The following is a 144,179-nucleotide window of genomic DNA, read 5'->3' as shown; positions in this document are numbered from 1 at the left end:
CATGATCTTCACTTATATTTGTTTGAGCTTATGAAAAGCAATACATGGAAATTAGTCCCAAAGTGATAGATATCCAAGAAGGATAAAGAAAGAAAAAAATGTCATGAAGATCATTGGACAAAATAAACTTGATTCTTAGTAATAGTTTTGAGATATGATGATGTGATATGTGAGTCATCTTGATGAGTAATTATGCCTTAGTAAGAATATTGGTGTTAAGGTTTGTGATTCCATATGCATGCACGAAAGTCAATAATCATGCAATGAAAATTATACCCTACTTGTGGTGCATTATTAAGTGTTAATTATGCTTAATGCTCGCTTGTGAGATTATTCATTTCTTGGTTGGTCGCTTCTCAATCTTTTTGCTAGCCTTCATTTTGCACTAAGTATGACCTCTACTTGTGCATCCAAAATCCTTTAAACCAGTTTTGCCACATGAGTACACTATATCTACCTATATGCGGTATTCTTTTGCCGTTCTAAGCAAATTTGCATGTGCCATCTCTAATTTTCAAAATAAACTTCTCTTTTGTGTGTTTGTTTCGCTCATGGAGCGGTGAGGGGTGGCTAATATTTTCCATGCTAGATGTGTTATTCTCAAGATGAGTGTTTATTCACTTGTCATTGCACGAGAGTAAGGCAAAGGTATTAGGGATGCCCAGTCCCGAAATGAAAAAAATGAATTTACTTTATGTTGTCAAATAATAAATTCCTTGGAAAGTGTTGGTATGGAGGGAAACCGTGGATACGGCTAGCCATGGAAAGTGAAAGTTATGGTGGAAAAAGGAATAAACTTTATTTTTTGTTTGGTAACCGCCTATGATATATCTATGCATGGAAAGTATTGGGAACTCTAAGTCGTTTTTGTTGGTGGGATGGGTACACCTCCCAAAATGTTTTTATCTCATTTTTTTCGCTTTGAGCTCTAGCACCTCCCTACTTCCCTCTGCGAAGGTCCTATATTTTACTTTATGCAATTTTTATTTTGAATTCAAGTCTCCCTCTTCTCTTATAAAAGCCCCAACTAGGAGGCAATATGATCGTGCTTAAGTATTGGGTGTAGTTAATATTCGAGTGTGTTTCATGAATGGATCAATGTTTGAGCATGATGGGCTAGGGATAACTTATTTTAGCATTGATATTTTGAAAGACATGGTTGCTTGTTGATATGCTTGAGTATCTAAATTATTATGTCAAAACTAGACTATTTCTTTGAATCACATAAAAGTACAAATGTCCATGCTATAAAGAAAAGAATATGATATGACATGATGAACAACACTCCACATCAAAAATTCTGTTTTATCACTTACCTACTCGAGGACGAGTAGGAGTTAAGCTTGGGGATGTTGATACGTCTCCAACGTATCTATAATTTTTGATTGTTCCATGCTGTTTTATTATCAATCTTGGATGTTTTATAATCATTTTATAGTCATTTTATATCATTTTTTGGTACTAACCTATTGACATAGTGCGAAGTGCCAGTTGCTGTTTTTTCCATGTTTTTTACATCGCAGAAAATCAATACCAAACGGAGTCCAAATGCCAGGAAACTTTATGGACATTTTTTATGGACCAGAAGGAAGATGTTGGGCCCTGGTTGCACCTGGGGGGAGTCCCGAGGAGGGGACAACCCACCAGGGCACGCCAAGAGACCCACGCGTGCCCTGGTGGGTTGTGCCCACCTCGGGTGCCCCCCGGACCGCCGCTTTTCTCTATAAATAGCCCAAAAATCCTAGAACCCTAGGGGAGTCAACGAAATATTCATATAGCCGCTGCAGAGTCCAAAACCACCAGATCCAATCTAGACACCATCATGGATGGGTTCACCACTTCCATTGGTGCCTCTCCGATGATGCATGAGTAGTTCTTTGTAGACCTTCGGGTCCGTAGTTAGTAGCTAGATGGCTTCATCCGTCTCTCTCTGTTGATTCTCAATACAATGGTATCTTGGAGATCCATATGATGTAACTCTTTTGCGGTGTGTTTGTTGGGATCGATGAACTTTGAGTTTATGATCAAATCTATCTTTTTATATCCATGAAAGTATTTGAGTTTCTTTGATCTCTTTTATGCATGATCTCTTATAGCCTCATATTTCTTCTACGATATTTGGGTTTTGTTTGGCCAACTTGATATATTTATCTTGCAATGGGAAGAGGTGCGCGGTGGTGGGTTCGATCTTACAATGCTTGATACCAATGATAGAAAGGGAACCGACACATATGTATCGTTGCTACTAAGGATAAAAAGATGGGATTTATATCTACCGCCATAGATAAACAGATCTCGTCCACATCATGTCATCGTTCTTATTGCATTACTCTATTTTCCATGAACTTAATACACTAGATGCATGCTGGATAGTGGTCGATGTGTGGAGTAATAGCAGTAGATGCAGGCAGGAGTCGGTATACTAATCTTGGACGTGATGCCTATGTAATGATCATTGCCTGGTTATCGTCATAATTATTTGAGGTTCTATCAATTGCCCAACAGTAATTTGTTTAGCCACCGTTTGCTATTTTTCTGGAGAGAAGCCACTACTGAAACGTACAACCCCCGGGTCTTCTTTCTCATATATTTGCCTTTGCAATCTATTTTTCTTTTGCTTTTATTTTCAGATATATTTAACCAAAAATACAAAAATACTTTGCTGCAGTTTATTTTATTTGCGATCTATTTATTCAATCTATCACAATTTATCTCACGTCCGTTTGCCTATCTTGAGGCGTCGTACCCCGAAAGGGATTGACAACCCCTTTAACACGTCGAGTTTGCGAGGATTTGTTATTTGTGTGCAGGGGTTGTTTACGTTGTGTTTCTTGGTTCTCCTACTGGTTCGATAACCTTGGTTTCATATCTGAGGGAAATACCTACCGCCGCTATGCTGCATCATCCCTTCCTCTTTGGGGAAATACCAACGTAGCTTCAATCGACATCAACCACTTCCAGATACATACTTGGGCCACATGCACAGAGTGGGTTTGTCTTCATACAGTACTCCTGAAGGAAATATGCCCTAGAGGCAATAATAAAGTTATTATTTATTTCCTTATATCATGATAAATGTTTATTATTCATGCTAGAATTGTATTAACCGGAAACATAATACATGTGTGAATACATAGACAAACAAAGTGTCACTAGTATGCCTCTACTTGACTAGCTCGTTAATCAAAGATGGTTATGTTTCCTAACCATGAACAATGAGTTGTTATTTGATTAACGGGATCACATCATTAAGTGAATGATCTGATTGACATGACCCATTCCATTAGCTTAGCACCCGATCGTTTAGTATGTTGTTATTGCTTTCTTCATGACTTATACATGTTCCTATGACTATGAGATTATGCAACTCCCGTTTGCCGGAGGAACACTTTGTGTGCTACCAAACGTCACAACGTAACTGGGTGATTATAAAGGAGCTCTACAGGTGTCTCCAAAGGTACATGTTGGGTTGGCGTATTTCGAGATTAGGATTTGTCACTCCGATTGTCGGAGAGGTATGTCTGGGCCCTCTCGGTAATGCACATCACTTAAGCCTTGTAAGCATTGCAACTAATGAGTTAGTTGTGGGATGATGTATTACAGAACGAGTAAAGAGACTTGCCGGTAACGAGATTGAACTAGGTATTGGAATACCGACGATCGAATCTTGGGCAAGTAACATACCGATGACAAAGGGAACAACGTATGTTGTTATGCGGTCTGACCGATAAAGATCTTCGTAGAATATGTAGGAGCCAATATGAGCATCCAGGTTCTGCTATTGGTTATTGACCGGAGACGTGTCTCGGTCATGTCTACATTGTTCTCGAACCCGTAGGGTCCGCACGCTTAAGGTTACGATGACAGTTATATTATGAGTTTATGCATTTTGATGTACCGAAGTTTGTTCGGAGTCCCGGATGTGATCACGGACATGACGAGGAGTCTCGAAATGGTCGAGACATAAAGATTGATATATTGGAAGCCTATGTTTAGATATCGGAAGTGTTCCGGGTAAAAATCGGGATTTTACCGGAGTACCGGGAGGTTACCGGAACCCCCCGGGAGCTATATGGGCCATAGTGGGCCTTAGTGGAAAAGAGAAGGGGCTGCCCAAAGTGGGCCGCGCGCCCCTCCCCTCCCTTGGTCCGAATAGGACAAGGAGAGGGGGCCGGCCACCCTCTCTCTTTTCCCCCCTCCGCGAATCCTATTCCAACTAGGATTGGGGGGGGGGGGAATCCTACTCCCAGAGGGAGTAGGACTCTCTTGGCGTGCCTCTCCTAGGCCGGCCGCACCCCCCTTGGTCCTTTATATACTGAGGCAGGGGAACCCCAGAGACACACAAGTTGATCCACGTGATCTTATTCTTAGCCGTGTGCGGCGCCCCCAGCCACCATAGTCCTCGATAATATTGTAGCGGTGCTTAGGCGAAGCCCTGCAATAGTAGTACATCAAGATCGTCACCACGCCGTCGTGCTGACGGAACTCTTCCCCGACACTTTGCTGGATCGGAGTCTGGGGATCGTCATCGAGCTGAACGTGTGCTAAAACTCGGAGGTGCCGTAGTTTCGGTGCTTGATCGGTCGGACCGTGAAGACGTACGACTACATCAACCAAACGCTTCCGTTGTCGATCTACAAGGGTACGTAGATCACACTCTCCCCTCGTTGCTATGCATCACCATGATCTTGCGTGTGCGTAGGAAATTTTTTGAAATTACTATGTTCCCCAACAACTCCCTCATGAGGTTATCGGCGACAAGCTAGCCCATTTTGTGGGGCCGTGTCGACGTCCATCACTTTGACCAACAACGAGCGGGAGAGGTTGTACGACCAGGTTGGATTCTGCTTGGTCCGTGTTACAGTACGTCTTGGTGAGATGCCCTCCCCCGATGTGTGTATGTGTGGGGGGGTACTTTCCACTACCTGCAACCTCCGTGGGGTCGGGGAAGTCCGGTTAATTTGCGAGGCACTCATGCCACATCAAAGTTGTGAATGGTAGTTAAATATCACACCACACACTTTTCATACATATAGTAGGGCCACCTGCAGGTGGTTCGTATGTGGTCTCACCCATCTCGCGCCACAAGCACACATTTGTGGGTCGGCACACGGTCCACCTTTGTTGGGAAGTGAAAGGGGAAGATTGACCATATATATGATGGACTCCTATAGGTTTTGTGTTACGGTAGGGTGAGATTTCAGACCTAGCTATTTGGGGGCATGCATTCGTAGCTAGGATTCCCTTACCGCGGACATGAAGTGGGGCTTGTAGGGGGTGGCTCACTAGCAATACTATGCTTTTGTGCGACAGGTGCCACATCAAAGTTGTGCATTATTGGGTAATCGAACATCAAACCACCCTTTTCATACATATATTTGGTCCACATGCAAGTGTGCTCGTCTTTTGACCCTCTCGCGTGTTATTTTTTTGCCAAATTTATAAACCAACACACGAGTTGGATGTAGAAACCATATGCGATTGGTACGCAATAGACACGGTTCAGTCAGACTACCCGTGCGCCATGCTCGTGCCCCTGTAGTCACTCACATCAGCACAGTAGATTGGGCACCACGAGGCTTGCCTCCCGCTCTCGAAAAATATCTACTGCCTCGTAATCTCAAAAATATCTACCGCCTTGAAGGTTTTAATGTTTGATAGCACACAATTAGTATGTGTGGACCGTGTGTGATGTCTGTTACTCCTGTCGGATCTGGGGTTCCAGAAGACCCTTGAGGTTCGAACACAGGGGTGCACGCGAAGGTTTTCTCCCTATCGATCCATGCCCTAGCTCTCTAAGATCTCACAGACGAACACGATGAACTCTCAACACGGAAAGACACAATATTTATACTGGTTCGGGCCACCGTTGTGGTGTAATACCCTACTCCAGTGTGGTGGTGGTGGATTGCCTCTTGGGATAATGATGAACAGTACAAGAGGAAGAACAGCCTCCTGAGGTCGAGGTGTTCTTGTGTTTAGTGAGTTTGTGTGTGTGAGGATCGAAATTAGCTGCCAACTTGTGATGGTGTCGATCCGATGCCCTCATGGTGGTGGCTAGTTCTACTTTATATAGGCCCTGGTCCTCTCCCCAAATAATGAGCGGGAAGGGATGCCAACAACGGCCAATTCGAAAGGGGACAGCTAGTACAAGCTATCCTGACAAAAGGTGGTCTTCGCCTGCAAAAGGCTCTGGTGATGACACTGTCTTGGGCTCCATGGTGACCTCCGTCTTGTCGTCCTTCTGGTCCTGGTCTCGTTGCACCAATATGGAAAAGTTTGCTTGATGCCTCGGTACTCCGCGCCTATGCTTGCCCCCTTAGCACCAAAGAGGAAACAAGGACGTTGCGCGCGCTGGCGCTCACCTGGCCTCGATCGTCATGGCTCACGTCACGAGGGGCCTCGCGAGGTTTGCCTTGCCTTGATCTATCCGCCCCTCGTGAGCCTGCCTGGCGAGGCCACTCTTGAGGAGGTCTTGCGTCGTCCCCCCCGCGAGGCCTGGCCCCTCGCGAGGGTCTTGAATGTCTTGTCGATGAAGATGGGCCGTACAAACCTGCCAGCCCAGCCATGCCGTGGGCCGCATGCAGGCAAGTCTGGGGACCCCCGTTCCTAGAACGCCGACAGTAGCCCCCTGGCCCAAGGCGTGCTCGGGCTTGGCTTCGAGGCGAAGCCAAAGGGTCAAGAGCGTAGCGCTGCGGGCCCCCAAAGCCCGTGGCCTCAGTTGACGCGTGGCGGTTGATTGGACGTGGGCGTCTCCAATTCCCCACGCTGCCTTCGAACCCGCCTGGCTATGCGGCCCTCGCAACCTACACAGTTATTCTCCCATTGCGCACGCCTTGCCCCCTCGGTCCTTCTGCTTCCTCAAGACTCTTCCTCTCCTCTCCAATCTGACCTGCACTCTACCTGCTTTGCTGCCATGGCGCCGAAACAAGCGGACAAGGGGAAGAAGCCTCTGTCCCCGCCTGGTTCACCTCCATCCGCCGAGCCTGCAACCAGCCGGTCCTTGGTGCTCAACGACGAGGCCATGGACAAGGTGCGCCCCATGCTTGCCACCAGTTTTAACGAGTGGGGGGAGACGGTGGCTTGGCCTGCGTCTCATGCTCGTATTGCTCGGGTGGTCACCGAGGTCCCAATCTTCATTGATGTCCTCTGGGCAGGCCCGATCCCCCCTTCTCTGCCTTCTTCAACGCGGTGCTCGAGCATTACTAGATCCATGTGTTGCATCTCGACCCCCAATCCATGACTCTCCTCGATGTCTTCGCCTTCGTGTGTGAAGCCATGGTGGGCATTGCTCCCTCCGTGGCCCTTCTCCGCCACTTCTTCTTGCTGCATCTGACTGATCCCCGACAAAGCTCGGGGTGCGTGAGCTTTCAGGCTGTGGCCGCGACGGCTGGCGCGGGGGTCGACTTCGAGCTTCCTCCATCCACGTGCGAGTTTCAGACACGATGGGTATTCGTCGACGCCGGTGTGCTCAGCCCTCTGCTCCAGGCCCAGTTAGCGCCCGCCATTCCCCACTCTGGCTGGGGCCACGAGAGGCTCGCGAGCCCTCGTCTTGCCCATGTCTGGTTCAAGCTAAGGATGTTGAAGGACCGCGGCATGACCGCGCCGAGGGTGGTGAAGGAGTTCATCAAGCGCCGGGTTGCTCCGCTTCGATGCCATTCTCGCCCGATGTGGACCTTGCTCAATAGTCAGGACCACATGAGGCTTCAGGATTCCGGGCTCCCCCTTGGGGCACGGCAAATGGTGCTCAAGGTCCTAACAGGTGTCCCTTTGCCGGACGATCTGCCTGGGAAGATCTGTCTGCTGTACCGATGCAGGAACAAAGCCGAATTCGCTACTGGCATGCCTTCCTGGGGCTGTTGCCGAGCTCGTCCCGAATGTGGGCGCGGGGGGACGAGCGCCACCAAAGGCTGGCGGCTCGAGTGCTGATGTGCAGACGCCGCCTGGGGCTCCTGAGGTGTCGTCCTCAGGATCCCGTGATCCTGGGTCGCCGGTAGCAGAGGCGATGCAGCACACGGCTCCTGAGGCCGAAACTTCGGAGGCCTCGGGAGGTTGTGGTGAGACGGTGCCCGGCTATTCTGCGCAGCCAGGCACCCCTGAAGCTGTCCTCTTGAGCATTTCCCCGACTACTCCCCGCACTGGCCGCCACGTTCAGCGCTTCGGCCGGCTTTGCGTGGACTTCGAGGAGCTCCGCAAGAGGAAAGGATCTCTAAGCGGTAGCGGTACCTTTGGGCCGTTGAAGCAACGAAAGTACATTGTCGTTGACGAGTAAGTATCTTATCTTGGTGATCTTCCGTGTGCGCCTTTCTCCCCTGACGATTGTCTCCTCAGGGCCCCTTCTGCCGAGGCCGTGAAGCCTCCCGAGAAGCAACTCCCTCTCGTCCTGTCGCACCCGCCAAGCTCTAGTGCCGCATGTTCGGGCGCCGCACATGGCGTGGGGTCAGTCGTGGGAGTAGGTCCATCATCAAGGCGCCCCGAGCTCAGGTCTTCGTCGTCCTTTCTTCGCGGCCTTGCTCGGAGCACAGTAGGCGTGCCAAGGGCTCCTCCCCTGGTCGTGGTCGGCAGTTGGCTGTCCCCGTTCCCAGGGTCTTCTTCAAGCAGCAGGACCTGCTCGGCTTGGGCCCCTTGCGAGGGCCAGTCGGCGCCAGGGGCTGCGCCAGCCCCCAGCCCCCTGCCGAGAGGAGGCGCTCCGCATCGGGCATCGCCCACAGCCCCTGTAGGAGAGGGCGAGATGGCCGTGCACTTGAGTTCAAGCGCGGGCGGAGCATTGTTCGCCACGAGCTCTTCCAGGAGGTGATGGACCGACTTGGCGAAGAACTTGAGGGTGTTGACGTGCACCTTGAGGCCGATGGTCTTTGGTTGGCGGAGGAGCGGCACAAGCTGAAGGTGGCCATCAACCTCGGGCGCCACCAGTGTGAGCTGGACAACACGGAGGCTGAGGCCTCCCTTGCGGCCTCCCGTGAAGCCTGCTCCCGAGCTCTGGAGGAGGCTCATGAAGCTGACTGCCGTCGTGAGGCTGCGGAGAAGCGCGCGTGGGAGCTCCACGCCTGGAGTGTGTCCCTGGAGCAGCAAGTGGAGGCACGCAAGGCCGCCCTTGCGACACTAAGGGGGATGCCTGCCGAGGAAGATGAGGTCCGGAAGCGCGAAGAGGCGCTGGCTCTGGAAGCTATGGAGCACAGCCTCGAGTTTGAGCAACTGGAGACGAGGGAGCGTCAAGTTGCCCAAGCGGAGGATGCCGTCGGGGCTCGCGAGGCCCGAGTCCAGGAGGAAGTCGACCGCCGGGTGGCCGAGGTTCGTGCAGATCTTGAAGGTCAGCACGCCTTGAAGCCGACGCTTGCAGGAACTACGGCAGCGGGTAGGACCGCCGCTCTCCGGCCCAGGTTAGACGAGGCGGAGAGGCGCGAGGAGGCCGCCGCCGCCGCCCTAGTCATGGCGTAGGCGGACTTGGCCTCCGCCCGCGCCGAGCTTCTTTCTCTTCAGAGGCAGGTTGATGATGCCGAGGCCATCGCGTAGCAAAACAGGGAGGAAGTGCTTCAACGGCAGATGCTGGAGCGCGAGCACGCCCCCATGCTTCAGGGTCTCCGGAGCAGGGCTAATGCCGCCCTAGGCTTCATCTGTGACGAGAATGCACCGCCTCCCCACTCGAATGACTACGCCAGTCACCTGATCTTCTTCACCAACATGGTGACACGCCTGGAAGCCTGGCCTAACAAGGCTCGCCAGCTCGTGGAGGAGAGAAGTCGCAGTCTTCTTGGGGGCGCGTTCTCCCGCGTCTTCAGCCACCTTCGGAACATTGACCTCGACTTCGATTTTGACGCAGCTATCGCTCCCGTGCCGGAAGCCATCCGGGGTGACTTGGCGTGGTGGGTTGAAGACCACGTGGATGCGGTGGTTGTGGCCTTCGCTTCTGACGATGACGGGGTTGTGGTTGCGGCGGATGCAGGTGACGTGGTTCATGACGGCGTTGTCGACGCTGGCGAAGGCGGATGCAACACCAGCGATGGTGACAGCAATGCCATCAGCGCATCTGAAGATGACATGGGGGATGCGGCGAGCGGCATATCCGGCTGATTCCTTGTTTCCTTGTCATTTATCCTGTAAAACCTTGGGCATGGCCCTAGAAGTCTCTAAGAGCATTTTGAGAGGGGCAGCCCCTCATGTAAACAATAGCAGCTTTTATCCTTTCGCGCTAAATTGAGTTCGCATTTTCGTGAGCTTTAGCTCACCGGGACAAGGGTGTCGTTATGGTTTTACCTTAGCTTTGGCAAGCCCAAACTGGCCCGAGGGATTGCAGGTTCTTGAGGAGCCCCTGATGCATCTGTCGCCGCGCCCGAGAGGGCCGTGTGACAAGTGAGCGGCCGCCACGGCTCGACATGCATGTGGTTCGTGTGCTTCATGCTCAGCCCGGCTCACGAGGGGCCCGCGAGGGGTCAGCGACTGGCGCGAACTCCAAAATAAGGCAAGAACGAGACTGCAAGAAATAACTTGAACGAGAAAAGACATCCCCCCGCGCGCATCAAATGAAAACTTGACTTCAACTTAAATCCAAATCCAGAAGGCAAGGTTACAGAAAAGAGATCCAAAGCAAATGGCCGCGTCTGACGCCTAGTCTAGTCTTCGATGTCTTCTCACCAGCGCGGAGCTAAGTGCTGCCACTAGGCATGGGAGGGAGCCCCCGAGGCCCGAGGGCGGCTCTCCGGAGACTCCGGGGCATGTACAGCCCCACTCATTATTACGTGAGAGTGTCACGGGCGGAGATCTTCACATGCACTGGGCCTTGCTTCATTGAAACCGGCCTTGCTTCATATCGCCAGGTGAGGGTCCCGCCTTGTGCCACCCTCTACCATCGTTGGGACGACCGGAAGCCTGGACGGCCCAGCGAGGGCAGAGGGGACGCCAGCGGCGCCCTTGGCGACCACGGGTCCTCTGCCGGGGAAAGGTCGTGGTCGCCACCCCGGCAGAGGGCCTACCTCCAGGTGTTGCCTTGCTCCCCGCGACTCGGGGAGGGGCCTTGCTCCTGCCCCCTTCCGCGCAGCCCCCAGCGGGTTTCTCCTGTCGGGGCAGGCATCGCCGTGCCAGAGGCACCATTTGGCGCCATAGCCTGGTTCATCCATGACTCATGATTAGCATAAGCTTGCTCCTGAGGGATTAGTGGTACCATGTATCTCTCATCGATGACACGGTTGGCGGGGCTCTCCAGCAGCTCATGGAAGGCTTCAGCTCCCAATGCCTCCTCCTCCCATGAGCCGGGGTCGCCCTCCGGCGTGTACTCCTGGTCCATCATGCGGGGCACATAGGCTTCCGGGGCTGTCACCCCAAACACCTCGCCGTAGTGCCCCACGCTCCACGTCGCCCGACCCAGCGCGGCGTGCTGAGGGTGATAGCGTGATGCCTCGCTGGGGCCGTGGGGGGCAACGCTCGTGCCCATGCTCATCGGAGGCGGCGCGGGGGCAACGGGGCCCCCGGCGCTGCCGGCCGCCCTAGTGATGGCGAAGCCCCCGGGCGCTCCCGAGAGCGTGCGGCCACGGCCTGGCCCATCGTGAGGTCCAATAGCGGCTCAGGACGGGACCAGGTAGCAGAAAGGTGGTGCTCCTGATGCGGTTGCATCAGCAGCTCAGCGACATGTTCCAGCAGTGCGTCGCGCCCGCTCTCCATCAGCCGGCACCGCAGCAACTCCCGTGCCACCATGAGCGCGGCCCGCATGTTCGCCTGCTCCCGCCGGGTGTGTGGCGTCGTTGCTGCGGTGTGGCTTGTGGCCCTTGCAGTGGCTCACACTAGTCGTGGAGTGGGGGTGGATGACACCTGGCCGCACCGCCCGCGCCACGCAGCGTTAGGTGGCGCTCGCGCCGCCTGGAGCATGGGGTTGAGATCTTCATGGGCAGGTGGCGCCGCCCGGGCTGGCCAGGCTGCCCATTGGTCGGAGTCGGCCCTTGGGTCGCCAGACATCAGGGCCACAGAGCGTCGACGGGTCGATTGGTGGGGAAGAGACTCCGGCGCGCCCCTACCTGGCCCGCCAAATGTCGTATCTGGGGTTTCGGCAGACCCTTGAGGTTCGAACAATGGGGTGCGTGCGAAGGTTTTCTCCCAATTGATCCACGCCCTAGCTCTCTAAGATCTAAAAGCAAACACGACAAACTCTCAACACGAAAAGACACAAGATTTATACTGGTTCGGGCCACCGTTGTGGTGTAATACTCTACTCCAGTGTGGCGGTGGTGGATTGCCTCTTGGGCTAATGATGAATAGTACAAGAGGAAGAGCAGCCTCCTGAGGTCGAGGTGTTCTTGTGTTTGGTGATTTTGTGTGTGTGAGGATCGAAATCAGCTGCCGACTTGTGATGGTGTCGATCGGATGCCCTCATGGTGGTGGCTAGTTCTACTTATATATGCCCTGGTCCTCTCCCCAAATATTGAGCGGGAAGGGATGCCAACAACGGCCAATTCGAAAGGGGATAGCTAGTACAAGCTATCCTGACAAAAGGTGGTCTTCGCCTGCAAAAGGCTCTGGTGATGACGCCGTCTTGGGCTCCATGGTGACCTCTATCTTGCCGTCCTTTTGGTCCTGGTCTCGTTGCACCAATATGGAAACCTTTGCTTGATGCCTCGGTACTCCGCGTCTGTGCTTGCCCCCTTAATACCAAAGAGGAAACAAGGACACTGCGCGTGCTGGCGCCCGCCTAGCCTCGACCTGCCTGGAAAGGTCGCTCTTGAGAAGGTCTTACGTCATTCTCCCCCCCGTGAGGCTTGGCCCCTCGCGAGGGTCTTGAATGTCTTGTCGATGAAGATGGGTCGTACGAACCTGCCAGCCCAGCCACGTCGTGGGCCGCAGGCAGGCAAGTCTGGGGGACCCTCGTTCCCAGAATGCCGACAACTCCCGCTCTGCTTCAATCTGTAACACCCCAAAAATTTGACCTTGATTTATTAATTAAAATTTTGCCAGGAAATTAAATTTTTATTTTCTGGTTTTATCTTTTAATTTCAGATCACTCTGTCGATCTAAATCTTTGAGTTTTTTCCTTCTAGGTGGAAACCTTTCAACAATATTGTTGGACTTGTATATCTTCCCAACACCATTTCTTTTTATCAGTGGAATTATTTCTACAATTATTATTTTCCCGAGCTTTATTTCTTAAAAAACTGATTTTTCATAAGTTCTAGAGTTCCATTTGCACTACAACCTATTTGAATATTTCTTTAATAATTCCACCAAAATTGGGGGATGTTAGTAGTAGTGTATAATTCAACTTTATGCAAAAACTCAGTGGTGTTCTTTGAAAAATTTGAGCAAATCATCCTCATCTTCATTCTGGTCCAGTTTAGTGTTTTGCACTACAACCATATTTTATCTTGCTCTATTGCCCATGATATTGTGCCTGCTTATTGACCACTCTACCAAACCCTTAAGTCCACGAGATTGGACCCACTAGAAGATTTTAAGCACATGCACTAATGCCCTTTATTTTCTGTCCAGATTTGGTTTTCTCACAAACTTGCACTAGGGAGTTTTTGTTTTTGTCAAACTAACCTTGCCACCCTATTTATCATCTAAAGAGACTCTGATCTGGAGTTTTTGGCCACCCAAAGAGATGCCTAGATGCCCATGGCATTCTGTCAAGCAGCTTGTGTTCATGGACAGTCTTGGCATAGTTTCACATTTGCACTGTGATCTTTCCCCTCTGGACAAACCAGCATGTCCACTAATCTCCTAGCCACCTCTGAACTTGTTCTGTTAATTTGCATTGCCGCCCAAGACCTCTAGGCCACCCTGGCATTCCGTCGAGCACATGGCGCGTGTGCTCTGGGCGCGCCCAGAGCGCACGTTTTGCACGCGCGTGCAACCGAGCCGCCGCGTTCGCTTACCCCGCGCCCTGGCCTTTGCTCGCCTGCAGAGCCACGCCCGTCCTCACCCGCTCACCAGAACCATCCAAGCCGCCCTTGGCGCCCTACAGCGCCGCCGTCAGAGCCCCCTTGGTGGCACGCTGGCGTCCACAGCACGCTCCTGCCATGGCCGGCACCGCCCCGACCACCCTCGCCCGCCAGCTGCCCCTGGAACAACTCGAGTTCATACTCTCGCCCTGATAGACCCCGCCAGCCGTCGCCACGCGCCCCCTGGCTACAGAACGGCGGTTCGCCGTTCCTATCCACTGTCGCCGTCGAACCGACCTCGACCGCCTATAAAAGGAGCCCCGAGCTCGTACGGACCATCAGGCAACCTCAGGCCATCTCCCTAGCGCTCCCATAGCCAGCAATCGACGGAGGGAGGCCGTCTTCCTCGTCTCCGGCCAGTTCGGCCGCCGCCACGCTCCGGTGCCGAACATCGTGAGCAGGGCCTTCCCTGTCCTTCCAGCGCCACCGTCCGACTCCCCTCGACCGTGCGGAGCCACCCAACACCTCAGCCCCGATCGGGAGCCACCATAGCTCGAGACCCCGATCCACCCGAAACCACCGTCCACCATGGAGGTCATATGTGGATGTGGGAAGGTAGTTGAGGATTTTGGAGCATATCACTAAGCATTTTGAGCAAGCAAGCCATTAAGCAACACATCATCCCTCCTTGATAGTATTGGCTTTTCCTATAGACTCGATGTGATCTTGGATCACTAAAATATAAAATATAGAGTCTTGAGCTTCAAGCTTGAGCCAAACTTTTTGTCCTTAGAATTTTGAGGGATCCACTTTCCTCATCCATGCCATGCCATTCATTGAGATTTTCCTGAAATATTAATCTTGGAATAATGTTAGCTCAATGAGGTATATGTTGTTAGGAATTACAAAAACCACCCAGGGATAGTTGCACTTTCAGCAATAATAAAGTTATTATGTATTTCCTTATATCATGATAAATGTTTATTATTCATGCTAGAATTGTATTAATTCGAAACTTAGTACATGTGTGAATACATAGACAAACTAAGTGTCACTAGTATGCCTCTACTTGACTAGCTCATTGAATCAAAGATGATTAAGTTTCCTAGCCATAGACATGAGTTGCCATTTGATTAACGGGATCACAACATTAGAGAATGATGTGATTGACTTGACCCATCCGTTAGCTTAGCACGATGATCATTTAGTTTGTTGCTATTGCTTTCTCCATAACTTATACATGTTCCCATGACTATGAGATCATGCAACTCCCGGATACCAAAGGAACACTTTGTGTGCTACCAAACATCACAACGTAACTGGGTGATTATAAAGGTACTCTATAGGTGTCTCCAATGGTGTTTGTTGAGTTGGCATATATCGAGATTAGGATTTGTCACTCCGAGTATCGGAGATGTATCTCTGGGCCCTCTCGGTAATGCACATCACTATAAGCTTGCAAGCATTGTGACTAATGAGTTAGTTGCGGGATGATGAATTACGGCATGAGTAAACAGACTTGCCGGTAACGAGATTGAACTAGGTATTGAGATACCGACGATCGAATCTCAGGCAAGTAACATACCAATGACAAAGGGAACAACGTATGTTGTTGTGCTGTTTGACCGACAAAGATCTTCGTAGAATATGTAGGAACCAATATGAGCATCTAGGTTCCGCTATTGGTTATTGACCGGAAGTGAGTCTCGGTCATGTCTACATAGTTCTCGAACCCGTAGGGTCCGCACGCTTAATGTTCGGTGACGATCGGTATTATGAGTTTACGTGTTTAGATGAACGGAAGGTTTTTCGAAGTCCCGGATATGATCACGGGCATGACAAGGAGGCTCGAAATGGTCGAGACATAAAGATTGATATATTGGAAGCCTATATTTAGACATCAGAATGGTTCCAAGTGGTTCGGGCATTTTTCTGGAGTGCCAGGAGGTTACGAGAACCCCCCGGGAGAAGTTATGGGCCTTATGGGCCATAAGAAGGAAGCACACCAGTCCACAAGGGGCTGGTGCGCCCCCCTTGGGCAGGAGGCCGAATTGGATTAGGTTTTGGGGGGGGGGGGGTGTCGGTGTCAAAACCGGCGGATCTCAGGTAGGGGGTCCTGAACTGTGCGCCTAAGGCGGATGGTAGCAGGAGGCCGGGAACACGACGTTTTACCCAGGTTCGGGCCCTCTTGATGGAGGTAAAACCCTATGTCCTGCTTGATTAATATTGATGATATGGGTAGTACAAGAGTAGATCTACCACGAGATCAGAGAGGCTAAACCCTAGAAGCTAGCCTATGGTATGATTGTATGTTGTCCTACGGACTAAAACCCTCCGGTTTATATAGACACCAGCGGGGGCTAGGGTTACACAAGGTCGGTTACAAAGGAGGAGATATACATATCCGTATTTCCTAAGCTTGCCTTCCACGCCAAGTAGAGTCCCATCCGGACACGAGACGAAGTCTTCAATCTTGTATCTTCATAGTCCAACAGTTTGGCCAAAGGATATAATCCGGCTGTCCGAAGACCCCCTAATCCAGGACTCCCTCAGTAGCCCCCAAACCAGGCTTCAATGATGATGAGTCCGGCACGTAGTGTTGTCTTCGGCATTGCAAGGCGGGTTCTTCTGCATTTTTCATGTGTTCGTAAGCAGTGTCCGGTTCCATAAATGTTGAACCTCTTGGCTTCTGTGCCCAATAAGGGCTTTCTCCCACGCGTCGAATGAATACAAGGCGCCAGGGCGTTTTTACATTCGCCCCCTAGCCAGATAAATAAATTGTCTATTAAAGGGATGGGGATTCTTAGATCCGATCCATACCATCGTCCCCCAGCGAGAATCCATCAGAGCGCGTTTTGGAAGGATCCATTCCAGCATGGCCGACCTCCGCAGCTCCTCCTCCCGCCCCCGTAGCCCTAAGCCCGGTGAATGGGAGAGGCGTTCAGTAACGCACAGTCGATTAGTCGAACTGCAGACTAAGGGATTTCTCCCTCCGGCGTATATGGTGCCCGTTCGAGCCGGGCTTGCCTCCTATAATGGCGGGGAGCAAGCGGAGAGCTTTCCCTGTCCCTCCATGGGGGAACGAGTCTGCCTTGTTCCTTATTTACTAAGGGGACTCGGATTTCCAATTCATCCGTTCCTCCGCGGGCTCCTGGAGTTCTACGGCCTCCAATTACACAATCTCACCCCTGCCTCCATTCTACATATCGCTGGCTATGTTGCTCTCTGCGAGTTGTTCCTGGGCTGCGAGGCTCACTTCGAGCTGTGGAAAAGGCTATTTTGCCTCGTCCCTCGCATACAGAGGAGATCACTTTATCAAGTGGGCGGAGCCAAAATATGGCACATCACCGATACCGGATACCTATCCGGTACCCCGAAGAAGTCGTCCGAAGACTGGCCTTCAGAATGGTTTTATATGGAGGACGTTCCCCTTCCGGACCCTGTTCGACGGGGTCTTCCTGAGTTCAACAATGCTCCTCTGAAGAAGCGCCGAAGTTGGCGCCCACGGAGCCCCCAGGCGGAAGACAACAGAGAAGTCCTCTATCTGATGAACCGGATCAAAGCACTGGCTCAATCAGGATTAACAATAATCGAAGTTATGTCGATTTGCATAATGTGGGGAGTGCAACCACTTCAATACCGTGGGCACCCCTTGTGGTGTTATAACGGGGCGGATGACGCCACCCGCTGCGGGCATAAGGGTCTGGACAATGCTGCCGCTTTAGCGAAAATTCTGTCTGAATTGTTCAAGGGTGAGGAAGAGGAGTTCACCCGCATCAAGCCACGGGATGGATTCTCCATGTACAATCCTCCAACCTGAGTAAGTTATATCTCCCTGCTCCCATTTTTCCCGCATTCTTTGTCGTAAGTATTCACCTTGCCACTTCGTGGAAGGAACTGCGAAAAGCCATAAAGGAGGTCAGCAGCCCTTCTCCACAACCAGAGGACCCTGACCGGGCCCTCGACTCCGGACTTGAAGAAGATTCGGTTATATTCATGGAGCTGATAGACCGGCATGTTATGCGACAGCTAGAGGCTGGCAAACACGTGCTGACTGAGGTTAGGCGGGAGAAAAACAATCTACAAGATGCCAATATTAAGCTGAGCATGGAATTAAAAGACATTCGTGGCCAGCTTGCAGACTCCGAGAAGGAGAATAAACGGCTTCGGTTCGGCATTTTCAGTAAGTGCTTGAACGAATCCTTTTAAAGGAGTTCGACGAAGAAGCCGACTAACAGTGTTATGTCTATAGGTATGCTGACGGGTCGTCCCGCGGAGGAAATGCCTGGGTCTGCGGGTGATCTTCTGTCCGAGCTGTCACATCTGCACGAACAAGTTCGGCAGGTGATGTAGGGTGTTGCCCAGGCCTTGTGGCCGTCCGTCTCCCTGCCAGAGGGCGTTGCCGAGCTTGCGGAGAAGCTCAAGGGAGCACGGCGGCGCTTCCGATTATGGAAGATATCAGCCTGCCGACAGGGTGCCAGAGAAGCCTGGGCCATGGTGAAGACGCGGTATACCAAGGCAGACCCAAATCACATGGCCAAGGTCGGACCTGTGGGGCCCGACGGAAAATAGATCCCCGTTAGCTTAGTTTATGGGCAAGTAGAATTAGCCGCAAAGTATTCTCAACAGGATTGTAAGCTAGACCGCCTGTTGGATGGTATAGAATAGGAATTTAGTCAGTCTGCATGACTATGTAATTAAAGTGACATGTATAGTGCCTTCTAGCCAGATTGTAGATCGTTTGTCGTTGCGGACCTTTTCACTTCAACCTCCGGGCCCAATAGTCCGGAGTGTATCCGAATACCCGCTCAGTTATATAAGAACCGGGGTATGTGTGGAGACCAGGCGTAGGGGTCATTAGTGCTTTATCAGACAAGTGCCCAACTAGTTATGTTATATTACATGGGTAGTAAGAAACGTCTTCCAGGGAGAATAGTTCCGTTAAGGGTTCCTTTCCCTGGGTAAGCATGCCCTAAAGTGCATGTCCGAACTACGATAGGAAACGCAGGAAAAACATCTGGGGGCAGATATGGACAATAAATAAAAATCATCTTTTGTTCACCGACCGAATATTCCCTTAAGAACGCTAGCTTTAGGCTTCACCTAGTCTGAGGTACACATCCGGCTGACCCGGTAGTAACATTCGTGCAGCATTGGACCAAGTCCTGTGCCTCTGCCTGGGCCGTTGGCCAATAGAATCCTGTACGGAAGGCCTTGCTTACAAGAGCCCGGGCTGCGGCGTGATTACCGCCGAGTCTGGCGTGAATTTCTGCCAAAAGATTCCGCCCTTCCTCTTCGGAGATGCACCTTTGAAGGACTCCAGTAGTGCTTTTTTGTACAATTCTCCCTCATGGACTCTGTAGGCCTTGGATCGCCGCACTATGCAGCGTGCCTCATTTTGGTCCTTTGGAAGTTCCTGTCTAGTTAGGTAGGCCAGGAATGATTCTGTCCACGGGGCAATAATGGCCATTATTTCGTGGGCTGAAGGTGTTATTTCAGTGGCAGAGCCTCCGATTGTGTCAGAGAGTTCGGTATCGGGTATTTTGGCCGGGTCCGGACTGTTGTTACCGGTGTCCCCTTCCCATACTATGGATGGCTTGAACAGCCTTTCCAAAAATATGTTGGGGGGGACCGCATCACGTTTTGCGCCGATGCGGGCGAGGATATCCACCGCCTGATTGTTTTCCCGAGCCACATGGTGAAATTCGAGCCCCTCGAACCGAGCTGACATTTTTAGCACGGTGTTTCAGTAGGCCGCCATTTTTGGATCCTTGGCATCAAAGTCTCCATTTATTTGGGATATTGCGAGGTTTGAATCCCCACGCACCTCCAGGCGTTGAATGCCCATGGAGACTACCATCCGAAGACCATGCAACAGAGCTTCGTATTAGGCTGCATTGTTGGAGTCTGTATACAATATTTGCAATACCTACTGAACGGTATCTTCGGTTGGGGATGTCAGGACGACGCCAGCCCCTAGACCAGTCAGCATTTTAGAACCGTCGAAGTGCATGATCCAATTGGAGTATGCGCCGTACTCTTTAGGGAGTTCGGCCTCCGTCCATTCGGCGATGAAGTCGGCCAATACTTGCAACTTAATGGCTCGTCGAGGTTTGTATGTTATGTCGAACGGGGGGAGCTCGACGGCCCATTTGGCAATCCGGCCCATAACGTCGTGGTTGTTTATAATATCATTAAGTGGAACTTCCGAGGCTATTGTAATCGAACACTCTTGAAAGTAGTGTCGCAGCTTCCGCGATGCCATGAATACCGCATATGCTATCTTTTGGTAATACGGGTACCGTGATTTGCATGGAGTGAGGACAGTGGATACATAGTATACCGGCTTTTGAAGAGGGAATTTATGTCCGTCCGCTTCCCGTTCGACAACGAGCACCACGCTTACAACTTGATGAGTTGCCGCAATGTACAACAACATTGGTTCGCCGATGTTTGGCGTGGCCAGGATTGGGTTGGTTGCCAAGATGGCCTTTATTTATTCCAATCTGGCTGTGGCCGCGTCCATCCACTCGAAGTGTTCGGTGCGCCAAAGGAGGCGATAAAGGGGTAAAGCCTTTTCTCCTAAGTGGGAGATAAAGCGGCTTAGAGCCGCCACGCATCCAGTTAACTTCTGGATTTGTTTGAGGTCTGTTGGGGTAGCCAACTGTGACAAAGCTCGGATTTTGGCCGGATTAGCTTCAATACCTCTACTGGACACAATGAAACCCAGGAGCTTTTCGGCTGGTATGCCGAAAACGCATTTTTCTGGATTGAGCTTGATGTCGTATGTTTGGAGGTTGTCGAATGTGAGCCTCAAGTCGTCTATCAAAGAGTCGACGTGTTTGGTTTTGATGACCACATCGTCTATGTATGTCTCTACTGTTTTGCTGATTTGTTCCTCCAGACATGTCTAAATCATGCGCTGATATGTTGCGCCGGTGTTTTTGAGCCCAAAAGGCATTGTGTTAAAACAGAAGGGACCGTATGGTGTGATGAATGTTGTTGCGGCTTGGTCGGACTCCGACATCTTGATTTGGTGGTAACCGGAGTATGCGTCGAGGAAACACAATGACTCGTGTCCTGCGGTAGCATCAATGATTTGATCGATGCGTGGGAGGGGGAAGGGATCCTTTGGGCAAGCTTTATTGAGGTCTTTGAAATCGACACAAAGGCGCCAGGATTTGTCCTTCTTTGGTACCATCACCATGTTTGCTAGCCAGTCCAGTTGTTTTATTTCTCTGATGAATCCGGCCTCCAATAACTTGGCTAGTTCCTCTCCCATGCCCTATCTCTTAGGTTCGGAGAAACGCCGAAGAGCTTGCTTGACCGGCTTGAATCCCTTTAGGATATTGAGGCTATGCTCGGCCAGCCTGCGTGGCATTCCTGGCATGTCTGAGGGATGCCAGGAGAATATGTCCCAGTTCTCGCACAGGAACTCTCGTAGTGCGGCGTCCATAGCGGGGTTTAACTGTGCCCCAATGGAGGCTGTTTTTGTAGGGTCCGTTGGGTGGACTTGGAATTTGACTATTTCATCCGTTGGTATAAAAGAGGTGGACTTGGATCTCTTGTCTAGTATCACGTCGTCCCTGTCCACTGTGGAGCGTAGCATGGTTAATTCCTCGGCCGAGAGGGCTTCGGATAATGCCTCGAGGGCCAGTGCGGCTATTTTGTTTTCGGCGCGGAGTGTCGTGTCCCGATCGCTGGCGAGAGTGATGATTCCGTTGGGCTCGGGCATTTTGAGCTTCATGTACCCGTAATGGGGTACGGCTTGGAAGATTGTGAACGCCTCCCGTCCTAAAAGGGCGTGATAACCACTGCTAAATGGGGCCACTTGGAATGTAATTTCTTCGGACCTGTAATTATCCGGCGTGCCGAATACCACATCTAGTGTGATTTTCCCAGCACAACGTGCTTCCCGACTGGGGATGATTCCTCTAAAGGTTGTGCTACTTTGCTCAATGCGGTTCCAGTCTATTTCCATCTTTTGAAGAGTTTCCTCATAGATGAGGTTTAATCCGCTGCCGCCGTCCATGAGTACTTTGGTGAGTCGAAAGCCGTCCATGATTGGGCTTACGACCAGTGCGGCTGGTGCTCGGGCTGTTCGGAATTTAGGTTCATCACTAGCGTTGAAGGTAATAGCTGTGTCACTCCATGGATTTATTGCTGCTATGTGGCAGATTTCGCCCATGCTGCGGAGTGTTCGCTTGCACCTATTATTTGACGCGAAGGTCTCAAAGACTGTTAACACCATATTATTATCCACGGGATGGTGCTCTGTGGTATTTGGGATAAGAAGATCCTCACCACTTTTGGCCACCTGCCGGAGTATCCAACATGCTCTAAGGCTATGGGTCGGTATTGTATCCGCTGTACTATGAATTTTGCAGGGTTCGTTGAGCCATCCCGCCAGTACGGTTCAATGCCCTATAGAGGGTTTTTGCTTTTTGGTAGTTGACCCGGGTGTATAGTGATAATGCACCCTTTTATTTCGGACTGGGTTTGTATTCAGGGCTGGATTATCCCAAAAGTTTGTTCGGTTTTCCAGGCACTTTCCATTGCACAGTACTTTCGTACTATGGACACCAAGTCAGCGAAGCGTGTTATCTCACGGCGATTTATGGCGTTAAGGATTCCCTTGTCCGTGCAATTATTGCAGAAAAATAGGATTGCGTCTTCCTCGCGACAGTCCTTAACCTTGCTCATCGCAAGGAGGAATCTGGCCCAATAGTGATGTACTGTCTCCTGGGGCTCTTGCCTGATGTGGGAAAGATCGCTCATGTTTGGGTGGGTGGGTGGAATTGAATCCGAACCCTTACCTGATCTGGGATCCAGGGGCCGAGGAATTTCCAATTTTGGAAGTTACGGTTCCGGGGTGTTACCCGATAATCCTGGCCCGCTGCCTGACTCTAAGTTCAGGGATTGGATGTTGACCTCCCGCGAACAGGCGTCCGGCTCCGAGAGCTCGGGAATCCAGACATAGTTGGTCCTCAAGATAGAAGAATGGTCGCCACATTGTTCCTCCACCACTGCAATATGATGGGTGACCGGTGGAGAGTTAATCTCCCTTTGATCGGGTTTAAGCCCAATCCGATCATAGTCCGTAGCGACTCCCAAGGCGGCGATGCGATCCAAGAGGTCGTTTAAGGAGGCGAGCTCCATTGAATCCATCTGTTCGGCGAATGCCGATTTGACGTGGAGGCTATTTTCGATGACCCGAGAAGTCATCGTAGGCGCGGCGGCCGAACAGGCGGTCATGATGAAACCGCCTAGCCGGAGGGTTTGGCCGACAGCCAAAGCTCCCCCAACAGTAGTACCATCTTTAAAGACGAGACGAGACATCCTTCCTTCTGGCGACGGCACAGAGGAACTCTCAATGAAAGCACCAATGTCGGTGTCAAAACCGGTGGATCTTGGGTAGGGGGTCCCGAACTGTGCATCTAAGGCGGATGGTAACAGGAGGTCGGGAACACGATGTTTTACCCAGGTTCGGGCCCTCTTGATGGAGGTAAAACCCTACGTCCTGCTTGATTAATATTGATGATATGGGTAGTACAAGAGTAGATCTACCACGAGATCAGAGAGGCTAAACCCTAGAAGCTAGCCTATGGTATGATTGTATGTTGTCCTACGGACTAAAACCCTCCGGTTTATATAGACACCGGAGGGGGCTAGGGTTACACAAGGTCGGTTACAAAGGAGGAGATATACATATCCATATTGCCTAAGCTTGCCTTCCACGCCAAGTAGAGTCCCATCCGGACACGAGACAAAGTCTTCAATCTTGTATCTTCATAGTCCAACAGTCTGGCCAAAGGATATAATCCGGCTGTCCGGAGACCCCCTAATCCAGGACTCCCTCAGGGGGCCTTTCCTTCTCTCCTACTCCTCCTTCCCTTCCTCTCCTATTCCAACTAGGGAAGGGGGGAATCCTACTCCCGATGGGAGTAGGACTCCCCTAGGGCGCTCCATAGAGACGGCCGGTCCCTCCCCTCCTCCACTCCTTTATATACAGGGGAGGGGGGCACCCCATGGATACACAAGTTGATCATTGATCTCTTAGCCGTGTACGGTGCCCCCCTCCACCATAATTCACCTCGGTCATATCGTAGCGCTGCTTAGGCGAAGCCTATTCCGGTAGCATCATCATCACCATCATCACGCTGTCGTGATGACGAATCTCTCCCTCGACACTCTACTGGATCGTGAGTTCGTGGGACGTCACCGAGCCGAACGTGTGCAGATCGCGGAGGTGTCGTACTTTCGGTACTAGGATCGATCGATCGTGAAGACGTATGACTGCATCAACTGCATTGTCATAACGCTTCCGCTTATGGTCTACGAGGGTACATGGACAACACTCTTCCCCCCCTCGTTGCTATGCATCACCATGATCTTGCATGTGCGTAGGAAATTTTTGAAATTACTGTGTTTCCCAATAGTGGCATCCGAGCTAGGTCTATGCGTAGATGTTATATGCATGAGTAGAACACAAAGGAGTTGTGGGCGTGGGTATATACATATTGCTTGTCGTCTCTAGTTGATTCTTGATTCGGCGGTATAGTTGGATGAAGCGGCTCCGACCAACATTACGCGTACGCTTACGCGAGACTGGTTCTACCGACGTGTTTCGCACACAGGTGGCTGGTGGGTGTCAGTTTCTCCAACTTTAGTTGAATCGGATTCGATGAACAGGGTTCTTTCTGAAGATCAAAAAGCAATCACTATACCACGTTGTGGTTTTTAATGCGTAGATAAGAACGGTTCTTGCTCATCCCGTAGTAGCCACGTAAAACTTGCAACAACAAAGTAGAGGACGTCTAACTTGTTTTTGCAGGGCATGTTGTGATGTGATGTGGTCAAGACGTGATGAGATATAAATTGTTGTATGAGATGATCATGTTTTGTTGAAGTTATCGGCAACTGGCAGAAGCCTTATGGTTGTCTCTTTATTGCATAGCATGCAAGCACCAAATATTTGCTTTACTTTATCGCTATGCGATAGCAGTAGTTGCAAAAGCAATAGTTGGCAAGACGACCATGTGACAACACATTGATAGAGATCAAGATGATGGAGATCATGGTGTCATGCCGGTGACGATAGAGATCATGACAGTACTTTGGAGATGGAGATCAAAGGCGCAAGATGATCATGGCCATATCATGTCACATGTTTTGCTTGCATGTGATGTTTATCCTTTATGTATCTTATTTTGCTTAGTTTGGCGGTAGAATTATAAGATGATCTCTCACTAAATTTCAATTTATAAGTGTTCTCCCTGAGTATGCACCGTTGCGACAGTCTGTCATGCCGAGACACCACATGATGATCGGGTGTGATAAGCTCTACGTTCACATACAACAGGTGCAAGCCAGTTTTGCACACGTGAATACTTGGGTTAAACTTGACGAGCCTAGCATATGTAGATATGGCCTCAGAACACTGGAGACAGAAAGGTCGAGTGTGAACCATATGGTAGATATGATCAACATAGTGATGTTCACCATTGAAAACTACTCCATCTCACGTGATGATCGGACATGGTTTAGTTGATTTGGATCACATGATCATTTAGATGACTATAGGGATGTCTATCTAAGTGGGAGTTCTTAAGTAATATGATTAATTGAACTTTAATTTATCATGAACTTAGGCCTGATAGTATTTGCATATCTATGTTGTAGATCAATAGCTTGCGATGTAGCTCCCCGTTTATTTTTTGATATGTTCCTAGAGAAAAATAAGTTGAAAGATGATAGTACCAATGATGTGGACTGGGTCTGTGATCTAAGTATTATCCTCATTGCTGCACATAAGAATTATGTCCTTGATGCACCGCTAGGTGACAGACCTATTGCAGGAGCAGATACACACGTTATGAACGTTTGGCAAAGCTAGGTATGATGGCTACTTAATAGTTTAGTGCACCATGCTTTACGGCTTAGAATCGGGATTTCAAATACGTTTTGAACGCCATGGAACATATAAGATGTTCTAAGAGTTGAAATTGGTATTTCATAATCATGCCCATGTCGAGAGGTATGAGACCTCTTATAGTACTTTGCCTACAAGGTGGAGGAGAATAGCTCAACCAGTGAGCATGTGCTCAGATTGTCTGGGTACTCAATTGCTTGAATCAAGTGGGAGTTAATCTTCCAGATAAGATAGTAATTGATAAAGTTCTCTAGTCACTATCACCAAGTTACTAGAACTTAGTGATGAACTATAATATGCAAGGGATGATGAAAGTAATTCCCAAGCTCTTCGCAATGTTGAAATCAGTGAAGGTAGAAATCAAGAAATAGCAAGTGTTTATGGTTAACAAGACCACTAGTTTCAAGAAAAGGGCAAAGGGAAAGAAAGAGGAACTTCAAAGAAGAAAGGCAAGCAAGTTGCCACTCCCATGAAGAAGCTCAAAGCTAGACCCAAGCCTGGAACTGAGTGCTTCAATTGCAAAGGAAATGGTCACTAGAAGTGGAACTGCCCTAGATACTTAGCGGATAAGAAGGATGGCAAAGTGAACAAAAGTATATACTTGATATACATGTTATTGATGTGTACTTTACTAGTGTTTATAACAACACCTCAGTATTTGATACTGGTTCAGTTACTAAGAGTAGTAACTCGAAAGGGGAGTTGCAAAATAAACAGAGACTAGTTAAGGGCGAGGTGACGATGTGAGTTGGAAGTGATTCCAAGGTTGATAAGATCACCATCGCACACTCCCTTTACCTTCAGGATTAGTGTTGAACCTAAAATAAATGTTATTTGGTGTTTGCGTAAAGCATAATATGATTGGATCATGTTTATTGCAATACGGTTATTCATTTAAGTCAAGGATAATTGTTATTCTGTTTACATGAATAAAACCTTCTGAGGTCATACACCCAAGGTGAATGGTTTATTGAATCTCGATCGTAGTAATACACATATTCATAATATTGAAGCACAAAGATGCAAAGTTAATAATGATAGTGCAACTTATATGTGGCACTGGCGTTTAGGTCATATTGGTGTAAAGCGCATGAAGAAACTCCATGCTGATGGGCTTTTCGAATCACTTGATTATGAATCATTTGATGCTTGCGAACCATGCCTCGTGGGCAAGATGACTAAAACTCTGTTCTCCGGAACAATGGAGCAAGCAACTGACTTATTGGAAATAATACATACTGATGTATGCAATCCGATCAGTGTTGAGGCTCGTGGCGGGTATCGTTATTTTTTGATCTTCACAGATGATTTGAGCAGATATGGGTATATCTACTTGATGAAACATAAGTCTGAAACATTTGAAAAGTCCAAAGAATTTCAGAGTGAAGTGGAAAATCATCGTAACAAGAAAATAAAGTTTCTGCGATCTGATCATGGAGGAGAATATTTGAGTTACAAGTTTGGTCTTCATTTGAAACAATGCAGAATAGTTTCGCAACTCACGCCACCTGGAACACCACAGCTTAATGGTGTGTCCGAACGTCATAACCGTACTTTATTAGATATGGTGCAATCTATGATGTCTCTTACCGATTTATCACTATTGTTTTGGGGTTATGCATTAGAGATATATAGCTGCATTCACATTAAATAGGGCACCATCTAAATCCGTTGAGACGACACCATATGAACTGTGGTTTAGCAAGAAACACAAGCTGTCGTTTATTACAGTTTGGGGCTATGATGCTTATGTGAAAAAGTTTTCAACCTAATAAGCTCGAACCCAGATCAGAGAAATGCGTCTTCATAGGATACCCAAAGGAAACTGTTGGGTACACCTTCTATCACAGATCCGAAGGCAAGATATTAGTTGCTAAGAATGGATCTTTATAGAGAAGGAGTTTCTCTCTAAATAAGTGAGTGGGAGGAAAGTAGAACTTGACGAGGTAATTGTATCTTCTACCTTATTGGAAAGTAGTTCATCACTGAAATCAGTTCCAGTGATTCCTACACCAGTAAGTGAGGAAGCTAATGATGATGATCATGAAACTTCTGATCAAGTTACTACCGAACCTCGTAGGTCAACCAGAGTAAGATCTGCACCAGAGTGGTACGGTAATCCTGTTACTTGACCATGACGAACCTACGGACTATGAGGAAGCGAAGATGAGCCCAGATTTCGCGAAATGGCTTGAGGCCATGAAATCTGAGATGGGATCCATGTATGAAAACAAAGTGTGGACTTCGGTTGACTTGCCCAATGATCGGTAGGCCATAGAGAATAAATGGATCTTCAAGAAGAATACTAACATTAACGGTAATATTACTGTCTACAAAGCTCGAATTGTTGGAAAAAGGTTTTCGACAAGTTCAAGGAGTTGACTACGATTAGACCTTATCACCTGTAGCGATGGTTAAGTCCATCCGAATCATGTTAGCAATTGCCGCATTTTATGATTATGAAATTCGGCAAATGGATGTCAAAACTGCATTCCCTAAGGGATATCTTAAAAAAGAGTTGTATATGATGCAACTATAAGGTTTTGTCAATCCAAAAGGTGCTAACAAAGTGTGCAAGCTCCACTGATCCATTTATGGACTGGTTTGCAAGCCTCTCAGAGTTGCGATATACGCTTTGATAGTGTGACCAAAGCATATAGTTTTATACAGACTTGCAGTGAAGCCTGTATTTACAAGAAAGTGAGTGGGAGCACTACAACATTTCTGATAAGTATATATATGAGAATGACATATTGTTGATCGGAAATAATGTAGAATTTTCTGGAAAGCATAGAGGAGTGTTTGAAAGGAATTTTTCAAAAGAAAGACCTCGGTGAAGCTGCTTACATATTGAGCATCAAGATCTATAGAGATAGATCAAGACGCTTGATATATTTTTCAATGAGTACATACCTTGACAAGATTTTGAAGTAGTTCAAAATGGAACATTCCAAGAAGGAGTTCTTGCCTGTGTTGCAAGGTGTAAAGTTGAGTAAAGACTCAAAACCCGACCACGGCAGAAAATAGAAAGAGCATGAAAAGTCATTCCCTATGCCTCAGTCATAGATTCTATAAAGTATGCTATGTTGTGTACCAGACCTATTGTATACCTTAGCCTGATTTTCGAAAGGGAGTACAATAGTGATCTAGGAGTAGATCACTGGACAGCGGTCGAAATTATCCTTAGAGGACTAAGGAAATATTTCTCGGTTATGGAGGTGATAAAAGAGTTTGTCGTAAAGAGTTACATCGATGCAAGCTTTTGACACCGACCTAGATGACTCTATGTCTCGATGTAGATACATATTGAAAGTGGGAGCAATTAGCTAGAGTAGCTCTGTGCAAAGCATTGTACACATAGAAAATTTGCAAAATACATACGGCTCTGAATGTGGCAGACCCGTTGACTAAATTTCTCTCACAAGCAAAACATGATCACTCTTTGGGTGTTAATCACATAGTGATGTGAACTAGATTATTGACTCTAGTAAACCCTTTGGGTGTGAGTCAGATGGAGATGTGAACTAATCACATAAAGATGTGAACTATTATGTTAAATCACATGACGATGTGAACTAGATTATTGACTCTAGTGCAAGTGGGAGACTGAAGGAAATATGCCCTAGAGGCAATAATAAAGTTATTATTTATTTCCTTAGATTATGATAAATGCTTATTATTCATGCTAGCATTGTATTAACCAGAAACTTAGTACATGTGTGAATACATAGACAAACTAAGTGTCACTAGTATGCCTCTACTTGACTAGGTCGTTGAATCAAAGATGGTTAAGTTTCCTAGCCATAGACATGAGTTGTCATTTGATTAACGGGATCACATCATTAGAGAATGATGTGATGGACTGGCCCATCCGTTAGCTTAGCACGATGATCATTTACTTTGTTGCTATTGCTTTCTCCATAACTTATACATGTTCCTGTGACTATGAGATCATGCAACTCCCGAATACCGGAGGAACACTTTGTGTGCTACCAAATGTCACAATGTAACTGGGTGATTATAAAGGTACTCTACAGGTGTCTACAATGGTGTTTGTTGAGTTGGCATATATCGAGATTAGGATTTGTCACTCCGAGTATCGGAGAGGTATCTCTGGGCCCTCTTGGTAATGCACATCACTATAAGCTTTGCAAGCATTGTGACTAATGAGTTAGTTGCGGGATGATGCATTACGACATGAGTAAAGAGACTTGCCAGTAACGAGATTGAACTAGGTATTGAGATACCGACGATCGAATCTCAGGCAAGGAACATACCAATGACAAAGGGAACAACGTATGTTGTTATGCGGTTTGACCGATAAAGATCTTAGTAGAATATGTAGGAACCAATATGAGCATCCAGGTTACGCTATTGGTTATTGACTAGAAGTTAGTCTCGGTCATGTGTACATAGTTCTTGAACTCGTAGCGTCCGCACGCTTAACGTTCGGTGACGATCGGTATTATGACTTTATGTGTTTTGATGAACCGAAGGTTGTTCAGAGTCCCGGATGTGATCACTGGCATGAAGAGGAGTCTCGAAATGGTCGAGACATAAAGATTGATATATTGGAATCCTATATTTGGACATCAGAATGGTTCCGAGTGGTTCGAGCATTTTTCCGGAGTACCGGGAGGTTACCAGAACCCCCGGGAGAAGTTATGGGCCTTATGGGCCATAAGAAGGAAGCACACAAGCCCACAAGGGGCTGGTGCGCCCCCTTGGGCAAGAGGCCGAATTGGAATAGGTTTGGGGGGGGGGGGGCTTTCCTTCTCTCCTACTCCTCCTTCCCTTCCTCTCCTACTCCAACTAGGGAAGGGGGGAATCCTACTCCCAATGGAACACCCGTATGCAAACTGACAGCTTCCCCAGGAAGCCAAGGGAAAATGTGCCGAGTAGGATTTCTGCATCCCTTCAACGCAAACGGTTCTTTTGCATGACCCGTGTGCAACCACGTATAAACAATTGGGTAAGATTTGCATATCTTTCATTTTGGGTATGTTGCCATTTCTCAAACTGGAAAGATTGACATTTGTTTATCTAGTAACATTGCCATTTGTCAACCTTGTAACAGTGCGATTTGTCAAAATATGCAGCTACAAATCACTAGAACTATCTAATTTTTGCAACTAAAATCACTAGCACTGTTCATATGGACACCACTAGCAGGTGTGAGTTCATGGACGCATATGCAAATGTACCATTGATTACATACAACAAGTCATCAACCCACAACGACAACATGGATACATGTTGGATTATAGATCATTTCCAACAAAACATTCTCTCACACAAAAAATAACAAAGCGATGAAATGAACTTCAGGTCAACCACTTGTCGGCGTTGGAAACACTTGCTTTGAACTAGAAGTGATTCTCTGGGAAGGGCCAGTTACTGTCAATCTCGAGACCGACGCAGGATTGATCATCCAGGCTGAAGCGGCCTATTTCAATACCCATATTGGAATGGTAGGGAAGCATAGTAATGTCCGAGGTATAGATACAATTGCTTCTCATAAATAGTAGTAACATTGTGTCAACAGTAGCTGGATCGCCTTCCACCATCATTGGATAGTTTTGTCCAAGGAAGAGCGAGTTTCCCCCAAGACTTTCAATATTGAACCAGGGAGAAGGTGTTGGCGCTAGTACACTAGTATCCATCCCGAATACCCTGCAACGGATGTTGGAATAGGTCCAGAGAGTGCGACCATATGAGACAACACATGCTTCCTTGGTAACATTAGCAGTGCCCTGTATACGGACAAGAAGAGGTGATCCATCGGAATAAGTTGCCAGGTGCCACTAAGTATATGGGTCCTGCTCATCCTCATGCTCATGAATAAAATTTTCAAGTATAGGTGGTGGAATGTTCACAAGACCTTGGAAACACAAGAAGGTTAATTAGTAAAGGGAAACTAGCTAACCCGCATGCATGTGGATGAAACAATTATAATTACGGTGGAAGAAAAACGTACCAAAATCATGAGGATTCCATGCAAAAACAGTGCCACGAGTGGTGGCAGCAAACACAAGACCCTCGTATTGAGTTGCATCACAGTACTCATCCATGTATAGAAACTGATTTTTGAGCAATATCCATCGAGTCGAACCATGAAGGCGACAACAAGCTTGTCGAAGATAGCGACAACATAAGCATTCCTATAACCCAAAGAGCGGTTGGGAACTCGACAAATTACTATGTTTCATAGACGATAGTCAACATGACCGTATTTGAACTCATGTAGAATACTGGTGTACTCAACCTCTGGGCAGTCGTCTGAGATTTTTCGAAGTGGAACCCGGTGACGAGTGTACACATTCACAAGTTCCCACTCGCAGTTGTACCCAATATAAAAAACCCAATCTCCATTTGCGCCTGCCCAATCCTTGCCCTCAAGCGATGGCATCTTAACATCATACGTATCATTATCAAGCGGCATCAACTTGAACAAGGCAACGCTTCCCTCGTCCCCGCGCCAGTCAGCGGGATCACGACAAAGAAGATAATGGAGATCAAACCGCTCCTGAACCCTTGGGTTCCTTGTAATGATGTTATTAGTTGAGTCGAGAATGGTCTTGAATGAACCTGCCATGCTAGCCGAGGTGATGACGTCGCACCGATCAATGAGTTCCTCCATCGCGTCATCATTCAGATCGGGGCAAGAATAACGGGGTTGTTTCCGGCTTGTTCCCTCCATGGAGAAGACGATCAAATAATGGCAGAAGGAAGGGTGGAGGCAAATGGAGGAGGGAGGAAGAGCTAGCGTGCGACAGCAGTTCCAAATCGAGAGGGAAATGCGAAGAGTCGGTGGATGGTTGCCATGATACACGAAGAGGCACCTGGGGAGCGAATGGTTGCCACAGAGGTCACACACTAACGACAACAGCCGAGTGAACCGCATGCAATCCCATCGCACAACACAAACATCTTGTTAAGTTGAACCGTTTCTGTTCTCTTGTGTCAACGCAAACAGTTCATCCAAGTGAACCGCATGCCGTATATCGCACACACCTCGATCTGGCTGACCGTTTCTTTTGTGTTGCCTAATCACAAACAGTTCATCCGAGTGAACCATATGTTGTATATCGCACACACCTTCATCTGGCTGTCCGTTTATTTTGTGTTGCCTAATCACAAACACTTCATCCGAGTGAACCGTATGTTGTGTATCGCACACGCCTTCATCTGGCTACCCGTTTCTTTTGTTCCTCCTCATTGCAAATAGTTAATTGAACTGAACCGTATGCCCTTCATCGCACACGCAACTAAATCTGAACCGTGTTTGATGCATCCTCCATCGCAAACGTTTTCACCTTTTTTGACGATTTTTATACACCACTGTTTGTGATTATTGCATCGCACACAGTTTCTCGGAGGGTCTCTGATTGAAGTGTCGCATTAGCAGCATCCTGTAGTAGTGATGAAACCTTTCTGCTATCATCAAAAGGAAGAGAGAAGGGATGATAGCACATGGTCCTTCACAATGTGTCAGTTATCTTAGGACTATTGTAATCATGATTGGATCATATTTAAGCAAACATGAAATTATGCATGCAAGTTTTTATGAAAGCGCTTCGTTTTATTCAACTATGCACAGGGTCTGCACCTGGCTTTGTACAAAGGGTTACAAGTCCCAGGGACTAGGCTTGTACAAAATTGGTTGTCGGGGCAGGGCCCGGCAACAACGCCTTATGGGTAGAACTTACGAAGATGCTCAATATTCCATGAGTTTTGCATTGGGATGCCATCTTCGGTCTCTAGGCGGACTGCGCCAAGTCTGGTGACACATACTACCCGGTAAGGGCCTTCCCAGTTTGGTGTCAACTTGTTTGCACCCTTGGCAGACTGAACACGCCTAAGGACAAGGTCACCTTCCTCAAGGATCTAGGCGTGAACTCTGCGGCTGTGATAGCGACGTAGGGCTTGCTGGTATTGTGCAACATGTACAGCTGCCCGGAGATGATCTTCCTCAAGTAGCGCGGCATCATCATGCCGCAACTGCTCTTGCGCTACTTCATCGTAGGCAAGTACTCGAGGTGACCCGTATATGAGTTCCGTGAGGAGCACTGCTTCTGCACCATATACCAGGGAGAAGGGAGTCTCGCCAGTAGCTTGATTTAGTGTCGTTCTGATTGACCAAAGAACCACCGGCAACTCATCAACCCAGCGCTTGCCGCATTTTCGCAGTTTATTGAAAGTTCTTGTCTTGAACCGTCGCAGCACTTCAGTGTTCATCCTTTTGGCTTGTCCGTTGCTCTTGGGATGGGCAACAAAAGCGAAAGACACCTTGCTTCCAAGGCTCTAGATGTATTGCATGAAGGCGCAACTTGTGAATTGGGTGCCGTTGTCGGTGGTCACTCTGTTGGGCACCCGAAAACGGCAAACCAATCATTTAAAGAACTTGATAGCTGATTGTGCAGTCACCTTCCTCACTAGCTCCACCTCAGGCCACTTTGTAAACTTGTCGATTGCCACATACAAGAATTCAAAGCATTTGTTAGCATGGGGAAAGGGGCCCAATATGTCGAGCCCCTAGACCATGAAAGGCCAAGATAAATGGATTGTTGGAAGGGCATGGGCAGGTTGATGAATATTCTTGGAATGAAACTGCATGCTTCACACTTACTCTGATGAGCATAGTTGTCTCTTGGAGGGTGGTGGGCCAATAGAATCCTTGCCGGAAAGCTTTCCTAACAAGTGTTCTTGATCGCAAATGCGAGCGACACGCTCCTCCATGTATCTCTGCCAACAACATTAGTCCATCTTCTTGACTGATGCACTTCAACTTCACACCATTTGGCCTCTTTCTGTATAGAGTGTCATCTAGAAACATGTGCATACTTGATTGGTGAGCCACTTTTTTAGATTCCTCTGGGCATCGAGAAGTTCTCTAGTTTGCAAGAATTGGACTATATGTTGCGCCCATGCCACAGCTTGAGGCTCGACGACGAGGACTAAAGGCATATCTTTTGCCGTGGGATCCCTAGCCTCAACAGCGAGAGCTCGAGGCTCTGTTGGAGAATGCAGCTCATCAACTACCATAGGGCCTCCCCCGGCAACCTTCTCACTAGTGGCTCTAGGGAGCTCTGCCGTGAAATGTTTGTCAGTGTTGAGTTTTCTTCTTTTTCTGGTCAACGCCGATGAGGAAACTGACGGTTGAGTCAGATGGAGTACAAAAGTACCTAGTTCCATAGGAACCTTCTGAGCAGCGCACTTTGACAGGTGGTCAGTAATGTTGTTCTCTGCACAGGGTGCATGTTCTTCTTGCAGCCCATCAACGTGCTCCTCCAACCTTCTTAATTCTTCCACATATGCCTCTATCAGTGGGCTCTGATAATCTTTATTTACTTGCTTCACAACAAGCTGAGAATCACCACAGATGATTAGCTTCTTTATCTCCAGCTCTATTGCAATCATGAAGCCGGCAAGCAGCCCTTCATACTTTGTTGTGTTGTTGGTAGCATCTTCCCTGGGAAAGTGCATCTGGAGGTGCTCTCTGGTGGGTGCAAAAAGTAGCACTCCAGCTCCAGCCTTGCAGTGAGAAAGCTCCATCAAAGTACATTACCCACTCCTTAAGGGTCTCCCTACCGGCAAGAGTTGTTTCCTGAACTTCTTCATCATGTGTTGGTGTCCATTCTTCAATAAATTCTGCCAGTGCCCTGCTTTGGATAGTCACCGTGCTTTCAAACTTCAAAGCAAAGCATGAAAATTCTAGTGCCCACTCTACTATCATGTTGGTAGCTTCAGGGTTCCTCCGAATAAGATGTAACAGAAGGCAAGTCAGAACTGTGATCTTGTGAGCTTGGAAATACTTGTGTAGCTTCCTCGAGCTCGAGGCCATAAGAAGGCTGAAGATCAATTTTTGCACCCCAGAGTACTTTGACCTAGCCCCCTATAGGAGGGAGCTGACAAAGTAAACTGGTCATTGCACCATCTTCTTCCTTGCTAACGCCCTTTGATTGCCAGCATCTGCTTGCGGCCCCTCCCTACCATCCACATCTGGGCTTGCCAAGGACAGGTTTGATTCATCACTTGGTGGCCTGGCTATATTGGTTTCCTCTCTATCCACTTCCCTCTGCCCACCAAGGCAACACTAACCACTTAATTCATTGATATCAAATATAGCAACAATGACTCTTGTGGCTTAGGCGCGACCAAGGTTGGTGCAGAGGGAAGGTAGGTTTTCAAATCTCGCAGTGCATAAATGGACCTACTTAGTGCGGCAACATAGCCAGCCAGACGTCTCACACATTGGGGAACATAGCATGCAATTTCAAAAAAATTACTACGCTCACGCAAGATCTATCTAGTAGATGCATAGCAATGAGAAGGGGAGAGTGTGTCCACGTACCCTCGTAGACCAAAAGCGGAAGCGTTTGACAACGCGGTTGTTGTAGTCGAACTTCTTCTCGTTCCGACTGATCAAGCACCGAACGTACGTCACCTCCGAGTTCTGCACACATTCAGCTCGATGATGTCCCTCGAACTCTTGATCCAGCAAAGTGTCGAGGGAGAGTTTCGTCAACACGATGGTGTGGTGACGGAGATGGTGAAATGATCCGCGCAGGGCTTCGCCTAAGCACTACAACAATATGACCGGAGGAGTAAACTGTGGAGGGGGGCGCCGCACACGGCTAAAAGTTCTTTCTATGTGTTCTAAGCACCCCCTCCCCACATATATATAGGTGGGAGGGGGAGGGGGGCATCCATGGGGCGCCCCAAGTAGGAGGAATCCTACTTCTGGGGCTCCTCGAATTCGGCCTCCCCCTTTCCTTTTCTCCGGAGGGGGGAAGGAAAGAGGGGAGAGGGGAAAGGAAGGGGGAATTCTATTCCCTCTATTTCCTTTCCTCCTCCCCTTTTACTTTCTCCACTTAGGCCGGCTCATATGGGGGCACACCAGCCCACTAGGGGCTGGTCTTTCCTTCCCTTGGCCCAATAAGGCCCATATCTTTGTCAAGGGGGGGTGCCCGGAACCCTTTCCGGTGACCCGATACATACCTGGTACCCCGGGAACACTTTTGGTGTCCAAATACTATCGTCCTATATATGACTCTTTACCTCTCGACCATTTCGAGACTCCTCGTCATGTCTGTGATCTAATCCGGGACTTTGAACAACATTCAGTCACCAAATCACATAACTCATATAGTATAAATCATCATCAAACGTTAAGCATGTGGACCCTACGGGTTCAAGAACTATGTAGACATGATCGAGACACCTCTCTGGTCAATAACCAATAGAGGAACCTCGATGCTCATATTGGTTCCCACATATTCTATGAAGATCTTTATCGGTCAAACCATTATGAGAACATGCGTTATTCCCTTTGTCACCGGTATGTTACTTGACTGAGATTCGATCGTCGGTATCTCAATACCTAGTTCAATATCATTACCGACAAGTCTCTAAACTCGTTCTGTAATGCATCATCCTGCAACTAACTCATTAGTCACATTGCTTGTTAGGCTTATTATGATGTGCATTACCGAGAGGGCCCAGAGATACCTCTCCCATACTCGGAGTGAGAAATCCTAATCTTGATCTATGCCAACCCAACAAACACCTTCGGAGATACCTATAGAGCATATTTATAATCACCTAGTTACATTGTGACGTTTGATAGCACACAAGGTATTCCTCCGGTATCCAGGAATATGTATATGACATGAAGAAAGCAATAGCAATAAAACTTAACGATCATTATGCTAAGCTAACAGATGGGTCTTGTCCATCACACCATTCTCCTAATGATGTGATCCCGTTCGTCGAATGACAACACATGTCCATGGTTAGGAAACTTAACCATATTTGATTAACAAGCTAGTCTAGTAGAGGCTTACTAGGGACACGATGTTTTGTCTATGTATCCACACATGTATCAAGTTTCCATTTAATACAATTCTAGAATGAATAATAAACATTTATCATGATATAAGGAAATATAAAATAACAACTTTATTATTGCCTCTAGGGCATTTTTCCTTCAGTCTCCCACTTGCACTAGAGTCAATAATCGAGTTCACATCGCCATGTGATTTAACACCAATAGTTCACATCGTCATGTGATTAACACCCATAGTTCACATCGTGATGTGACCAACACCCAAAGGGTTTACTAGAGTCAATAATCTAGTTTACATCGCCATGTGATTAACAACCAAAGAGTACTAAGGTGTGATCATGTTTTTCCTATGAGAGAAGTTTAGTCAACGGGTCTGTCATATTCAGATCCGTATGCATTTTGCAATTTTTTATGTCTACAATGCTCTGCATGGAGCTACTGTAGCTAATTGCTCCCACTTTCAATATGTATCCAGATCGATACTCAGAGTCATCCAGATCGGTGTCAAAGCTTGCATCGATGTAACTCTTTACGACAAACTCTTTATCACCTCCATAACTGAGAAACATTTCCTTAGTCCTCTTTAGGTACCTAAGGTAATTTTGACCGTTGTCTAGTGATCTATTCCTAGATCACTATTGTACTCCCTTGCCAAACTCATGGCAAGGTATACAATAGGTCTGGTACATAGCATAGCATACTTTATATAACCTATGACTGAGGCATTGGGAATGACTTTCATTCTCTCCATATATTCTGTCGTGGTCGGGTTTTGAGGCTTACTTAACTTTACACCTTCTAACACAGGTAAGAACCCTTTCTTTAACTGATGCATTTTGAACCTTCAAAATTATGTCAAGGTATGTGCTTTGTGAAAGTCCTATCTAGCGTCTTGATCTATCTCTATAGATCTTGATGCTCAATATATAAGCATCTTCACCGAGGTCTTTTATTGAAAAAATTTTATTCAATTATCCTTTTATGCTATCCAGAAATTCTATATCATTTCCAATCAACAATATGTCATCCACATATAATATTAGAAATGCTATAGAGCTCCCACTTACTTTCTTGTAAAACAAACTTCAATTCAAGTCTGTATAAAACCATATGCTTTGATCACCTTATCAAAGCGTATATTCCAAGTCTGAGATGCTTGCACCAGTCCATAAATGGATCACTTGAGTTTGCACACTTTGTTAGCACCTTTAGGATCGACAAAACCTTCTGGTTGCATCATATACAACTCTTCTTTAAGATATCCATTAAGGAATGCAATTTTGACATCCATTTGCCAGATTTCATAAAATGCGGCAATTGCTAACATGATTCAGACAGACTTAAGCATCACTACGAGTGAGAAAATCTCATCGCAGTCAACACTTTGAACTTGTCAAAAACATTTTGCGACAAGTCGAGCTTTGTAGATAGTAACACTATCATCAGCGTCCATCTTCCTCTTGAAGATCCATTTATTCTTAATGGCTTGCCGATCATGGAAAAGTCCACCAAAGTCCACACTTTGTTTTGAAAAATGGATCCTATCTCAGATTTCATGGCCTCAAGCCATTTATCAGAATCTGGGCTCATCATCTCTTCCTCATAGTTCATAGGTTCGTCATGGTCTAGTAACATGACTTCCAGAACAGGATTACCGTACCACTTAGGTGCGGAACGTGCTCTGGTTGACCTACGAGGTTCGGTAGTAACTCGAGCTGAAGTTTCATGAGCACTATCATTAGCTTCCTCTCTAGTTGGTGTAAGCATCACTGGAACTGATTTCTGTGATGAGCTACTTTTCAATTCGATAGAAGGTACAATTATATCATCAAGTTCTACTTTTCTCCCACTCACTTCTTTCGAGAGAAACTCCTTCTCTAGAAAGGATCCATCCTTAGCAACAAAGATCTTGCCTTCAGATCTATGATAGAAGGTGTAACCAACAGTTTCTTTTGGGTATCCTATGAAGATGCACATCTCCGATTTGATTTCAAGCTTATCAGGTTGAAGCTTTTTCACATAAGCATCGCAACCCCAAACTTTAAGAAACGACAACTTAGGTTTCTTGCCAAACCACAGTTCATACGGTGTCGTCTCAATGGATTTAGACGGTGCCCTATTTAACGGGAATGCAGTTGTCTCTAATGCATAACCCCAAAATGATAGTGGTAAATCGCTAAGAGACATCATAGATCGCACCATATCTAATAAAGTACGGTTATGACATTCGGACACACCATTACGTTGTGGTGTTCCAGTTGGCGTGAGTTGTGAAACTATTCCACATTGTTTTAAATGAAGGCCAAACTCATAACTCAAATATTCGCCTCTGCGATCAGCTCGTAGAAACTTTATTTTCTTGTTACGATGATTCTCCACTTCACTCTGAAATTCTTTGAATTTTTCAAATGTTTCAGACTTGTGTTTCATTAAGTAGATATACCCATATCTACTCAAATCATCTGTGAAGGTTAGAAAGTAATGATACCCGCCGCGAGCCTTAGCACTCATCGGACCACATACATCAGTATGTATTATTTCCAATAAGTCAGTGGCTCGCTCCATTATTCCGGAGAACGGAGTTTTAGTCATCTTGCCCATGAGGCATGGTTCGCAATCATCAAATGATTCATAATCAAGTGATTACGAAAGTCCATCCGCATGGAGTTTCTTTATGCGCTTTACACCAATATGACCTAAACGGCAGTGCCACAAATATGTTGCACTATCATTATCAACTATGTATATTTTGGCATCAATATTATGAGTATGTGTATCACCATGATCGAGATTCAATAAACCATTTATATTGAGTGTATGACCATAGAAGGTTTTATTCATGTAAATAGAACAACAATTTGTCGAATCATGGGTTCCGGCAAACCCTCAAGGTTCGAACACTAGGGTGCACGCGAAGTTCTCCCCCCTACTGATCCATGTCGTAACTCAGCTAAGATCTTACGAACTAACTCGACGAACTCGCAACACAAAGGACACAAGATTTATACTAGTTAGGGCCACTGATGTGGTGTAATACCCTACTCCAGTGTGGTGTGGTGGATTGCCTCTTGGGCTGAGGGTGAATAGTACAAGAGGAAGACCAGCCTCCTAAGGAGAGGTGTTCTTGTGCTTGGTGAACTTGTGGTTGTCCTGGTCTCTCTTGGCTAGACCGATTGATGGATCCCCTAGCTATGGTGGTGGCTAGTCCTATTTATAGGGGCCCTGGTCCTCTCCCCAAATATTGAGCAGGAAGGGAGCCAACAGCGGCCAATTTGAAAGGGCACATCTAGTACAGCTTATCCCGACAAAAGCAGTCTTCTCTTGCCAAAGGCTCTGGTGGTGACGCTGTCTTGGGCTCCATGGTGACCTCCGTCTTGCCATCCTTCTGGTCTTGGTCTTGTTGCACTCATATAGAAACCTTTGCTTGACGCCTCGGTACTCTGCGCCTGCGCCTGGTTCCTTAGCACCGAAGAGGAAACAAGGACACTGTGCGCGCTGGCGCCCGCCTGGCCTTGGTCGTCATGGCTCACGTCACTAGAACCTCGCTAGGTTCGCATTGCCTTGAACTCTCCGCCCCTCGCGAACCAGCCTGGTGAGACTGCTCCTGAGGAGGTCTTGTGTTGCTCGCCTCGCGAGGCTTGGCCCCTCGCGAGGGTCGTACAGGCCCGCTCGCAGAGCCACGCCACGCGCTGCAGGTAGGCAAGTCTGGGGACCCCTGTTCCCAGAATGCTGATAGTAGCCCCCGGGCCCAAGGCGCGCTCGGGCTTGGCTTCGAGGCAAAGCCAAAGGCCAAGTGCGGAGCGCCACGGGCCCCAATAGCCTGCGGCCTTGGTCGACGCATGGCGATTGATTGGACGTGGGCGTCTCCGCTTCCCCATGCTGCCTCGGCAACTGCCCGACTTGATGAGTCCCTACTACATGCAAGGGAAATCCATCATTATTACCTTAGATCATGGAGGCCGGCGGTTGGCCTCCCGTTGGCTATAAATGGGAGGTGGGGGCGGAGCTCCATCACCAGTCTCTCCTCTGCCTCTCCCGCTTCTTCTCCTTCCTTGGTCCACTCCTCTCTGGTGCAGTGATGGCACCGATTCGGAGGTTCTCGGCCACACAGAAGGGCAAGGCTCCTCTCACGGGGCACGAGCTGCTCCCGCCGAAGAAGAGGAGGTCCCATCTCCGCGAGATGGTAGTGAGGCCGGTGGTGTCGCTGCCTTGGTACGAAAGGCCGCCGCCTAGGTACCCGCTGCCCTTGTATGCTTGTGCCGATGGTTCCGGAGGGAGGAATGACGAGCGTTGCCGCCTGTGCCAGGGCCGTGGCCGCCGTGCCGCGGAGGCGCACGCTGTCGCCCCAGGGGTCCATGCGACGAACTCCTCGTGCAAGTTCGTGATATGGGCGGCGATGCCCCCGAGCACCTGGATTTGCCTCCCGCAGTTCTTCGCCACCGAGATGCCGCCGATGGGCTCCTCGCGAGCTTTGGCTGCAACACACCGACTACGACGCCCCAGCGACTGGAGTGGAGATTGGAGCCGTTGCCTCCGGGAAGATCTTCATGACCCGAGGCTAGGGCGAGATTGCTCGAGTCTGCCGCGTGTAGGGCGCCCTCCCGATCCACTTCGAGTACGACGGCACCTCCGTGCTGTTCTTCAAGGTCTTCGACGAGAAAGGCCGCTGCCCAGATTGCTTCCCTGAAGGAGGTCGCCAGGACGACGCTGCGGCGGGCGCTGGGCCTGCCGCAGGCCTAGCCCGCAGCTCCTCCAGCAACAACGGCGACTCCTGGTGGTCCAGCGACTCTCCCGAGCTTTACGAGACTCCAGAGACGAGCGACGACATCTATGTGCCCCCAAGCTCTCGCCGAGCCCGGAGCAGGGCTGCAGCGTCAGGCCGCCGCTGTTCTGGACGAGGTTGGCGCCGGCCCCTGGTGGCCCACTGTTGATTATGGCATCATCCATAGGGGTACGCGTAGTTAGGACTCCCTAGGTTCTTCTCTTTTGTTCCCTGCGAGGAATCAAAAAATGGACCCCGCTAGGGCGTGTAGGGCATCTGTAGCATCCTTTGTTGACATTATCCTTATTATGAAATTGTGCATGTGCGTGCTCCATTCCGGCTCGGTTTCCCCTTTCCAACCTCGCGACGGCGTGGTGCTCTACGCTGACAGGTCCCGATCCCCAGGCAGGCTTCAGCCATCGCTGGTATGCCAGTTCGCGTGCCGTGGTCAAGGCCAGGAGGTGAGCGGCCCGAGGTCCAGTAAGAGCCCCTGAGACGCGATGCTCAGGAGGTCCCCTTTGGCGTGCAAGCGACTGCCGAGAGGTAGGAGAGGGAGACTACGTCACCGCAGCGGGGCTACACAAATGAGAACTCTGCGCTGTAGCGGTTGATTGAGTGCGAAACTTATCTTGGCAATCTGGGGTCGGTTCCTTGCAAGACGCCAGGCTTGGGCGTCGGCCACTGCTGAGTAGCTAGGTCAGACTCGCGCGGGCCTCCCTTTCCTCTCCATGTTCTTCTTGGTGATTTACGTCCTCAGGTCCCGGCCCTCGAGCGAGCTCAACTGCTGCTGGTTTACCAGGTCACGTGCCATGGTCAAGGCCAGGGGGTGAGGGCTAGAGAGCCAGTAAGAGCTCCTGAGATGTGATGCTCAGGAGCACCCCTTTTAACGCGCAAGCGAATCGCATGAGAGAAGATGGAGAGTCTGCGGTACCGCCTGCCGTAGCCTTCAGGAAGTTCCTGCAAGTTAACGCGAGGGAGTGCACTGATCGCCGTGGTGATTGCCGATTCGCCTTCGGTACGTGGGAGGGGGCTCCCTGCTGCGGAGAGCCCCCGGGGCGTGTACAGCCCCGCCCTGACATGTGGCTTGCACGGCAGGGCTAGACGAGGTGTGTCTGGGCACTCGTGAGCCAGCACGGGACTCACGAGGCCCTACCCCAAGGCGGGTTGCGCCTGGTCTTGATTCTTGTTCGCTGTCTTAGTCCTGCGAGGTGGTTAGACAACCTGCGCTGAACGAATCTCCTGAGGTTATCGCGTGAGAAAGCCAAGCATCAACGGCCCCAGGAGGTGACGTGAGCGGGGCTGGCCTGCAAGACAAAGCTCGGTCGTTGGATTTATCGACGCTGCAGGGACGGGCGCGAGCAAAGACGTTGTGCCTAATCCTCTCATGTGAAGGGTCCTGAAGAAAGACGACCGACGCGCGGCACCCGCGATGGGCGACAATCAAGCAGGTGATAGTCATAGATAGATTAAGCATGAAAGGCAACCTAGCTCAGGTAAATGCATAAACGATAGGCACCACTGGGTCCGGCCCGAGTGGCTTGGAGATGATGCATCCCGAGGGGCGCCCCCAGCAAGGTAAGCTAAAGACATAAACAAGGAAAGATACATGCCACTGGGATGGACCCATGCGGCCTGGGAATAATGCAGCCCCCCTGGGCGCTCCCAGCTAAATGAACTTGGAAAATGTCACCTGGTTCCGTTGATGAATGGGTGTTGAGGTAGCTAAAGGTACGCGGCGAAGGGGTTGCCCCTCACGAGCCACCGGGGCCCTGAGCCTCGAGAGGCTCTGGGGGTCCCGGCGGTTCCTTGAGGGCCATCTCCATCTCCGCCAGGACTGCATGGTGCCTGGCCTCCTGACCTGCCATGACGCTCCACAGGTTGTGATGGAAGGCAGCTGCCATGCTCGGCAAGCCAAACGACATGCGAACATAGTTGTGAGGTGGACCTTCGCAGCGCCCGACACGAGAAGGCCAGAAGCGCTCCTGAGATGCGGCTCGGTTGAGCCCTGGTATGTCGATGCAAACGCGCAGCTCACCGCCCTCGCCTGGGTGGGGAGCAGCGCCAGGTAGGCGGCGGTCGCCGTGTATTGCTCTTGCTTCCTGAAGCTCCTGAGATACCTTGGTGATGAACTCTTGAGCACTAGGCGCTCCTTGCCCAGTGTCCTCCTGAAGGAGACGTGTTGTGAAACACGCCTCCAAGTGGTGCCCGAGCGCCTCCCTCGTGACGTTGGAGAGGTCTGAGGCCCTCCAGAAGAGAGCCCTTGAGCCCTGTCCGAGGAGGGCGTCGGGTGCGCCTTCCTATGCGATAGAGAGAGGCGCCCCAGGCACAGGCACTGATCCTGACGAGGTGCCACCCACGGTGTTGCCCTCCTGAGGTCCGGCACGGAGTTACTGCTTCTTCTTCTTGGGGACGACCTCAGGAGGGTACCGAGCTGCATTGCTGCCGGGGTCTTCGATTGACGCTGCTTGGAAGGCGTGCTTGAGGGAGCACACCGCATCTCTTTCTTCGTAGGGACTGTGATGATCCCGCCGCTTCCTAGCATCTTGAGGACATTGTAGCCGTGGTGCGTTATGGCCATGAACTTGGCCAGGGCCGGATACCCGAGGATGGCATTGTATGGCAGACGGATGTAGGCGATGTCGATGTCGATGAGCTTGGTGTGGTAGTTGTTGCACTGTTCGAAGGTGACTGGGAGGCGGACCTGACCGATCGGCGTGGTGGAATCGTCAGTCACTCCTGAGAAAGGCTTGGTGGGCTGAAGCTGATCATATGGCACTTGGAGGCTGTTGAACGTCTCGAAGGAGAGGACGTTGAGCCCTACGCCACCGTCGATGAGGGTCTTGGTGACTTGCACGTTGCTGATGACGGGTGCACAAAGCATCGGGAGGACGCCGGCAGTAGCCGCGCACTTGAGCTAGTCTGCTGAGCTGAATGTGATGGCGCACTGGGACCACCTGAGCGGGCGCGTGGCCTCGATCTTGGGGAGGATTGTGTTCACCTCGCGAGCAAACTGCTTGAAGATACGCTGCGAGGCTGGGGCTTGAGCTCTGCCCAAGATGCAGGCGATGGCACGCGGCTCCTGGAAGCCCCCATCCCCCTCGTCTTGGTGGTGGTCATAATTCCTTCTTGGTGGTGGCGGTAGTGGAGGGAGACCGGCATTGCCCTGAGGACGATCCTCACGAGGCTGATCCTCCAGGCGCCCTCGCGAGGTTGATCCTGCCAGTGGTCCTCACGAGGCCGGTCGCGCCACTCCTGGCACGGGCCACGGTCATCCCAACGTCCGCCACCACGTCCTCCTCGGCCATAGCCCCGGTCATTGTGCTCGGGACGTCGACCGAAGCATCCTTCTCGAATGGATCTAAGCTCTTAACAGTCGCTGGTGTTGTGGCTATGCAGTTTATGGAAGGCGCAGAACGGTCGGCTGCTATTAGATGACTCGGGCTGGTCCCTACCGCGCTTTGTGTCCAGCTCCGCCGCGAGCACAGCTGCTCCCTTGTGCTTCACATCTTTGGCCTTGGCTTTCTTCTCCTCCGGGTTCGCAGCCGGGAGTTCGAGGAGGGAGAGGCGCCCCTCCTCAGCTCTTGCGCACTTGGTCGATAGGTTGAACAGCTCCAGAGATGTGCACAGCTCCTCATGGATGGCGAGCTCCTCCTTCATCTTGACGTCACGGACGCCATCGGAGAACGCAGAGATGATGGCCTCGTCCGTCACCTTGGGGATCTTGAGGCGAACGTTGCTGAAGTGCTAGATGTACTTCTGGAGGGTCTCTCCTGGTTATTGCTTGACGTGGCGCAGGTCACCCGCAGCCAGTGGGCAGTCGCAAGTGCCCTGGAAGTTGGCGATGAAACGGTCGCGCATCTCGTACTAGGAGGAGATCGAGCCTAGAGGCAAATTCAGGAGCCAGGAGCGGGAACCATCCTTGAGAGCCATGGGAAACCAGTTCGCCATGACTTTCTCGTCACTGTTGGCTGCCTTGTTGCTCAGCTCGTAGAGCTGCAGGAACTCCGCGGGGTCAGGGGTGCCGTCGTAGCGAGGTGGTAGATCCTGCTTGAACTTGCCCGGCCAAGCGACGCTACATAGCTCAGGGGTGAAGGTGCTGCAGCCTGCCGTGGTCACCGGGACTCTGCGCTGGTGGAGAACTTGTCCTTGATGGGGTCCGTGCACCGCCGCCGCGGGTGGCACGCGGTTTTGCCTTGGTGATGCAGGGAGCATGGGGGCATTTTCTCGCGGTCGAGAGACTTCTTGGCAGCTTCTTTCTTCTTGCACGGGCGCCGGACGTTGCAGGTCGCGCCGTGGGGCTGCACGCCTGGGCGCCAAGAGTCCGTCTTGGGGTAGAGGTGGTGGAGGCTCTTCGTGGGCCACGCCGCCCGCGGCTGGCGGAAGGCGGGTGGCGAGAGGGACGGCGCAGGGGAGCCCCCTGCGGCGCTGACAAGCTCGGCGATGCGGTCGAGCCAGTCCTTGTAGAGGTCATCGATTGGACAATAGCACAGGAGCTCGCGCGCCATGCACAGAGCGGCCTGCTCGTCCACGGGAGTGCGACGAGCGTGGGACGACGAACCGGCCGAGGTCAGTGATGGAGTGGCGGTGCGGCCGTCCCGCCGCACCGAAGGGTGCAGCAAGGATGCTTGCTGCTCGTTCCTCGTCGGGCCGGTGGCGGCATTGGCGGCAGGCGATGGAGAATGATGGGGCGGCCCACCGACGGGAGCCATATGAGAAACGCGGGCGGCGAGGGCAGACCAACGCTGAGCGCGAGCACGGAGAGCGTCCGACATGGAGACGATGAGACGACGGGACGCGGAGCAACGAAAGGGAAGCTTCGGCGCACCCCTACCTGGCGCGCCAAATGTCGGATCACGGGTTTCGGCAAACCCTCAAGGTTCGAACACTGGGGTGCGCGCGAAGATCTCCCCCTATCGATCCACATCCTAACTCAGCTAAGATCTTATGAACTAACTCGACGAACTCGCAACACAAAGGACACAAGATTTATACTGGTCCGGGCCACCATTGTGGTGTAATACCCTACTACAGTGTGGTGTGGTGGATTGCCTCTTGGGCTGAGGGTGAATAGTACAAGAGGAAGAACAACCTCCTGAGGAGAGGTGTTCTTGTGCTTGGTGAACTTGTGGTTGTCCTAGTCTCTCTTGGCCACACCGATTGATCGATCCCCTAGCTACGGTGGTGGCTAGTCCTATTTATAGGGGCCCTGGTGGTGACGTCGTCTTGGGCTCCACGATGACCTCCGTCTTGTCATCCTTCTGGTCTTGGTCTTGTTGCACCGATATGGAAATCTTTGCTTGACGCCTCAGTACTCCGCGCCTGCTCCTGCTTCCTTAGCACCGAAGAGGAAACAAGGACACTGTGCACGCTGGCGCCCGCCTGGCCTTGGTCGTCATGGCTCACATCACTATAACCTCGCGAGGTTCCCCTAGCCTTGAACTCTTTGCGCCTCGCGAGCCAGCCTGGTGAGGCCGCTCCTGAGGAGGTCTTGTGTCGCTAGCCTCGCGAGGCTTGGCCCCTCGCGAGGGTCTTGAGTCCTTGTTGGTGAAAATGGGCCGTACGGGCCCGCTCACACAGCCACACCATGGGCCGCATGTAGGCAAGTCTGGGGACCCCCGTTCCCAGAACGCCCACACAATTATTCTTTGACTTAAGTGAATAACCGTATTGCAATAAACATGATCCAATCATATTCATGCTCAACGCAAACACCAAATAACATTTGTTTTAGGTTCAACACTAATCCCGAAAATAAAGGGAGTGTGCGTTGGTGATCTTATCAACCTTGGAATCACTTCCAACACACACGTCACCTCGCCCTTAACTAATCTCTGTTTATTGCAACTCCTGTTTCGAGTTACTACTCTTAGCAATTGAACTAGTATCAAATACCAAGGGGTTGCTATAAACACTAGTAAAGTACACATCAATAACATGTATATCAACTATACCTTTGTTCACCTTGCCATCCTTCTTATCCGCCAAGTATATAGGGCAGTTCCACTCCTAGTGACCATTTCCTTTGTAGTAGAAGCACTCAGTTTCAGGCTTGGGCCTAGCTTTGGGCTTCTTCATGGGAGTGGCAACTTTCTTGCCATTCTTTTTGAAGTTTGCCTTTCTTTCCCTTGCCCTTTTTCTTGAAACTAGTGGCCTTGTTAACCATCAACACTTGATGCTATTTCTTGATTTCTACCTTCGCTGATTTCAACATCATGAAGAGCTTGGGAATCGTTTTCGTCATCCCTTTCATATTATAGTTCATCAAAAAGTTCTAGTAACTTGGTGATAGTGACTAGAGAACTCTGCCAATCATTATCTTACCTGGAAGATTAACTCCCACTTGATTCAAGCGGCTGAAGTACCCAAACATTCTGAGCACATGCTCACTACTTGAGCTACTATCCTCCATTTTGTAGGCAAAGTACTTGTGAGAGGTCTCATACCTCTCGACATGGGCATGAGTCTGAAATACCAATTTTAGTTCTTGGAACATCTCATATGCCCCATGGCATTCAAAACATTTTTGAAGTCCTGCTTCTAAGACGTAAAGCATGGTGCACTAAACTATCAAGTAGTCGTCATACCAAGCTTGCAAAATGTTCATAACGTCTGCATCTGCTCCTGCAACAGGTTTGTCACCTAGTGGTGCATTAAGGACATGATTCTTCTATGCAGCAATGAGGATAATCCTCAGATCACGAATCTAGTCCGCATCATTGCTACTATCATCTTTCAACTTAGTTTTCTCTAGGAACATATCAAAAATAAAATAGGGGAGCCATACGCGAGCTATTGATCTACAACATAGATATGCAAATACTATCCAGACTAAGTTCATGATAAATTAAGTTCAATTAATCATATTACTTAAGAACTCCCACTTAGATAGACATCCCCCGAGTCATCTAAATGATCACGTGATCCATATCAACTAAAGCATGTCCGATCATCATGTGAGATGGAGTAGTTTTCAATGGTGAACATCTCTATGTTGATCATATCTACTATATGATTCACGTTCGACCATTCAGTCTTAGTGTTCCGAGGCCATGTCTGTACATGCTAGGCTCATCAAGTTTAACCCGAGTATTCCGCATGTGCAAAACTGTCTTGCACCTATTGTATGTGAACGTAGAGCTCATCACACCCCAATCATCACGTGGTGTCTCAGCACGACGAACTGTTGCAACAGTGCATACTCAGGGAGAACACTTATACTTTGTTAGTGAGGTATCATCTTATAATGCTACTGCCATACTAAGCAAAATAAGATGCACAAAAGATAAACATCACATGCAATCAAAATATGTGACATGATATGACCACCATCATCTTGTGCCTTTGATCTCCATCTCCAAAGCACCGTCATGATCTCCGTCGTCACCAGCTTGACACATTGATCTCCATCGTAGCGTCATTGTCGTCTCGCCAACTATTGCTTCTACAACTATTGCTAACGCATAGTGATAAAGTAAAGCAATTACATGGCGATTGCATTTCATACAATAAAGTGACAACCATAAGGCTCTGCCAGTTTCCGATAACTTTTACAAAACATGATCATCTCGTACAATAACTTATATCATATCATGTCTTGACCATATCATATCACAACAAGCCCTGCAAAAACAAGTTAGACATCCTCTACTTTGTTGTTGCAAGTTTTACGTGGCTGCTACGGGCTTCTAGCAAGAACTGTTCTTACCTACGCATGAAAACCATGACGATTTTTCGTCAAGTGTGCTGTATTAACCTTCAACAAGAACCGACCGTAGTCAAATTCGATTCAACTAAAGTTGGAGAAACAGACACCCGCCAGCCACCTTTATGCAAAACAAGTTGCATGTCTGTCGGTGGAACCGATCTCATGAACGTGGTCATGTAAGGTTGGTCCGGGCCGCTTCATCCAACAATACCGCCGAATCAAAATAAGACATTAGTGGTAAGTAGTATGACTATTATCGTTGACAAGTCTTTGTGTTCTACTCGTGTATATCATCAATGCATAGACTTGGCTCTGATGCCACTGTTGGGGAACATAGCATGCAATTTCAAAAAAATACCTATGCTCATGCAAGATATTTCTAGGAGATTCATAGCAATGAGAAGGGGAGAGTGTGTCCACGTACCTTCGTAGACCGAAAGCGGAAGCGTTTGACAACGCGGTTGATGTAGTCAAACTTCTTCTCGTTTCGATCGATCAAGCACCAGATGTACGACACCTCTGAGTTCTGCACACGTTCAGCTCGATGACGTCCTTCGGACTCTTGATCTAGGAAAGTGTCGAGGAAGAGTTTAGTCAGCAGGATGGTGTGGTGACGGTGATGGTGAAGTGATCCACGTAGGGCTTTGCCTAAGCACTACGACAATATGACCAGAGGAGTAAACTGTGGAGGGGGCACCGCACACAGCTAACAATTGTTTCTGTGTGTTCTAGGCGCCCCTCCCCATATATATATATAGGTGGGAGGGGAGGGGGACAGCCATGGGGTGCCCCAAGTAAGAGGAGTCCTACTTGGGGGCCTCGTCCAATTCGGCCTCCCCCTTTCGTTTTCTCCGGAGAGGGAAAGGAAAGAGGGGAGAGGGGAAAGGAAAGGGGAATCCTATTCCCTCTATTTCCTTTCCTCCTCCCCTTTTCCTTTCTCCACTTAGGCCGGCTCATATGGGGAGCACCAGCCCCTTTTGGGGCTGGTCTATCCAACTCTTGGCCCATTAGGGCCATATAGCTTGCTAGGGGTTTCCCGGAACCGCTTCCGGTGACCCGATACGTACCCGGTACCCCCGGAACACTTCCGGTGTCCAAATACTATCGTCCTATATGTGAATCTTTACCTCTCGACCACTGCGAGATTCCTCGTCATGTCCGTGATATCATCCGGGACTCCAAACAATATTTGGTCACCAAATCACATAACCAATATAATACAAATCGTCACTGAACGTTAAGTGTGCAGACCCTACGGGTTCGAGAACAATGTAGACATGACCAAGACACCTCTCCAGTCAATAACCAATAGCGGAACCTGGATGCTCATATTGGTTCCCACATATTGTATGAAGATCTTTATCGGTCAAACCAGTATGACAATATACGTTATTCCCTTGGTCATCGGTATGTTACTTGCCCGAGATTCGATCATCGGTGTCTCCATACATAGTTCAATATCATTACTGGCAAGTCTCTTTACTCATTTCGTAATGCATCATCCCACAACTAACTCATTAGTCACATTGCTTGCAAGGCTTATTATGATGTGCATTACCGACAGGGCCCAGAGATACCTCTCCGATACTCGGAGTGACAAATCCTAATCTCAATCTATGCCAACCTGATGACGCTTGAAGCTATGTCGGTATTTCCCCATAGAGGAAGGGATGATGCAGCACAACGGCGGTAGGTATTTCCCTTAGATATGAAACCAAGGTTCTCGAACTAAGCAACACAACATAAACAACACCTGCACACAAATAACAAATACTCGCAACCCAATGTGTTAAAGGGGTTGTCAATCCCTTTCGGGTAACGATGCCGGAAATTGGTGCGTTGACGGGAGAAAGTTGTAATAGATTGAATAAATAGATTGAAAATAAAATAAAGTGCAGCAAAGTATTTTTGTATTTTAGTTTAATAGATCTGAAAATAAATGCAAAGGAAAAGTAGATCGCAAAGGCAAAAAAATGAGAAAGAGACCCGGGGGCCGTAGGTTTCACTAGTGGCTTCTCTCGAGAAAAAGAGCAAGCGGTGGGTAAACAAATTACTGTTGGGCAATTGATAGAACTTCAAATAATCATGACGATATCCAGGCAATGATCATTACATAGGCATCACATCCAAGATTAGTAGACCGACTCCTGCCTACATCTACTACTATTACTCCACACATCGACCGCTATCCAGCATGCATCTAGTGTATTAAGTTCATGGAGAAATGTAGTAATGCAATGAGAACGATGACATGATGTAGACAAGATCTATCTATGTAGAGATAGACCCCATCATTTTATCCTTAGTAGCAACGACACATACGTGTCAGATCCCCTTCTGTCATTAGGATCAAGCACCGTAAGATCGAACCCACTACAAAGCACCTTTTCCCATTGCAAGATAAATAGATCAAGTTGGCCAAACAAAACCCAAATATCAGAGGAAAAATATGAGGCTATAAGAGATCATGCATAAAAGAGATCAAAGAAACTCAAATACTTTCATGGATATAAAAATATATAAATGATCATAAACTCAAAGTTCGCCAGATCCTAACAAACACACCGCAAAAAGAGTTACATCATATGGATCTCCAAGAGACCATTGTATTGAGAATTCAGCGAGAGAGAGGAAGCCATCTAGCTACTAACCACGTACCCTAAGGTCTACAAAGAACTACTCACACATCATTGGAGAGGCACCAATGGAGGTGGTCAACCCCATACGAGATGGTGTCTAGATTGGATCTGGTGGTTCTGGACTCTGCGGCAGCTGGACCAATATTTCGATGACTCCCCTAGAGTTTTGGGAATATTGGGGTATTTATACAGCAAAGAGGCACAACCCACCAGGGCATGCCTGGGCCTCCTGGCGCACCCTGGTGGGTTGTGCTCTCCTCGGAGCACCCCCCAGGCGCAACCAGGGCCCATTAGGTGTCTTCTGGTCCATAAAAATCTCTATAAAGTTTCGTGGCATTTGGACTCCGTTTGGTATTGATTTTCTGCGATGTAAAAAACATGCAAAAACAGCAACTGACACTTGGCACTATGTCAATAGGTCAGTACCAAAAAATGATATAAAATGATTATAAAACATCCAAGATTGATAATATAACAGCATGGAACAATCAAAAATTATAGATACGTTGGAGATGTATCAGCATCCCCAAGCTTAACTCCTACTCGTCCTCGAGTAGGTCAATGATAAAAACAGACTTTTTGATGTGGAATGCTGCCTATCATGTCATATCATATTCTTTTCTTTATAGCACAGACATTTGGACTTTTATATTGTTCAAAGCAATAGTCTAGTTTTGACATGATAACTTAAATACTCAAGCATATCAACAAGCAACCATGTCTTTCAAAATATCAACGCTAAAATAAGTTATCCCTAGCCCATCATGCTCAATCATTGATCCATTCATGAAACACACTCGCATATTAACTACACCCAATGCTTAAGTACGATCATAGTGCCTCCTAGCTGGTGCTTTTATAAGAGAAGATGGAGACTCAAATTCAGAATAAAAATTGCATAATTTAAAATAAAGGCCCTTCGCAGAGGGAAGTAGGGATTTGTAGAGGTGCCAAAGCTCAAAGCGAAAAAATTAGAGATAAAAACATTTTGGGAGGTGTGTCCTTCCCACCAACGAAAACGACTTAGAGTTCCCAACACTTTCAATGCTGGATATATCATAGGTGGTTCCCAAACAAAAAATAAAGTTTATTCCTTTTTCCACCGTACTTTCACTTTCCATGGCTAACCGTATCCATGGGTGCCTTCCATACCAACAGTTTCCAAGGAATTTATTATTTGACAACATAAAGTAAATTCATTTTTCATTTTGAGACTGGGCATCCATAATATCTTTGCCTTACTCTCGTGCAATGATAAGTGAATAAGCACCCATCGTGAGAATAACACATCTAGCATGGAAAATATTAGCCACCCCTCACCGCTCCGCGAGTGAAACGAACACACAAAAGAGAAGTTTATTTTGAAAATTAGAGATGGCACATACAAATTTGCTTAGAACGGCAAAAGAATAACGCATATAGGTAGGTATTGTGGACTCATGAGGCAAAATTGGTTTAAAGGTTTTTGGATGCATAAGTAGAGATCATACTTAGTGCAAAATGAAGGCTAGCAAAAGATTGAGAAGTGACCAACCAAGAAACGAATAATCTCATTAGCGAGCACTAAGCATAATTAACACTGAATAATGCACCATAAGTAGGATATAATTTCATTGCATAATTACTGACTTTCGTGCTTGCATAGGGAATCACAAACCTTAACACGAATATTCTTACTAAAGAATAATTACTCATCAACATAACTCACATATCAAATCATCATATCTCAAAACTATTACTAAGAATCAAGTTTATTTTATCCAATGATCTCCATGAAAGTTTTTATTATATCCTTCTTGGATATCAATCACTTTGGAACTAATTTTCATATGTTCCTTTTGATAAGCTCAAAAAATATAAGTGAATATCGTGAGCATAATTTTTTCTTTCTCTCAAATTAATTTAAGTGAAGCAAGAGAGAATTTTTGAAAATTTTACTAACTCTCAAACAAATCTAAGTGAAGCAAGAGAGAAATTCTAACAAGTCATGACATAATTTTGGCTCTCTAAAATAGGTGTGTCCAGCAAGGAATCAAGACTTAAAACACAAAATAAAACAATCAAAGACTCATATCATACAAGACGCTCCAAGCAAAACACATTGTATGTGACGAATAAAAATATAGCTTTGAGTAAAATACCGATGATCGTTAGAAGAAATAGGGGATGCCACTCGGGGGCATCCCCAAGCTTAGGCTCTTCTTACTCCTTATTCCTTCGTCCATCATAAGATAACCCAAAACTTGAAAACTTCAATCACACAAAACTCAACAAAACCTTCGTGAGATCCGTTAGTATAAGAAAATAAACCACTATTATAAGTGTTGTATCAAACCAATTCATATTTTGTTTTTGCATTATATCTACTGTATTCCAACTTTTCTATGGCAAAAACTCATCAAAGAAAATCGTAGAGCCATCAAAACAAGCACACAACGCAAAGAAAACAGAATCTGTCAAAAACAGAACAGTCTATAGTAATCTGGGTGTTTCGAATACTTATGTAACTCCAAAAATTCTTAAAAAATAGGAAGACCTGAGAAATTTTTATACTGATCTACTGCAAAAGTAATTGGCATTTTATCGCGCTCTGGTAAAAAATGAGAATTATTTTTGTGAGAGCAAAAGTTTTTGTTCTTTCAGCAAGATCAAGCAACTATCACCCAAGAATATCCTAAAGGCTTTACTTGGAACAAACACTAATTAAAACATAAAAACACAATCATAACAGTAGCATAATTGTGCTAACACTCAAAAACAGGAAGCAAAAAGCAAAAATAAATTTTATTCATTGGGTTGCCTCCCAACAAGCGCTATAGTTTTACGCCCTTAGCTAGGCATAAAGCAAGGATCTACGTTTTGTCATCCTTCTCATTAACTTTCTTAGAGGTGTTTTCATCATGGGGTTTTGTAAAAACAACATAAAACATATTATCCATAGAAACCTTAGCGTTCCTAAGTTGGTGTTCATCATAACATTTTTGATTCCCTGCAACAATCCAAGAGTAATGTTGATTGACATTATTGAAAACATGTTGGATTATATCTAAAACGGGCACTTCCTCTTTAAGATTCTCATCAAAGATTTTATTATCCCCAGGAAAATGTCTTAAAGCATAGTCACTATTATAAAGAATTTCATCTATCACAGTTTTTTCACGATTCATACCATAAAAATCAAAGATTTCCCTAGCTTCCTGTATGATATAGTCAAACTCATTCATAAGAACGAGAGTGGTCAACTTTTTAGCCTTAGGATTCTTTATAACGCGGAGCTCAAAAAACAATCTTTGCAAAGTAGGATGAGTACAGATAAATTTTCTTTCAAGTTTCAGAACTAGTGTTGAAATAGCATGTGAGGGAGTCCTGGATTAGGGGGTCTCTAGACAGCATGACTATATCCTTTGGCCGGACTGTTGGACTATGAAGATACAAGATTGAAGACTTTGTCTCGTGTCCGGATGGGACTCTACTTGGCGTGGAAGGCAAGCTAGGCAATACGGATATGAATATTTCCTCCTTTGTAACCGACCGTGTGTAACCCTAACCCTCTCCGGTGTCTATATAAACCGAAGGGTTTTAGTCCGTAGAATAACATACAATCATACCATACGCTAGCTTCTAGGGTTTAGCCTCTCTGATCTCGTGGTAGATCTACTCTTGTACTACCCATATCATCAATATCAATCAAGCAGGACATAGGGTTTTACCTCCATCAAGAGGGCCCGAACCTGGGTAAAACATCGTGTCCCTGCCTCCTGTTACCATCCGGCCTAGACGCACAGTTCGGGACCCCCTACCCGAGATCCGCCGGTTTTGACACCGACAGCATGCGCATAAGATCTAGTATTTTTAAGTATAGGAGCATCATCAAGACTTAGATTCTCAACACAATTGAAAAATTCTTGGATACATTCTTTTCCCATAATGTTCCCATGCCCCAAGATAAAGGTTTTAGCATCCAGATTGCCCGTACGCCCAATCTTAGGAGTTAGGCCATCATCTATTGGTGCCATATCGAAATCACTCATGATTGCAAGCAAAGGATAGATCTGACAAGAAAACGGCGAACGGGAAAAGAGGGGCAAATAAAACGGCAATTTTTTGTGAAGTGGGGGAGAGGAAAACGAGTGGCAAATGGCAAATATTGTAAATTGCGAGGAGATGAGATTTGTGATTAGGAGCCTGGTATATGTTGAAGATCCTCCTCGGCAACGGTGCCAGAAATTCCTTTTGATGTCGCTTGAAGCAACATCAGTATTTCCCGAAAGAGGAAGGGATGATGCAGCACATCGGCGGTAGGTATTTCACTCAGATATGAAACCAAGGTTATCGGACCAGTAGGAGAACCAAGAAACACAACGTAAATAGCCCCTGCACATAAATAACAAATATTCGCAACCCGACATTTTAAAGGGGTTGTTAATCCCTTTTGGGTAACAGTGCCATAAATTGGTGCGTTCATGGGAGAAATTTGTAATAGATTGAATAAATAGATAGCAAATAAAATAAAGAGCAACAAAGTATTTTTTGTTGGGGAACGCAGTAATTTCGAAAAAATTCTTACGCACATGCTAGATCTATCTAGGTGATGCATAGCAACGAGAGGGGAGGGTGTTGTCTACGTACCCTTGTAGACCGTAAGCGGAAGTGTTATGAAAACACGGTTGATGTAGTCGTACGTCTTCACCATCCGACCGATCCGAGTACTGAAAGTACGGCACCTCCGTGATCTGCACACATTCAGCTCGGTGATGTCCCACGAACTCTCGATCCAGCTGAGTGTTGAGGGAGAGCTTCATCAATACGATGGCGTGATGACGGTGATGATGAATCTACCGACGCAGGGCTTCGCCTAAGCACTACGACGATATAACCGAGGTGGATTATGGTGGAGGGGGCACCGCACACGGCTAATACAATGACAACTTGTGTGTCTATGGGGTGCCCTCCACCCTCGTATATAAAGGAGTGGAGGAGGGGGGAGGGCCGACCCTCTATGGCGCGCCCTAGGGGAGTCCTACTCTCACCGGGAGTAGGATTCCCCCTTCCAAGTAGTAGGAGTAGGAGAGAAGGAAGGGGAGGAGAGAGGGAAGGAAATGGGGGGGGGCACCCAATTAGGATTGGGCTAGGGGGCATGCCTCCCACCTTTTCCCTTCCTCTCCTCTATTGCACTAAGGCCCAATAAGGCCCATATACTCCCCAGGGGGTTCCGGTAACCTCCCGGTACTCCGAAAAATGCCCGAACTCATCCAGAACCATTCCGATGTCCAAACATAGTCTTCCAATATATTGATCTTTATGTCTCAACCATTTCGATACTCCTCGTCATGTTCGTGGTCTTATCCGGGACTCCGAACTACCTTCGGTACATCAAAACACATAAACTCATAATACCGACCGACATCGAATGTTAAGCGTGCGGACCCTACGGGTTCGAGAACTATGTAGACATGACCGAGACTCATCTCCGGTAAATAACCAATAGCAGAACTTGGATGCTCATATTGGTTCCTAAATATTCTACGAAGATCTTTATCGGTCAAACCGCACAACAATATATGTTGTTCCCTTTGTCATCGGTATGTTACTTGCCCGAGATTCGATCGTCGGTATCTCAATACCTAGTTCAATCTCGTTACTGGCAAGTCTCTTTACTCATTCCGTAATGCATCATCCTGCAACTAACTCATTAGTCACATTGCTTGCAAGGCTTATAGTGATGTGCATTACCGACAGGGCCCAGAGATACCTCTCCGATACTCGGAGTGACAAATCCTAATCTCAATCTATGCCAACTCAACAAACACCATCGGAGACACCTGTAGAGCATCTTTATAGTCACCCAGTTAGGTTGTGACGTTTGATAACACACTAAGTGTTCCTCCGGTATTCGGGAGTTGCATGATCTCATAGTCATAGGAACATGTATAAGTTATGGAGAAAGCAATAGCAACAAACTAAACGATCATCGTTCTAAGCTAACGTATGGGTCAAATCAATCACATCATTCTCTAATGATGTAATCCCATTAATCAAATGAAAACTCATGTCTATGGTCAGGAAACATAACCATCATTGATTCAACGAGCTAGTCAAGTAGAGGCATACTAGTGACACTCTGTTTGTCTATGTATTCACACATGTACTAAGTTTCCGGTTAATACAATTCTAGCATGAATAATAAACATTTATCATGATATAAGGAAATATAAATAACAACTTTATTATTGCCTCTAGGGCATATTTCCTTCAGTCTCCCACTTGCACTAGAGTCAATAATCTAGATTACATTGTAATGATTCTAACACCCATGGAGTCTTGGTGCTGATCATGTTTTGCTTGTGAGAGAGGCTTTGTCAACGGGTCTGCAACATTCAGATCCGTATGTATCTTGCAAATCTCTATGTCTCCCTCCTTGACTTGATCGCGGATGGAATTGAAGCGTCTCTTAATGTGCTTGGTTCTCTTGTGAAATCTGGATTTCTTTGCCAAGGCAAGTGCACCAGTATTGTCACAAAAGATTTTCATTGGACCCGATGCACTAGGTATGACACCTAGATCGGATATGAACTCCTTCATCCAGACTCCTTCATTTGCTGCTTCCCAAGCAGCTATCTACTTTGCTTCACACGTAGATCCCGCCACGACGCTCTTCTTGGAACTGCACCAACTGACAGCTCCACCATTTAATAAACATACATATACGGTTTGTGACTTAGAGTCATCCGGATCAGTGTAAAATCTTGCATCGACGTAACCATTTACGACGAGCTCTTTGTCACCTCCATAAATGAGAAAGATATCCTTAGTCCTTTTCAGGTATTTTAGGATGTTCTTGACCGCTCTCCAGTAATCCACTCCTGGATTAGTTTGGTACCTCCCTGCTAAACTAATAGCAAGGCAAACATCAGGTCTGGTACACAACATTCCATACATGATAGAACCTATGGCTGAAGCATACAAAATGACTTTCATTTTCTCTCTATCTTCTGCAGTGGTCGGGCATTGAGTCTGACTCAACTCCACACCTTGTAACACAGGCAAGAACCCTTTCTTTGCTTGATCCATTTTGAACTTCTTCAAAACTTTATCAAGGTATGTGCTTTGTAAAAGTCCAATTAAGTGTCTCAATCTATCTCTATAGATCTTGATGCCCAATATATAAGCAGCTTCACCGAGGTCTTTCATTGAAAAATTCTTATTCAAGTATCCTTTTGTCCTATTCAGAAATTCAATATCATTTTCGATCAACAATATCTACATATAATATTAGAAATGCTACAGAGCTCCCACTCACTTTCTTGTAAATACAGGCTTCTCCAAAATTCTGTATAAAACATATGCGTATATTCCAACTCCTTGAGGCTTGCACCAGTCCATAAATGGATCGCTGGAGCTTCCACACTTTGTTAACACCTTTTGGATCGACAAAACCTTCTGGTTGAATCATATACAACTCTTCTTTAAGATATCTATTAAGGAATGCAGTTTTGACATCCATTTGCCAAATTTCATAATCATAAAATGCGGCAATTTCTAACACGATTCAGACGGACTTAAACATCACTACGGGTGAGAAGGTCTCATCATTGTCAACTCCTTGAACTTGTCGAAAATGTTTTGCAACAAGTCAAGCTTTGTAGACAGTAACATTACCGTCAGCGTCAGTCTTCTTCTTGAAGATCCATTTATTCTCTATGGCCTACCGATCATTAGGAAAGTCAACCAAAGTCCACACTTTGTTTTCATACATGGATCCCATCTCAAATTTCATGGCCTCAAGCCATTTTGTGGAATCTGGGCTCATCATCGCTTCCTCATAGTTCGTAGGTTCATCATGGTCAAGTAACATGACCTCCAGAACAGGATTACCGTACCACTCTGGTGCGGATCTTACTCTGGTTAACCTACGAGGTTCGGTAGTAACTTGATCAGAAGCTTCATGATCATCATCATTAGCTTCCTCACTTACTGGTGTAGGAATCACTTGAACTGATTTCAGTGATGAACTACTTTCCAATAAGGGAGAAGGTACAATTACCTCGTCAAGTTCTAGTTTCCTCCCACTCACTTCTTTCGAGAGAAACTCCTTCTCTATAAAGGATCCATTCTTAGCAACGAATATCTTGCCTTCGGATCTGTGATATAAGGTGTACCCAATAGTCTCCTTTGGGTATCCTATGAAGACACATTTCTCCGATTTGGGTTCGAGCTTATCAGGTTGAAGCTTTTTCACATAAGCATCGCAACCCCAAACTTTAAGAAACGACAACTTGGGTTTCTTGCCAAACCACAGTTCATAAGGTGTCGTCTCAACGGATTTTGATGGTGCCCTATTTAACGTGAATGCAGCCGTCTCTAAAGCATAACCCCAAAACAATAGCGGTGGATCAGTGAGAGACATCATAGATCGCACCATATCTAATAAACTGCGGTTACGGCGTTCGGACACACCATTACGTTGTGGTGTTCCAGGTGGCGTGTGTTGCGAAACTATTCCGCATTGTTTCAAATGAAGACCAAACTCATAACTCAAAAATTCACCTCCATGATCAGATCGTACAAACTTGATTTTCTTGCTACGATGATTTTCCACTTCACTCTGAAATTCTTTGAACTTTTCAAATGTTTCAGACTTATGTTTCATCAAGTAGATATACCCATATCTGCTCAAATCATCTGTGAAGGTAAGAAAATAACGATATCCACCGAGAGCCTCAATGTTCATTGGACCACATACATCAGTATGTATGATTTCCAATAACTTTGTTGCTCGCTCCGTTGTTTCGGAGAATGGAGTTTTAGTCATCTTGCCCATGAGGCATGGTTTGCAAGTACCAAGTGATTCCAGAAGTCCATCAGAATGGAGTTTCTTCATGCACTTTACACCAATATGACCCAAACAGTAGTGCCACAAATAAGTTGCACTATCATTATCAACTCTGCATCTTTTGGCTTCAATACTATGAACATGTGTATCACTACTATCAAGATTTAGTAAAAATAGACCACTCATCAAGGGAGCATGACCATAAAAGATATTACTCATATAAATAGAACAACCGTTATTCTCTTATTTAAATGAATAACCGTCTCACATCAAACAAGATCTAGATATAATGTTCATGCTCAACGCTGGCACCAAATAACAATTATTTAGGTCTAAAACTAATCCTGAAGGTAGATGTAGAGGTAGCGTGCCGACGGCGATCACATCGACTTTGGAACCATTTCCAACGTGCATCGTCACCTCGTCCTTAGCCAATCTTCGCTTAATCCATAGCCCCTGTTTCGAGTTGCAAATATTAGCAATAGAACCAGTATCAAATACCCAGGCGCTACTGCGAGCATTAGTAAGGTCCACATCAACAACATGTATACCAAATATACATTTCACTTTGCCATCCTTCTTCTCCGCCAAATACTTGGGGCAGTTCCGCTTCCAGTGACCAGTCCCTTTGCAGTAGAAGCACTCGGTTTCAGGCTTAGGTCCAGACTTGGGTTTCTTCACTTGAGCAGCAACTAGCTTGCTGTTCTTCTTGAAGTTCCCCTTCTTCCCTTTACCCCTTTTCTTGAAACTAGTGGTCTTGTTGACCATCAACACTTGATGCTCCTTCTTGATTTCTACCTCCGCAGCCTTCAACATTGCGAAGAGATCGGGAATAGTCTTATCCATCCCTTGCATATTATAGTTCATCACAAAGTTCTTGTAGCTTGGTGGCAGTGATTGAAGAACTCTGTCAATGACACTATCATCAGTAAGATTAACTGCCAGATGAGTCAAGTGGTTGTGGTACCCAGACATTTTGAGTATATGTTCACTGACAGAACTATTATCCTCCATTTTGCAGTTGTAGAACTTATAGGAGACTTCATATCTCTCAATTCGGGCATTTGCTTGAAATATTAACTTCAACTCCTGGAACATCTCATATGCTCCATGACGTTCAAAACATTGTTGAAGTCCCGGTTCTAAGCCGTAAAGCATGGCACACTGAACTATCGAGTAGTCATCAGCTTTGCTCTGCCAGGTGTTCACAACATCTGGCGTTGCTCATGTAGTGGGTTTGTCACCTAGCGGTGCTTCCAGGATGTAATTCTTTTGTGCAGCAATGAGGATAATCCTCAAGTTATGGACCCAGTCTGTGTAGCTGCTACCATCATCTTTCAACTTAGCTTCCTCTAGGAACGCATTAAAATTCAACGGAACAATAGCATAGACCATCTATCTACAACAACATAGACATGCAAAATACTATCAGGTACTAAGTTCATGATAAATTAAAGTTTAATTAACCAAATTACTTAAGAACTCCCACTTAGATAGACATCTCTCTAATTATCTAAGTGATCACGTTATCCATATCAACTGAACCATGTCCGATCATCATGTGTGATGGAGTAGTTTTCAATGATGAACATCACTATGTTAATCATATCTACTATATGATTCACGCTCAACCTTTCGGTCTCAGTGTTCCGAGGCCATATCTGCATATGCCAGGCTCGTCAAGTTTAACCCAAGTATTACGCGTGTGCAAAACTGGCTTGCACCCGTTGTATGTGAACGTAGAGCTTATCACACCCGATCATCACGTGGTGTCTCGGCACGAAGAACTGTAGCAACGGTGCATACTCAGGGAGAACACTTGTACCATGAAATTTAGTGAGAGATCATCTTATAATGCTACCGCAGAACTAAGCAAAATAAGATGCATAAAGGATAAACATCACATCTCCATCTCCAAAGCACCGTCATGATCACCATCGTCACCAGCATGACACCTTGATCACCATCGAAGCATCGTTGTCGTCTCGCCAACTATTGTTTCTACTACTATCGCTACCGCTTAGTGATAAAGTAAAGCAATTACATGGCGATTGCATTTCATACAATAAAGCAACAACGATATGGCTCTTGCCAGTTGCCGATAACTCTGTTACAAAACATGATCATCTCATACAATAAAATTCAGCATCATGTCTTCACCATATCACATCACAACATGACCTGCAAAAACAAGTTAGATGTCCTCTACTTTGTTGTTGCAAGTTTTACGTGGCTGCTACGGCCTGAGCAAGAACCGTTCTTACCTACGCATCAAAAACCATAACGCGGTATAGTGATTGCTTTTTGATCTTCAGAAAGAACCCAGTTCATTGAATCTGATTCAACTAAAGTTGGAGAAACTGACACACGTCTATAGAACCAGTCTCGCGTAAGAGTACGTGTAATGTCGGTCTGGGCCGCTTCATCCAACAACACCGCTGAATCAAGAATCAACTATATACCTACGCCCACAACTCCTTTGTGTTCTACTCATGCATATAACATCTACACATAGACCTGGCTCGGATACCACTGTTGGGGAACGCAGTAATTTCAAAAAAAATCCTACGCACACGTAAGTTCTATCTAGGTGATGCATAGCAACGAGAGGGGTGAGTGTTTTCTACGTACCCTTGTAGACCGTAAGCGGAAGCGTTATGACAATGCGGTTGATGTAGTCGTACGTCTTCATGATCCGACCGATCCTAGTATCGAAAGTTCGGCACCTCCGCGATGTGCACACGTTCAGCTTGGTGACGTCCCACGAACTCTCGATCCAGCTGAGTGTCGAGGGAGAGATTCGTCAATACGACGGCGTGATGACGGTGATGATGAAGCTACCGGCGCAGGGCTTGGACTAAGAACTACGATGATATAATCGAGGTGGATTATGGTGGAGGGGGCACTGCACATGGCTAAGACAATGATCAACTTGTGTGTCTATGGGGTGCCCCCCTCCCCCGTATATAAAGGAGTGGAGGAGGGGGGAGGGCCGACCCTCTATGGAGCACCCTAGGGGAGTCCTACTCCCACCAGGAGTAGGATTCCCCCCTTCCAAGTAGTAGGAGTAGGAGATAAGGAAGGGGAGGAGAGAGGGAAGGGAGGGGGGGGGGGGGGGCGGCCCCCACCCAATCCCCGGGGGGTTTCGGTAACCTCTCGGTACTCCAGAAAATGCCCGAACTCATCCAGAACCATTCCGATGTCCAAACATAGGCTCCCAATATATTGATCTTTATGTCTCGACCATTTCGAGACTCCTCGTCATGTCCGTGATCATATCCAGGACTCCAAACTACCTTCGGTACATCAAAACACATAAACTCATAATACCGATCGTCACCGAACGTTAAGTGTGCGGATCTTACGGGTTCAAGAACAATGTAGACATGACCGAGACTCATCTCCGGTCAATAGCCAATAGCGGAACCAGGATGCTCATATTGGTTCCTATATATTCTACGAAGATCTTTATCGGTCAAACCGCACAACAACATATGTTGTTCCCTTTGTCATCGGTATGTTACTTTCCCGAGATTCGATCGTCGGTATCTCAATACCTAGTTCAATCTCGTTACCAGCAAGTCTCTTTACTCGTTCCGTAATGCATCATCCCACAATTAACTCAGTAGTCACATTGCTTGCAAGGCTTATAGTGATGTGCATTACCGACATGGCCCAGAGATACCTCTCCAATACTCGGAGTGACAAATTCTAATCTCGATCTATGCCAACTCAACAAACACCATCGGACACACCTGCAGAGCATCTTTATAGTCACCCAGTTATGTTGTGACATTTGATAGCACACTAAGTGTTCCTCCGGTATTCGGGAGTTGCATGATCTCATAGTCATGGAAACATGTATAAGTTATGGACAAAGCAATAGCAACAAACTAAATGATCATCGTGCTAAGCTAATGGATGGGTCAAGTCAATCACGTCATTCTCTAATGATGTGATCCCGTTAATCAAATGACAACTCATGTCTATGGTTAGGAAACATAACCATCGTTGATTCAACGATCTAGTCAAGTAGAGGCATACTAGTGACACTCTGTTTGTCTATGTATTCACACATGTACTAAGTTTCCGATTAATACAATTCTACCATGAATAATAAACATTTATCATGATATAAGGAAATATAAATAACAACTTTATTATTGCCTCTAGGGCATATTTCCTTCATTTAGTATTTTTGGTTTAATAGATCTGAAAATAAATGCAAATGAAAAGTATATGGCAAAGGCAAATAAATGAGAAAGAGACCTGGGGGCCGTAGGTTTCACTAGTGGCTTCTCTTGAGAAAAATAGCAAATGGTGGGTAAACAAATTACTGTTGGGCAACTGATAGAACTTCAAATAATCATGACGATGTCTAGGGAATGATCATTACATAGGCATCACATCCAAGATTAGTAGACCGACTCCTGCCTGCATCTACTACTATTACTCCACACATCGACCACTGGCCGACATGCATCTAGTGTATTAAGTTCATGGAGAAATGGAGTAATGCAATAAGAACGCTGGCATGATGTAGACAAGATCTATCTATGTAGAGATAGACCCCATCGTTTTATCCTTAGTAGCAACGATACATACGTGTCAGTTCCCCTTCTATCACTAGGATCAATCACCGTAAGATCAAACCCACTACAAAGCACCTCTTCCCATTTCAAGATAAATAGATCAAGTTGGACAAACAAAACCCAAATATCAGAGAAGAAATACGAGGCTATAAGAGATCATGCATAAAAGAGATCAAAGAAACTCAAATACTTTCATGGATATAAAAATATATAAATGATCATAAACTCAAAGTTCATCAGATCCCAACAAACACACCGCAAAAAGAGTTACATCATATGGATCTCCAAGAGACCATTGTACTGAGAATTCAAAGAGAGAGAGGAAGCCATCTAGCTACTAACTATGGACCCGAAGGTCTACAAAGAAGTACTCACGCATCATCGGAGAGGCACCAATGGAGGTGGTGAACCCCATCCGAGATGGTGTCTAGATTGGATCTGGTGGTTCTGGACTCTGCGGCCGCTGGATCAATATTTCGTCGACTCCCCTAGGGTTTTGGGAATATTGGGGTATTTATAGAGTAAAGAGGCGGTCCGGCGGGGCACCCGAGGTGGGCACAACCCACCAGGGCGCGCCTGGGCCTCCTGGCACGCCCTGGTGGGTTGTGCTCTCCTTGGAGCACCCTCCAAGGCGCAGCCAGGGCCCATTAGGTGTCTTCTGGTCCATAAAAAATCTCCGTAAAGTTTCGTGGCATTTGGACTCCGTTTGGTATTGATTTTCCGCGATGTAAAAAACATGCAAAAACAGCAACTAGCACTTGGCACTATGTCAATAGGTTAGTACCAAAAAATGATATAAAATGACTATAAAATAATTATAGAACATTCAATATCGATAATATAACAACATGGAACAATCAAAAATTATTTGTACATTGGAGACGTATCACAACCCAACAAACACATTTGGAGATACATGTAGAGCATCTTTATAATCACCCAGTTACGTTGTGACGTTTGATAGCACACAAGGTATTCCTCCAGTATCCATGAGTTGCACAATGTCATAGTCAAAGGAATATGTATATGGCATGAAGAAAGCAATAGAAAAAACTTAACGATCATTATGCTAAACTAACGGATGGGTCTTGTACATCACATAATTCTCCTAATGATGTGATCCCATTCATCAAATGACAACACATGTCCATGGTTAGGAAACTTAACCATCTTTGATTAACGAGCTAGTCTAGTAGAGGCTTACTAGGGACACGGTGTTTTGTCTATGTATCCACACATGTGTCAAGTTTCCGTTTAATACAATTCTAGCATGAATAATAAACATTTATCATGATATAAGGAAAGATAAAATAACAACTTTATTATTAACTCTAGGGCATTTTTCCTTCATCACATCCTTGACAGTTTTCGAGGCTTGGATCTGCTCTATTGCGTTGTTCTTGTCCGGGTTGGCTTCTATCCCCCGCTGAGACACAAAGAACCCAAGGAGCTTGCCGGATGGAACGCCAAACACACATTTCTTTGGGTTGAGCATAAAGTTGTTCTTTCGCAGGTTCACAAAGGTTTCTTCCAAATCTTTGTTGAGTGTAGACTTATTTCTGGTTTTGACCACTATGTCATCCATGTAGGCTTCTATGTTTCTGTGTAGCTAAGACTCAAAACGAATCTGCACGACTCTTGCGAACATAGAACCAGTGCCTTTTAGCCCGAAAGGCATACGTACAAAGCAGTACGTGACACATGGGGTAATAAACACGATTTTCTCTTTGTCTTTCTTAGCCATGAAGATCTGATGGTAACCAGAGTATGCATCAAGGAAGGAGAGCAAATCACATCCTGAGGTGGAGTCAACGACCTAATCCATGCGCAGCAAGGGGAAGGGATCCTTTGGACATGCCTAGTTCAAATCAGTGAAGTCAATACAAAGTCTCCACTTCCCATTTGCCTTGCGTACGACCATTGGATTTGCTAACCAAGTTGAGTACAGTACTCCTCTGACCAAGCCTGCTGCTTCAAGTTTCTTAATCTCCTAGGAAATGAATTGATGTCACTGCAAGGCCTGCTTTCTGACTTTCTTCTTGACAGGACGGGCATGGGAACAGACAACAAGGTGGTGCTCAATTACCTCCCTGAGAACACCACAATGTCAGATGGTTGCCATGAAAACACATCGACATTCGCCCGCGAGAAGGCAAGGAGAGTGCTTTCCTATTTGTCATCAAGGGTGGCACTAATGATAAAAGTAGCATCAGTGACATCTTATCTTGCCGGAACATTCTTTATTGTAGGGGGAGCAGCCTTGGGTTTCTTACTAGCCGAACTTTCTGGCAGGTCGCTGCCGGACGCAACACACTCTAAAGAGGCGCGCTTCCCGGGGTCCTTTTTGGTGTCCTTGCTAGCTTTCCTAACTCTCTTTTCCTCCTTGGCGGGAGCTGAGGCCTTGTCGACCTCTACTGCTACCACATCTCCATACACCTTATTGACATAGATGACCGCATCCCTCTTATCTGACGAAATGGAGATGACTCCCATGTGGCCCGGCATCTTCAATGTGTTGTACGCGTAGTGGGATGCTGCCATGAACTTGGCCAAAGCTGGGTGACCAAGGATTTTGTTGAATAGTAGGGGAAGTTCAACAACATCAAACACAACCTTCTCAGTCCAAAAGTTTATTTCCCCGACAAACGTCACCGGGAAAGTAATCTTCCCTTTGGCTGGCTCCTCCCTTGGTTGATCCCCTGGAAAGTGCTAGCTAGTATTCTTTAGGTCTTTGTCAGGAATCTGAAGTTTCTTGAGAACATCAGGGGAAATCTGATTCAACCCTGCTCTATTGTCAACCAGCATCTTTGTGACCATGAGGTTGCGGATTGTTGGTGAAACCAACAATGGCAAGCATCCAACCGCAGTGGTGTGATCCGGATGGTCCTCGATGTCAAAAATGATGGGCGTGCAGGACCACTTGAGTGATTCTCGTGCGTTTGCTACTGGTTTTACCACATTGACCTCATGCGCCCTCTTCAATACACATTGTCTCAGTAGCTTTCTGAAATTCTTTTTCATTGGTCTCATCATCCTCTTCTTCTCTGTCATCTTCATTTTCCTTTGTCTCACGGCCTCTTGCGGGCTTTTCCTTCTGTTGTTCGACTTTGCCGCAATTACCATTGTGACCACCACGACCTTTCCCACCAGCACCATTCTGGTCTTTCTCCTTATCACTCCTTAAATATTTAGCCTTCTGCTTCTTGACCAGCTGCTCAACTTGTTTGCAATCTTGGAGATCATGGCCCTTGGTCCTATGGATCTTATAGTATGGCCTGTCGGATTTGCCGGTTTTCTCACCTGCTGATGCGGTCCGGCAATTAGCGTGATAACCTACAAGTATAGGGGATCGCAACAGTTTTCGAGGGTACAGTATTCAACCCAAATTTATAGATTCGACACAAGGGGAGCCAAAGAATATTTGAAGGTATTAGCAGCTGAGTTGTCAATTCAACTACACCTGGAGATTAATTATCTGCATCAACGTGATTAGTAGCAAAGTAGTTTGATAGTTTTGATAATAGTGACAACAGCAGCAGTAACAGTAACAGTGATAGCAGTAGTTTGTAGCAAGTGTAGCAGTGATCATAGCAATAGTAACGAAGCAAGATCAATAAGGATAAATTCGTAGGCATTGGATCCGTGACTTGTTGGATGATATTCATCATGAAACAGTTATAACCTAGGGCGATACAACACTAGCTCCAGTTCATCGATATAATGTAGGCATGTATTACGTAAATAGTCATCCATGCTTTATTGAAAGAACTTGCATGACATCTTTTGTCCTACCCTCCCATGGCAGCGGGGTCCATATTGGAAACTAAGGGATATTAAGGCCTCCTTTTAATAGAGAACCGAAACAAAGCATTAACACATAGTGAATACATGAACTCCTCAAACTACGATCATCACCAGGAGTGGGACCTGTTTTTGTCACTCCGGGGTTGCCGGATCATAACACATAGTAGGTGACTATAACTTGAAATATCAGATCTAGAACATGGATATAATGATGATAACATAAACGGTTCAGATCTGAAATTATGGCACCCGGGCCCAAAGTGATAGAGCATAGCAAAGTCATGGCAACATCAATCTAAGAACATAGTGGATACTAGGGATCAAGCCCTAACAAAACTAACTCGATTACATGATGAATCTCATCCAACTCCTCACCGACCAGTGAGCTTACAAAGGAATTACTCACTCCTGGTGGGGAGCATCATGGAATTGGCGATGGAGAAGGGTTGGTGATGACGAAGAACGAAGATCCCCCTCTCTGGAGCCCCAAACGGACTCCAGATCTGCCCTCCCGAGGAAGAACATGGCTTGGTGGCGGCTCCGTCTCGTTGATCGCGATAATTCTTTCTCCCTGATTTTTTTTCTGGAAATATGTGAATTTATAGTATCAGGGGGTCATCAGCAGGGCCACCAGGTGGGTACAACCCACCTAGGCATGCCAAGAGAGGGGGCGCGCCCTGGTGGGTTGTGCCCACCCAGAGGCCCCTCTCTGGTGGGTCTTGGCTCCAGAAATTCTTAATATTGATATAAAAAATCCCCGCAAAGTTTCGTTCCATTCCAAGAACTTTTATTTCTGCACAAAAACAACACCATGGTAGTTCTGCTGAAAACAGCGTCAGTCCGGGGTTATTTTCATTCAAATCATGCAAATTAGAGTCCAAAACAAGAGGAAAAGCGTGAGAAAAAGTAGATACATTGGATACGTATCAACTCACCCAAGATTAAACCTTTGCTTGTCCTCAAGCAATTCAGTTGATAAACTGAAAGTGAGAAAGAAAAACTTTTACGAACTCTTTTGCTCTTGTTTGCATAAATAAGCTTAAATAACACCCACGTTTTCAGCCAACATTATAACTAACCATGTCGATGATAACTCTTAAAGATTATAGTGACTCATATCAATGACGTAATCATTTAGCGAGCAATAATTAGATATCTCAAACGTCAACATGTTGCTAAAACAACCATGATATAATATGACAATAATGGTATCTCTCTAGCCCTTTCCAAGACCACAAAACATAAATGCATAGCACCAAAAGTTCAAGCAGGGACTAAACATTGTAATTCATGGTAGAAAAGATCCAGTCATGATGCACCCAACATTAGCTACACACAATGCATAAATCATGACAGTTGTGCGCTACTCAGTTTCTAGTGCTTGTTTTTTAGAAGGTGATGACACAACATAAAAGTAAATGGAAAGTCCCTTCACAGAGGGAAGCAGTGATTTGCAGAGGTGCCAGAGCTCAGTTTTTAAAACAGAGATAATTGATATTTTGAGACATGCACCCTTCTTATTCACTTGACGACCATCAGTTATCAACATCTTCCATGCTAAGCTCACTAGTGGCGGTTCCCAAGCGGTAAAAGTAAGGTTATGACTCCATTAGGAGTTTTTGTTTGATTATTTAAGAGATGAACTCTTTTTGTATTTTGTAGTTTGGGACTGGGCATCCCTATTACCGCCCATTTTCTCGTGCGATGGCAAGTGAATAAACACTCGTCCTGAGAATAACCCACTTAGCACGGAAGATATCGACCACCTCCTGTCGTTCCATGAACGATCCAGGCACACAAAATGGATAATTCTTTTAGAATTTTTTAGAGGTGGCACATGCAAATTTACTTAGGACGGCAGGGTAATACCATATATAGGTAGGTATGGTGGACTCATCTGGAATAACTTTGGGTTCAAGGTTTTTGATGTACAAGCAGAATTCCCACTTAGTACAGGCAAAGGCTAGCAATTAAGATTGAGAAGCGGCCATCTAGAGAGAAACAACGATCATAACCATGCATTATGCATAAGTAACATTGGACACTAGCATGAGTAGGATATGAACACCATGAACATAAACATTATAGAGGCTATGTTGGTTTTGATTCAACTACATGCATGAACATGTACAAAGTCAAGCCACTTGAACATTCAGAGGAGGATACCATATTATCATACTACATCACAATCATTTTAACGCTATGTTGATATCCAAGATAAATCATTATTAACTCCCAACTACTTATGCATGGCATGAGAAACTATAATCTCTAATTGTCATTGCAAACATGTTTAATCATAACGGGCTGAATCATGGGCACTAGGTTAAACATATTTACACAGACAGGACAAGTCGAGTTCATACCAGTTTCTCTTTGCCACGACCAGTTCATTGAATGTCGTCATTATTGCCTTTCACTTGCACGACCGAATGATGTGAAAATAATAATAGTGCAAGAGTGCCATGGACTAAGCTGGAATCTACAAACATTTTATTCAACAAGAGAAGACAAGGTAAAATGGGCTCTTTATTAGTTCAACAGTTATTCATATGAGAGCCACTCAACATTTTCATTGTGGTCTTATCCTCGGTACAACTCGAATAAAAGAAAAGAAATTCAGAGAAACACACAGAAATATTTTTTTGGATTTTTTGGTTTTCTTTAGCAAGCAAATAAGGGAAAAGCAAAAAACAAGGAAAACTATTTACATGGGAAAGCTCCCAACAAGCAAAAGAAGAACAGGGAAATCTTGTTGGGTTTTCTTTTTAGTACTACTACTAAGCATGCAAGTAAATTAACTACAACTATTTTTTTTGGTTTTTCTAAAGTTTTAACAAACACACAAGAAGAAAGCAAGAAAACAAATCTAAGCATGGATGATACAATAAAAAAGTGTGAGCACCGAAAAATGGAATAAGTGAACATGAATGTAATGTCAGTGGAAACACGTACTCCCCCAAGCTTATGCTTTTGGCCTAACTTGGTAGTGAATCAGTAGCCTAGAGGGTAGTAGTTGGCGTGGTAGCTCACAGAGGCTCGTGGTGCGGATGCCTCAGCACGCCGTGCCGCCACCACTGCTTCGTTATGAGCTCGGGCCTTGCTCTCAAGGACAAATATCTTTCCTTGCTGTGATAATCAAAGAGAGCAGGCGCAGGAAAATATGTGTCCACAACATGTGATTGGTTAAACAAAAACTTATAAGTGAAGTTATCAGCCCTTCCCTTGAGAATTTTATGATCTTGCAAGGCATCAAAATCTAAATACTGAGTGGGTAGGATAGGATCAAAGGGCAAAGACCCAGCCCTCGTGCTAGGCATGTGGCATAAATTCCACCATAGAACCAACCACTTTTAGCATTGTGCTGATGTCTGCGTGCAACAATCGCTCCAACGTTATAATTCCTTTCACCAGTGAGAGTGGTGTGAAGGAGGCTCAAGTCTGGCACATAAAGAATGATATAGTCTTGTTTGCCTACTATGCATTTCCCGTTAAATAATGCAAAATACCGAATTGCGGGAAAGTGAATGCTCTTTACTCTTCCTTGTCTCACTCCCCTATTTTCGCCGTAGCACAGGCTAGTCAAGAAAGACTCGTACTCAACCGTTGGTGGCTCATCAAGCGAACCCCAAAACGGCAGTTTGCAATGGTAAGCAAAATTCTCTAGTGGGATAGTATAAGGATTATCATAAAGCATAAACGACACCCTAGACTCACGTGGAAAATATTGAAATCCTTTAAGAAATGATTCAGTGAGAAGTTGGTGTTGTACACACTTATCTGATAGGTAGGGACCGAGGTCGGCATTGTGAACATATTGCTCAAATTCCTCCTTAATGCCCACACGCACCATACATTCATCGCTAGGCCATAAACATGTCTTGGTGGCGGCATCTCGTGTGGAACTTTCACTTGGTTCAACATAAGACCGACGGGCGGAACTATCACTAGAAGATGCCCCCGAGGATCGTCTCCTCGAAGAATTCCTTCCAAATAGGTTCATCATGTCCGCATACAATTTTCTAAAAATAAATTTTTTGGAGTGACAAAAATTTGTCAACAAAACTTTGTAAGATTGATAGAAACTACTCATAGGGATACATAGAGGCCATAACAAGCATTCAAACAACTTAGAACACTAAGAATTCAACATGCAAGCACGTCTACAGTAGCAACAAGAGTAGCTAATTATTCAAAGTATAAGCCACTAAAACAAAAACTAATTGGACAAATGATGGAGTCACATACCAAGCAACAATCCCCCAAAACAGTTTCAGAAACAGAGCTTCGAGCAAAGAGATCGAAATCCGCGGGTTTGAGATAAAGAACACGGGAGAGAGAGCAATGGGGATTTTTTGTGGAGGTAAGTGATGATGTGGTATGAAGGGGTAAGTGAGGGGGCCCACGTGGGGAGCACAACCCACCAGGGCACGCCTAGGGGTGCTGGCGTGCCCAGTGGGTTGTGCCCACCTGGTGCACCTCCCTCTGATGTTATTTGCATAAAAAATCTCAAATATTCAGAAAAAATCATATTAAGTTTCCAGGGCATTGTGAGAACTTCTATTTTTGGGTCACTTTTTATTGCACGGGAAATTCAGAAAACAGACAAAACATGGCATTTTATTTTATTTAACTAATAAAAACAGAGAATAAAAAGTAGGGACATAAAGTAGTGCTTACTAAATTCATCAACTTCATACCGTTCAAAAATGATCCGCTAATAAGGTTGATCAAGTCTTATTAACAACCACTTTCAATTAGCATGAAACCGAAGAACTTTTGTAAACCACTAAGTTACCTCAATGGGGATATGCATTTCCCCAACAATAAGTATTTCATATTTCTTTTTGACAGTAGGTAAAGGTATTTGAACACTTCCAATAGTGATTATCGGAGATTTTTCAATAACATTAATACCATTCACTTGGAATTGTTTCTTCGGAGAGTGCACCGTATGCTCATTGCCATTAATATGAAAATTGACCTTGCTTTTGTTGCAATCAATAAAAGCCCATGCAGTATTCAAGAAGGGTCTACCAAGGATAATCGACATGTTGTCGTCCTCGGGCATCTCAAGTATAACAAAGTCAGTCAAAATAGTAACATTAGCAACAACAACGGGCACATCCTCAAAGATACCGATAGGTATGGCAGTTGATTTGTCAGCCATTTTGTAACGCCCCAAGACCGATGTGCCAGGTGTCATCCAGTTATTCGCTGTTGTTGCCATGTCATTGCTCGCGTGTCATGCATTGCATATCATGTCATCATGTGCATTTCATTTGCATACATGTTCGTCTCATGCATCCGAGCATTTTCCCCGTTGTCCGTTTTGCATTCTGGCGCTCCGTTCTCCTCCGGTGGTCATTTCTACCTTTCTTTCGTGTGTGGGGATTAAACATTTCTGGATTGGACCGAGACTTGCCAGGCGGTCTTGGTTTACTACCGGTAGACCGCCTGTCAAGTTTTGTACCATTTGGACTTCGTTTGATGCTCCAACGGTTAACCGAGGGACCAAAAAGGCCTCGTGTGTGTTGCAGCCCAACACCCTTCCAATTTGGCCTAAAACCCACCTAAACCCTCTCCATCATCTCGTTCGTTCGATCACGATCGCGTGGCCGAAAACCGCACCTCATTTGGACGCTCCTAGCTCCCTCTACCTATAAATATGTGGCCATCCCCGAAATTTTCGCGGATGAGACCCTAACCTTCTTCTCCATCGCGCCGCCGGACATATTCCACCGCGCCCGGACATGTCCGCTCCGTCGTCCGCGCCAATCGCCTCCCGCCACCTGTCCCGCTGCCGCCTTCTCCGCCGCCGGCCCGGGCGGCCCGAACCGGGCCCCCGAGGCCCATCGCGTGCCCCGCCGCCTGGAAGCGTCGCCGCCCGGATCCAGCTCTGCCCGAGCCGCCTCCGCCGCCGTGGGTCACCGCCGCGCCCGCCGGCCGCCGTGCCGCCCGGCTCTGGCGACCTCTCCGGTGCCCTCCACCACCAAATCCGGCAGCCGCGCTCGCCGGCAGACGCCGCCCATCGCCGCGGAGCGCCGCCCCGGCGCCCGGATCCACCCATCCCCGTCGGGATCCGGGCCCTCCCCTCTCCCTCCGGCGACCTTCCTCCGGCGTCCACTCCGGCCGGCCATCCTCGGGCTCCGTGAGCTACAGTACCTGGCGAGATCCGATCTGGATCCAGATCCACTGGGTTGACTTTCTACCCCCTAACCCTAATTATTTTGCGTTGTTCATCGCCTCGTAACTTTGCATCCATAGCTCCGATTCATGCATATAGCATATCGAAATGTTCGTCTCAGAGAGTACATCATTTCACCTCATTGCATCATTTTCATTTGAGTTCATCTTGATGCCCGAAATGCTGTTAGAAGAGTGCTACTTGAGATAATTGTCAGATCTGCTGCTCCATTTAGATATTTGTCATTTTTGCCATGATTATTATGTGCATGATATGCCCATGAGCTCTACATATGTTTTGTTAAGGGTTTTGCCATCTTTCTAGAGGTGCAACCCATGTATTTTTGTGATGTGTGTGGTGACTAGCACAAGCTTGCAAAGTGGTGCACTTGTTAATGCTGATTTCAGGGACTTAGCATCTCCACTAAGTCATTGGCCTGTTTATCTCATATGGCCATATGTTCATGTTGTTTCTTAGTGATCCGTGCCTCTATTGAGGATGATCAGTAAGGATAATTTGTTAATCTTGTAGTGATCTATCCATCCATGTCTTTGTTTGCAATTATGCAGTACCCTAGCTTGAGTCAATCGAGCTCTACTTTTGTCATTTCATGAATCTGGGCGGATTGTCTACTTGTTAGCGATTTTGCCGAGGATGTTGTAGTTGATCCGTGCATGCTATGTTATTGTTCTTGCCATGTCTAGCTTGTATAATGTGTATTCTTGATGGGTGTATGCTTAGATTGTCATGACTTGCTCTGTAGTGAGTGCATCGAACTTGTAAACATGCCTACTTGATATCTGATTTTGCATGCTCCAGTTTTCCACTAAGTCTATAACCTGATTATGTTTTTGCCATGTTCACATGCTTGCAAATGTATTTTCTGATCCCTTTTGGCTCAAGGTCACTAAGGGACTTTTGTTAAGCTCTTTGAGTAGCTCCATGCCATGCTTTACTTTGACATGTTCAGGTCATGTAGCATATTGGTTTCGTGCTCCAAAGAGTGCTATCTGATCTGAAATTCCAGACAAGTGTTAATTTCACTAAGTCTGAAATCTGTTTACCGTTTGCATTTTTGCCATGCTTGTTTGAACCTGTTAATAGATGAATTATCCGTAGCTCAGTGTTCATCTTTTGTTAAGCTTTTTGAGTGGATCCCTGCCATGTATTTTGTTGCCATGTTTGAGTGTTGTAGCATGTTCATCTTGTTGCATTTAGATGGCTACTTGCTGTATATCACAGACCGGTGCCATATTTGAATTGCTTGCCATTTCCAAACCGTAACTCCGATTCCGGCGTTCTTTATATCTTTTTCATGCGATTTCATCTCATCTTTCCAGTGGCACACTTGGATTTCCAAGTTGAGGCCAGATCCTATCATTCCTCGTCAAATCATGCATATGCATCGCATACCGCATCCCGCATATCATACCATGTTCATATGTTGGTTGTTTACTCTGTTGTGTGCTTCTTTTCCGATGTTTGCTTCTTCAGGTTGGTTCCGATAATGTCGCGTTTGTGAGGACCCATTCGTCTACGTCCGTTTGTCTTCTTCATGGACTCGTTCTTCTTCTTTGCGGGATTTCAGGCAAGATGACCATACCTTCGAAATCACTTCTATCTTTGCTTGCTAGTTGCTCGCTCTTTTGCTATGCCTATGCTGCGATACCTACCACTTGCTTATCATGCCTCCCATATTGTGAACCAAGCCTCTAACCCACCTTGTCCTAGCAAACCATTGTTTGGCTATGTTACCGCTCTCCTCAGCCCTCTTATAGCGTTGTTAGTTGCAGGTGAAGATTGAAGTTTGTTCCTTGTTGGAACAGGGAGATGTTGTTCCTTGTTGGAACATGTTTTACTTGTTGGGATATCACAATATATCTTGTTTAATTAATGCATCTATATACTTGGTAAAGGGTGGAAGGCTCGGCCTTATGCCTGGTGTTTTGTTCCACTCTAGCCGCCCTAGTTTCCATCATATCGGTGTTATGTTCCCGGATTTTGCGTTCCTTACGTGGTTGGGCTATTATGGGAACCTCTTGACAGTTCGCCTTAAGTAAAGCTCTTCCAGCAATGCCCAACATTGGTTTTACCATTTCCCACCTAGCCTTTTCTTTTCCCTTGGGAGTCGCGCTCCTGAGGGTCATCATTATTTTACCCCCCGGGCCAGTGCTCCTCTGAGTGTTGGTCCAACTTTTCAGCCGCCGGTGGCCACCAGGGGCAACTCTGGGCTGGCCTACCGGAAGTTTGGACAATCCGGTGTGCCCTGAGAAAGAGATATGTGCAGCTCCTGTCGGGATTTGTCGGCACATTCGGGCGGTGTTGCTGGTTTAGTTTTACCCTGTCGAAATATCTTGTAGAACCGGGATACCGAGTCTGATCGGAATGTCTCGGGAGGAGGTCTATTCCTTCGTTGACCGTGAGAGCTTGTGATGGGCTAAGTTGGGACACCCCTGCAGGGATTTGAACTTTCGAAAGCCGTGCCCGTGGTTATGGGCAGATGGGAATTTTTTAATGTCCGGTTGTAGAAAACCTGAAGTTGACCTTAATTAAAATACATCAACCACGTGTGTTACCGTGATGGTCTCTTTCCGGCGGAGTCCGGGAAGTGAACACGGTGTTGGAGTTATGCTTGACATAGGTTGTTTTAGGATCACTTCTTGATCATACTTGTATCGACCGTGCTTTGCCTTCTCTTCTCGCTCTCATTTGCGTATGTTAGCCACCATATATGCTAGTCGCTTGCTGCAGCTCCACCTCATACCTTTACCTTACCCATAAGCTTAAATAGTCTTGATCGCGAGGGTGCGAGATTGCTGAGTCCCCGTGGCTCACAGATACTTCCAAAACCAGCTTGCAGGTGCCGATGAGTCTGTGCAGATGACGCAACCAAACTCAGGAGGAGCTCGTTGAAGATCTTTCCCTTTGTGTTGTTTCGTTCTAGTTGATCAGTAGTGGAGCCCAGTTGGGGTCGATCGGGGCCCTATTCGCATTTGGGGTTCTTCTTTTATTTTGGTTCCGTAGTTGGACCTTGATTGTATCTGGTTGATGTATTGCTTTACTCATGTAATTGTGTGAAGTGGCGATTGTAAGCCAACTATGTATCTTTTCCCTTATGTATTACATGGGTTGTTTGCGAAGATTACCTCACTTGCGACATTGCTTTCAATGCGGTTATGCCTCTAAGTCGTGCTTCGACACGTGGGAGATATAGCCGCATAGAGGGCGTTACACATTTGCAAAGATATTTCAGTAGGTGTGAGTTTATTCAAGTCAAGTCTTTTATACAAAGAGAAAGGCATAACACTAACGCCAGCTCCTAAATCACACAAAGCAGTTTTCACATAATTCTTTTTTGAGTATCCCCGGATCTCCAAGTTTTTTGGGTACTCCATCTTCAAAAGTGTAATTAGCAAGAATAGTGGAGATTTTAGCTTCCGGTATTTTTCTCTTATTAGTGATGATGTCTTTCATATACTATGCATATGGAGGCATTTTCAAGATATCAGTCAAGCGAGTACGCAAAAAGACTGGCCTCAGCATTTTAGCAAAGCATTCAAATTCTTCATCATCATTATTTTTAGTTGACTTGGGTGGAAAAAGCATAGGTTTTTGAACCCACGGTTTTCTTTCTTTACCGTGTTTTCTAGAAATGAATTCTCTTTTGTCATGTCTTTTATTTTTAGATTGTGGGTTATCAAGATCAACAGGTGGTTCTATCTCAACATCATTATCTGGTTCTTTATCATTGGTTGGTTGAGAGTCTTCATGAACCTCATCATTATGTTTTTCATTATCATTAGGTGAGTGTTCATTACTAGATTGAGTTTCAGCATTAGAGATAGAAATTTCATTTTCATTATCAGGAGGGTTTTCTATTTTGGGTTCACTAGAAGTGTACAAAGTCCTATCATTTTTATTTTTCTTTTTCTTTCTAGAAGGACTAGGTGCACTAGTGTTAGATCTTTGTGAATCTTATTCAATTCTTTTAGGGTGTCACTCAGGATAAAGTGGTTCCTGAGTCATTTTACCTCCTCTAGTTGCAACTCTAACAGCAAAGTCATGCATATTATGGTTCATTTCATCAAGAAATTCTCTTTGTGATTTAGCAACTTGTTCTAACTGAGTTTGAACCATATAAGCATGTTTTCCAACACCTCTAACATCATTTTATATTCTAAATAACAAGTCACTCAAGCGAGCAATTATATCTGAATTATATTTCAATTGTTTCATAACATTTGCATTGAAATGATCTTGTTTCCTAATGTATTTTTCAAACTCATAAAGGCATTGACTAGGATGCATATTGTGAGGATTGTCATTATTATTAAACTTCATAAGAGAATTTACCTCTACCACCTTATGCATTGGTGGTTTGTTAAGCCCATGTATTTCTTCAATAGGAGGTAAATTTTTAACATCCTCAGCTTTAATACCCTTTTCCTTCATAGATTTATTTGCCTCTTGCATATCTTCGGGACTGAGATATAATATACCCCTCTTCTCCGGAGTGGGTTTAGGAGGTGGTTCAGGAATAGTCCAATCATCATAATTTTTCACTATGTTATTCCATAATTCTTCAGCTTGTCCAACAGTTTGTTCCCTGAAAACACAACAAGCACAACTATCTAGGAAGTCCCTAGAAGCATCGGTTAGTCCATTATAGAAGATATCAAGTATTTCATTTTTCTTAAGAGGATGATCAGGCAAAGCATTAAGTAGCAGGAAAAGCCACCCCCAAGCTTGTGGGAGACTCTCATTGGTATGCGTCGGTCCTAAATAAACGGTTTTAACCACTTTCTACGACGGCATTCGGAACCATCGCCAAGTGAGTGTGGGGGATAGTGGGTCCTTCCCACACGACCCAGAAACCGTTGGGGATATTCTAAATAACACACACTTGGAAAAATGAGGTCGTGTGCGACCAGCGAGCACTCAAATACAGAAATACGTATAATAGTGCTCAAAAAATACAATTATACAGGCAAAATCATTTCCGGTCGTAAGTACATCCCACACAGTCAATCACCACTAAACATTTCCGTTCGTATATACATCCCACGCAGTCACTACAAGGAAAATGTTTGCGCAAGGTGGCGTAACGTAAACAGTTTTGAAGAGAATGTCGTGTGTGATTGTTCATTGATCCAACACGGTTTGTTCCTAGAAACTGTGTGTGTTGCTTGAGGTCATCGCCCACGGTATTTTTTCAACAACCGTTTGCAATAGCAAAATCCAATTAGCAAGCTAATTGGACAATTAGCGAGCTAATTGCCCTATTATTAATAATCCATTTACTAATCTAATTGACATTCATACTAAGCACATAATATATTCCATTTCCATATTAAGGAAGCAGGATTTCATAATTGAAATACATCAGAGTACAACATGATATAGCTTCAGCACTCAGCTACCCCATTACACAACTGCACCAGCAGCAATTTTCACATGCAACATCTAGAACCTTTCGAAATCAGCATCATAGACGGTACATAGAGAGATGCATCTCATCTGGAAAAATGCTGAAGCGAAAGGCGAATATTGAGCCTTCATTCATGTTGAAGGTCTTTGCAACTTTAGGCCAGTGCCTGTGGATGATTGACCGTACACCCTTCGACCTCTTCAGGAACACTTCAATATTGAACCGTGGGTGTTGTATGAAAACTTTCCTCGCCTCCTGACCACAGAGGTTGTTTGAGAGGTTATCATCAGTGAAGCCTGAAAACAAGGATGTGCACAAATATCTTCTCTATGTTGGAAATGGGGCAAAGGAATACAAAAAGGCAAGGTATAATAGTTAGTACCATCTTGTAAACCTCGATGCTTCCCATTTTTCCCCTGCAACACATATAAGGTAGTTAGTCATCAGGTTAAGTAAGGGTTTGCATGCTATCAGTAAAATATGCTGATGATAAATAAGCACAATGCAGATTCATCAGATTAATTCAAGCCACATGGAAAACTCATTTATCCAAACCAAGCATGATTAAGAACTAGGAAATATAGCACTTGTATATGTTTCTCATGTATTAAGTGCAGCCAAATTCGATTTATTCCTCACATGGTATACAATAACAGAATGCAGCCACTGCAATTGAACATCGCATTGCAGAATTGAACCAAGCACTTAACTAAACACCACGACAAATGGACAAAACGTTAACTGAGCACCACATTGCACGATATAACATACTCCTAATAGAAGATCAGACAGTTAACCAGACCAAGCATGCTTAACAACTTGGAAATATATCAATTGTATTTGTTTCTCATGTATTTAGTACATCCAAATTCGATTTATTCCTCACATGGTATACAATAACAGAATGCAGCCACAACAATTGAACCAAGCAGTTAAGTAAACACCAATTGAACAATATAACATACTTCTAATAGAAGATCAGACAGTTAACCAAACCAAGCATGCTTAACAACTTGGAAATATTGTACCCTAAAGAATTGAACATCACATTTGCAGAATTGAACCAAGCAGTTAATTGAACACCACATGGTAAAAGTAGATAGCACAATTCACTAGAATTTGTTAAGGAAAGGCAGTAGCTAGCAAGTTGAACATGGGTTCTTATAGTGAGCTAATAAGACAAGCTACTCCTCATTGTCGGAGATATCGATGACGATTGGCTCCTTGGACATGGAAGAAGGCGAGGCCTCCGCATCATGGGTGCCCTTGTTATAGTGGTGAGTTGCCTGAGCCGCTCCGGGCACCAACCTACTGGCTCTCGAGATGAGGTAAGCACGTGCATGCAGAGAAAACACCTCGTAGTCTTCTTTGAAGGCACTGATTGTGGCCTCGAGAAAACGCCACAAACTGTCGTTTAAAGCAACCAACCGCGTCGCAGCGTTGGCGCGCGAGGCATCAACGGTGGCCTCGACAGCGAGGTTCTCCTCCAAGATCTGGGGGTCGGCACGAATGGCAGCCATCACGACCTCATCCGCGCGTGCGGCCGTGATTTGCTTCTCCGCTGCCAAATGCTCCTTGAGGTCCTGGCTATACAACGTGCACCATGGCTTAGGCCGGCGCTTATTTGGTGGAGGGGTCGGTGATTTGGGTGGAAGGTGTTGCGCTCGCGCCAACAGTCAGGGCATGTGGGATGTGGAAGGAGGAGGAGGATGGGGGTCTGGTGTGGATTACCTGCCTGGATAGGCGAGGCCGAGCAGCGTGAAGGAGGGTCGCCAGCGAGGAGGCGGTGGTGCTGCAAGCAAGGAGTGAAGGTTTCAACTTGGAAAGGAAGGCGGAAAGGGGGGAAAGGTGGCTTTTCGTAAGGGGAGGGGCGGAGAGGTAGATATTTCCACGGAAGCCTCAAATTTGGAATTGCTTCAGACAAAAAACTAGCGTGCAAAGTGTCATCAGACACGGTCCCTTATTCAGACATGGTCCGAAGATATTTTGTGTTGCATCTCACACGGTTGGTTATAATAAACTGTGTGGGATCTACTTGATTTTTGCTCTTGATTTGAATTACATAATGGGGTCACAGCGACCATGGACGGTGTTTCAGTTGCTAGACCTTTTATCTGCAGTGATCATAAAAGAATTGGAATTATTCAGGGTTCGTTTGGACATTTTTTAACATTAAGTGAGTTTTCAATGCATTTATGTGCATAATTCAAATTTGAACTACATCTGCATGCATCAGTGCATATAAATTAGTTGAAAAATCAAATCTTTGTCCTTGGGTGCATGCTTAGGTCCCATGCAAGAATTGGGAATGAATTTCAAACACCATGGCACCGTTGATTGCTGGCAAAACGTTGAGATGCCTGGTTTTTAAATTCTAGTAAATCCAAAACTCGTCTGAATTGAACCTTGGCATGCTATCATGGAGCGGCATCAACATGCCGTGGTATAAATTTTGTCCCATTTGGGGCACGTTTGGGTATATGCTTCTCACAAACCGGAGCTTCTCACAACAAGCATGATGGTTTTTGGTAGGGAACGTCCCACCTTTGGGGACGAAACGATATCCATTGCCTCTTATTGCTTTCATCTTTTTTTCTTGTGTCAACATAGAACAACATGAGTGTTGTGTGAATTTTTGTGATTTTTCGGGGTTCGTTTGGACATTTTTATGCATTAAGTGAGTTTTCAATGCATTTATGTACATAATTCAAATTTGAACTACATGCACATGCTCCAGTGCATATAAATTGGTTGAAAAATCAAATATTTGTGCTTCGACGCATGCTTAGGTCCCATGCAAGAAATGGGAATGAATTTCAAACACCATGGCACCGTTGATTGCCGGCAAAACATTGAGATGCCTGGTTTTTAAATTCTAGTAAATCCAAAACTCATCTGAAATTCATGAAACTTGGCATGCTATCATGGAGCGGCATCAACATGCCGTCGTGCAATTTTTGTCCCATTTAGAGCAGGTTTGGGTATATGCTTCTCACAAACCGGAGCTTCTCACAACAAGCATGATGGTTTTTGGTAGGGAATGTCACACCTTTGGGAACGAAACGATATCCATTGCCTCTTATTGATTTTATGTTTTTTTCTCGTGTCAACATAGAACAACAGGAGTGTTGCGTGAATTTTTGTGATTTTTCGGGGTTCTTTGGACATTTTTATGCATTAACTGAGTTTTCAATGCATTTATGTGCATAATTCAAATATGAACTACATGCGCATGCTCCAGTGCATATAAATTGGTTGAAAAAACAAATATGTGTCCTAGGGTGCATGCTTAGGTCCCATGCAAGAAATAGGAATGAATTTCAAACACCAGGGCACCGTTCATTGCCGGCAAAACATTGAGATGCCTGGTTTTTAAAGTCTAGTAAATCCAAAACTCGTCTGAATTTCATGAAACTTGGAATGCTATCATGGAGCGGCATCAACATGTCGTGGTACAAATTTTGTCCCATTTGGGGCAGGTTTGGGTATATGCTTCTCACAAACTAGAGCTTCTCACAACAAGCATGATGGTTTTCGGTAGGGAACATCCCACCTTTGGGGACGAAACGATATAGTTTGCCTCTTATTGATTTCAAGTTTTTTTCTCGTGTCAACATAGAACAACAAGAGTGTTGTGTGAATTTTTGTGATTTTTTGGGGTTTGTTTGGACATTTTTATGCATTAACTGAGTTTTCAATGTATATATGTGCATAATTCAAATTTGAACTACATGCGCATGCTCCAGGGCATATAAATTGGTTGAAAAATCAAATCTATGTCCTTGGGTGCATGCTTAGGTCCCATGCAAGAAATGGGAATGAATTTCAAACACCAGGGCACCTCTGATTGCCGGCAAAACATTGAGATGCCTGGTTTTCAAATTCTAGTAGATCCAAAACTCGTCTGAAATTCATGAAACTTGGCATGCTATCATGGAGCGGCATCAACATGTCGTGGTATAAATTTTGTCCCATTTGGGGCAGGTTTGGGTATATGCTTCTCACAAACCGGATCTTCTCACAACAAGCATGATGGTTTTCGGTAGGGAACATCCCACCTCTGGGGACGAAACAATATCCATTGCCTCTTATTGCTTTAAAGTTTTTCTTCTCGTGCCAACATAGAACAACAGGAGTGTTGTGTGAATTTTTGTGATTTTTCGGGGTTCTTTGGACATTTTTATGCATTAACTGAGTTTTCAATGCATTTATGTGCGTAATTCAAATTTGAACTACATGCGCATGCTCCAGTGCTTATAAATTGGTTGAAAAATCAAATCTGTGTCCTTGGGTGCATGCTTAGGTCCCATGCAAGAAATGGGAATGAATTTCAAACACCAGGGTAGCGTTGATTGCCGGCAAAACATTGAGATGCCTGGTTTTTAAATTCTAGTAAATCCAAAACTCGTCTGAAATGCATGAAACTTGGCATGCTATCATGGAGTGGCGCCAACATATCGTGGTACAAATTTTGTCCCACTTGGGGTAGGTTTGGGTATATGCTTCTCACAAACCGGAGCTTCTCACAACAAGCTTGATGGTTTTCGGTAGGGAACGTCCCACCTTTGGGGACAAAACGATATCCATTGCCTCTTATTGCTTTCAAGGTTTTTTCTTGTATCAACATAGAACAACAAGAGTGTTGTGTGAATTTTTGTGATTTTTCGGGGTTCGTTTGGACATTTTATGCATTAACTGAGTTTTCAATGCATTTATGTGCATAATTCAAATTTGAACTACATGCGCATGCTCTAGTGCATATAAATTGGTTGAAAAAGAAAATTTGTATCCTTGGGTGCATGCTTAGGTCCCATGCAAGAAATGGGAATGAATTTCAAACACCAGGGCACCGTTGATTGCCGACAAAAAATTAAGATGCCTGATTTTTAAATTCTTGTAAATCCAAAATTCATCTGAAATTCATGAAACTTGGCATGCTATCATGGAAGGGCACTCGACATGTTGTGGTATTTTTTGTGTCAATTTTGAGAGAAGGCGCACTCGAATAATGATAGCCAACAAAGGCATTTTGAAAAAAATAGCTGCAACTTTAATATCTCAAACATTTGTATAATACAAACCGTGTGTGTTCGGTTAACCTTTCACATGATGCCACGTGTCTTGGTTTCAATGGCTATAGGAGGTGTCATGTGGACAGCTGCTTGACTGAACGAGAGGTGTGCGAGCGCAGTCTGGTGCGCAGGCTCACTAGGAAGCGTACAAGCTGTTCAATGCAGGATCTGTGCATCTCTTCAACGCAAACGGTTCAGATTACGGTATGCAAATTAAAGTCAGACTTCGGTGCTAAGCCAAGAGACACTGCGATTTGTCAAAATATGCAGCTAAAAATCAATATCACCATTTATTTTTTGCAACTAAAATTCAGTAATTAAGCATAGATTTCATTCATACTAGAGATTAAGCAATCGTTCTCATCGGGAAGCGAGACAGCCTTGGACCACCGCCCGCCTCGCTCCCACTGGTCTATATTAATGGCGCCACCGAGCGGCCGCACCCCCCATCCTCGCGACACACATAATTACTCTCTCTCCACCCGCATCCTCGACGCCGCTCTAAGTCCTCAAAGCCGTCAGTGTACGAGGATGCCGCCGAAGCGCCCCATCAGAGGGAGTGGCGACGCCGGGGCTGCTGAAGCACCAGAGCACGGCATGAATATGGAGACAGAGGTTCCCGTCCCCGCTAATGAGGTGGAGAATAAGGCTGCCAACAAGCGGGGGCGGGTCGAGAAAGAACCACAAGCGACTCCAGCAGGCCTTGTGACGCCCCCGATTCAATCGTACACTAATCATACACGCAAATGTGTACGATCAAGATCAGGGACTCACAAGAAGATATCACAACACAACTCTAAACACAAATTAAAATAATATATGCTTTATATTACAAGCTAGGGGCCTCGAGGGCTCGAATACATAGCTCGATACACAAGAGTCAGCGGAAGCAACAATATCTGAGTACAGACCTAAGTTAAACAAGCTTTGCCTTAATAAGGCTAGCACAAACATCAACAATCGAAGAGGCAAGGCCTCCTACCTGGGACCTCCTAACTACTCCTAGTCGTCAGCGGTCTCCACATAGTAGCATCCGTTGGCGGTGGCTTCTGGCTCCAGGGGCACCATCTGAACGTCCATTACCGTGGACACGGTATTCGAATATATATCTTCCCTGCAGGGGTGCACCACGTTTTCGAACACGCTTGATTACTCTGGCCGGACACACTTTTCTGGGTCAACGCCCGGCCTTGGAAGATCAACACGTTGTAGCCCTACCTAGGCTCAGCAGAGAGGTCCCCGCCGGTCTACATCCTAAGCACTCTGGGGTCTGGGCCCATTGCAGTCCGGGTCATTGCGTGCAGGGCGGGTCCAGGCTCCACCTCTACATGGATGGTGCCAGCCCAGCCGTGCTTTAATGCTGAACTGGACATCTGATAAAGCTTCAGCTGATACTACATCATTGAGGCCCATAACTATTCTTGTGTGGTGGTTAGTGCTTAAAGGCCAGAGGACAACTTAGAACAAATACCAAAACCTGTTAGTGCATTGGGGGCTCGCGAAGACGAGCAGAGACTCACGATAATGTGACCCCGTCACCCCGTCTCGTGGACTTACAGCAAGGGCCAAGAATGCCCGGCCGTGCCACGCAGAAAACTCGCGGGTGCTCCACGAGCCCGCCCGACTTTCACCTCAACTCGCGGGTACCCCTCAGGGCCGACCCGGCTTCAACAATGGTCTCAAGTAAAGTCAAGGTAACCGTGTGTCCAAACATCAAGGGGAAAACCTGAGGAATCACCCCCGGTGAATTCCACTCGATGTAATCAACAAGGTGAACGTAAGAGGAACCACCCTCGAGGTTCACACTTGAGGGGTTGCACGACAAAGCCGTATCAGAAATGGTGAAGGAGGAACCACCCTCGTTGACCATGACCAAATAGCTACACTACAAAGTTATCATTAGGAGTGCTTCTCGGCACTCGATAGTAGCCCTGCAGAGTCGAGCAACAAAAGGTGCTGATGTGATGTGAGGTGTCGGGCTCTGGTCGTTGATCACGTTGATCGAGTCGTCAATGATGAAGTAGGGGAAACAAGGACAAGTGGGGGTCACTGATCGATCACTAGCCAACCTATACTAAGTAGTTTAGGATAAATAGGCAAGGTACAACAACAGGTACAAAAGCAGGCTATGCATCAGAATAGGAGCAATCAATTACAATAGAAAAATCTAATGCAAGCATGAGAGAATGGAATGGGTGATATCGGGATGATCAAAGGGGGGCTTGCCTGGTTGCTCAGGCGAGAAGGAGGGGTCGTCAGTGACGTAGTCGATCACAGTGGCATCGGCAGCCGACACGGGGTCTACCAAAGAGAAGAGGGGGGAGAAACAGTAAATACATAGCAAGAAAGTGCATAACAGGAAAACAGGCAGAGCTAGACGTGTTCTAACGCGCTGCTACGTGATACGGTGAAGGGGGAAAACATCCAGGAAAGTTTCCCCAGTGTTAGGCATTTTCGGACAGAAGAAACCGAGGGTAAAGGTTGCATGTTTGCAATGCTAGGGACGTGTGGCTGACGAACGGACCATGTATTTGGATTCGTTTCGCTGTTTTGTGCAACTGTCATGTATAAAACTTTTTCATCCGAGCTACAGTATATTTTCTATGATTTTTCAAAGTTTAAACAACATTCTGATATTATTATTAATCTAAAAGGGAGTTATTGCATTAGCAAGACGTCAAAGGTGACGTCAGAAGGTTGACTAAGTCAAACCTGGCACATGGGGCCCATCTGTCATTGACTTAGTTAATTAAACAGGTTAAACTTAACTAATCTAGTTCATTAGTCTAATTAAGCAAGGTTAATTAACTTAACTAATTACCTAATTAATTAACTAATTAATTATTTTATTTTCATTGTTAAAATCTTTTTTTAACAGGGGGTCGGGCCCCACATGTAAGTGGCCCACGGGAGGGGGGCTTAGCGGGCAATGGGCTAACGGGGTTGCAGATGCGGGCGCTGCCCGAATGGGCGCCAGCGTGCGGGGGCGCACCCGACTGGGCGCTAGCCTAGCTGGCCATGGCCGGGAACGGCCGGAGCGGGCGCGGCCTCGGGTGGTGGGAATGGCAGCGAGGCGAGGCCGGGCGGCCGGAGGTGCGCCGACGAGGGGAAGGGCCGGCCAGGGGCGCGACCCTAGGCCCGCAGCAGGGGGAGTATCAGCGAGCGAGGGGGAGGGTGCGACCGCGGCAAAGGTGGTCGCGCGAGGCGGCTGCGGCTCAGGCGGGCGACGGGGCGCCGGCGAGGCTGCACGGCAGCGGCGGGGTGGATGGGCGCATGAGGGTGGCGCGCTAGAGCAGCCGCAAGCAGCGGTGGCCAGGGCTATAGGCACGTGGGCGGTGGCAACGAGGGGGCGGCTACGGTGGAGCTTGGGCCATGGCGCGACGACGGGGTTCGGTGCGGGGAGGCGTGCGGCGGTCGTACGTACAGAGCAGATGGGGGCCGAACCAATGGCTCGCGCGGTCGTGGACTATGGCGGCACACAGAGAGGAGGGGAAGGAGGGGGGTAGCTCACATCGGAGCACATGGAGGCTCAGCGACAACTTAGGAGCAGCAGGGGCGTCGAATCTGACTCTACGAAGCTCGGTGATTGGAGGTTGAAGACGACCTCGTCCTCGGCATTGCAGTGGCGCTGAGCTCGAACAGGGTGAGGTAGTCGATGCTACCTCTTGAGCACTGCGTTGGTTTTCCTTTGAAGAGAAAAGGGTGATGCAGCAAAGCAGCGTAAATATTTCCCTCAGTTTTTGAGAACCAAGGTATCAATCCAGTAGGAGGCCACACGCAAGTCCCTCATACCTACACAAACAAATAAGAACCTCGCAAGCAATGCGATAAAGGGGTTGTCAATCCCTTCACGGTCACTTACGAGAGTGAGATCTGATATATATGATAAGATAATAAGATAAATATTTTTGGTATTTTTATGATATAGATTGAAAGTAAGATTCCAATGTAAATAGATTGGAAACTTATATGATAAAAGATAGACCCGGGGCCATAGGTTTCACTAGTGGCTTCTCTCAAGATAGCATAAGTATTACGGTGGATGAACAAATTACTGTCGAGCAACTGATAGAAAAGCGAATGGTTATGACAATATCTAGGCATGATCATGTATATAGGCATCACGTCCGTGACAAGTAGACCGACTCCTACCTACATCTACTACTATTACTACACACATCAACCGCTATCCAGCATGCATCTAGAGTATTAAGTTCATAAGAACAGAGTAACACATTAGGTAAGATGACATGATGTAGAGGGATAAACTCAAACAATATGATATAAACCCCATCCTTTTATCCTTGATGGCAACAGTACAATACGTGTCATTTCCCTTTCTGTCACTGGGATCGAGCACCGCAGGATTGAACCCAAAGCTAAGCACTTCTCCCATTGCAAGAAAGATCAATCTAGTAGGCCAAACCAAAATGATAATTCGAAGAGACTTTCAAAGATAACCAGTCATACATAAAAAGATTTCAGAGAAGAATCAAATATTGTTCATAGATAGACTTGATCATAAACCCACAATTCATCGGATCGCGACAAACACACCGCAAAAAGAGTTACATTGAATAGATCTCCAAGAATATCAAGCAGAACTTTGTATTGAGATTCGAAGAGAGAGAAGAAGTCATCTAGCTAATAACTATGGACCCAAAGGTCTGAAGTAAACTACTCACACATCACCGAAGAGGCCATGGAGTTGATGTAGAGGCCCGTCGTGATCGATGCCCCCTCCGGCGGAGCTCCGAAAAAGGCCCCAAGATGGGATCTCTTGGGTACAGAAGGTTGCGGCGGTGGAAATAGGGTTTCGTGGTGCTCCTGGCTGTTTTCAGGGTATATGAGTATATATAGGAGGAAGAAGTAGGTCGGTTGAGCCACGAGGGGGGAGGGCGCGCCCAGGGGTAGGCGCCCCCCTGCCTCGTGGACTCCTTGTTTGTTTCTTGACATCCACTCCAAGTCCTCTGGATCATGTTTGTTCCAAAAATAACTCTCCCTAAGGTTTCATTCCGTTTGGATTCTGTTTGATATTCCTTTTCTGCGAAACACTGAAATATGCAAAAAAACAACAATTTGCACTGGGACTTGGGTTAGTAGGTTTGTCCCAAAAATAATATAAAAGTGTAAAATAATGCCCATTAACATCCAAAATAGATAATATAATAGCATGGAACAATAAAAAGTTATAGATACGTTGGCGACGTATCAAACATCCCCAAGCTTAATTCCTACTTGTCCTCGAGTAGGTAAATGATAAAAACATAATTTTTGATGTGGAATGCTACCTAGCATAATTCTCAATATAATTTTCTTTATTGTGGCATGAATATTCAGATCCGAAAGATTCAAGACAAAAGTTTAATATTGACATAAAAATAATAATACTTTAAGCATACTAACTAAGCAATTATGTCTTCTCAAAATAACATGGCCAAAGAAAGTTATCCCTACAAAATCATATAGTTTGGCTATGCTCTATCTTCACCACATAAAGTATTTAAATCATGCACAACCCCAATGACAAGCCAAGCAATTGTTTCATACTTTTGATGTTCTCAAACTTTTTCAATCTTCAGGCAATACATGAGCGTGAGCCATGGACATAGCACTATGTGGAATAGAATGGTGGTTGTGGAGAAGACAAAAAGGGAGAAGATAGTCTCACATCAACTAGCTGTATCAATGGGCTATGGGGATTCCCATCAATAGATATCAATGTGAGTGAGTAGGGATTGCCATGCAACGGATGCACTAGAGCTATGAGTGTATGAAAGCTCAAAAACAAACTAAGTGGGTGTGCATCCAAGTTGCTCGCTCACGAAGACCTAAGGCATTTGAGGAAGCCCATCTTTGGAACATACAAGCCAAGTTCTATAATGTAAAATTCCCACTAGTATATGAAAGTGATAACATATGAGACTTTCTATCAGGAAGATCATGGTTCTACTTTGAAGCACAAGTGTGGAAAAAGGATAGTAACATTGTCCCTTCTCTCTTTTTCTCTCATTTTTTATTTGGGCTTTCTTTTCCTTTTTTATGGCCTCTTTTTTATTTTATTTTTCGTCCGGAGTCTCATCCCGACTTGTGGGGGAATCATAGGCTCCATCATCCTTTCCTCACTTGGGACAATGCTCTAATAATGATGATCATCACACTTTATTTACTTACAACTCAAGAATTAAAACTCGATTCTTTGAAAAAAATATGACTCTATGTGAATGCCTCGGCGGTGTACCGGGATATGCAATGACTCATGAGTGACATGTATGAAAGAATTATGAATGGTGGCTTTGCCACAAATACGATGTCAACTACATGATCATGCAAAGCAATATGAAAATGATGAAGCGTGTCATAACAAATGGAACGGTGGAATGTTTCATGGAAATATATCTCGGAATGGCTATGGAAATGCAATAATAGGTAGGTATGGTGGCTGTTTTGAGGAAGTTATATGGTGGGTTTATGGTACCGGCGAAAGTTGCGCGGTACTAGAGAGGCTAGCAATGGTGGAGGGGTGAGAGTGCGTATAATCCATGGACTCAACATTAGTCATAAAGAACTCACATACTTATTGCAAAAATTTATTAGTTATTAAAACAAAGTACTACGTGCATGCTCCTAGGGGGATATATTTGTAGGAAAAGACCACCGCTCGTCCCCGACCGCCACTCATAAGGAAGACAATCAATAAATAAATCATGCACCGACTTCATCACATAACGGTCCACCATACGTGCATGCTATGGGAATCACAAACTTTAGAACAAGTATTTCTCAAATTCACAACGAATCAACTAGCATACTCTAATATCACCATCTCCATATCTCAAAACAATCATCATGTATCAAACTTCTCATAGTATTCAATGCACTTTTTATGATAGTTTTTATTATACCGATCTTGGATGCCTATCATACTAGGACTAAATTCATAACCAAAGCAAATTACCATGCTGTTCTAAAGGACTCTCAAAATAATATAAGTGAAGCATGAGATATCAATAATTTCTATAAAATAAAACCACCACCGTGCTCTAAAAGATATAAGCGAAGCACTAGAGCAAAATTATCTAGCTCAAAAGATATAAGTGAAGCACATAGAGTATTCTAATAAATTCCAATTCATGTGTGTCTCTCCCAAAATGTGTGTACAGCAAGGATTATTTTGGTAAACTAAAAATCAAAGACTCAAATCATACAAGACGCTCCAAGCAAAACACATATCATGTGGTGAATAAAAATATAGCTCCAAGTAAAGTTACCGATGGACGAAGACGAAAGAGGGGATGCCTTCCGGGGCATCCCAAAGCTTAGGCTTTTGGTTGTCCTTGAATTTTACCTTGGGGTGCCTTGGGCATCCCCAAGCTTATGCTCTTTCCACTCCTTGTTCCATAATCCATCAAAGCTTTACCCAAAACTTGAAAACTTCACAACACAAAACTTAAAAGAGAATCTCGTGAGCTCCGTTAGTAAAAGGAAACAAACCACCACTTCAAGGTACTGTAATGAACTCATTCTTTATTTATATTGGTGTTAAACCTACTGTATTCCAACTTTTATATGGTTCATACACTCAAATACTAGCCATAGATTCATCAAAATAAGCAAACAACACACGAAAAACAGAATCTGTCAAAACCAGAACAGTCTGTAGTAATATGTAGGTTTCTAATACTTATGGAACCCCAAAAATTCAAAACTAAATTTATGGACGTGATTAATTTATCTATTAATCATCTGAAAAAAGAATTAACTAAATATCACTCTGCAGTAAAAAATGGCAGCAAATCTCGTGAGCACTAAATTTTCTGTTTTTACAGCAAGATTGCAAAGACTTTCCCCAAGTCTTCCCAAAGGTTCTACTTGGCCCAAACACTAATTAAAAGCATAAAACCACATCTAAACAGAGTATAGATGAATTATTTATTACTAAACATAATCAAAAAGCAAGAAACAAAAATAAAGTTGGGTTGCCTCCCAACAAGCGCTATCGTTTAACGGCCCTAGCTAGGCATAAAAGCAAGGATAGATCTAGTATTGTCATCTTTGGTATGCAATCCATAAGTGGCTCTCATAATAGATTCATAAGGTAATTTAATTTTCTTTCTAGGAAAGTGTTCCTTTCCCTTCCTTAATGGAAATTGGAATCTAATATTCCCTTCTTTCATATCAATAATTGCACCAATCGTTCTAAGGAAAGGTCTACCAAGAATAATAGGACATGAAGGATTGCAATCAATATCAAGAACAATGAAATATATGGGCACATAATTCCTATTTGCAACAATAAGAACATCATTAATTCTTCCCATAGGTTTCTTAATGGTGGAATCCGCAAGATGCAAGTTTAAAGAACAATCATCAAATTCACGGAAACCTAGCAAATCACACAAAGTTTTAGGAATCGTGGAAACACTAGCACCCAAATCACATAAAGCAAAGTATTAATGATCTTTCATTTTAATTTTAATAGTAGGTTCCCCGTCATCATAAAGTTTTCTAGGGATAGAAACTTCCAATTCAAGATTTTCTTCATAAGATTGCATTAAAGCATCAATGATATGTTTAGTAAAAGCTTTATTTTGACTATAAGCATGTGGAGAATTTACCACGGATTGCAACAAGGAAATACAATCTATTAAAGAACAATTATCATAATTGAATTCCTTGAAATCCAAGATAGTGGGTTCATTGCTATTTAAAGTTTTGATCTCATTAATCCCACTTTTATCAATTTTTGCATCAAGATCTAAAAACTCCGAATTATTGGGACGCCTTCTAACTAAAGTTGACTCATCTCCAGTACCATCATTATCAAGATTCATATTGCAAAAAAAAGATTTAATAGGGGACACATCGATAACTTTTAGATCTTCATCATTATTATCATGGAAACTAGAAGAACACGCTTTCACAAAGCAATCTTTTTAGCACGCATCCTAGCAGTTCTTCCTTTGCACTCATCAATGGAAATTCTCATAGATTTGAGAGACTCATTGATATCATGCTTATGAGGAATAGATCTAAGTTTCAAAGAATCAACATCAAGAGAAATTGTATCCACGTTCCTAGCCAACTCATCAATCTTAGACAATTTTTCTTCGATGAAAGCATTGAAACTCTTTTGCAAACTAATACATTATTTAATATTAGATTCAAAATCAGTGGGCATCTTATTATAATTTCCATAAGAATTGTTATAGGAATTACCATAATTATTAGAGGAATTACTAGGAAACGGCCTAGGATTAAAATTACCTCTATACGCGTTATTACCAAAATTGTTCCTACCAACAAAATTCATAACCATAGATTCATTATTATTCTCAATAAAGGTAGACAAAGGCATATCATTAGGATCAGAAGAAACACTCTTACTAGCAAACAATTTCATAAGCTCATCCTTTTTCCACTCAAAACATTAATTTCTTCTACAGCATGCACTTTTTTATTAGTAGATCTTTTAGTATGCTATTGAGAATAATTAACCATAATATTATCTAGGAGTTTAGTAGCTTCTCCTAAAGTGATCTCCGTAAAAGTGCCTCCCGCGGCCGAATCTAAAAGATTTCTAGAAGCAAAGTTCAATCCGGCATAAAATTTTTGTATAATCATCCAAAGATTCAAACCATGTGTAGGGCAATAACGTATCATTAATTTCATCCTCTCCCAAGCTTGTGAAACATGTTCATGATCAAGTTGCTTAAAATTCATAATATCGTTTCTAAGATTGATGATCTTAGCGGCAGGAAAATACTTAGAGATAAAAGCATCTTTGCACTTATTCCATGAATTGATACTATTTTTAGGCAAAGATGAAAACCAAGTTTTAGCACGTTCTCTAAGAGAAAACGGGAATAGCTTCAGTTTAACAATATCATTATCCACATACTTCTTCTTTTGCATATCACACAAATCAACAAAGTTGTTTAGATGGGTAGCGGCATCTTCACTAGGAAGGCCGGAAAATGGATCTTTCATGACAAGATTCAGCAAAGCAGCATTAATTTCAAAAGATTTAGCATCAGTAAGAGGAGCAATCGGAGTGCTAATAAAAACATTACTGTTTGTATTGGAAAAATCAAACAATTTAGTATTATCTTGAGCCATCGTGACAATCACGCGATCCAACACACAAGCAAACAAGAAACAGGCAAAAAAGATGAACTAGAAAAGAAGGAGAACGGAAAAAGTGGGTGAATAAAATGGCAAGGGTGAACTGGGGGAGAGGAAAACGAGAGGCAAATGTCAAATAATGTAATGCGAGGGATAAGAGTTTCTGATGGGTACTTGGTATGTCCTGACTTGGGCGTAGACTCCCTGGCAACGGTGCCAGAAATCCTTCTTGCTACCTCTTGAGCACTGCGTTGGTTTTCCCTTGAAGAGGAAAGGGTGATGCAGCAAAGTAGCGTAAGTATTTCCCTCAGTTTTGGAGAACGAAGGTATCAATCTAGTAGGAGGCCACACGCAAGTCCCTCGTACCTACACAAACAAATAAGAACCTCGCAACCAATGCGATAAAGGGGTTGTCAATCCCTTCAGGTCACTTACGAGAGTGAGATCTGATAGAGATGATAAGATAATAAGATAAATATTTTTGGTATGTTTATGATATAGATTGAAAGTAAAGATTGCAAAGTAAATATACTGGAAAATTATATGATAAAAGATTGACCCGGGGGCCAGAGGTTTCACTAGTGGCTTCTCTCAAGATAGCATAAGTATTATGGTGGATGAACAAATTATTGCCAAGCAATTGATAGAAATATGAATAGTTATGACAATATGTAGGCATGATCATGTATATAGGCATCACGTCCGTGACAAGTAGACCGACTCCTGCCTGCATCTACTACTATTACTCCGCACATCGACCGCTATCCAGCATGCATCTAGAGTATTAAGTTCATAAGAACAGAGTGGCGCATTAGGCAAGATGACATTATGTAGAGGGATAAACTCAAGCAATATGATATAAACCCCATCTTTTTATTCTCGATGGCAACAATACAATACGTGTCGTTTCCCTTTCTGTCACTGGGATCGAGGACCGCAAGATTGAACCCAAAGCTAAGCACTTCTCCCATTGCAAGAAAGATCAATCTAGTAGGCCAAACCAAACTGATAATTCGAAGAGACTTGCAAAGATAACCAATCATGCATAAAAGATTTCAGAGAAGAATCAAATATTGTTCTTTGATAGACTTGATCATCAACCCACAATTCATCGGATCTCGACAAGCACACCGCAAAAAGAGTTACATCGAATAGATCTCCAAGAAGATCGAGGATAACTTTGTATTGAGATTCAAAGAGAGAGAACAAGCCATCTAGCTAATAACTATGGACCCGAAGGTCTGAAGTAAACTATTCACACATCACCGGAGAGGCCATGGAGTTGATGTGGAGGCCCTCCATGATCGATGCCCCTCCGGCGGAGCTCCAGAAAAGGCCCCAAGATGGGATTTCTTGGGTACATAGGGTTGCGGCGGTAGAAATAGGGTTTCGTGGTGCTCTTGGCCATTTTCAGGGTATATGAGTATATATAGGAGGAAGAAGTAGGTCGGTTGAGCCACGAGGGGCCCACGAGGGGGGAGGGCGCGCCCCCTGCCTCATGGACTCCTCATTTGTTTCTTGACGTCAACTCCAAGTTCTCTGGATCATGTTTGTTCCAAAAATAACTCTCCCGAAGGTTTCATTCCGTTTGATATTCCTTTTCCATGAAACACTGAAATAGGCAAAAAAAACAGCAATTTGCACTGGGCCTTGGGTTAGTAGGTTAGTCCCAAAAATAATATAAAAGTGTAAAAGAAAGCCCATTAACATACAAAACTGATAAAATAATAGCATGGAACAATCAAAAATCATGGATACGTTGGAGACGTATCAGTCGACGCAGGTGAGGAAGAGGGAGCTCCTGGACGCATCGTGCGGGACGGGGAGCGACGGTCATAGCGGCGGACGATGGCGGCGGGTCATGGCGTCGGGCGCGAGGGGGATTCCACGATCTAGATCGAGAAAAGGGGGAGTGACCTGGGGTAGCTAGGGTTCAGGTGCCAGGGAGGGGCGCCGGCCATATGTAGGCAAGAGGGCGCGATGGATGGGCGGCATCTGGCCGACGCAATGGCCGATGCCCTCCACGACCCCCTCGTGAACAGGAGGATGAGGGAAGGGTAGGTGGGCCAGCCTGGCCTGTTGGCTGGGCCAAGGTCCACGGTGAGGGGGAAAGGCTTTTCTCTTTTCTTTCTATTTTGGTTCTCCTTTTTCTTTTCTGTATCTAATTAGCTACTCGTTTGTGTTTAATTGAGTGAACAAATGAATTTAGTTGAAAGTTAAACTTAGCATATAATTCAGACACAACATTAAAGTGTTGCATAAAAAGTTTCAGAGCCAAAGGACTTGTTCAAGCATTTTTGGAAAATTGAATAAGCCAATTAATATGTTGATGCACCACTACAAAAAAATCCACGGGCACTTGGGAACCCAAAAGAGGTTGGTTCCAACATGACCAATATCCAAGGATTATTTGCCACACTTTGAACATTTTAGTTTTGACATTTTGAAAACTTTAAACTTTGACTTGATTTTAAATTTTGAATTCGAACGGTATTGAATCATCGCGAGGTTAACAACAGTAATCACGGTGGCGTGGCATCACTAACAGGGAATTACTGTAGCTTAATTATCCGGGCGTCACAATTCTCCTCCACTACAAGAAATCATGCTTCGAGATTTAAGGGGTGGAGTAAGGGGAAATACTCGGGAAGGACAGAGTACCTGGGGGTTATCTCACGAACGTGGCATAGAGGCATCTCTCTTGTTGAAATTCAAGAAAGTCATCCAGAGTAAGGTAAGAAGGTGCAATAAGAAGCTTCAACCAGGTAGGCAATCGTTCATTGCCTGAAACAGAGGGCGAAAGGGGCTCGGAGCAATGGGAATAAGTATTGCGTCTGATACCAAAATAGATCGCTAGGAAGGTGGCTCGTGATTTACATACGAGGGCAAGTGCGAGGAACAAATTTTGGAAAACAGGGATGTACAAGAGAGTTAGGTTTTCGATCCTGTGGAACTGTGGGTTATGGGCCCACCATGTGGACTAATAGCAGGAAGGCGCTAATCATTTTTCATGGTCATGATAGCAAGGAAGGTAAGAGGATAGCCTATTAGTTATGTTGGCAACAATGTTGGTACCAAGGGCGAGGGACGAAGAGAACCATTTTCCTGCTTGTTAAAATGAGGTGGACCAATAGGCAAAGTTCTCGTCCATCTGTGGCTACCGAAATGTCATCAACAATAGTAACAAGGTCTTGCTGACAGAGTTTGTACACCGAGGTGTTACATAAGCTGGGAATTGTCACTGCTCAGGTATGTCAGGTTACAAGAAAGGTTAAACAATTCAATGGAAAGGGAAGGGTAGACTCAACCCAATTATCGGTGTTCTCGAGTGTCTAACAACTCAGAACCCGTGGAAAATTTGTATCGGTGAAAAATAATATTTGATGAATAACTCAGAAGAAGTTATGTAGTTCTGTGATATTCTCGAGATACTAGAGGGTAGTACTCGAAGGTAGAACAAAGTAGAGGTTGGACATGTGAAACGATCTGAAGAAGACAAGTACTTTAACTTGTCCGAGAAATGGAACCAACGGAGAATAATCATGGTCGGAACCACGGTTGCAAAGGACCAAGCATAAATACTAGATGAACTATCACAAGGGGATTATTATTATTACAAGAAGCTTCCATGATAAGTTCCACATCGGGTCCATGGGCATAAACACAAACGTTCAAGGTCGACTCCCACTTCATCAATGCACAACTTTCCATTCACTTATCGCATTCGAAGAAGGTGTAGTGTTGAAATTTTATCTGACAAAATGCTATTAGAGTATAACCCACATAACTTTCGAGTTCACACGGATTTAGGGAAGACCTAGATTCAACCCATATGGACATCTTAGTAACATATACCACAAACTTCACGAGTAAATAACTCAAGCCCGAAAGCAGAGTATGGTTGGCAAGAGCGGGGATACAATTTACCAAAGGCATTATGTATCCGAGGAAAGGCTCACAAGGTTACTGAATATGAAGGAAGCTGTCGGATAAAACTCAACAAAGGATCTGGTGGTTCACAAGGGATCTGATGTGAGCATTGGTACTCAACCAGAAGAAGAAAGAATGCAAGGAGACCGGATTATAGAAACAACTGACTAATTCAAAGTTCAAATGCAAAGGAATTTTGATTCCCAAATTAAGGGATCAAAAGAAAACGCTCTGATCAAGATGGATAAGTTGAATAGACTTAGGGCATAATCGATGGCAATCTGATTGGCCGAGAGCTAGCTCATGTTCGGGAAGATGTCTGAGCCAGAAAGATAATTTATAAGGATCAACCGATGATTGTGACTATTCGCAAACATATTGAATCGAAAGACTCAAGGTGATAATGACAAAGAACGTCAATGAATACTGCTAAGCAGATGGAATTAACCAGAGTGTAGGCAGGTAAGACCTTCTAGAGCAATAGGCAACAGAGCTTCTTGAGACCTCGGATTGTATTACAAAGTATCTTATGAAACATAAGAATAACTGGGGATGAGCTGATACTCGATAAGAGCGAGTACTTATCCGTAGGGGTATCCATGTGGCAAAGAACCGCAAGGCAGTAGGCACAAGGTATTCTCAGAACAATAAGGAGAATTTCAGGGTATCTTGTAATAACAAGATCAACTAGGGATGAAGTATGAATGACAATGTAGGTAGTTACTCATAAGGATTTATCGATGGTAGGGATTGCAATGGTGAAGGGTACAAGGGTCTTGAGAAAACATCGGAGAGTATCTTCAGAATCTTTTGGTGCACCGAGCAATCATCTGGTGTGAGGGGCTCTCCAGGAGAAAGTATTTACGAGAACCTAGAGTTAGAGTTAAGAAAATCATTTAACCCTAATAGAAGAGAGGTAAGATTCCCAGAGTATAGACGAGGAATAAAAGATCCTAACACCACCTAGTGGCGACGTGGGCCTGTAAGCCACACAAACATGTTAGTAAAACAATTTTCAAAGACTAGACTCAACTTCGGCCAAGGAGTTGGAAAGGGGGATCCTACAGGCAGTCGGCTCTGATACCAACTTGTGACGCCCCCGATTCAATCATACACACAAATGTGTACGATCAAGATCAGGGACTCATGGGAAGCTATCAAAACACAACTCTAAACACAAATTAATATAATATAAGCTTTATATTACAAGCCAAGGGCCTCGAGGGCTCGAATACATAGCTCGATACACAGGAGTCGGTGGAAGCAACAATATCTGAGTACAGACATAAGTTAAACAAGCTTTGCCTTAAGAAGGCTAGCACAAACATCAACGATCGAAGATGCAAGGCCTCCTCCCTAGGACCTCCTAACTACTCCTGGTCGTCGGTGGTCTCCATGTAGTAGCATCCGTCGATGGTGGCTTCTCGCTCCAGGGGGCCACCATCTGGTTGCAACAACCAGAAAGAAGAAAGAAAGGGGAAAAGGGGGAGCAAAGTAACCGTGATTACTCATCCAAAGTACTCGCAAGCATCAGATCTAAACTAAGTATGCATTGGTATCAAATGGAAGGGTTGTATCTGTGGACTGAACTGCAGAATGCCAGAATAGAGGAAAAAGGCCTAGCCTATTGAAGAGTAGCATCTTCAAGCAGATCCAAGCATCTTGTAGCATGTAGAAGAGTAAAGAATAGCAATTTATATTTAACAAACATGTTGTAGTATCAACGCCTAGAGATCCTTCCTGGACTCCCTGCGAGAAAGCAATCCTGGGGCCACATATCCATCACATATCTCAAGTATCCATTTCTAGTTGTAATAGATCGGGATACAAGTCTGAACATCCATTACCGTGGACATGGTATTCGAATATATATCTTCCCTGTAGGGGTGCACCACGTTTTCGAGCACGCTTGATTACTCTGGCCGGACACACTTTTCTGGGTCAACACCCGGCCTCGGAAGATCAACACGTCATAGCCCTACCTAGGCTCAGCAGAGATGTCCCGCTGGTCTACATCCTAAGCACTCCGGGGTCTGGGCCCATCGCCCGTTGCAGTCCGGGTCGTTGTGTGCAGGGCAGGTCCAGGCTCCACCTCTACATTGATGGTGCCGGCCCAGCCATGCCGCAATGCTGAACTGGACGTCTGACAAAGCTTCGGCTGATACTACGTCGTCGAGGCCCATAACTATTCTCGCATGGTGGTTACTGCGTAAAGGCTAGATGCAAACTCAGAACAAATACCCAAACCTGTTAGTGCATTGGGGGCTCATGAAGACGAGCCGAGACTCACGATAATGTGACCTCGTCACCCCGTCTCATGGACTTACGGCAAGGGCCCAGAATGCCCGGCCGTGCCATGTAGAAAACTCGCGGGTTCTCCACGGGCCCACCTGACTTTCACGTCAACTCGCGGGTACCCCTCAGGGGCGACCCTGCTTCAACAATGGTCTCAAGTGAAGTCAAGGTAACCGTGTGTCCAAACATCAAGGGGAAAACCCGAGGAATCACCCCCGATGAATTCCACTCGATGTAATCAACAAGGTGAACATAAGAGGAACTACCCTCGAGGTTCATACTTGAGGGGTTGCACGACAGAGCCATATCAGAAATGGTGAAGGAGGAACCACCCTCGTTGACCACGACTGCATAGCTACACTACAAAGTTATCATCGGGAGTTCTTATGAGGGATCACCCTCGGCACTCGATAGTAGCCCTACAGAGTCGAGCAACAAAAGGGGCGTGATGTGATGTGACATGTCAGGCTCTGGTCGTCGATCATGTTGATCGAGTCATCGATGATGAAGCAGGGGCAACAAGGAAAAGTGGGGGTCACTGATGGATCACTAGCCAACCTATACTAAGCAGTTTAGGATAAACAAGTAAGGTACAACAGCAAGTACAAAAGCAGGCTATGCATCAGAATAGGAGCAATCAATTATAGTAGAAAAATCTAATGCAAGCATGAGAGAATGGAATGTGCGATATTGGGATGATCAAAGGGGGGCTTTCCTGGTTGCTCTGGCGAGAAGGAGGGGTCATCGGTGACGTAGTCGATTACAGCAGCATCGGTAGCCGTCACAGGGTCTACCGAAGAGAAGAGGGGGGAGAAATAGTAAATACATAGCAAGCAAGTGCATAACAAGACAACAGGTATAGCTAGACGTGTTCTAACGCGGTGCTACACAATACCGGTGAAGGGGGAAAACATCCGGGAAAGTTTCCCCAGTGTTAGGCATTTTCGGACAGAAGAAACAGAGGGGAAAGGTTGCATGTACGCAATGCTAGGGACGTGTGGCAAACGAACGGACTGCGTATTCGGATTCGTCTCGCTGTTCTGAGCAACTTTCATGTATAAAATATTTTCATGCGAGCCACGGTTTATTTTCTATGATTTTTCAAAGTCTAAACAACATTCTGATATTACTATTAATCTAAAAAGGAGTTATTGCATCAGCAAGAACTCAGGGTGGCGTCAGCAGGTTGACTAAGTCAACCCTGGCACATGGGGCCCATCTGTCATTGACTTAGTTAATTAAATAGGTTAAACTTAACTAATCTAGTTCATTAGCCTAATTAAGCAAGGTTAATTAACTTAAATAGTTACCTAATTAATTAACTCATTAATCATTTTATTTTTATTTTTAAAATCTTTTTTAACAGGGGGCAGGGCCCCACGTGTAAGTGGCCCGGGGGGGCTTTGCGGGCGACGGGCTAACGGGGCTGCGGATGCGGGCCTGCCCGAACGGGCATCGGCATGCGGGGGCGCACCCAACTGGGCGCTAGCCCAGCAGGCCGTGGCCAGGCATGGCCGGAGCGGGCGCGGCCTCGGGTGGCGGGAATGGTAGCAGGGCGAGGCCCGGCGGCTGGAGGTGCGCCGGTGAGGGGAAGGGACGACCAGGGGCGCGACTCTAGGCCCGCAGTAGGGGGAGGATCAGCGAGTGAGGGGGAGGGCACGACCGCGGCAAAGACGGTGGCGCAGGGCGGCTGTAGCGTAGTCGGGCGGTGCGGCGCTGGCGAGGCTGCACGGCAATGGCGGGGTGGATGGGCGCGTGCGGGTGGCGCGCTGGAGCAGCCGCAAGCAGCGGCAGCCGGGTTTGTAGGCACGCGGGCGGTGGCAACGAGGGGGCGGCTACGGCGGATCTTAGGCCATGGCGCATCGGTGGGGTTGGGTGCGGGGAGGCGCACAGCGGTCGTACGTATAGAGCAGATTGGGGATGAACCAGTTGGCTCGCGCGGTCGCGGACACCGGCGGGACACAGAGAGGAGGGGAAGGAGGGGGGGTAGCTCACATCGGAGCACATGGAGGCTCAGCGACAACTTAGCAGCAGCAGGGGGCGTCGAATCCGACGCGGCGGAGCTCGGTGGTTGGAGGTCAAAGATGACCTCGTCCTCGGCATTGGGTGGCGCTGAGCTCGAACGGGGCGAGCTAGTCACCGTAGGCGAGGAAGAGGGAGCTCCTGGACGCATCATTCAGGGCGGGGAGCGACGGTCGTCATGGCGGACGACGGCGGCGGGTCACGGCGTCGGGCGTGAGGGGATTCCCCGATCTAGATCGAGAAAAGGGGGAGTGAAATGGGGTAGCTAGGGTTCGGGTGCCGGGGAGGGGCGCCGGCCATATATAGGCAGGAGGGCGCGATGGATGGGCGACATCTGGCCGGCGCCATGGCCGATGCCCTCCATGACCCCCTCGTGAACAGGAGGATGAGGGAAGGGTAGGTGGGCCGGCCTGGCCTGTTGGCGGGGCCAAGGTCCAGGGTGAGGGGGAAAGGCTTTTCTCTTTTGTTTCTATTTTGGTTCTCCTTTTTTGTATTTAATTAGCTACTGGTTTGTATTTAATTGAGTGACCAAATGAATTTAGTTTAAAGTTAAACTTAGCATATAATTCAGACACAACATTGTAGTGTTGCATAAAAAGTTTCAGAGCCAAAGTACTTGTTCAAGCATTTTTGGAAAATTGAATAAGCCAATTAATATGTTGATGCACCACTATAAAAAAATTCCAGGGGCACTTGGGAACCCAAAAGAGGTTGGTTCCAACATGACCAATACCCAAGGATTATTTGCCACACTTTGAACATTTTAGTTTTGACATTTTGAAAACTTTAAACTTTGACTTGATTTTAAATTTTGAATTCGAACAGGATTTAATCATCGCGAGGTTAACAACAGTAATCGCGGTGACGTGGCATCACTAACACGGAATTACTGTAGCTTAATTATCTGGGCGTCACAGGCCTAGACTTCATCAACAACCTCCCTGATGATACGTTGATAGTCATCATATCCCTCCTCCCAATCAGAAATCGGGCGAGGACAGTCACCGTTTCCCGGCGTGGCGCACCCTATGGATTCGCATCCCTGTCGACCTCCTCCACGCCCACAAGCTCTGCCATGGCTATCGCCAAATCTTGGATGCGTTCTCCCAGATCCTCAGCAGTCACCATGGCCCAATCAAAGGCCTTATCGCGGGCAAGTTCCGTTCCAATGGCATGAAGCGAGCCAAGCTAGACAAGTGGTTCTGATCCCGTGCCATAGATCAGCTCTAGAAGCTAAGTTATAATGATGGGCATATGAGCTTGCTACCAACGTCCGTGCTCCGCTTTGCGCCCACGCTGCGCCTCGCCAAGTTCATGAACTGCCATCCCCCCTAATAACACACCACTCTTTTTCTACCATGACTGAAGCACCCCGAGCTCGTCGCCGTCCGCATCCCAAAGTATGACATGGAGCGCCTGCTTCACGGCTGTATTGCACTCGAGTTCCTTCGTCTTCAGACGATGAATTGGTGGAGTACCTTGCACATCACCTCCAGGACTCTCCGCACTATTTATGTGTGTTGCCGGTGCTACAACGAGAGATCACAAAAGGTGGACCACAATATGGTCATCCAGGACACACCTTCACTTGAGAGATTACTTGTAGTTGATCAACAAGGTCCAACAAGAATCAGTGTCATTTCTGCACCAAAATTGAAAGTGGTGGGCTACTCGACTATCAAATACTACAACTTTCAGGTACAACAGTCGCATTATATACCTCTCCTTCATGATATCAACGTTATAACTAGTTTTGAAGATGTATGTTCGTCTGTCATCCAACGAAGCTTCACCCAAACTCTAGGCACAGTGAAGGTCTTGGCACTAGAATCTGTCGTCCCCAACCTGGACCAATTTTTCAGTTGCCTGACATGCTTTCCGTGCCTGAATAAGTTGTATATCAAGGTGATGTTCCTTTCCTGTTAAATGTTAACCATAAGGGAGTTCAATTTTTTGCACCTTTTCCCAAGTTTACAATGACTATGTACTACGATTTCCGAAGGAATTTTGGAGGATTTTAGGACATACACCCCCACCCCATATTGGTTGCTTCCTTCATATGCTTACAATCGTCCATAAGCATTTCTCCTTTGGATTCATATGTACTAGTTTTCTTAGGGAATTTTTCATCCAATCCAACCTCTTGTGAAGAAGGCTACATGTTTCTAGATTGTAATCAAATTAATATGTTAATCATGACAGATCGAAGATGGCACATTGGTACATTTTACAAATCCTGCAAACCAAATGGGCGTGTAGCACTGTTCAAAACTGCATGTAGGCACTAACATGTTCTCTTCTTTTGCAGTGCATATTAGGCCCGGTGGAAGATTTTGATAATGACAATCACGTCGAATGTCTGGATCTGCGTCTCTCAAATATTACTTTGAACTCCTACCGAGGGACCCCACCGGAGATTACACTCGCCATATTCTTTCTTGCCACAACAAAGGTGTTGAGGGTACTAAGGTTGAGCACGCATTTAATTAGGAAAGATCAATGGTATGATTATCAGAGGCGGCTGGTACTGCGGAATGAAAGTGCCTCCAAAAATGCCAAACTTCGTATTGGAAGAGCATATGGCAATGCAATTGGAAGTTATTGTGTCAAACCATACATGACTTGTTAGCGGCTGATCCCTTTTCAGGAATGACACAGCTTGCAAAGTTTGAATTTGGGTGATGTAATCTTTTAACTTGAACCTTGCAGTATTTATGGTATTTGTTATATTGAACCATTTCTGTTCTCTTGTCTCAACGAAAACTGTTCATCTGGGTGAACCGCAGGTCGTACATCACACACACCTTGATCTGGCCGATCGTTTCTTTTGTGTTGCCTAATCACAAACAGTTCATCCGAGTGAACTGTATGCTGTACATCACACACTCCTTCATCAGGATGCCCGTTTCTTTTGTTCCGCCTCATCGCAAACGGTTCATCCGAGTGAACTCTATGTTGTACATCGCACACACCTTGATCTGGCTAACCATTTATTTTGTGTTGCCTAATCACAAGCAGTTCATCCAAGTGAACTGTATGCTATACATCGCACACGCCTTCATCAGGCTGCCCGTTTGTTTTGTTTCGCCTCATCACAAATGGTTCATTGGACTGAACCATATGCCCTGGATCGCACACGCAACTAAAATCTGAACCGTGTTTGATGCATCCTCCATTGCAAACGTTTTGCACCTTTTTTGACAGTTTTTTACATCCCCATTTGTGATTAATGCATCTCACACAGTTTCGTGAAAGGGTCTCTGATTGTAGTGTCGCGTTAGCAGCATCCTGCAGTAGTGTCTCTTCTTTAGCTTGAGCAAAGTTAAATATTTCCTGTAAGGCAGCTTGTTTCATATGAGCAGGAAAATATTTTTCAAAGCAGTAATAAATCATATCCTGGGGACTACGCACACAACCAGGAGCAAGAGTATTGTACCAAGCTTTAGCATCACCCTTTAATGAGAAAGGAAATAATTTGAGAATAAAGGAATAACGAGTTTTCTCATCATGAGTAAAAAGGGTGGCTATGTCATTCAACTTAGTAAGATGTGCCACAACAGTTTCAATTTCATAACCATGGAAGGGACCAGATTGAACCAAAGTAATTAACACTGGGTTGAAAGAGAATTCATAATCCTTATCATCAATAAAGATAGGTGAAGTTGCAAACTTAGGATCAGATTTCATTCTACCATTCAGAGATTTTTCTTTATACTTGTGTAATAATTTCTCTAGATCATCTCTATCATTGCAAGCAAGAATATCTCTAGTTGCTTATTCACTCATAACATAACCTTCCGGTACCTTAGGCAATTCATATCTAGGAAGGCTAGTTCTAGCAGGTGTTTCAGGAGATTCAGTTCCAAGCTCATCATCGGATTCAACAACATCATGTTGTATAACTCTAGCAATTTGTTTATCAAGAAATTCACCAAGTGGCACATCATCATTATCAAGCAAGGAACTAGCATCATCATAAGCATCATTCATAGTAGAAGTAGCATCATCAATAACTTGCGACATATCAGAATTAATAGCATGTGGTGGTGTTGCAAGTTTATTCATAACAGAAGGTGAATCTAAAGCAGAACTGGATGGCAGTTCCTTACCTCCCCTCGTCCTTGAGGGAAATATCTTAGTCTTTGGATCCTTCGGATTCTTCATATTGATAATATGATAATAATCCCAAGTGACTCAACAAATATAGCTATGCTCCCCGGCAACGACGCCAGAAAAAGGTCTTCATGACCCACAAGTATAGGGGATCGCAACAGTTTTCGAGGGTAGAGTATTCAACCAAAATTTATAGATTCGACACAAGGGGAGACAAATAATATTTTAAGGTATTAGCAGATGAGTTGTCAATTCAACCACACCTGGAGATTAATTATCTGCAGCAAAGTGATCAGTAGCAAAGTAGTTTGATAGTTTGCATAATAGTGACAACAGCAATGGTAACACTAACAGTGATAGCAGTAGTTTGTAGCAAGTGTAGCAGTGATGATAGCACTAGTAACACAGCAAGATCAGTAAGGATAAATTCGTAGGCATTCGATCGGTGACTTGTTGGATGATATTCATCATGAGACAGTTATAACCTAGGGTGATATGGCACTAGCTCCAGTTCATCGATATAATGTAGGCATGCATTCCGTAAATAGTCATACGTGCTTTATTAAAAGAGCTTGCATGACATATTTTGTCCTACCCTCCCATGGCAGTGGGGTCCATATTGGAAACTAAGGGATATTAAGGCCTCCATTTAATAGAGAACCAAAACAAAGCATTAACACATAGTGAATACATGAACTCCTCAACCTACGATCACCGGGAGTGGGCCCGATTGTTGTCACTCCGGGGTTGCCGGATCATAACACGTAGTAGGTGACTATAACTTGCAAGATCGGATCTAGAACATGGATATAATGATGATAACATAAATGGTTCAGATCTGAAATCATGTCACCTGGGCACAAAGTGACAAGCATTAAGCACAGCAAAGTCATAGCAACATCAATCTAAGAACATAGTGGATATTAGGGATCAAGCCCTAACAAAACTACACTGTTGTAGGATGCTGCTAACGCGAAACTACAATCAAAGACCCTTCTGGAAACTGTGTGCGATGCAATAATTGCAAACGGTGATGTATGAAAACCGTCAGAAATGTATAAAACGTTTGCGATGACTGATGCATCAAACACGGTTCAGGTTTTAGTTGCGTGTGCGATGAAGGTCATACGGTTCAGTTCAATTAACTGTTTGCGATGAGGAGGGACAAAATAAACGGGCAGCCAGATGAAGGCGTGTACGATATAGAGCATACGGTTCACTAGGATGAACTGTGTGTGATTAGGCAACACAAAAGAAACGGTTAGCCCAATCAAGGTGTGTGCTATGTACAACATATGGTTCACTCGGATGAACTATTTGTGATTAGGCAAGAGAACATGAATGGTTCAATATAACAAGATGTGTGTGATACGCGACAAACAGGTCTGTAATGAGAAATGTGTGCGAAGACTGATAATAACATAGTTGATTGCTTCTAATAAGACGTATGTGATATGCTTTGTCTACACAACATCTATTAGCCATTGTGGATCTCATTCCTATCAGCAAGGATGTGAAGAGGCATTCCTATCAGCAAGGACTAGCTGTTCCACCAGTAGCTCATGTAAGAAAACTATCAAGTTAAGTGTGCTCGTGTTGGAGCAGCCATCGGATGGGTGACTGGATGGGAAGTTGTGTCGATGTTAAATTAGGTGATGGGATGGGTCATTTCAGTCAAATGACCGAAATGCCCCATTCCCTCAGCTAATTTAACCTCGAGGTCCATGTTTTTTTGTTTTTTTAACACATGTTAAAGAAGGTCTACCGCATTAATTTTTGACAATGTGCGATACGTGGCAAACAGTTGATCCATCCGACCTATTTGTGATGGAATAGGTCGTGTGTGTTGTGGGCAAATTCTTGCTAGTATTCAACCGTTTGGGATTGATGAATTCATCACCGACGGGTTCCCTAGTGTGGTCCATGTTGATCTGATCACCATCTACTTCTTGTGCTACCTCGATGCTAAGTTTCCATTAATTGATGGCATTTTATGAACACGCCACCATTTCCTGCCATTTCCTCACCTGTTTCCTGCCACCCTGCTATATTGCGCATAGGGGCGTGTGACGCACGGCGGCGACAAGCGCAGCCTGTAGCACATCCACCTTTTCCAAGCATGCCAACCCACCAAAGCGCCTCCTCTGCCATCAACCTCGTCGACGAGGACAATGAGCAGGCCCGATGGCCCATCGAGGCCGAGGCGCTCCCCGGCAACGTGATGGACGACACCGTGATGCGCGTCATCGCCAGGGTTGAGCAGACCTTTGGCGCATGGAGCTTGAGCACCATGGATCAAGATAGGCATGTCAGCACTGACAAGCTACAACTTGCCGCACAACATGATCGATGGCGCGCCGCAGAGCAAGCTAGACGCGTCTGCACCGATAAGTTGTGGCTCGCCGCACGGCAAGACCGTTGGAGCACCACAGAGCGAGAGGTGCGGTGCACCGCACAGCAAGAGCGGATCAAGCGATGCTTGCCTGCTGTCGACACGGCGTCGCAGCTGGGTACACGTCCTATCAGTACCCCCATTCCTCACCAGGAGTGGGCAGAGGCCCTCAGCGCCTTACTTGCACCAGAGGCCAGCCGCGTCGTACTTGCACCGGACACCCGCCGCGCCGTTTGCATGGCTGGCACTGGTCCGTAGGCTCGACCGCCTCCTTGGCCCACGTGTCCACCTGGGCGCAGTAGAGGAACATGGCCGTTGCATCCTCGAGCTGGTGATCTCCGATAAAATAGCCAACTTGAAGCTCGAGATCGCGCTCCCGATGTACCGCGAGCATGTCGACCGCATGGACGAACGCCTGCACGAGTTCAGGCAGAGCCAAGAGCTACCCTAGGCAAGGGATGCTGGTCATGGTCTCATGGACGCGTTTTATTTTGAAAAGTCTTTTCGACGTGGATAGCTATGTATTCACAGCAATCATAGTATTGCTCTATTTCAATGTGTGTACTCTGTTTTCCATTCTTATATGTTCTGTATTAATGTGTGTATATATGCTTTCCATTTTGTATATGTGGATGATAACAGCTAGATTCAAATTAGTATACAAAAACAGATAGAAAATGGAATTCATAATAGATATACTAATTGTTCATTAGATTATCACATAATATATATATATATATATATAATATCATCACATATACGTGATGATAGCTAACTACTAGGTACAATGCATAAAATTGAAAACGATCAATATTAAAACTAACAATCCTTCCTGGGGACAGTATTCCGGCAGTCCCTCGCCAGCAGCTCCCTGGTGCGCGACGTCTTCCCAGTGCGGAGGCAGTACTCCGACTCCTCCGCCTCGCAGCGCTTGACGTACCGATCCGCCTCTTGCTGGAAGACGCGCACGGCTGATCTTGCCATTTCATTGGGTGCCCACCGAAGCTCCTCGTCGGTGGCACGCTGGAGCTTATCGGCCCACCGCCACGCAGTGACGAGGCGCCCAACGCCTATGACCTTCCTCGCGAAGTACTCGTCTTCGTACACCTCCTTGGCACGACGACGCGCTCGCCCCCACAGCTCGGCCGCCTCCTTTTTCCAGGCGGCATCACGGGCTTCACAGGCTGCCTAGTACCAGGCTTCCTCCTCGACCATCTCCTTCTTGAACGCCACTTGCCTGGCTTTCTCAGCCGTCGGCAGCGACTTCCACAGACAAAGATTGTACTGGCCCCAAAACCAATCCAAAGTTGGGGGGTCCGGCGCAACCTCGTCAGGCGGCACATAGGGGTCCTCGTAGCTGCTAATCGAGTGAGCGTCCTCGGGGGCGGCGACTCCTCGTCGGCGCGTGGGCAGACCGGCGGTGCTATGGCAGAGATTTGAGAGAGAGACAGAGAGAGAGGGCGAACGAGGGAAGGATGTAGATTAGAATGCAGGCGGGACGACATGAGCAAGGTTGTATTTATTGGCGGACGGAATATAGATCGACGGGAACAGTTCAAATGCCGATTGCCGGAATTTATGAGTACTATAGTTTGAATTACACACGATTCCCGCAGCAAATCCGTGTGTGAACATAATAGCAAAAATCCGTGTGTGAACATAATAGCTGATGGTTTCCAATGCAGAACCCTGTCTGATTAATGATCCCCGCCATTCACCTACCAAACCTCGAGCCGCGAGATAGTCTGCCAATCGTGTGGGGGTCGGTTGTCTTGCCAGATCCTTACATTTTCTTTTTTGAACACCAGATATTTACGTCGTCTGATGATTTTTTTAACTCGCACACAAGTACACAAAAATGTGATTTTTCAAACCGTTTTGGTTAGGCGTTGCATGTAGATGTAGTTCAATTTTGAATTAAGGTCATTAAATGGTTAGAAAATCACTTAAATGTCTTCAAAAGGTCAAATGACCCCTGAAAATTTCCAAATTTTCACATGACAGTTGTATTAGTGCACGTTATACATTGGAAAAAATTTAAAGGCCGTAAGAGGAAGCTATCTCCCGTCCGTCAACAAATATGCATTGTTCCCTCTCGGAACCACGAACCTTCTAGTGCGTTGCTCCGGTTTGTGAGGGGTGTGTGTCCAAACTTTCGTCAAACAGGCCAATTTTTACCACATCATCATGGTGGCATAACATTAAATCAAGCAAGGTTTCATGTTTTCTGATCATTTTTTAATTTTTTGGAATTAAAATGCCACGGCATGCACTCCATGCATATGCCCATGCCTTGACACCAATATGTTTGAAATTTCCTTATAATTTACTGCACATGGAATTAATTCACACACAAGTACACAAAAATATGATTTTTCAAACCGTTTTGGTTAGGTGTTGCATGTAGATGTAGTTCAAATTTGAATTATGGTCATTAAATGGTTAGAAAATCGCTTAAATATCTTTAGAAGGTCAAATGACCCCTGAAATTTAGCAAATTTTCACATGACAGTTGCACGTTAAACGTAGGAAAAAATTTGAAGGCCGTAAGAGGAAGCTATCTCCCGTTCTTCATGCAACATGCATTGTTCCCTCTTGGAACCACGAACCTTCTAGCGAGTTGCTCCGGTTTGTGAGGTGTGTGTGTCCAAACGTTCTTTAAACATGACAATTTCTTTACCACATCATCATGGTGGCAAGACATTATATGAACCAAGGTTTCATGTGTTTCTGATCATTTTTCTATTTTTTTCAATTAAAATGCCATGTCACTCCATGTATACATATGCATGTGTCCATGTCATGAGACCAATATGTTTGAAAACTTCCTTCTAATTTACTACACATGGAATTAACTCGCACACAAGTACACAGATATGATTTTTCAAACCGTTTTGGTAAGGCGTTGCATGTAGATGTAGTTCAAATTTGAATTACGGTCATCAAATGGTTAGAAAATCACTTAAATGTCTTTAAAAGGTCAAATGAACCCTAGAATTTTCCAAAATTTCACATTACAGTTGTAGTACTCCATGTTAGACGTATAAAAACTTTGAAGGCCGTAAGAGGAAGCTATTTCCTGTTCGTCATCAAACATGCATTGTTCCCTCTCGGAACAACGAACCTTCTAGCGAGTTGCTCCGGTTTGTGAGGGCTGTGTGTCCAAAATTTCATCAAACATGCCAGTTTCTTTACCACATCATCCTGGTGGATGGCATTAAATCAAGCAAGGTTTCATGTTTTTTTGATCATTTCTTAATTTTTTGGAATTAAAATGCCATGGCATGCACTCCATGCATGTGCCCATGCCTTGAGACCAATATGTATGAAAATTCCTTCTAATTTACTGCACATGGAATTAACTCACACACAAGTACACAAAAATATGTTTTTTCAAACCTTTATGGTTAGGCTTTGCATGTAGACGTAGTTCAAATTTGAATTACGGTCATTAAATGGTTAGAAAATCACTTAAATGTCTTTAAAAGGTCAAATGACCCATGAAATTTACCAAATTTTCACATGACAGTTGTATTAGTGCACGTTAAACGTAGGAAAAAAATTTAAGGCCGTAAGTGGAAGCTATCTCCCGTTCGTCATCAAACATGCATTGTTCCGTCTCGGAACCACGAACCTTCTAGTGAGTTGCTTTAGTTTGTGAGGGATGTGTGTCCAAACGTTCATCAAACATGCCAATTTCTTTACCACATCATTTTGGTGGCATGACATTACATCAACCAAGTTCTCATGTGTTTCTGATCATTTTTCTATTTTTTTGAATTAAAATGCCATGTCACTCCATGCATACGTATGCATGTATCCATGTCATGAGACTAATATGTTTGAAAATTCTTTCTAATTTACTGCACGTGGAATTAACTCGCACACAAGTACACATATATGATTTTTCAAACCGTTTTGGTTAGGCGTTGCATGTAGATGTAGTTCAAATTTGAATTACGGTCATCAAATGGTTAGAAAATCACTTAAGTGTCTTTAAAAGGTCAAATGACCCCTAGAATTTTCCAAAATTTCACATTACAGTTGTAGTAGTGCACGTTAGACGTAGAAAAACTTTGAAGGCCATAAGAGGAAGCTATCTCCTGTTCGTCATCAAACATGCATTGTTCCCTCTCGGAACAACGAACCTGCTAGCGAGTTGCTCCGGTTTGTGAGGGATGTGTGTCCAATCTTTCGTGAAACATGCCAATTTCTTTACCACATCATCTTGGTAGCATGACATTACATCAACCAAGGTTTCATGTGTTTCTGATTATTTTTTTGAATTAAAATGCCATGCCACTCCATGCATACGTATTCATGCATATGTGTCCATCTCGTGATACAAATATGGTTCAAAAATTCCTTCTAGTTTACTGCACATGGAATTAACTCACACACAAGTATGCAAATATGATTTTTCAAACCGTTTTGGTTAGGCGTTGCATGTAGGTGTAGTTAAAATTTGAAATACGGACATTAAATGGCTAGAAAATCACTTAAATATCTTTAAAAGGTCAAATGACCCATAGAATTTTCAAAAAATTCACATTACAGTTGTAGTAGTGCACGTTAGACGTAGAAAAAAATTTGAAGGCCTTAAGAGGAAGCTATCTCCCGCTCGTCATCAAACATGCATTGTTCCCTTTCAGAACCACGAGCCTTCTAGTGAGTTTCTCTGGTTTGTGAGGGGTGTGTGTCCAAACTTTGGTCAAACATGCCAATTTTTTTACCACATCATCTTGGTGGCATGACATTACATCAACCAAGATTTCATGTGTTTTTGATTCTTTTTATTTTTTGGAATTAAAATGCCATATCACTCCATGCTGAATTGTGTCATAGCCGTTAGACCAATATGTTTGAAAATACCTTCCAATTTACTGCACATGGAATTAAATCACACACAAGTACACGAAATATGAGCTTTAAAACCGTTATGGTTAGCTATTGCATGTACATGTAGTTCAAATTTCAATTACAGTCATTAAATGGATAGAAAATCACTTAAATGTCTTAGAAGGTCAAATGACCCCTGAAATTTTCCAAAATTTGACATGACAGTTGTATTAGTACTACAAAATTTCTCGTTCATTTAAAATACCATCCGTTGGCACTTTATTACAAATTCGTCTTTCACAGCTAATAAAAAAATATCTACAACATCACACACAGTTGTTTTCTAGGAACCGTTTGCGATGAAAATATCTGGGTCTATTTAAGTCTCCCTCCTTAAGCTTCGCCGGCTCATCTTCTCTAGTGTCGGCAACCCCCGAATCCACGAATCCCGATCGCCATTCCCGCACCCCCTTCTGGCAAAGATGACACCGTGGAAACGCTTCGTGAAGGCCCATACGATGGTTGCGTCCCCCCCGAGCGCCACCGCCTGCACCGAGAGCGCCGCCGCCTACGCCGAGAGTTCCGCCGCATCCGCATTGAGCGGGCCGCTTCCACCGAGAGGGCGTCTGCGGCAGCCGACAGGGCAGCTGCAGCAGCCAAGACGGCTGCAGCCACTGCTGCGATGGCGGCTGCAAACGCCGAGAGCGCTCGAGCTGCCGTCCGTGCCACTGATATAGCCTTGGCCCGGGTCGAGGCCATCCATGGCAAGATCAAGGATGCACACGCCAAGATATTTCAGGCCACCTCGGACTCCAGCATGCAACCTGAGGGAGTCCTGGACTAAGGGGTCCTCGGGCGTCCGACCTGTTGGACATGGGCCGGACTGTTGGGCCATGAAGATACAAGACTAAAGATTCTCTCACCCGTGTCCGGATGGGACTCTCCTTGGCGTGGATGGCAAGCTTGGCATTCGGATATAAAGATTCCTCTCTCTGTAACTGACTTTGTACAACCCTAGTCCCCTCCGGTTTCTATATAAACCAGAGGTTTTAGTCCGTAGAGACAATCATAATCAGATAGGCTAGACTTCTAGGGATTTAGCCATTACGATCTCGTGGTAGATCAACTCTTGTAACCCCCATACTCATCAATATTAATCAAGCAGGAAGTAGGGTATTACCTCCATCGAGAGGGCCCGAACCTGGGTAAAACTTCGTGTCCCTTGTCTCCTGTTACCATCAACCTCAGACGCACAGTTCAGGAACCCCTACACGACATCTGCCGGTTTTGAAACCGACATTGGTGCTTTCATTGAGAGTTCCACTATGTTGTCGTCGGAAGATTCGATGGCTTCATCCATCATCTGCAATGATGTTGCCCCAGGGGAGGTTTTTCTCCCCGGCCAGATCTTCGTATTCGGTGGCTTCGCACTGTGGACCAACTCGCTTGGCCATTTGGAGCAGATCGACAACTACGCCCCAGGTCACCAGATTAGTTTTGGAAACCTGGATTATGTCGCTAATATCCAAGGAGACTTGATCTTCCAAGGATTCACGATCCCAACCTCCGCTCTGGCCTTAGAGCCGGAGCACCTCGCCAGTACCGAAGACAGGATTTCTAAAACCATTGGACTATCTGTGGCCACTAGGCCCAGTACAGGAGAACTGGAGGAAGCCGTGTCACCGACGTCCATCACCAAGCCAGACTCTTCCCCGGACGTCGGCTCCAAAATCTCCGAGCCAGCATCGCGTGAGCTCGGCCAAGGAATTCCTTTCATGCCATACTCCACGAATTCTTTACTCCCTCAACAAACCTCACCTTTAAGCGAGGTTCTGGACTTGATGCGATCCCTCGTGATTATGGAGGAGCAACGTCAGAACTACGCCCAGCCCGGACTAGGGGCTGAGAGCAGGGAATTTTACATCCCACCCACCACCCACTTCATCGCCACAGTAGAGGACTTAACTGACATGCTCGATTATGACTCCGAAGAAATCGATGGTATGGACGACGATGCCGGAGAGGAGCAAGCCGAAAACCCGCCGTTTACCAGACACTGGACGGCCACCTCTTCGTATGACGTGTATATGGTGGGCGCACCCAAGGAGGGTGATAGTGATAAAGGGAAAAATCCGGTAGAGGATAAACCTCCCAAGATACAACAAAAGCGCCGATGACACCACTCTAAATCACGCAGCAACAAACACATTAATACCGGCATGAGAGACAACAACACTCCGGATGATGCCGAAGACCAAGAAAATCCCGTCAAGCAAAACTCTGAACAAGACGGTCGGGAGGATGGGCAAGTTGGCCCTGATGAACAAGCTGCAAACGAAGACTCAGAGGACAATAATTATCTTCCACCCTCCAAGGATGAGGTGAGCCTCGGCGACGAAGACTTTATCGTGCCTGAGGAACCTCTTGAGCAGGAGCACTTTAAGCAACGGCTAATAGCCACTGCAAAGAGCCTGAAAAAGAAGCAGCAGTAGCAGCTTCAAATTGGTCAAGATCTGCTCAACGATAGATGGACTAATGTCCTGGCAGCAGAAGAATACGGCCTCGAGCGCCCAACCAAAAGTTACCCGAAGCGTAAACGGCTACCTCAATTCGATGATGAAGCACTTGAGCCCGTACCATCAGCACGCAATGCGACTAATCAACCACCACGTGGCCGGGACAAAACGGCAACTCAAGCCGAACACCGACCCATCCTACCTCACCATAAAGGCAGAGAAAAAACTACTCAGGGATACACATATGACCTGCAGCAGGACCTGAAGAATAAAGAAGGTCCGTCTAGAATGATCTATGGATCGCGAGGGCGTGCCCCGACACGCGACGACAACTGTCAAGCCGAATGTCGGTGTCAAAACCGGCGGATCTCGGGTAGGGGGTCCCGAACTGTGCGTCTAGGCCGGATGGTAACAGGAGACAAGGGACACAATGTTTTACCCAGGTTCGGGCCCTCTTGATGGAGGTAAAACCCTACGTCCTGCTTGATTAATATTGATGATATGGGCAGTACAAGATTAGATCAACCACGAGATCAAGGAGGCTAAACCCTAAAAGCTAGCCTATGGTATGATTGTTGTATGATGAAGTTGTCCTACGGACTAAAACCCTCCGGTTTATATAGACACCGGAGAGGGTTAGGGTTACACAAAGTCGGTTACAATGGTAGGAGATCTTGAATATCCGCATCACCAAGCTTGCCTTCCACGCCAAGGAAAGTCCCATCCGGACACGGGACGGAGTCTTCAATCTTGTATCTTCATAGTCCTGGAGTCCCGGACACCCCCTAATCCAGGACTCCCTCAGTAGCCCCCGAACCAGGCTTCAATGACGACGAGTCCAGCGCGCAGATTGTCTTCGGCATTGCAAGGCGGGTTCTCCTCCAAATTCCGTGTAACTGCTGAATAATGTCCGATTTTCGTAATGTAGCGCACCTTGGCTTCCACGCCCAATAATGGCCGTCTTCCACGTGTCAAACGAATGTGAAAAGTCGGGGTGTTTTTACATTCACACCCCTAGCCGCATAAACGAGCCACCTATTTAATGGGATGGGGATTCAGATCCAAACCACACCTTCTCCTCTCCGCGAGTAATCATCAGAGCGCCTCCAGCAAAGGTTCATTCCAACATGGCTAGCCGTCGCAGCTCCTCCTCTCGCCCTTCCAGTCCTAAACCTGGAGACTGGGAGAGGTGCTCCATCCTGCACAGTGGGCTAGTGTCGCTTCAGGCTAAGGGATTTCTCCCTTAGGCCTATACGGTCCCGGTCCGAGCCGGACTCGCCACCTATAATGGCGGAGAGCAAGCGGAGAGCACCCCTAGTCCCTCCAAAGGAGAGCGGGTGTGCCTCGTCCCTTATCTAGTAAGAGGACTTGGATTTCCAATCCATCCATTTCTCCATGGGCTTCTGGAGTTCTACGGCCTCCAGCTGCACGATCTCACGCCCGCCTCTATATTGCATATCACGGGCTTCGTCGCTCTTTGTGAGCTATTCTTGGGTGTTGAGGCTCATTTCACGCTGTGGAAGAGATTATTCTATCTAGTGCGCCACTCTCAAGAGGGGTCTATATATCAAGTGGGCGAAACCGAAGTGTGGTTATCGCCGGGACCGGATATCTATCCGGAACCCCAAAGAAGGCGTCCGAGGACTGGCCTTCGGAATGGTTTTATATAGATGATGTCCCGCTACCGGACCCTATCCGGGTCGGTCTCCCCGAATTCAATAGTGCTCCCTTAAAGAAACGCCTAATCTAGCGTCTGCGGAGCTCTCAGAGAGAAAGCGACAGGGACGTCCTTCACCTGATGGGCCGGATAAGACTATTGGCTCATTCCGAACTAACCATGATTGGAGTCATGGCCGCATGCATTGTGCGGGGGGTGCAGCCACTTCAATATAGAGGCCGCCCCATGTGGGATTTTAACGGGGAGGATGACGCCACCAGTTACGGTCGTAAGGGGCCAGCCTCAGCTGCCGCTCTAGTAAAGATCTTATCCTCTTTGTACAAGGGAGAAGAGGAGGAATTCCTCCGCGTCAACCCGCAGGGCGGATTTAGTATGTACAACCCCCCGAGTTGGGTAAGTGAACAATTGTGCCTTCCCATCCGCTTTATATTCCTATGATTAAATATGTAGTCCAACGATTTCAACGCAGGAACTGCATCAGGAAGTAAAGGATATAAACAGCCGTCCCCCACAACCCGAGGATCCAGAATGGTCCCTCGATCCGGACTCCGAAGAGGATCCGGATATATCGGTGGAGTTGATTGACGGGGTGTTTCATCAGTTAAGCAAGGACAATACCTTGGTGGCCATTACGACTGATTACCCAGGGTTAATCCCGGCCTCCCAGGTAACAGAGAGCGGAGTCTCATCCCTTTGAGAAGGAATCCATTCTCACGCATTTCAGTTTTCCTGACAACGACCGTGTTTTGCAGGGGAGGTTTCCAAGGCCGGAGGCCGAACCTGCGGCGGCTAGCCAACGAGGGGCCGCAGGGCCCCATGGGGCAAAAAGGAATGTAGTCTGGACTGGGACACCGGCGCAAAGGTATAGAGCATCCTCTTTTTCCCTGGTGTTATTTCTTCAGGGCATATTAACGTTCGTGCTATCTTCAGGACGAAGAGACCTCGCCGGACTACATCTGGAGAGGTTGCCAACCGCGCCTCCACCAGCCAGGCTCCAACGCCCGGCCCGGAAGCGGGAGCGAACACGAGGCGCGCACCGGACGCTACTCCGATAGAGGATGCGGACAGGCTGTCTGCCACCAATTCCGAGCTGGAGAGTGCCATGAACCACAGGCGTCGCCGGACAGTTCTTCGCGACGCTTGTTTCTCCCGAGAGGCATTAGATGCCTTCAATTCGGGAGATGCGTACCTCCGTGCTGCTCAAAATGGTTTAACCAGAGCCACGGAGCAATATCTAAAAGACATACGGGTAAGAAATTTTTGGTAAATATATATGTATATACCAGTAGCCCCCGAGACTTGAAACAGTTAGAGTAACTGGTTTAAGGATCATTTGTTATGCAGGTTCTTACAGAGAAGAATACCGTACTATCCCAGAAGCTGAAAGATTGCAAAGCCCAACTGGAGGCTGCACTAGCCGCGGCAGGGGAGCCTAAAGAGACCCCCTCTGGTAAGATACACTTTGAAAGATTAATATCTTGCGAAGTTCTACGTGGGTATGAATCTGCCAAATCATATTGCAGATGGCGCCGGACTGGATTCGGAGAGGCAACAACTCTTACGTCGGCTAAAGGCCGATGAGAGTATGTTGACAAGGGTGAGGCAGGAGAAGAATAAGCTTCAGGATGCCAACACCAAGATGGACGTTGAACTTAAAGATGTTCGAGGCCAGCTGTCGGACTCTACTAAGGAGAATCAGCGGCTTCGACGTGGCATATTTAGTAAGTGCTTAAGAGAATCTTTGAAAGAAAAGAGTTCGGCGAGGAAGTCGACTAACAAAGTAATGTCTATAGGTATGCTAACGGGTCGTCCTGCAGAGGAGATGCCCGGTTCTACGGGTGACCTTCTTCCCAAGCTCTCGCAACTACACGAGAGAGTTCGGCAGGCGATGCGAGGCGTTGCCCAAGCCTTATGGCCTTCCCACTCCATGCTCGAGGGCCTTGGAGACCTTTCGGAGAAGCTTAAGGGAGCTCGGCGGTGCTTTCGGTTGTGGAAGATATCGGCCTGCCGACAAGGCGCTAGGGAGGCCTGGGCCATGGTGAAGACGCGGTACACGAAGTCTGACCCAAACCACCTGGCCAAGGTCAGACCTGTTGGGGCCTGACGGGAAGAAGATCCCTGTAAGCTTAGTGTACGGCCAAGTAGAATTGGCCGCAAAGTATTCCCAGCAGGACTGTAAGTTAGACAGCCTGTTAGATGGTATTGAAGAGGAATACAATCAGTCAGAGTGACTATGTAATTTTTAATTGACATGTGTAATGCCTTCTAGCCGGATTGTAGATCGTTTGTTGTTGCCGACCTTTTCGCTTCAACCTCAGGACCTAACGGTCCGGAGTGTGTCCGAATACCCCACTGGTTATGTAAGAACCGGGGTATGCATGGAGACTAGGCGTAGGGGTCATTAGTGCTTTATCAGACAAGTTCCCAACTAGTTATGTTATATTACATGGTTAGTAAGAAACATCTTCCAGAGAGAATAGTTCCGTTAGGGGTTCCTTTCTGTGGGAGGCATGCCCTAAAGTGCATGTCTGGACTGCAAACACAGGAAAATCATCTGGGGGCATATACATGAATAAGTAAAAAAGGTCATCTTTTAGTTCACCGACCGAATATTCCCTTAAGAACACTAGCTTTCGGCTTCACCCAGTCTGAGGTACACATCCGGCTGATCCGGCAGTAACAATTGCAGAGGTGCTCCCTTTACCACCTAGCCGAACAATCGGGAACGTAGGGGTAAGCACAGGAGCCAGGCAACCCAGCTTGGCCAAAACATAAGTCATATCGATGCATATAATGGTGAAGAAAAGGTACATGCGGAAGTTTGACACATGTGGTGGGCGTGAAGCCCGTATAAATAAGCTTTTGTTAAGGAAGCCCCCAGGTTTAATGAGCGCGAGTAGCACTTCACTCGAGGAGCCTTTAAGGGCTATAAAAGAGAAGAGGGGAAGGAGAGAAATGTAAGACAGAAAATGTAAAAAATGGACAGAGGAAGGAGACAAACACAGAGTCCAGCGCTAGGCATAGAATCTTCGGAGACGGGCTGCGTTCCATGGGTTCGGCTCGAGTCGGTTAACCGACGCATCTTGCAGGCGGTATGCTCCACCAGTCAGGACTTGGTCGATTATGAAGAGACCTTCCCACTTGGGCTTCAGCTTGTCCTTTTTCTTGTCCGGCAGGCGTAGAACTAATTCGCCAACATTGTAGCTTTTGGCCCGCACTTCTCTACTTTGATATCTTCGAGCCTGCTGTTGATAGAATGCGGAACGGGCTTTTTCCACATCGCGCTCCTCCTCTAAGGCGTCCAAACTGTCCTGCCGATCGAGCTCGGCCTCTCTTTCTTCGTACATGCGCACTTGAGGTGAGTCATGAATTAAGTCGCAGGGCAAGACTGCCTCTGCGCCGTACACCATAAAAAATGGTGTATATCCAGTGGTGCGGTTCGGTGTGGTCCCCTGCCCCCAAAGTACGGAGTCGAGCTCCTCTACCTAGTGCGTGTTAGATTCCTTGAGGGACCGCACTAATCTGGGTTTGATGCCGCTCATGATGGGACCATTTGCATGTTCGACCTGACCGTTAGTTTGTGGGTGATAGACGGAAGCATAATCAAGCTTGATGCCCATGTTTTTGCACTAGAGTTTTACCTCATCGACCATAAAGTTCGTGCCGTTATCGATGATGATGCTGTGGGGGACGCCATAACGGTGTACGACCCCAGATATAAAGTCTATCACAGGTCCGGATTCGGCCGTCTTAACAGGCTTGGCTTCTATCCATTTGGTGAACTTATCCACCATGACCAGTAAGTATTTTTTCTTGTGGGTTCCGCCTTTAAGGGGTCCCACCATGTCAAGCCCCCAGACTGCAAAAGGCCAAGTGATGGGGATAGTTTGGAGGGCGGTGGGTGGCATATGGCTTTGGTTTGCAAAAAGCTGGCAACCGACGCATTTATGGACCAAGTCCTGAGCGTCCGCCCGGGCCGTCGGCCAGTAAAAGCCTGTACGGAAAGCCTTGCTTACAAGGGACCAGGCTGCGGCGTGATGGCCACCGAGTTCGGCCTGAATTTCAGGCAGTAGGTTCCGCCCTTCCTCTTCGGAGATGCACCTTTGAAGGACTGCGGTAGTGCTTTTCTTGTAAAGTTCTCCCTCATGGACTTTATAGGCTTTAGATCGCCGCACTATACACCGTGCCTCGTTTTGGTCCTCTGCGAGTTCCTCCCTAGTAAGGTAGGCTAGGAATGGTTCTATCCATGGGGCGATAACGACCATTAGTATGTGCGCTGAGGTTGTTATTTCATTGGCAGAGGACAGTGCAGTTGGGTCCGGACTAATATTGCCATGTTCCCCTTCCCATACTACGGATGGCCTGAAAAGCCTTTCCAGGAAGATGTTGGGGGGGACCACATCGCGTTTTGCGCCGATGTGTGCCAGGACGTCTGCCGCCTGATTGTTTTCTCGGGCTATATGGTGAAATTCGAGCCCTTCAAACCGAGCTGACATTTTGAGGACGGCGTTGCGGTAAGCTGCCATTTTTGGATCCTTGGCATTGAAGTCTCCATTTATTTGGGATATCGCGAGGTTTGAATCCCCGCGCACCTCTAGGTGTTGAATGCCCATGGATACTGCCATCTGGAGACCATGTAAAAGGGCCTCATATTCGGCTGCATTGTTGGAGTCTGTGTACATAATCTGGAGTACATATTGAACTGTGTCTCCTGTGGGGGACGTCAAAACGACGCCGGCCCCTAGTCCGGCCAACATTTTGGAACCGTCGAAGTGCATGATCCAGTTTCAGTATGCGCCGTACTCTTTAGGGAGTTCGGCCTCCGTCCATTCTGCGACGAAGTCGGCCAAAACTTGCGACTTGATAGCTCGCCATGGCCTATAAGTTATGTCAAACGGGAGGAGCTCGATGGTCCATTTTGCAATCTGGCCCGTTGCGTCACAGTTGTTTATAATATCATTGAGTGGTACTTCCGATGCTTTTGTGATTGAACACTCTTGAAAGTAGTGTCGTAGCTTCTGGGATGCCATGAATACCGCATATGCAATATTTTGAGAATGTGGGTACCGTGATTTGCATGGGGTGAGGAGAGTGGACACGTAGTAAACCGGCTTTTGAAGGGGGAATTTGTGTCCGTCCGTTTCCCGCTCGACGACGAGTACTGCGCTGACAACTTGATGGGTTGCTGCAATGTACAATAGCATTGGTTCACCGATGTTTGGCGCGGCCAGGACGGGGTTTGTTGCCAATATGGCTTTTATTTCCTCGAGTCCAGCCGTGGTGGCGTCCGTCCACTCGAAGTGTTCGGTGCGCCGAAGGAGGCGATAGAGGGGTAGCGCCTTTTCTCCCAACCGGGAGATAAAGCGGCTTAGAGCCGCCACGCATCCGGTTAATTTTTGTATTTGTTTGAGGTCCTTTGGGATATCCAATTGTGACAAAGCTCGGATCTTGGCTGGATTTGCTTCGATTCCCCTACCGGATATAATGAAGCCCAAGAGCTTTCCGGCTGGAACGCTGAAAATGCATTTTTCCGGATTTAGCTTGATGTCATATGCTCGGAGGTTGTCAAATGTAAGCCTCAAGTCGTCTACTAGAGATTCGACATGTCTTGTTTTCACGACCACATCATCCACGTATGCCTCTACTGTTTTGCCGATCTGGTTTGCCAGACATGTCTGAATCATGCGCTGATATGTTGCGCCGGTGTTTTTGAGCCTGAAAGGCATTGTGTTGAAGCAGAATGGGCCGTATGGGGTGATGAATGCCGTCGCGGCTTGGTCTGACTCGGCCATCTTGATTTGATGGTAATCGGAGTATTCATCGAGGAAGCACAACGAATCGTGTCCTGCAGTGGCGTCAATAATTTGATCGATGCAGGGGAGGGGGAAGGGATCCTTTGGGCAGGCCTTGTTGAGGTCTTTGAAGTCAACGCACAGGCGCTAGGATTTGTCCTTCTTTGGTACCATCACCAAGTTTGCTAGCAAGTCCGGATGTTTTATATCTCTGATGAATCCGGCCTCCAATAGTTTGGCTAGCTCCTCTCCCATTGCCTATCTCTTGGGTACAGAGAAATGCCGAAGGGCTTGTTTGACAGGTTTGAATCCTTTTAGGATATTTAAGATGTGTTCAGCCAGCCTGCGTGGGATTCCTGGCATGTGCGAACGGTGCCATGCAAAAATGTCCCAGTTCTCCCGTAGGAATTCTCGCAGTGCGGCGTCTACATCATGGTTTAATTGTGCCCCGATGGAAGCTGTTTTATTGGGGTCCGTTGGATGGACCTGGAATTTGACTATTTCATCCGCTGGTTTAAAGGAGGTGGACTTGGATCTTTTGTCAAGTATCACATCGTCCCTGTTTACCGTGGAGCGCAGCGTAGTCAGTTCCTCAGCCGCTAGGGCTTCGGACAGTGCCTCAAGGGCCAGTGCGGCTGTCTTGTTTTCGGCGCGGAGTGTTATGTCCAGATCACTAGCGAGAGTGATGATTCCGTTCGGCCTGGGCATCTTGAGCTTCATGTACCCGTAATGGGGTATTGCTTGAAAGATTGTAAACGCTTCCCGCCCCAGCAGAGCATGGTATCCACTGCTGAACGGGGCCACTTGGAATGTGACCTCTTCGGACCTATAATTATCCGGCATGCCGAACACCACATCTAGTGTGATTTTTCCTGTACAGCGTGCTTCCTGACTGGGGATTATTCCTCTGAAGGTTGTGCTGCTTCGCTCAATGCGGTTCCAGTCTATTTCCATTTTTTGAAGGGTTTCCTCATAAATGAGGTTCAATCCGCTGCCTCCATCCATGAGTACCTTGGTGAGGCGAAAGTCGTCCACTATAGGACTGAGTACCAATGCGGCTGGTGCTCGAGCTGTTCGGAATTTAGGTTCGTCGCTGGCATTAAAGGTAATAGCCATGTCACTCCATGGGTTTATTGTTGCTACTTGATAGACTTCGGCGAAGCTGCGGAGTGTTCTTTTTCGCATTTTATTTGATGCGAATGTCTCGAAGACTGTTAAGACTGTACTGGAGTCCCTGAGGTGGCTTTCTGCAGCCTCTGGAATTAGGAGATCTTCGCCCCTTTTGGCCACCTGCCGGAGTATCCAACATGCTCTAAGGCTATGAGTTGGTGTAGCGTCCTCTGTACTATGAATTTTACAGGGTCCATTAAGCCATCCCTCCAGTACGGTTCCATGCCCTATAGAGGGTTTTGGTTTTTTGGTTTTTAACCCGGGTGTCTGATGATGATGCACCCTTTTATTTTGGACGAGGTTTCTATTCAAGGCCGGATTGTCCCAAAATTTAGTTTCAGTTTTTCGGGCGCTTTCCATCGCACAGTACTTTTGTACTATGGACGCCAAGTCAGCGAAGCGTGTAAGATCACGACGACCTGTGGCGTTGAGGATTCCCTTGTCCGTGCAATTATTGCAGAAGATTGAGATTGCGTTTTTCTCGCGGCAGTCCTTTATCCTGTTCATAACCAGGAGGAACCTTGCCCAGTAATGATGTACTGTTTCTTCGGGCTTTTTCCTGATTTGGGATAGATCGCTTATGTTCGGGCGGGTGGGTGGAATTAAATCCAGAACTTCACCCAATCTAAGACTCAGAGGCCAAGGAGTTTCCGAACTCTGAGGTTTGGATTCTTGGATGTTGTCCAGTGAATCTAGCATGTTGCCTGATTCTAAGTTTAGGTCTTGAGTTACATCCTCCCCTCTGCGGGTATCCGGCTTGGAGGGATCTGGAATCCGGATGTAGCTAGTCCTTAAGATAAATGAAGAGTCGCCGCACTGTGCCTCTACTACGGCAACGTGATGGGTGACTTGGGGAGAATTAATTTCTCTTAGATCGGGTTTAAGCCCAACCTGGTCATAATCCGTAGTGACTCCCAAGGCGGCGATGCGATCCAAGAGCTCGTTTACAGAAGAGAGCTCCATTGGATCTAACTGCTCGACGAGTTCCGAGCTGACGTGAAGATTGCTTTTGATGACCCGAGAGGTCACCGTCGGCGCAACGGCCGAATAGGCGGTCATGAGAAAACCACCTAGCCGGAGAGTTTGGCCGACAGCCAAGGCTCCCTTAGTAACGGCGCCGTCTTTAAAGACGGGAAGAGGCATCCTTCCTGATTGCGACGACACAGAGGAACTCTCAATGAAAGCACCAATGTCGGTGTCAAAACTGGCGGATCTCGGGTAGGGGGTCCCGAACTGTGCGTCTAGGCCGGATGGTAACAGGAGACAAGTGACACAATGTTTTACCCAGGTTCGGGCCCTCTTGATGGAGGTAAAACCCTACGTCCTACTTGATTAATATTGATGATATGGTTAGTACAAGAGTAGATCTACCATGAGATCAAGGAGGCTAAACCCTAAAAGCTAGCCTATGGTATGATTGTTGTATGATGAAGTTGTCCTATGGACTAAAACCCTCCGTTTTATATAGACACCGGAGAGGGTTAGGGTTACACAAAGTCGGTTACAATGGTAGGAGATCTTGAATATCCACATCGCCAAACTTGCCTTCCACGCCAAGGAAAGTCCCATCCGAACACGGGACGGAGTCTTCAATCTTGTATCTTCATAGTCCTGGAGTCCGGCTGAAGGTATAGTTCGGCTACCCGGACACCCCCTAATCCAGGACTCCCTCACCAAACATGGCAAGTACAATTACTTTTGAGCCTGATACAGAGGCGCCGCACACCCCCTCTGCTTCACTGATGAAGTAATGGAACATGAATTCCCAGAAGGGTTCAAACCCATGAATATTGAATCATATGATGGAACCACAGATCCCGCGGTATGGATTGAAGAATTTTTCTCCATATTCATATGGCCCGCGGCGATGATCTTCATGCCATCAAATTCCTCCCCCCTAAAACTCAAGGGGCCAGCCCGGCACTGGCTGAACAGCCTGCCTGAAAACTCCATTGGCAGCTGGGAGGACTTGGAAGAAGCCTTCCTTGACAACTCCCAAGGTACATATGTTCGACCTCCGGATGCCGACGACTTAAGTCACATAATTCAACAGCTCAGAGAGTCAGCCAGGAAATTCTAGACTAGGTTTTTGACCAAAAAGAACCAGATCGTCGACTGTGCGGATGTCGAAGCCCTAGCGGCCTTTAAACATAGCATCCGGGACGAATGGCTCGCCCGACACCTTGGCCAAGAAAAGCTGAAGTCCATGGCAGCCCTCACACACTTATGACCCACTTTTGCGTAGGTGAAGATAGCTAGCTAGACCGTAGCAATAACAATGCAAGCGAACCTGGCACTTCGGAAGCCAAAAATAGCAACGGCAAGCCCCAGTGCAACAGGTACAAGTGTCGAAACATTGGTGACAATACCGATGACAAAGTAGTCAATGCTGGATTCAGTGGCTCCAAGTCCGGTTAGCGGAAGAAGCCATATAAAAGAAATAATCAAGGCCCTTCTAGCCTGGACAGCATACTCGATCGTCCATGTCAGATCCATGGCACCGCAGATAAACCAGCCAATCATACTCACCGGAGTTGTTGGGTCTACAAACAGGCTGACAAGTTAAATACCGATGACACGGAGAAGGGGTCGCAAAGAGAGAATGATGATGAGGAGCCCCGTCCACCGAACACAGGGGGACAGAAGAAGTTTCCCCCTCAAATCAAAACGGTGAACATGATATACTCTACCCATATCCCCAAGAGGGAGCGCAAGCGCGCGCTCAGGGACGTCTATGTGATAGAGCCAGTGGCCCCAAAATTCAACCCATGGTCATCATGCCCGATCACCTTTGATCGCAGGGACCACCCGACCAGTATCCGTCATGGCGGTATAGCCGCACTGGTCCTCAACCCAATAATTAATGGATTCCACCTCACACGAGTCCTCATGGACGGTGGCAGCAGCCTCAACCTGCTCTATCAGGATACAGTGTGCAAAATGGGCATCGATCCATCCAGGAAAAAGCCCACCAAAACTACCTTTAAAGGAGTTATACCAGGTGTAGAGGCCCACTTCTCAGACTAAATCACATTGGAGGTCGTGTTCGGATCTCCGGACAACTTCCGAAGCGAAGAGTTAATCTTCGATATTGTCCCCTTCTGCAGTGGCTATCCCACACTACTCGGACGAACCGCGTTTGCCCGATTCAATGCGGTGCCGCACTATGCTTAGCTCAAGCTCAAGATGCCCGGACCATGCGGTGTCGTAACAGTCAATGGAAACAAGGAGTGCTCGCTCCGTACCGAGGAGCACACCGCTGCACTGGCAGCAGAGGTACAGAGCGGCCTTCACAAGCAGAACCTTAATTCGGCGGTCATACTCCCAGACACTATCAAACGAGTCCGGACTACTCCACGGCAGGACAGTCCAGCTCGTCAAGAGCTCGATTAGCAATTCGACCTCCGTCTCAGTCTCGACCAAGTGGTGGCATACGTACCACGCGTACATAACTACGCACTAAAAATACCTTGGGCAGAGACGGAGGCATAACCAGACTGTGGTCCACAATATGGCTCGACCTTCCTTGTACACACATACTTTTCTTTTTAACCTTTTTAGGGTGTTTTTTTCCGCAGGCCCCTCTCGAAATCCTCATAATCGGTCCTTTCGAAGGATGGATATACCATGGTGGCAAGTAGCACATACGTGTGGGGGAATTTCTAGATGTTCTTCTCAACGATCATTCTATACCTGCTTTCAAGACCCGTACGCTGCTCCTCCTTGGTCTTGGCATGTTAAATACCCACCGTTGCTTATCGCACTATTTGTACAAAATACGCTTCGACATATTAATCAAACTATAAAGGAAACAGTTTGTGGCCGAACTTTTGCGGCACTAGCTTGCTACTTCATTTTTTCTTGATAATCTTATCGATTGCACTCATACACTTTGGTATGCCTTAAATCGCCAGGAGCTCTACTGCGCTCCATTCTATGGCAACAAAGTCTGAACACTTTTACAGTATAGTTCGGCACCCCGAAATTCAGCATTATATGCATTGGCTCCGAATCATGACTTTGGTCAATAGTTCGGTTGCCCAGCACCTATGCTTACTACCTTACGTTCTGCTCTATCGGCTAGGGTAGTAAAGGGAGAACTACTGTGATTGTGTCCTGGTTTATCCGGATGAGCACCTCAGTAGAGAAAGCCGAAAACTGACTATCATGATGCGGCATGAGCCGGTCAGCTGTTCGGAGGTTAGAAATCTTTTGTGATTTTTCCGCATTATGCGACAAATCGGTCTTTACCCGATCAGGTGTTTACAACACCCTAGTTCGGAATCACGCATACTAGGGGTTGTGCCTAAAATTCTATCGTCAAACTCCTATGGCTAAGTGAGGGTGATAAAGCCACATAGTTTGATTGCCTGGTTCGTTGCGCTAAACACCTCCTTCAAGGACCAAACTTTTGGATAAAGAGTGTTTTCAATTCATCCCGAACACGCCTGTACTACCTATGTGGGGGCTGAATTCAACGACTGCCAACTCTCAGACTTAATAAAACGACCGCACAGGAGGTAAAATTTTAAATAATAAACAACAAGCATTATATTACACATCATTCTTGTTTTCATCATACAGGGCGGGATAACATGAAGGTACTCATTCAAAGATAATGTCTTTTGAGGGCTGGCCCTCTACAATAAGGGATCCCTTGAAGACATCATCAAAATAGCGCTCTGGCGTGCGGTGCTCCTTGCCAGCGGGCGGTCCCTCGGTCGTGAGTTTGACGGCGTCCAACTTTGCCCACTGTATCTTGACACGGGCGAAGGCCATCCGCGCACCCTCGATGCAGACTGACTGCTTGATGACGCCCAAACGGGGGCAGGCATTGACCAGCCGCATCACGAGCCCGAAGTAGCTGCTGGGTATGACTTCGGCAGGACATAGCCGGATAATCAAATCCTTCATGGCTAGTTCGGCCACCCTATGTAGTTCAAGCAGCTGTTTTAGCTGATCGCTAAAGGGCACCGGATGTTCTGGCGCAAGGAATTGCGACTAGAACAACTTCTTCGTTGAGCTCCCCTCTTCGGCTCGGAAGAACTCTGCAGCGTCGGCAACACTTCGCTGCAGATCCGCAAACGCCACTGGAGAACTCCAAATCCGGGTCAGTAAGAGGAACATTTTCTTCACATACTTGCTCTGCATAATAAAGGCCTTACCAACCGCGATTTTTGTGCTGTCTTGGATCTCCTGGAGGGTGCATTGGGCTTTGCCCGAGCATCTTGTGCACTTTGGCGAGCCTTGGCAAGTTCGAAGGCTTGATCCGCAATGTGGTCTCCAAGGACTCGCATTTTTGCACAGTGTCCTGGAGCTCCTGCTGGACCTTGCCAATGCTACCTCTTGAGCACTGTGTTGGATTTACCCGAAGAGGAGAGGATGATGCAGCAAAGTAGCGTAAGTATTTCCCTCAGTTTTTGAGAACCAAGGTATCAATCCAGTAGGAGGCCACGCACAAGTCCCTCATACCTACACAAAAACAATAGCTCAACGCAACCAACGCGCTTAGGGGTTGTCAATCCCTTCACGTTCACTTACGGAAGTGAGATCTGATAGAGATGATAAATAATATTTTTGGTATTTTTGGTATAGAGATGCAAAGTAAAAAGTAAAAGCAAACCAATAATAAAGTGATGGAGATTGATATGATGAGAAAGAGTCTCGAGGGCCATAGGATTCACTAGTGGCTTCTCTCAAGAGCATACGTATTCTACGGTGGGTGAACAAATTACTATTGAGCAATTGACAGAATTGAGCATAGTTATGCGAATATCTAGGTATGATCATGTATATAGGCATCACGTCCGAGACAAGTAGACCGGAACGATCCTGCATCTACTACTATTACTCCACTCATCGACCGCTATCCAGCATGCATCTAGAGTATTAAGTTAAAAACAGAGTAACGCCTTAAGCAAGATGACATGATGTAGAGGGATAGTTTCATGCAATATGATAAAAAACCCATCTTTTTATCCTTGATGGCAACAATACAATACGTGCCTTGCTGCCCCTTCTGTCACTGGGAAAGGACACCGCAAGATCGAACCCAAAGCTAAGCGCTTCTCCCATGGCAAGAACAACCAATCTTGTAGGCCAAACCAAACTGATAATTTGAAGAGACTTGCAAAGATAACCAATCATACATAAAAGAATTCAGAGAAGATTCAAATATTATTCATAGATAGACTTGATCATAAACCCACAATTCATCGGTCTCAACAAACACACCGCAAAAAGAAGATTACATCGAATAGATCCCCACGAGAGAGGGGGAGAACATTGTATTGAGATCCAAAAAGAGAGAAGAAGCCATCTAGCTTCTAGCTATGGACCCGTAGGCCTGAATTAAACTACTCACACTTCATCGAAGAGGCTTGGATGATGATGTAGAAGCACTCTGTGATCGATGCCCCCTCCGGCGGAGCTCCGGAACAGGCCCCAAGATGGGATCTCGTGGATACAGAAAGTTGCAGCAGTGGGATTAGGTTTTTGGCTCCGTCTCTAATCGTTTGGGGGTACGTGGATATATATAGGAGGAAGAAGTACGTCGATGGAGCTTCGAGGGGCCCACGAGGCAGGGGGCGCGCCCTAGGGGGGCGCCCTCCACCCTCGTGACCGCCTCGTGGCTTTCTTGACGGAGGGTCCAAGTCTCTTGGATCTTATCTGATGAGAAAATCACGTTTCCGAATGTTTCATTCCGTTTGGACTCCGTTTGATATTCCTTTTCTTCGAAACCCTAAAATAGGCAAAAAATAGCAATTCTTGGTTGGGCCTCCGGTTAATTGGTTAGTCCCAAAAATAATATAAAAGTGGATAATAAAGCCCAATAATGTCCAAAATAGTAGATAATATAGCATGGAGCAATCAAAAATTATAGATACGTTGGAGACGTATCAGCCAACCCTGGCCTCGTGTTTTTCACGAGCTGCTTATTCCTTCGCTGCTCTCTCCTCGGCCTCAGCCAGCGCCTTCTTGAGGGCCTCCACTTCGGTCTCCGCCCCTAACAATAAATAACATGACACTAGGGTCAGTACAAATCATCCATCCTTTATGGATATACACAAGGACATTGCATACCTTGTTTATATTCTAGCTGCTTTTTTACACGGCTGAGTTCTCCCTTGGCCCGCTCCAGCCTCTGCTTCAGTCCGGAGACTTCAGTAGCATGAGAGGTCGCGGCTAGCAGCGACGCCTGCTTATTCACATAGACATATATGGTTAGTCTCATGCGAAAAACTATTTGATCCTCCAACTCTTGCCGTTTCGGCGTTAAGTTATTTTATTTTCTCGGGTTCGGGTCTTTGCCTCCGTGTGTTGTTATCGTTGTCATGCATCTCTTATCATGTCATCATGTGCATTGCATTTGCATACGTGCTCATCTCTTGCATTCGAGCATTTTCCCCGTTGTCCATTTTGCATTCCGGCGCTTCGTTCTCCTCTGGTGGTCATTTCTAGCTTTCTTTCATGTGTGGGGATTAAACATTTCCGGATTGGGCCGAGACTTGCCAAGCGTCCTTGGTTTACTACCGGTAGACCGCCTGTCAAGTTTCATATCATTTGGACTTCGTATGATACTCCAACGGTTAACCGAGGGACCAAAAAGGCCTCGTGTGTGTTGCAGCCAAACACCCCTCCAATTTGGCCCAAAACCCACCTAATCCTTCTCCATCATCTAGATCATTCGATCATGATCACGTGGCCGAAAACCGCACCTCATTTGGACTCTACTAGCTCCCTCTATGCCTATTTAAAGACCACCCCCGAAATTCCCCTTCTCCTCCCCCCCGAAACCCTAGCCTCCCTCCATCTGGCGCGCCGGACACGTCCGGGCCGCACCGGACAAATCGCCGCCGCCGCCCGCAGCCAGTGGCGTGGTGCCACGTGGCGGGCCCGACGCCGGCCGCCGCCTCCTCCGCAACCCCGCCGCCGTCCTCCTCCCGCCCGGCCGCCCGAGCCGCCGCCCGCCGCCTCGCCCGATCCGCCGCCTCGCCGGCCGCCGCGCCGCCTCGGCCGCTCCGCCGCCACGCCCGCTGCGCCGCCTTGCCCGCTGTGCCGCCGCCGACTCCGGCCGACCTCCTCTCCCTCCTACTCCGGCGACGAACTCCGGCGACGATCCGGCCGCCTCGTTTTGCGTGCCACCGAAACCCTAGATCCGGAGGTTTTTTTTTTCACTAAGTCCCTGGGAATTCCGGATCCATGTGCTCCTGTTCTTAGCCTCGTAACTTTGCATCCGTAGCTCCGATTTGGGCATATAGCATATCAAAATGTTCATCTCAGAGAATACATCATTTCATTCCATTGCATCATTTTCATTTGAGTTCATCTTGATGGTCGAAATGCTGTTAGAAGAGGGCTACTTGAGATAATTGTCAGATCTGGTGCTCCATTTAGCCTTTTGTCATTTTGGCCATGATTAATGTGTGCATGATATGTCCTTGAGCTCTACATAAGTTTTGTTAAGGGTTTTGCCATCTTTCCAGAGGTGCAACCCATGTATTTATATGATGTGTGTGGTGCCTAGCACAAGCTTGCAAAGTGGTGCACTTGGTATTTCTGTTTTCAGGGACTTAGCATTTCCACTAAGTCCTTGAGCTGTTTATTTCATATTGCCATATGTTCATGTTGTTTCCTAGTGATCCGTGCCTCTTTTGAGGATGATCAGTAAGGATGTTTTGTTAATCTTGTAGTGCTCTATACATCCATGTCTTTGTTTGCAATTATGGAGCACCCTAGCTTGAGTCAATCGAGCTCTACTTTTGCTACTTTGTGAATCTGGGCAGATTGTCAACTTGTTTGCATTTTTGTCGTGCTTGTTTGAACCTGTTAATGGATGAATTGGCCGTAGCTCAGTGCTAGACTTTTGTTAAGCATCTTGAATGCATCCCCGACATGTACTTTGTTATCATGTTTGGGTGCTGTAGCATGTTCATTTCGTTGCATTTAGATGGCTACTTGCTGTAAATCGCAGACCAGTGTCACATTTGAATCGCTTGCCATTTCCAAACCGTAACTCCGACTCCGGCGTTCTTTATATCATTTTCAAGCGATTTCATCTCATCTTTCCAGTGGCACACTTGGATTCCCAAGTTGAGGCCAGGTTCATGCATTTCTTGTCACATCTTGCATATGCATCCCGCATCGCATCCCGCATAGCGCATCATCTTTGCATCATATTGTTTGATTCTTGCACGTGGTTGATTGTGTCCTTGTTGCTTGTTTGTCTTGTTTGGGTAGATCCGGGAGACGAGTTCGCTAACGAGGAGCCCATTGAGTTTGCTTTCAAGGATCCAGTCAACTCTGACAACTTTGCAGGCAAGATGATCATACCCTCGAAATCACTACTATCTTTGCTATGCTAGATTGCTTGCTCTTTTGCTATGCCATTGCTACGATGCCTACCACTTGCTTTCAAGCCTCCCAAATTGCCATGTCAAACCTCTAATCCACCATGTCCTAGAAAACCGTTGATTGGCTATATTACCGCTTTGCTCAGCCCCTCTTATAGCGTTGCTAGTTGCAGGTGAAGATTGGAGGCCGTTCCTTGTTGGAACTTTTATTTACTTGTTGGGATATAATTATATTGCCATGTTATCTTAATGCATCTATATACTTGGTAAAGGGTGGAAGGCTCGGCCTCTCGCCTAGTGTTTTGTTCCACTCTTGCCGCCCTAGTTTCCGTCATATCGGTGTTATGTTCCCGGATTTTGCGTTCCTTACGCGGTTGGGTTATAATGGGAACCCCTTGATAGTTCGCCTTGATTAAAGCTTTTCCAGCAATGCCCAACCTTGGTTTTACCATTTGCCACCTAGCCTCTTTTCCCTTGGGTTTCCAGAGCCCGAGGGTCATCTTATTTTAGCCCCCCCGGGCCAGTGCTCCTCTGAGTGTTGGTCCCACCGAGCGATGTCAGGGGCTACCAGTGGCAACTCTCGGCTGGCCTACCCGACGTCTTGCTCATCTGAGTGTGCCCTGAGAACGAGATATGTGCAGCTCCTATCGGGATTTGTCGGCACATTCGGGCGGTGTTGCTGGTCTTGTTCTAACCTGTCGAAGTATCTTGAAGAACCGAGATACCGAGTCTGATCGGAACGTCTTCGGAGGAGGTCTATTCCTTCATTGATCGTGAGAGCTTGTCATGGGCTAAGTTGGGATTCCCCTGCAGGGATTTGAACTTTCAAAAGCTATGCCCGCGGTTATGGGCAGATGGGAATTTGTTAATGTCCGGTTGTAGATAACTTTAACCTTAACTTAATTAAAATGAATCAACTGAGTGTGTTACCGTGATGGCCTCTTCTCGGCGGAGTCCGGGAAGTGGACACGGTGTTGGAGTAATGTTTGCGTAGGTTGTTCTCTAGTTTCTCGCTCACGCTTTGCCTCCTCTTCTCGCTCTCTTTTGCAAATAGGATAGCCACCATACTTGCTAGTCGCTTGCTGCAGCTCCACATATATTTTACCTTGCCTTACCTATAAGCTTAAATAGTCTTGATCATGAGGGTGCGAGATTGCTGAGTCCCTGTGGCTCATAGATTACTATTACGCCAGATGCAGGGCCTGATGATTCCGCTCCAGGTGACGCGTTTGAGCTCAAGTGGGAGTTCGACGAAGACTCTCAACGATACTATGTTTCATTTCCTGATGATCAGTAGTGGTGCCCTGTTGGGGGTGATCGGGACCGTGTCGCATGTTGGGTTATCTTTTATTTTGGCGCCATAGTCGGGCCATGAGTGTTTGGATGATGTAATGTTATTTATGTACTTGTTTGACGTGGCGAGTGTAAGCCAACTATGTTATCTCCCCTTTTATTATCATATTACATGGGATGTTGTGAAGATTGCCTAACTTGCGACATATGCCTTCAATGCGATTATGTCTCTAAGTCGTGCCTCGACACGTGGGAGATATAGTCGCATCGAGGGTGTTACAAGTTGGTAATCAGAGACTTCCCCGACCTTAGGAGCCCCATTGCTTGATCGTTTTTAGCGGCCGTGTTGTGTCTAGAAAAATGTTTTGAGTCATTTAGGAATTATATATCGGAGACTTTAGGAATTCTTTTTTACTTCCCAGTCTCCTCATCACTCTGGTAAGGCATCCTGACATAGAGTTTTGACTCTTTTCTTCTCAAATTTCACTAAATTTTTTTAGGATCACGCGGGTATCTTGGAATCGTTCCGATGGATTTATGATGAGAACATTGTCTTGGTGCCTCCTGTCAGGGGTTTTGTGGAAGTGTCCCAGGGAGTTGAGCTCTGAGGTGTCGTCATCAGAATTTTATCATTGCAGTTCTGGAATACCTAAGTTTAGTACGCCGACATCGAAAGTCTCTTTTATGCAGTCCGTTGGTGAGATAACCTCGATGCCACCCAGTACTGGGGTGGGAGTTCGGGAGTATCGCCATAACTTGTATAACGGATGCTTTTCGAAGGTTGAGGTAGATGGTTTCCGAAGGTTTCTTTGTTATGTGTTGAAGGATGGATACAGCTGGATGTAGGATTTGCTAGTTTGGGTGGGATATTATGCTTCCCCTGTATCCCCAACACTTGATTGCATAACCGGAAAGGTTCGGGAGTTTCATAGGTGGGAATTCTTGTAGCTCTAGTTCTTCTTCCACGGATATTGGTTTGAGATTGGGATTTCTTACCGATTATTCGTTCTTGATCCGTACCTTGTTGATTTATTTCTCTACCTTAATTCTACGTGTCTTCTCAATTTATGGATATGTGACCATTTCAAGAGGAATGCATTCGTTCATTTTGTTCAGATGTGAAGACTATATGTTGCAATTTTCATTCCGTTGGATTCAGCTTCAATATTTGCCTATCAATGTGCTAATGGATGCCAACCTCTTTAGGATGGCTCCTCCAACGCGCACGACTCCGAATCCTGATCCGCCACCACCACCACCTCCTTCGGAGGCATGGCAAGCTGTGATGGCCGCAACCAATGCAAACACACAGTTGATCATGCAAATTCTTCAAGAGCGCAATCAAGGCAACCAAGGGAATCAAGGCAACAATCAGAATCACTTTGCTTCACTCAACCAGTTCCTTGCTAACGGGCCAAAGACTTTCAGCAATTGTGTTGAGTCAACCAATGCTGACGATTGGCTCGTGGATCTGTGCAAGCATTTCGAGTGCAGTAACGTCAGGCCTAAGGACTTTGTCAAGTTCGCTTCCTTCCAACTCAAAGATCAAGCTGCAGAATGGTTCCAGGAGTACAAGGACTCCAGAGGTGGACGTGTTATCACTTGGGATGAATTCCGTCAAGATTTCCGAGCTCATCATATTCCTCAGAGCGTGGTTGAAAGCAAGCGTGAGGAATTCCGCAACCTGAAGCAAGGCTCTTTGTCTGTCTATGACTACAGCAAGTTGTTCCAGAAGCTCACCTGCTTTGCAAGCAGGACATCCCTGATGAGAAGAGCATGATATATCAGTTCAGGGGTGACCTCAGAGAAGAAATTCAGCTAGCTCTTGTTCTCTTTGAGCCCTTGAGGTACGATGAGTTCTACAACATGGCACTGAAGCAAGAGGCTGCTCAGTTGAGGTGTGATGCTTCCAAGAAGCGAGTCAGAGATGCTACTCCTTTTCCTCTACTCAAGTGGCCAAGCAGAAGAAGTATTGGCTTCCTCCTCCTCCGTTCCGTCAGCCTTATTAGCAGAAGAGCAAAGCTGGCAGTGGTTCTTCCCACCCACCCAACCCTGGCTTTTAGAACAAGACTTCGTCTCAAGCTCCAAGATCGAGTGCTCCGTATCACCGTCCGCTTTCAGAGGTCACGTGCAACAAGTGCCAACAGAAGGGTCACTATGCCAACAAGTGTTTCAACCAGAGGCGTCTTCCTCCTCCCCCTCCTGTGAGATCGGCAAGTACAGCTGTGGTCAAGCATAACCCCAAGTCCGCCAAGGTCAACTTGCTGAATGTAGCTCAGGCAGACGACTCACCAGATGTTTCTCCAAAGTCATTGCCATCATGGGTAACCTTCCTGTTAATGACATTCCCGCAAGAGTTCTTTTTGACATTGGTGCATCTTTATCATTTTTATCGAAGCCTTTTGCATCTATGCATGATGTGCATACTATTGATTTGCCTAAGCCGATAGCGGTTTCTTCTCCGGGTTTGTTCATGAACACCAAAATGATGGCTCCGAATGTTACTATCACGTTGGGCGATTACAAGTTTCTTTCTTCTCCAATGGTTCTTGGTAACTCGGATATTGATCTTATTCTCGGAATGGATTGGCTTTCTAAGCACAAGGCGCATCTTGATTGTCCTGCCAGGCAGATTCAATTGACTCATTTGTCTGGGGATGTAATTGTCTTTGCCGCTCATGATGATACCATCCGTCTGTTTTCCCCCAATGAGAAGGGTGAACTGGATGCTATCTCGCAGATTCCAGTCGTTTGTGAATATCAAGACGTCTTTCCAGAAGAGCTTCCAGGAATGCCTTCGCACCGGCCAGTTGAATTCGTTATTGATCTTGAGCCCGGTACGGAACCTGTGTGCAAGCGTCCTTACAAGCTCAGACCTGAAGAGTTGAAGGAGCTGAAGAAGCAACTCGATATTCAAGAGAAAATGGGTCTCATCCGGCCTAGTTCTTCTCCGTGGGGTTGTGGTGTTCTTTTTGTGAAGAAGAAGGATGGAACGGACCGACTTTGTGTTGATTACCGTCCATTGAACAAGAAGACCATAAAGAACAAATACCTACTTCCCAACATCAATGAGCTGTTCGAACAACTCAAAGGTGCTCAAGTATTCTCCAAGCTTGATCTCCGTATGGGTTATCATCAGATTCGAATCCATGAGCAAGATATTCCCAAGACGGCTTTCAGGACAAGCTATGGTTCATATGAATACACTGTCATGTCTTTTGGCCTCGTCAACGCTCCTCCGACGTTCTCTCGCATGATGAACTTTATCTTCAACGCCTACACCAATGACTTTGTTTTGGTCTATCTCGACGACATTCTGGTTTTCTCGAAGAACAAGGAAGATCATGCCAAGCACTTGCGTTTGGTGCTCGATAAGCTCAGAGAACACAAGTTCTACGCCAAGTTCTCCAAGTGTGAATTTTGGCTCGACGAGGTTCTTTATCTTGGTCATATCATCTCTGCCAAGGGCATTGCCGTGAATCCTGAGAAGGTGTCTGCAATTGTGAATTGGGAAGCTCCTCAGAACGTGAAGCAACTCCGTAGCTTCCTCGGTCTCGCAAACTATTGCCGAAGATTCGTTGAAAACTTTTCTAAGATCACGAAGCCTCTCTCAAATCTTCTCCAGAATCACGTCAAGTACGTTTGGTCTCCGGAGTGTGACATTGCTTTCAACACTTTGAAAGAGAAATTGATCACTGCTCCAGTTCTGACTCCGCCTGATGAATCCAAGCCGTACGAGGTCTTTTGTGATGCCTCTCTCCAAGGTCTTGGCGCAGTATTGATGCAAGAGAAGAAAGTTGTTGCTTATACCTCTCGCCAGTTGAAGCCTAATGAGAAGAACTACCCCACTCATGATCTCGAGTTGGCGGCAGTTGTGCATGCTCTTTTGACTTGGAGACATCTTCTATTGGGAAGAAAAGTGGACATTTTCACTGATCACAAGAGTCTCAAGTACATCTTCACTCAGCCTAATCTCAACCTCAGGCAAACTCGATGGGTCGAAATGATTCAAGAGTATAATCCGAGTATCGAGTATACTCCAGGCAAGGCCAATGTGATTGCTGACGCTTTGAGCAGGAAAGCTTATTGTAACAGTCTGATTCTCAAGCCTTATCAACCCGAGCTTTGTGAAGCTTTCCGCAAACTTAATCTGCAAGTTGTTCCTCAAGGTTTCCTTGCCAACCTTCAAGTCTCTCCTACCTTGGAAGACCAGATTCGCCAAGCTCAGCTTCTTGATGCTATGGTGAAAAAGGTGAAGATTGGGATTGCCAAGAGTCAACCCAAGTACAAGTGCTACCGCCTTGATGACAAGGATACTCTCTTCTTCGAGGATCGTATTGTTGTACCCAAAGGTGACCTCCGTAAAGTGATCTTGAACGAGGCTCACAATTCTCTCCTCTCCATCCACCCTGGGAGCACGAAGATGTATTAGGACCTTAAGCAGGCTTATTGGTGGACTCGAATGAAGCGCGAGATTGCTCAATTCGTGAATGAATGTGATGTCTTCAGAAGAGTGAAGGTAGAACACCAAAGGCCAGCTGGTCTCGTCCAACCTCTTGTCATTCCAGAATAGAAGTTTGACCACATTGAAATGGACTTCGTGACTGGGTTTCCAAAGTCCAAGCGTGGCAATGATGCTATATTCGTTGTCATCGACAAACTCACTAAAGTGGCTCACTTTCTACCTATCAAAGAGTCGATCACTGCAGCTCAATTGGCGGAACTCTATACCTCTCGTATTGTCTCTCTGCACGGTATTCCACAAGTGATCTCTTCAGACCGTGGCAGCATCTTTACATCCAAGTTTTGGGATTCTTTCCAGAAGGCCATGGGCACTAACATCCGCTTCAGCACAGCTTTCCATCCTCAAACTAGCGGTCAAGTCGAGCGTGTCAACCAGATTCTTTAAGATATGCTCAGGGCTTGTGTGATCTCCTTCGGCATGAAGTGGGAGGATTGTCTTCCTTATGCTGAATTCTCCTACAACAACAGTTTTCAAGCAAGTTCGGGCAAGGCCCCATTTGAAATTCTGTATGGCAGGAAGTGCCGTACCCCTCTCAACTGGTCTGAAACCGGTGAACGTCAGCTTTTGGGTAATGACTTAATCACAGAGGTAGAGGAAATGTGCAAAGTCATTCGAGATAACCTCAAAGCAGCCCAATCCCGTCAGAAGAGCTACTATGATAGTAAGCACCGCGATTTGGATTTCGAGATCGGAGATCATGTTTACCTCTGCGTCTCTCCTATGAAAGGTACTCGTCGCTTCGGTATCAAAGGGAAGATTGCCCCCAGATACGTGGGACCTTTCAAGATTGTCAGCAAGAGGGGCGACCTCGCCTATCAACTCGAGCTTCCTTCCAACTTTGCAAATGTTCATGACGTGTTCCATGTCTCTCAGCTCCGAAAGTGCTTCAAGACTCCTGATCTCACCGTCAACTTCGAGGACATTGAGCTCCAAGAAGATCTCTCCTATCGTGAGCACCCAGTTGCTATTCTTGAAGAGACTGAACGCAAGACTCGCAACAAGTCAATCAAATTTCTCAAAGTCAAGTGGTCACACCATTCCGACCGTGAAGCTACCTGGGAACGCGAGGATCACCTCCGTTCTGAGTACCCGATGTTCTTTCAGTCCTAGATCTCGGGACGAGATCCTTTCGTAGTGGTGGAGTGTTGTAACACCCCGGTTGTAACTTTCCCAATTTGTACTCCAACTCTTGCCGTTTCGGCGTTAAGTTATTTTATTTTTTCGGGTTTGGGTCTTTGCCTCTGTGTGTTGTTATCATTGTCATGCATCTCATATCATGTCATCATGTGCATTGCATTTGCATACGTGTTCATCTCTTGCATTCGAGCATTTTCCCCGTTGTCCGTTTTGCATTCCGGCGCTTCGTTCTCCTCTGGTGGTCATTTCTAGCTTTCTTTCATGTGTGGGGATTAAACATTTCCGGATTGGGCGGTGACTTGCCAAGCGGCCTTGGTTTACTACCAGTAGAC

This window comes from Triticum aestivum, chromosome 1A (assembly GCF_018294505.1).
Source record: "Triticum aestivum cultivar Chinese Spring chromosome 1A, IWGSC CS RefSeq v2.1, whole genome shotgun sequence".
NCBI classification, from domain to species: domain Eukaryota; kingdom Viridiplantae; phylum Streptophyta; class Magnoliopsida; order Poales; family Poaceae; genus Triticum; species Triticum aestivum.
The sequence above is the reverse complement of the archived record's forward strand: the minus strand, read 5'-3'. Positions refer to the sequence as shown.